Source organism: Globicephala melas, chromosome 6 (genome assembly GCF_963455315.2).
Source record: "Globicephala melas chromosome 6, mGloMel1.2, whole genome shotgun sequence".
Taxonomy (NCBI): domain Eukaryota; kingdom Metazoa; phylum Chordata; class Mammalia; order Artiodactyla; family Delphinidae; genus Globicephala; species Globicephala melas.
In genome coordinates, this window is record NC_083319.1 from 22,964,692 (window position 1) to 23,066,139 (window position 101,448).

At 38.2% G+C, this 101,448-nt stretch overlaps 1 protein-coding gene across 5 annotated transcripts; it reads right to left on the reverse strand.

Moving 5' to 3' along the window:
• Positions 1-947: 947 nt before the first annotated feature.
• Positions 948-92,733, reverse strand: MUSK (muscle associated receptor tyrosine kinase). Of its 5 annotated transcripts, none has more exons than XM_030858391.2 (15): positions 92,655-92,733; positions 81,389-81,515; positions 69,657-69,808; positions 64,976-65,103; positions 63,507-63,648; positions 36,548-36,672; positions 29,669-29,828; positions 19,834-19,840; positions 13,459-13,722; positions 9,370-9,545; positions 8,674-8,697; positions 4,853-5,054; positions 4,151-4,342; positions 2,827-2,975; positions 948-1,630 (listed from the first exon to the last, which is right to left on the reverse strand). In XM_030858391.2, exons 1-15 carry the CDS (start codon positions 92,731-92,733, stop codon positions 948-950), a joined length of 2,610 nt encoding a protein of 869 aa, XP_030714251.1. The 5 variants fall into 5 exon arrangements, with proteins under 5 accessions (XP_030714251.1, XP_030714250.1, XP_030714252.1 ...); XM_030858390.2 differs by lacking the exon at positions 8,674-8,697 and adding an exon at positions 44,390-44,419; XM_030858392.2 differs by lacking the exon at positions 8,674-8,697.
• Between the last annotated feature and the right edge of the window lie 8,715 nt (positions 92,734-101,448).

Here is a 101,448-nt window from a genome sequence, read left to right on the forward strand (position 1 = left end):
CCACAATGTTATTCAGAAAGTTATTATTTCTGCCAGGGTGTTCATTGTATGGATGAAATAAAAAGAAAAAGTAGCTAAATAACCAAAAGAGAACCGAGTTCTGAAAAAAGGAAGAAATAAAGATAAGAGCAAAGAAAAAGTACCAAAAAAACTTTCAAAAGAAAAAGGTATATTAATTAGCCACAAAAGATTTTTTCAGAAAAGAAAATGTAGGAATAAAATAAGCAGAGTAAATTCATGACAAGTGCACACAAAGGAGAAACTTCTAAAGAAGAAACACAAAGACAGAAAAAGGGAACTTATTTCTTATCACAATAAGAATATAGCCTTGCTGATTTATCATTTTATTCCTTGGAAACCTTCTATCAATAAAGTAAGCCACAACTCTGTAGAATACGAACAAATATAAAAGTGTGCGTTAAACTCAAGAAATATTGAATAAAAAACCAGCACCCGTCTTTGGGGGAGGAGACGATAAATGGTTTTCCCTTCTTTGTAGTTTTCTGTGCTTGAGCTAAACTTCTTACAGGAAGATACGCTACTTTCCTAATGGACGAGAATGAACTCCATTAAAAATGGAGTTCTCAGCTGCGTTTTGTATCAAAATTTAATACAGCAGAGTCTTACTCTGCTGCCAGCTAATTCAGGAACTGAACAGGATGACATGCTTTCCTGTACAGTCTATAATACAAACTTTCCCCATGAGGAAGAGTAGTTATCTCCAATTATCTGACATTTTTCCTCCCCTGCCTTTCCCATCACCCACTTTCCACCCACCCCAGGAGTTCTGCCCTTTTTTTTTTTTTTTTCTGAGAAACAAACAGCATGGTACCCATGCCTGCTACTATTATTTCCTATCTGGGTCTCCTTGGGCCTCTGGTGTTGGACTCCGCAGGCTCCTAGAGTCCGAGAGGAGACTGGAGAGTTCTACCTGCCCATCTTCGACCTCAGACACCCACACTCCCCTCTGCCCGCTCGCACATGCGTTCCAGGATTCGGTGGATGCTGGTGAAACTGGGCCTGTCTGCAGGCAGCTCGCTCCAACACAGACGCATCAGATTGTACAGTTCCAGGGGGCAGTTCTCTGGGCAGGAGAGGATGTTGCCGTCCCGCACGTAGCAGATGACCTCCTCGTGGGCCATCCCGTAGTAGGGCTGCAGGCCGTAGGAGAAGATCTCCCACAGGAGCACCCCGTAGGCCCACACATCAGACTCCGTGGTATAGCGGTTGTAGAAGATGGACTCCGGGGGCATCCAACGGATGGGGATGGCGTCATTTTCATTGGCTTTGTAGTAGTCAGCCGAGTAGATGTTTCTAGAGAGGCCAAAGTCGGCGATTTTCACCACCATATTCTCACCCACAAGGCAGTTCCTGGTGGCCAAATCCCGGTGGACAAACTTGCGTTCGGAGAGGTAAGCCATGCCGGCGGCCACCTGCCTGGCGATGCACAGCTGCTCGGCACAGGAAAGGGGAGGCGGGCCGGGGCTGGAGGCCTGCGCCCCGCGGGTCAGGTCGCTGGGACTGAGGCTGCGTCCGGGGTGAGGGGACATGCTGCGGAGGAACTCATTGAGGTCCCCGTAGGCCATGTATTCAAAGAGCAGGCACATGGGCTTCCCCACCGCACACACGCCTAGAACCAAAACAAGGCCTCCTGTTAGAGGTTGCGTTTCTAAAGTGACACGTGGGAAAAAATTGTACGAAAGCAAATGACCAGATCAGAAAATGTGGTGGCTTGGTTTTCTGTTGAGGGCATCATAGTCGAACTCTGACCCCCTTTCTTTGTGTAAACATCTCCTATTTATCTTTTAAGATTCAACTGATCTATCACTCCTCATGGGGTGCTTCAGCTCCTGACCTTTGCAGGATCAGATTTTCCTTCCGTCATTCTTTATCCTTAATCCTGCATCCTATCTACCTGCCTGTTATAATCACCCATTTAGCTGAGGTTTCTTCCCAACATTTTAGCCCTTTAAACTAGAGATTATATCTTAAGTCTTCTTTAAATTCCACACACCTACCGTGTGTCTGGCGAGCAAGTACTCCATAAATATTGGGTGAATGAATTTATGAGTGGATGTTTGCTTTGAGTATGTAATGCAATTGCTCTGTCTTTCTGCTTCCTTTCTGAAGAAGGATGATAAGGAAGCTGTTGTATGAAATTTGGAAAGGAGCACAGAAACAATCCAGGATCTTAGATGAAGTATTCAGGTTACTGCAGTAAAACATGTAGGTAAATTTACAATGTTCGTTCCAGAAAGAAACAAAATGCTAACATAAAGAGTCTTAGATTTAGCGCCAGGAAGACATTTGTTAATTTTAAAATCTTGCTGTATTTGAGAGGGAAATGGACAACTTGAAATATTAGATCAGATGGTCACAATTTCATATCAGCATAAAAATAGATCATTAACTATTTTTTTTTCAGGCAAAAGTTAGAAGTCTGTTCAAAAAGGAAGAGAAATGAGAATACTATTGTCTTGGCTTGTTTATTTTGGTGTTAGTTTTTAATTCCAGGGACTTTAGCAATCTGTATATTTATATGTACTATATAAATTAAATTAAAAATTTAAATACAAAATTGGTAAAAGAATTAATGAAATGATAAAATATTTCTCTGAGAAGTTTTTTAAAACTTCAATTTTTTGAATTTAGGTGATTTAATGAAATAGTCTACTCCCTAGTACAGAATATATTCTATGGGGAGGAACAGAGACATCTCTCTGATCAAGGAATGAAAGAAAAAACGTAAGTGAAGTATGAAGGAGAAAAAACTTGGCAAGCCTCTGTTTTCTGATGCAATACATTTCTTCACTTATATTTTCATACCTAAGAGTTTCACAATGTTAGGATTATCAAATTCTGCCATGAGGGCTGCCTCCCTCTGAAAGTCTGCTTGCATATCTGCTGAGGCTTCTTCTTTGAGCATCTTCACTGCCACCATTGTGAAAGGTTCATAGGGAAGTAAGCCTGGAGCCCTGAGAGATACATTTATTTAGCAAGAAATCAAAGATCAGGAAGATTACACAGAGTCACATGATAACTACCCATGTATACACATCCCCACACTCATGCAGCCTTTCCCAGAGCCACAGAACCAAAGTAAGATGCCAATGGCAGGTCACGCTTAAAGTTCCTTGGCTCCAATGAATAAAAATCACTGGGGTTATTTTCAACAAAGATTGTTTGAAAAATGCATTATTTATTAATAACAGAAAACCAAAAGTGCCCAAATCCAATGGGATTATCATTACCATCCTAACCCCTTAATCTCTGGCCAGAATAGAAATTCCTGGAAGGCAGGGACCATGACTTATTCATCTTTATATCCCCAAAGAGCCTAAAAGGGTGCCTTGCATATTTTTTGGTTCCCAATAAGTATTTGTGTGAGATTTTCATTAATCATGTAACCTCCATACCAGGGCCACTATGAGTAGAAGTAAGGTTGTATCCTGCCCAAGAGCAACAGGCCAAAGTAACGGTTGGTGATTAAAACCAAGTCCACACTCTGTGGCCCAGCTGTGTGTCTGTGGAGGTACATCCATGCAGAGAGGATATTTTATTCCAACTCACACAAAGACATTAACTGGGCTAGCATTGGCCCTAATACATACTCGTTTTTTTGAGCTCATTGTTGGCTGACATTTTTGCGTAATTTTTTTTTTCCTTTTTCTGTCTTGCCATTCTGTGAACATCTATTTAATATCCATACATGTCAGGCTTTGAGTTCTTAAACTGAAACACTATTTCAAAGTAAACATTAAGTGAAGTGGAGACTGTAGCAATGGAAAATGGAAGAGATTTTAGAAGGATTTACTAAAAGCAATGTGAGAAATGATTATTTAAAATGTACAATGAAATTCTCTTCCGAAAAGAAAATATGATTAAACTTTGCTAATTGCTTATCATCGGAACACTTTATAAAGATTCCCTCCATATACACAACCCTATTTTCCAGCAGAGGGGGAAAAGTATCAAGATTCAAAGTACAGTACTCAATAAAAATAAGGTGAATGATGTGAAGAATGAACTAATTTGATAATAACTATTATACACATTACATAGAATCAAGTTAATATCTGGTAATTTTTCAGACACAACGTATTTCAGTTGGTAGTTTTTTGTTTTTTTTTTTTAACGTGGGCAACTTTACCTTGCTTGAAAGACCCTTCCAAATGCTCCCTCTCCAATATCTCTCACATATTCAATGTTATTCCTGGGATACTCCAGGCTGAGCAATTTGGGATTCAAAAGAAGTGGCATCCTCTGGTACATGGGGTTGGGATGAAGTCTGTCTAGCAGGAGCTCAGAAGGAAGAGTAGTGAGGGTTACAGCCGCTGATTCTCTGCAGGTAAGACAGGTAAGATCAATAATGAGCTGAGGACCAGGTGAGAGCTTTGTACTCAGACTTAGGTTCTAAAGAGACATGGTGTTTAGGAGGAAACAAATTATGCTAAGTTCACCAAAGATCCTTCCATTTTAGAGCCACGAAGAATTTGGTTTGGAGCCTAAAGTTACATTCTTTTTTTCAGGAATTGTGTCACTATCCAATCTGATAGTGGCAGTGGGGCTGAGGGGGCTGACAGCGAGCAGGAACGGCCATATTCTTCCAAACCGTGGTTTAGATTCCATCTGCTGTGAAAAACTAACCTTAGGACATGTGATCCTATGCAACAAGTCACTGACATTTTGAAAGATCATGGTGGGGCTGCTTACCGTTAAAGCAAGGCAATGGCTGTCATAAAGGAAGTGGCAGTGTTATATATACCCCTCCTCCCGTCTCCAGCTTCAATACCAAATACGTAAAGGTTTTAAAAATGTTACTACACGTGGTTCACTTAAACTAGAATCTCACCTTTTCTTATTTTTCCATTGTTTTCGTCTTCGGCAGCAATAAAGAGTGGTTACGGTAAGAAGCACGAATATGGCAAAGCTGGACATGATGGAGATTATTACAGTCATGGAGTATGTAGGTGAGACAGAGGAGGAAGACAGGGAAGAGGGAGGCACGTTTGGAATGTCCACACTCGGCTTTGAGGACGTCATTGGTGGGAATGCTGTAAGTCAACAACAGATTTTCACTCATTCTTAAACTTTTAAGCAGCAACGTTCGTATTCAGGCAATCAGGAAACTAAATTTAAGATTATGTTCTAATGTATCAGGTTCTCCCTGGTTATATATCTATAAAGCGCAATTGTAAGAATCCAGTGAAGTCTAGTTGTAAGTAAATCCAGCTTACAGAATCATAGAACTTTAAAGATGAGACTCAGAGAAAGGAAATACTTTTTCCAAGACAGATGCAAATCCTGGGCTAGTGTCTTCACACTCATCATAGTTTTTATGACCTGACAACAATCATGGACATTGTTAAGTTACTAAATAAAATATTTTTATGAAATTGAAGTCAGGATTATCTAAAGCTGAGGTTTGTTGATTTACAAACAGAATTAAATGGAAGAACATGGAAAATGGAAATAGTAGGACAGAAATGAGGAAGTTAGTTCATCTAATTGAACTCCTGTCAAATTCCTATTAAAAAGGTCAATGCAATATACAAATAAGTTAAAATCTGTATTACCGCTGGAAACCAAAAGATGTCATACTAATGTCCCTCTGTTTGTAGGGTGCAACGTCCATTGTATATCTATTAAAACAACATTATGAATTACATTTTAAATCCTTTTAGTTGACTGAGTAAAGACAAAAACATGGATACAGAATATTTTAATAATATAATCAACAAGAATGTCTTAATAGTGAAGAATGAACTTTGTACCCTAAAAAGACAGAATAAACCTTATTTTCAAATATTTGTGGGATACTGACAGACACGGTCTTTTTTGTCAGGTCACAAAGATGAATCTCAGTAAATTTCAAAAGAAGAAATTATGCAGATCTATTCTTTGATCAAAATGCAATTAATAATAGATTAAATAAAATCCAATAAGACATTCAAAAAAGAAACATTTTAATAACCTTTCAATCAAAGAGTAGAAAGTAGCCATAGTTACAGATGACAAAGTAACTTCCTAGCAGTGTTGATGAGATTTGGCCAAAGATGTGTTCAGTGATAAACTCATAGCATTATCTTCTTCCATTAGATAAAATGAATGAAGTGAATGAACTAGATATTTAATTCAAGACTTTGGAAAAGAAACAAAATCTACAGAAAACAAAGGAAAACAGGTGATATAGTAACAGCCATGTACAAGCAGAAATTAATACGTTAGAATACACATAACACAAATGATAGAATTTAAAAATAGGTCAATAGTTTTTCTGATAAATATTTACAAGGTAGTCTAATCAGTGACATTTTAATTTTAAAATGAAAAGAAAGGCACAAACATACAAAATTAGGAATGATAGAGTCATTTTAACAATAGACTCAAAGGTCAATAAAAAGGAAATGATATATAACTATGGAGTTACATTTTTTAAATCTTAAGGAAAATGGTAGGAGCACATTAATTACCAAATTTGAAGAATCAGAAAGTCTGAAACTAGCCATAACCAGGAAGTTTAAGTCATTATAGAATTATGGTTATATTCTTTCAGTATCGGAAGAGATACAATTTTCACAGTTTTATAATATATTCCAGTAAGAGAAAAATCTTTCAGATTGTTTTAGCAAGCTATTATAATACTAATATCACAACCTGACAGTGTTAGCACAAAAATGCAGATTATAGAGCATAGATTTAAAAGATGCTAAATGAAATATTAGAAATTGACTGCAATATAGTCAAAGATTTCATAGAAGGAACTATATTATTATAACACATCACAGAGTCAAAGGAAAACTTTCATTGCAGGGATACCTGAAGCCATTTGAAATAGGACACGTAAAAGCAGAGATTATAAGGGGTGCCTACGTATGACTTCTTAGTCTAGGCATGGAAGCAGTGATTATGCCCTGAGCACCAGTGGCTAAGCAAGTGGTTTTGAAGCCTGTGGAGACCAAGTTTGGTTACCCCTGTGACTCAAGCAGGCACCTGGAACTAGAAGAATATTAGCACAGCAGTAAAACATTTGTGCAGGACCAATGACAGCATTTCTCATCAAGCATCACAGCAGTGGTGGATGTAACAGACTTCCCAGGCTCCGCTGTGATGGTTTGAAAGCTGCTCTGACTTTCTGTGGACTGAGTCATTCGAAGATTTAAAAAAATCAATCCAAGATGAGTGGGGAGGGGGGCTTAAATTGGAGAGCTAAACTCAATTCTAATATGAAAGTAGGAACAATCATTAAAAGACAGGGAGAAGGGAAGCAAGAAGGAAATACCCAAAAGATAAACTAATGATTAAAAGAAATCTTCCATCACCCTTCAAAGTGAACTGGTAATATCCTTTAGAGTCTACTCAGAATTCAAGAGACTCTCCAAGAAATATTTGAGGGCTTTACACACTCCCACAGAATATGAGACAGTCTACCTAATAAGGTTGACTTCTCTGTTCAACGAACGACCTACCTGAAGAGCTAAAGCCAATTTCTTTGATAATTGTATTTAACTCAGGGAACATATTTTTAGACATTCCTCACCGTATGGTCAGATGAAATGATCAGTTTATGACATCTGGAGTTCATTTTCTTACATATAGCAAAGATTTCATAAAATGATCTAGCTAATCTATGCTGCTCGCAATTTCTTATAATCAGTGTAGAAGGCAGAAATCTGGATGCTTTTGTGTGTCTTATTTCTGTCTAATCTAGGATTGAAGGTCAGCACCTTTCATACAGTAAACCCTCAATGAATGCGTGAATGGATGAATGAGTAAACAATCAAAGGATAACAAACATCACAGTCATCAATTAAGAGTCCAATCAAAGTTAACTTTGGTTGCTTCTGTGACAAAGAATTGAAACATTTCTTTTTCATTCTTTCAAGTTGGGAATGACAATTTGACAGGCTTCCAGAATAATAGGTTTTTAGGGTTTTCCAAAGCTGTTCTTGTTTCCTAGCTCTGAGTGATTCAGTTGTGACCAGTAGCATTCTTTCTTTCAATATTCTAAGTCTTAGTCCTTTAAGTGAGCTGGTAAAAATCAAGTCCTGGCACTTAGCCAAGTGCAGAAACAATTAGGCCTGGAATATCTAGCCCAAGAAATGAATATGATTTGAGCCTTGAACATGAAAATCAGAGGAAGTTAGTCGACATGAAAAAAATTTCTAATTTCATCCTGAAGATTTCTGCATTCTGATAGGCTTAACGTACCATCTGATACACGTTGGTTTCTAGGACGCCCCTTTTCAAGCAACCTTCTTGAATTCTTTCCTAGAGATTTTGAGATCACCCTTTTAAAACCATTTGATTTGACCCTGTAAACTTTATACTATTGGATGATACAAAAATCATGAATGCAAAATCAAAAGGTGATATTTTAAATTGGCTTACTTTATAGCCATGGAAGGGATAAAGCAACTTAGTAACCTTGAGGTAGGAGATGGGATTTGCATAATTCACTAAATATGGTGCTCTCCATGGCCTAATTAGAAGCTATAAACTGGGATCTCTGATGATCTTCCTTCATATTCTACCCTGGGTGAGTATAGAGAAAAGACTTTGAGAGGGACCGTACATCCCGTTCTGGACATCATGAAATATGGGTGTAAATACGCATGCATGAATCCAGTTACATACACATAACGTTTCAAGGGCACAAACAAAATTACTTACTTGTTAGGTTTTCTTTTTTATAATCTGAAGGGGAAAGGATAAAAATTTGTTTTAAGTGAACATCCAGATAGCTCCTGTGTTCTGTGAGAGAGTGCTAAGAAATGCAAGTTCTCTTTCAGCTTTTTAATATACAATGGGAAAACATTCTTCGCATTCAAATGCGAAAGGATTGCATCTTTGAAATTAAAACAGCTGTTAGGGCTCACCACATAGTTCCTTACAGATGAAGTTCATTAAAGCAACATGCAGCCATTCAGCTTTGTTTTGTGAGATCAGCATTTGCAAACATATGGCTTATTTTTGCATGCTGAAAAATCTGCTTCCTTGGGTAAGAAAGAGGACTTTTATGCTTTTATTCCACTCCTCTGACAAAATATGAACTGTTTCTTAGCCATTTCTCTGCACATTCAATAAAATGTTATGAGCTCTCATAAGATCTGCTTATGAAGTAAGGTAAGATCTCAAGCAGCAGCGAAAAGTGCTCTTTAATTTCTTTTAGAACAAATGGAATAAATCCTTATGTTAACCGGTGCAATTAGGATAGCAATAGGATTCTGTTATTGGGTATGGAAGGAAGGCAGAACTCAAAAAATATTGGAAATGCCTAGAAATATTAGGAGATTTAAATTCACACCTTAGTTTCCTCAAAATAGTAAATTTCTCTGAACCTCCAAAGTCTCGAGAGAACTCTGTTACCTAAATATGGCAGTCTGGTACAGGCCATGGGGTCCCAGTGCATGCTGGGGAGTTTGTTGCAGTCCGGCATGGAGAGCAGATGTATCCCAGATCTGTAGAGTCCCCTGTGGGTCTTTTCTTCCACCGCTAGCCATTCTTTTGCACAGAAGAGCTCCTTTACTGCCAGGCAGTATTCTCTAAAATAATTTAGGGAGAACAAAATTTGATGAATCATAGCACGTTGAAGCCAAATTGGTGGTGGAGCCTAAATCCCATATTTTCAAAACATCATCACAGTACACTGTTTGTTCTTGCAAAAGTGTTTTTGTAAAGATCCTTTTATTGTAAATAATGTGAGAAGCTATGAAATATATAGTATATTCCCAGGAGATGAAATGCTGTCTTGTTTTGTTTTAAAAACATCACTAATGCTACTGGGGAAAAGAACGTTCAAGTTCCAAAGGTAATGGATTAGGAATCCCAGATATGTTTTCTCTTAACTTCATATTAAAGTAACTACAAAGGTACAGAAACAAGGTACGCAGAGCTTTAAAAGATCATTGTCAAGCAGTTTCCAGCCTGGGAGGTTTTTCTGTAATCTCAGGGCTAATGGGCAGGGCCTGAGGAACACAGTCCGTGTCTCTGTGTGCTTTGTTCCCTAAAACAGAATAGTATCACCTTCCTGAAAGGTTATAGGAGGGCTTGGGAGTCCTTACCCAGCCCTACCCTTGGAGAAGCTGAGTCCTATCTCATTGCTGTGTGTGCTTTCATCTGAGAAAGCTAGAGTAAGGTCTGTGTGAGTATGAAGCTGCAATGTTCATCTCTGTGTTGTACTGAGTGAAAAGGCTGAAGAAAGATTAGGTAGACTAGTTGGACTAATTAGAATTTTGTGGATTAATAATTGTTCAAGCTTACCTTATAGGAAATAGGATAGACTACATAGGAAAAATCAAGTTAGTTCCAAATTAAGATATTTGGGATTCATAATAAGAGGAAATTAAAGATAATTAAAGAAATTAAGGATAATAATAGTAATGTCATTCATTCAATATATGAAGTATAAAAGAGGAGGAAATTTTGTGTGAGTGTGTACATTCGTGTGTATGTGTAGTTATATATACATGTATATATATTTTTTACTACTCATGCCTACACTCCTGCCTTCCCAGGCAACCACTTGCCAATATGGACCAACTGAGCATGTGCAGAATGAAAGGGCTGTGCATACTAATGTGATGGGATATAATGGGAGTCATGAGTACAATGATGGGATGTAGATTCTTAATATGTCTGCAAAGGAAGAGGGAACAATGGGGCTTTCAGGCTTCTGAGACTCTGAAGAACTGGAGAAACATTGTTTGGCTTGCTTCTTCTTATGCCTGGTCCCATCCTTGGGTCATATAAGCAAATCTTTCTGCATTCAGATGTTATAGTTAAACTGTGCAAAAGCAATATGGGACATATGAAAGAACTTTTTAGCCCACATTATGTGGAGAAAGCAAATACCTGGGAAAATTATTTTTTATTATACATGGAAAAGACACGTTAGAGAATTTTAAAAATTGTTTTGTTTTCATTGCATGCACTGAAGCATGGCCTCTACAGAAGCGTTTTTCACGGGGAAAAAAAATCAAGATGAAATGGAAAATAGAGTGAAAACTAGGTTAAGTTAAACATGGTAGTGACTGAAGAAAATAAAGACCACAAAGAAGTGAAAACAACTGTTTCACTGAAACAAGTGAAATCTTCATTGAGAAAGAAACGGCACAGCAAGATATTGAACAAATAATAGGGGAAAACTTTAGAAGTTCTAACTGAATGCAGAAAGAAAGATGAAAATAGCGAGTAAGGAGATAACTAAGAGGGAGAAGCAAGCAAGAAATTCAAAGTACAAATAACAGTGTTTCCCAACAAGAAACTAGAGCACATAAAAAAATAGAAAAATACTCAGAGATATACTATAAGAAAAATTCTTAAAATAAAAAGGACATAAGTCTGATGATGAAATCATATTATCCATTCTTTTTATATTACTTATAGGAAAGAAAATAATGAAAAGAAATCTACTCCCAAGTCTTTCTAAATGTCTAATTTTTTAAACAATTATTGATTATATAAGAGAAAAGAAAACCTTAATGAAGTATAAAAATGTGAAAATTTCTAGACTATATTTTTCAACCCCAATGTGAATAAATTGTTTACAAGGATTAAAGAAATAGAAACAATTTTCAGATTAAAAAACATACTCAGGGACTTCCCTGGTGGCACAGTGGTGAAGAATCTGTCTGCAAATGCAGGGGACACAGGTTCGAGCCCTGGTCGAGCAAGATCCCACATGCTGCGGAGCAACTAAGCCCGCCACAACTACTGAGCCTGCATGCCACAACTACTGAAGCCTGCATGCCTAGAGCCCATGCTCCACAACAAGAGAAGCCACCGCAATGAGAAGCCCACGCACCACAACAAAGAGTAGCCCCCTCTTGCCACAACTAGAGAAAGCCTGCGCACAGCAACGAAGACCCAATGCAGCCAAAAATAAAGAAATAAATAAATTTTAAAAAATACTTGTTTAAATAACAGCTGGAATTAAGAAAAAAATTTAAGTACACTACAAATGGCTCACAGATTTAAGAGTTAATTAACTATGCTATTCTAATAAATTTGAAATCTCAGTGAATGGGATTTTTTTCTAAAAAAACAAAAAAGTTAAATTATTTTCAATCTTGAGAAAGAACATCTGTGGCCTATGCATTTAAACTGGTCTAGGGCATAAATGTTGGGAAATTACTCAATAAATTTATTTTGTGCTAGCATATGAAGATACAATTCAATTTTAATTCTCATTGTTCCTCAAAAGATACTTAGATGTCATGTCTGATGAAAATATAATCTTAAGTGAAGAAACAACAAATTATGTCTTAAGTAATTTTTTTTAAGATTTTTTTTGATGTGGACCATTTTTTAAGTTTTTATTGGATTTGTTACAATGTTGCTTGTGTTTTATGTTTTGGTTTTTGGGCTGCAAGGCATGTGGGATCTTAGCTCTCTGACCAGGGATCGAACCCGCACCCCCTGCATTGGAAGGTGAAGTCTTAACCACTGGACCGCCAGGGAAGTCCCTATATTAGTCTTAAAATGTCTCCAAACCCTCAAAATTTGCAGTAAGTTGAAGAATGGAGCACTCTATTTTAATGACCTCTGTAGTCCTTTTATACTAAATAGAATGCCTTAAAACTATTTCAATATTTAAATAGTTCCTGGTTTTATCAAAACAGTTGGAAATGTGCTGTGTTGGTAGTCTTCATGTGTTTTCTTGAAAAGCAAACAGTATCCATCCAGTTTCTAATATATACCCTGGGTACAATTTATCCTTTAATCCTCTCAGCTCTATTGCAGACGAGGAAACTGAAGTTTAGCTGAGGTCATATGTCAGTGCATCTAGAAAGCAGTACAAAACAGTATTTGAACTTTGTTCCATTTAGCTCAAAAGCTACATTGATTCCTGCCTTTTCTACACAAGAAGTAAATAAAGGCAAAGATAATTCTATTGAAAGTGGGTTTATAAATTTCAGTGTTTAAAGAGTAGGGGGTTTTCAAGAAATATCTGTTTTATAACTGTTTCTACTCCTTCCACCCGCCATGACACAAGAGTGTCAGTACGTAAATTAGAATATTGGGTGGAATGTATTTTAATGTTCTGACATGCTCACCAAGATCTCATATTTATTGGCTAATAATGCTGAAATACTGGATATGTAGTCTTTATTTTCTCTATCTTGGCTTACTAATGAGGTCCATATTAGTTTGGGATTTTGTTTTTCACTTCCTAGAAAGCAGGGATGTTTATGAATATGATAATAATGTGAACAATAACAAATGTAATAGAATATTATACCTTTTATGACATTTTCTAACTTAGAGCCCTTGTATAATAGGGTATCACCAGTGATTCACATGGTAGGAATTTTGTCCAATTAATTACCTTATATTTTGGACAAAAGCCAGCTTTTGCCTTTACTCTTACACCTAACAACTTCCTCTTTTGAAAACTTTTCCTGTTGGCAGACAGACAAACAGAATTTCCCCATTTATTTATTTTGTAAATTTTACCTGCAAATGGGTGTAGGAGTAGGTGCCACCCCAGGGTTACATTCTTGGAAGATGTGGTTACACAGTAAAGCTTCAGCAGCCGGCCGGCAGAATGGGCTCACGGCTTTCAGTTCAATCCAGGCAGTGTGGACCAGTAGTTCTTGGGCCTCCTCAGGGTCTGCGTAGGAGTTGTTGAAGAAAACAAGAGCATCTTTTGCCAGGACAGCATTACACACCTCCCCTCTGTACTCGGCGCAGTAGCCTTTGTCATCTTTCTGTGGTTTACTGAAAGAAGCAGTGAAAAACATTCCTGATCACATGCTATTTCTTAGCATTCCATCTGCCTTTTTGTTTGTTTTCCATTTCCACATCTGCATCACAGAAATAGAAGACTGCACCAGCAAATTGGTTGAAACGTTCCATCTGAATATTGTCTTCATTTCCAGCAGCAATTATATTACCTCTAGCTACTCCAGAGGGCTATGAAGAGGATCAAATGTGATAACGGATGTGGAAAGCTTTGGAAACGCTCAAGGCCAGAATGGATGGGAGAATTTTTATTGTTTCCATCATAAATAAAATTTAACTCCACATTTGTTACATATAAGCGTACATAGCAAGTAAATACATCTAAAAAATATATTCATCATCATGATTAATAAGTGACTGAACGTAGTAATTGCTCTGATCCAAAGAGCTTGCAGCTTGATGAACATAGTTTATTTAAACGTTATGATAATTAATGATTTGAATTTTGTGGCACATCTTCCAAAAATCAGATCCTCTCACTTCCCAGCATTCCATTAAAGAATAAGAAGAAAGCCACACAGGAAGGAGAAAGCATTGGCTATGGCTCTCAGAGGAGCTAAGTAGCATCTTCACTTTTGCTATTTTCTTACCACATGTCTTGGGGAGAGTCATCTGGTCTCTGACAGTGTTCTAATCTGTAAAGTGATGTAAGTAATTATCCTGAACCCAGGTTATTGTGTGTTCATGGGTAATATAAGTGTTAGCACAGCAATAAGATTAAAAGCTAATCTGCTATAACAACTGAAGAGGACAATAAGAAAAATGGAAAACGCAGCTGGTACTCCCTCCACGTATCCACTGCTTCCTTAATGCAATGCTGGGAATTATAATAACTCCTATACTCACCTGACAGATGTTTATTGAGCACTTATTATGTGCAGGCACTGTAATGGTCTCAATATATCCTTATGCCTTCCATCAGATATCTCATTAACAATGACAGCAAATTCAGGTTGCACTCTCATTTAGATTTGTACATCTGTTGGAATTTAGCATTTTATTATCTTTATATAAAGGATTTCAAGGAAAGAAAATTAAACAAATTGGAATTTGTGGGGATTGTTTAAGTTGCTAACAGAGCCCATTTGAATTTGAAAAGGTGATTAGAAACATCATTGACTGGTCTTTGAAGCAAATCTATTAAATGAGATACAACTCATTCAGGTAAAACAATGAACTTCCGTGAAATACTATATTTTAAAATGATGTTTTGTAACATAGAATCATTCTCTAATTCATACTAGCATTCTACTAATTAGTCAACATGAATTTTATTGCATTACCTGTAATTCATTGGGGATTTTTTAAATGAACGCCTTGAATAAGAAAAAGCAAAACTCCCATGAAAACTTGGGCCCTATAGGGTTGAGAAAACATCCAGAGAAATAGCTCATGACTCAACTTCTGAGGGAACTCAGGGTATGCTGACACTAAGAAAGTTCTAGAGAAGCAAGGATACTATGCTTTAAGAAACTGAATAATAATACCTAACAATTAGAAATACCCCAGACTGGCTCACAAAATGGTCACACATATTGATAATCCTTCCATAAAAAGAGAGGATGGATAAGAGCAGGTGTGACTCTTTTCACTTAGAAAAAAACTATGGGGACTTCCCTGGTGGCGCAGTGGTTAAGAATCCACCTGCCAGTGCAGGGGACACGGGTTCAAGCCCTGGTCCGGGAAGATCCCACATGCCGCGGAGCAACTAAGCCCGTGCACCACAATTACTGAGCCTGTGCTCTAGAACCCGTGAGCCACAACTACTGAAGCCCGTGTGCCTAGAGCCCATGCTCTGCAACGAGAGAAGCCGCGGCAATGAGAAGCCCGCGTACCGCAACGAAGAGTAGACCCCGCTCGCCGCAACTAGAGAAAGCCCACGCAGCAACGAAGACCCAACACAGCCAAATATAAATAATAAATACATAAATTTATAAAAAACTATATCATGTAAAAGTTGAATATTTCTCCTAGTGTCTCTGAGCTGAGAATGATTCATCCATGTTGCACGGTCACGTGCTAACTATTGAATGACACTTCTTTATTTTTCCATGAATATATATATATATATTTTATATAAATTTATTTATTTATTTTTGGCTGCATTGGGTCTTCGTTGCTGCGCACTGGCCTTCTCTGGTTGCAGCGAGCGGGGCTACTCTTCGTCATGGTGCGCGGGCTTCTCATGGCAGTGGCTTCTCTTGTTGTGGAGCACGGGCTCCAGGCGCACAGGCTTCAGTAGTTATGGCACGCAGGCTCTAGAGCGCAGGCTCAGTAGTTGTGGCACACGGGCTTAGTTGCTCCGCGGCATGTGGGATCTTCCCGGACCAGGGCTCGAACCTGTGTCCCCTGCATTGGCAGGCGGATTCTTAACCACTGCGCCACCAGGGAAGCCCTCCATGAATATTTTTAATTTAAAAAACTCATGTTTTTTTCTTTAATTACATAAGCAAAAAACATTTAAAAGAAAACATTGGAAACTAAGAAAAATTACACAAAAGAAAAAATGAAAATAGCCTCAGAGATAAGGATTATTAATAATTAAGAACCAATTCTTAAAAAAAAAAATTCTTGTTTTCTGAGTTTCTGCTGCTTCTCTTTTAAAAAGCCCTGGGAAAATCTTTAGAACAACCTCAATGTGAATTAATAGTACGGAGTCCTCACTGATTTTTGAACATTAGCTATATAATGCAAAAGAAAAGAAAAAGCAGAATAGGTTTTGAATAGAAATGAGAAGATCTTGGTTTTAATTTTGATTTGTCTTCCTACCAGCTTGAAGATAACTAGCCTGTGAAAACCCTTTGCATGCTGAGAAAAACCATACAGATACAAAGTATATGGTTCTTATTAATTTTCTCTGTCTCTGTGATGTTCTGGGAGCATTAAAGACTTAGCTTTGGTAGTATATCTTTGCTTGGATTAGCCCCACAAGGTAAGGGATATATAGTACCAAATATATATATACAGGAATAGAGTGAGTGTTTTAAAATACATAGGGAGGACACATGTGCTGAACAGTGTGCGAATGAAAGATGGCATGTCTTCTGCGGGTGGCCTGTATTTTAATTTCCCTACACACACATACATAATACATATATAAAGAGACTGCCCAGTCACAGTTTCAGTCAGAGTTGGAACAATTTCCTCCCCTGTTTTGCTGACTTATAAACCTCAAATTTTATGCAGTGATCAAATTTCAGAGGCAAGATATGGAGGCCAATGGGGCCATTTTTTCCCTCATCCTTCTAACCCTATCACTTAAAAAATTTAAGGAGGTCACAGCAAAACCCAAGGAACAAGATGAATGCAAAAAATTTCCATTGGTGTCTTCTGTCTTTTGCAAGTGATGAGTGCCCTTTCTGTCCAGCTGAAGTCGTATTTCTCCACATGCAGATCTTGGGACTGTGGATGGAGCAACAGCAGAGGCAGCTGGTCCTGTTCCTCGTTTGAACAGTGGGGCAGAGGTCACAGGGATCTGTTCACAGAATGCTGGTTGTTTTGGAATGATCTGCTGGACTACCTCCAAAAATTCTAGTTAATATTGCACATGGAGCCAGTCCCTCTCTTGTCTCCTGACAGACTGAACCTGGCTGACCTCTCTTTCTGAACAGTTTCTCTTTTTGGAGGCAACAACTGATATCTGATCCCACGTCCCCCTTCTAACTTATTTTATAGCAGGCAGCTCTCCTTGGTCAGATGGAATATTTAAAGGATTCTCACTACACCTTTTGCTTTTATTTTCTCTTTGCTTTAACATGTATGAATCCCATTCAGTAGAATACAGTTGACCCTTGAACAACGTGGGTTTGAATTGTACGGGTCCACTTATGCCCAGTTTTTTTTTTCAATAAATACTACAGTCCTACACCATCCCATCCGTAGTTGGTTGAATCCAAGGATGCAGAACGTGGATATGGAGGAAGCACATAGACAGAGAGCCAACTCTAAATTATAGGGCGTGCTGGTTGGTGCCCCAACCCCTGAATTGTTCAAGGGTCCACTGTTTTAAAATGTGATCTTCCAGTTTCTATGAGGGCAACACTCTTCCCTTTGAACACGTTGTCCAAGGGCACATCCAGATGACCAGCCATGGTTGGTTGGGACAACCCCACTACCCCAGTGGAAACTCCACACCTTCTTTTCCTGCCCTCCCTAGGGCTGGCACACGTGAGAACGGGACCTCTCCCCTGATAGCGACACATCTTCTTCCTTATACAGCAACTGCCTGGTTCCCATTGTACTTTCCCAACAAATGTGATGGCCAGGGCCCTACGCCACTCTAAACTTCCAAAGCAAACTGGAATTCTTTTTATCCTTTCATGCCTAGTGTCTTTGTATATGATTCATTCTCTATGACGGGGATGGGCAAATAGAACCCGCAAGTCAAATTCGGCCTACTGCCTATGTTTATACCACCTGTGAGCTAAGAATGGTGTTTACATTTTTAGATGGTTGAAAAAACCCAAAAGGAGAAGTGAAAATGATATGAAATTCAAATTTCAGTGGCCAGAAGTACAATTTTATTGGAACAGAGCCAAGTTCATCCATTTACAAACTGTCTGTGGCTCCTTTTGTGCTGCAATAGCAGAGCTGAGCAGTTGCAACAGAGACCGTACGGCCCAGAAAGCCATATACTTGCTATCTAGCCCTTTGCGGAAAACCAAGAGTGCTTGTGTTATCACAAGTGAAAGATGGTATGGAATTTTCATTAGTTAGCATTTATTTGACCATAATCAGTTTAAATTATTTTCATTTGCATTTAGTTGCATGTGAATGATTTATTTCTATTCTTGAGCCCTTAGAATTTGTGCATGATTCCATTATTATGTTACCTTGTAACGTGTGTGTGTGTGTGTGTGTGTGTGTGTGTGTGTGTGTGTGTGTGTCGGTCCCCTAGTAAAATGTAAATTCCTTGGGTGCAGGGAATATGTACAATTTGTTTTGTTTTATCACTTTCCAGTATAGTGCCAGGAATAGAGTGAATGTTCTAAAAATGCACAGGGAAGACAGGTGTGCTGAATGAAAGAGGTGTATGAATGAAAGATGGCATCTCTTCTGTGGTTGGCCTGCATTTTAATTTACCTTTTCCCGTGTTTATGTTGTATATCCCTTCAGTAGATATTCAGCTTCTCTGTAGAATCCTTCAGGTCAGGACTCTTTCTCAATACCTATTTATTAGGTAAACAAATGCATCAAAGCTATATGAATTGGGAAAAAGATTGAGAACAAACTAAATTTTCTTATGCAATGAATTATTTCATTCCATGGAATTAGAATCAATGGCTTGAGTTGCAGGTCCTGCTCAGTTGCTGTGCTACCTGGATTAGCAACATAGGTATGAATCTGTGTTCTTGAGTCTGTCTGTCTGAGCTCAGATTGAGGCTTTGTAGTTAGCTATGTGGTCTGGACAACTCTTGTGCCTCAGGTTCCTCATATAAAGAAAGAGGGATGATAGCTTTTGCCCCATAAACTTGCTGAAACATTAATATGAGAACAGTGGTACTCAAAAATGTCCTGCAAAACTTAACTGCTGTTATTAGTAGTAATGAACCATTCTAAATCTCAGTTTCATCATTTGTAAAATTAGATGAAATTTTACACATCATAGAGTTTTTATGAAAGGCAATTTTATGCAGATAAAATGCTGTAAGTTTCACAGTGTTATATTACATGGTGTTACTTTCTTATCTGCAGGATAAAGCTATGAGGGAGGGTTTGGGAGTCAGTTCTGTGTCTCTTTTCCAAGCCTATCATATACTAACTGTGTAAGTCATGTGTACTCTCCAGTTCAAAGTATGTCTCTTTGTTTCTTTTCTGTACAATAGGGATAATACTAGCATCTATTTCATGTCCTGAGGATAAATTTTTAAAATGCATGTAAAGCTCTTAGCACAGTGCCTGATACATAGTAAGTATTCAACAGATGTTGCCTATCTTCATCTTCATCATCATTTTGTGAGAGTATTAAAAGGATTAGAAATTAGAAAGTTTTCTGAAAGATTACAGTACTCAACGAATAATAGATACTCAATAAATGGCATGTCAAACAAAGCGAAACAAAACATTGGTATAACAATAATATCTCACCTCCATTCTAGTAACAGGAAAGGAAGTTTCCACAGGAAATCAAATTAAAGGGGAAAAGAAACAAAAGTTAGTACATTTTCATCTCAAGGTTTGTAACAGATAATTTTCATTCTTCTAATCTCTAAGTTTCTGAAAAGTTCCCTGCTTCTGCTAGGAGGCCAGATCCTGCATTAACAGGCAGATTTGGAGAAGGAGAGTAAGAAAATATTAAATGTCTCCAGGAACTGAATTCTTCCTTTCAAGCTGAGTCAACCGTGGCCTTGTTCGCCCAGGCAGTATCATAGGTCAGAATTTCCCTCTGTTGGCCACCCAAGGACTTTGCATCAAGAAAGCAAGAAGTGGAGGTTGAACAGGAAGAGGGTGGCGGAGCTGCGATTCTTACAGACCCACTGGCTTCACGTGGTCACACAGCGTCCCACACTCAGAAGGGCCCCATGCTTAATTGAATGTTCTGCGGTTATCATCTTGAAACACTTAATAATTTTTTAACAAGGGGCCCCACATTTTCTGGAGAGAACAGATGGAAGAAACAGGAGGAAATTCTTACAGAGAAAAAGGTATATAATTTGGAATGGGTAAAGGCAGAATCTAACAGCAGCTGAGCAGGGAAACCTGTTGAAAGGTGAAAAGTCCAAGGTTATGTATATGAAAGAGCCCTCAATTTAAGATGTAAAAGAGAGGATTCAATACCGTGGAGGTCAACCAGAGCCAAAGAATCCAGCCGTAGAACTTGGGAAGAGATACTCAGCTTAGCTAGGCTTCGATTTCAAGCACAAGTGAGGAAAAAAAAAAATCAAGGTCGTTTAAGGGTGCTCAGTCTTTTCAAGAATATTAAGAGAATCAAAGGATGATTCACTAGGCTTCCATGTGTTTCGTACAGAAATTTCTCCAGTCACATTTTCATTTTTGCGGGGGCGGGGAGAGTGGGGAGCAGGGAAGGGGTCCAAGAGCCTCCGATTATAAACAAGTGCTTTTATCTCAAAACTAGATTTTTAAAAATTTCAAAAGCTTCCAACAGCCATCAATATTTGTAGTATCTTTTCCATTATCTGGAAAAGCCAATAAAATGTTGTCTCTCTTCTAAAACAGGCAGCCAATCTAATATAAAAAAGCTGCCTGATTGTAGAAGGAATGCTTACCTCTTGAGCCTAGCTGCAGAACAGCTGGTAGCAATTTAGTGTGGCTACTGGCTGTTAGTCATTTATTCCTTTCCCTTTTATTAAAAACAAAAACAAACACCTTTAATCCATTGGAAACCAGATGAAGCCACCATGAAATGCCAAGGGACGGGGCCTGTTTTGTTGGTAAGAACACTTCTACCTATCATGGCTGAAACACTGGGTGATAGAGGGAGTCGTGTGCCCCTGCTACATCACCCCACATCTCACAACTGGGGGGAACATTGCGGGGGACACGGGAGTGTGACTATGAGACATGAGAGAGAGCGTGAAACATGGTAGTACGTTCAATCAGCTATATCGATTACAAAATAAGAGTCCAAAGTTCTAATTTTTTTCTGTAATAATGTGAAACATCAACACAAAATATAGAAAATAAAAATATGAGATGAATGAATAAAGATGTGGTATGTATACACAATGGAATATTACTCAGCCATTAAAAAAATGAAATAATGCCATTTTGCAGCAACATGGATGGACCTAGAGATTATCATACTAAGTGAAGTAAGTCAGACAAAGACAAATATCATATGATATCACTTATAGGTGGAATCTAAAATATGATGCCAATGAACTTACTTACAAAGCAGAAATAGACTCACAGACATAGAAAACAAACTTATGGTTACCAAAGGGGAAAGGGGGGGAAGGGATAATTTAGGAGTTTGGGATTAAAATATACACACTACTATATATAAAATAGATGACCAACAAGGACCTACTGTATAGCACAGGGAACAATACTCAATATCTTGTAATAACCTATAATAGAAAAGAATATGAAAAAGAATATATATAACTGAATCACTTTGCTATACAGTGGAAGCTAATACAACAGTGTAAATCAATGATATTTCAATAAAAATTAAAAAAATAAAAATATGTGGCCAATTTTGGGAGGGTGGGGAACTCCAATACTATCATATCGGATTTCTCCCTACTGCCCAGCTTTGGTTATGCTACATATTTTCATTTGAGCTTTAAATTTAGTGACCAGAATCCCCAGACTCAGAGGTCAATCCAAAGAAGGGGCATTGCAGACAGTGGGGGTGTTGGTAAAATGAGGAGTGGCTTATGTTAGAGGAGGGATGTGACCACAGACTCATTCCTGTACCCTCAGACTGAGTAAGCAGAAAAGAACTCTGGACCTCAGTATTTCGTGAAGGACCTATTAATGCCATTGAGAATGGGAAATACAAACATGGATTTTCCTCTACTGGATCCCTGTGTCTATTTTTCCTAGCTTTATGAAGACATAAGTGACATTCAACATTGTGTAACTTTAAGGTGGACAAGGTGTTGATTTGCTACAGTTACATAATGCAACTCTCTTAGCAACTTTCAAGTATATAATACAGTATTAACTATAATCACCAATGATGCACATTAGATTTCCAGAACTTATTCATCTTATAACTGGAAGTTTGTACCATTTGACCAATGTCTCCCCTTTTCCCCGACCCCACTGCCCCTGGTATCCACTACTGTACTCTGTTTCTATGAGTTAGACTTTTTCAGATTCCACATATAAGTGATATCATACAGTATTTGTCTTTCTCTGACTGACTTATTTCACTTAGCACAATGCCCTCAAGTTTCATCCATGTTGTCACAAATGACCAAATCTCTTTCTTTATCATGGCTGAATAATATTCCATTATATGTATATACCACATCTTCTTTATCTATTTTTCTGTTGACAGACACTTAAGTTGTTTCCGTATCTTGGCTACTGTGAATAATGCTGCAATGAACATGAAGGTGCAGATACCTCTTTGATATCCTGTTTTCATTTCCTTTGGATATATATCCAGAAGTGGGTTTGCTGGATCATATGGTAGTTCTATTTTTAATTTTTTTCAGAAGCTCCATACTGTTTTCTATAGTGGCTGAACCAATTTACAATTCCACCAACAGTGGGTCAGGGTTCCTTTCTCGCCAATACTTGCTAACTCTTACTTTGTTGATGATAATCATCTTAGTAGGTATGAAGTGATAGTTCATTGTGGTTTTGATTTGCACTTCCCTGATGAATAGTGATGTTGAACACCTTTTCATGTATCTGTTTGCCATCTGTATGTCCTCTTTGGAAAAATGTCTATTCATATACTTTGTCCATTTTTAAATTAGATTGTTTGGTTTTTTTGCTGTTGTATGTGCTCTTTATATATTTTGGATATTAACCCCTTATATATAATTAGCAAATATTTTCTCCCATTCTATAAGTTGCTTTTTAGTTTTGTTGATGGTTTCCTTTGCTGTACAGAAGCTTTTTAGTTTGGCGTAGTCCCACTTGTTTATTTTTACTTTTGTTGCTTATGCTTTTGGTATCATATCCAAAAAAATCATCACCAAGACTGATGTCAAGGAACTTACTGTCTATTTTTTCTTCTAAGAGTTTTATGGTTTCAGGTCATGTGTTTAAGTCTTTAATTCATTTCAGGTTAATTTTTGTGAGTGTTGTAAGATAGAGGTCCAGTTTCATTCTTTTGCATGTGGTTATCCAGTTTTCCCAACACCATTTATGGAAAAGACTGTCTTTTCCCCGTTGTATATTCTTGGCTCCCTTGTCATAAATTAGCTGACCACATATGTGTGGGTTTACTTCTGGGCTCTTGATTCAGTTCCATTTGTCTAGGCATCTGTTTTTATGCCAGTCCCATACTGATTTGATTACTATAGCTTTGTAATATAGCTTGAAATCAGGACGTGTGATGCCTCCAGCTTTGTTCTTCTTTCTCAGGGTTGCTTGGCTATCGGGACTCTTTTGTGCTTCCATACAAGTTTTTGAATTGTTTGTTCTATTTCTGTGAAAAATGCCATAGGAGTTTTAATAGGAGTATATGAAATCCACAAATAGCTTTGGGTGCTGTGGACATTTTAACAATATTAATTCTTCTGATCCATGAACACAGGATATCTTCCATTTATCTGTGTCTTCAATTTCTCTTATCAATGTCTTGTAATTTTCAGCATACAGATCTTTCTCTTCCTAGGTTAAACCTATTCCTAAGTATTTTGTTGTTTTTGGTGCTATTGTAAATGGGATAGTTTTCTTCTTTTTCAGATGTTTTGTTGTTAGTGTATTTTTAAAAAACTGATTTCTGTATGTCAATTTTGTATGTGGAACTTAATTCATTGATTAGTTCTAACAGATTTTGGTGGAGTCTTCAGGATTTTCTATATATAAGATTGCATCATCTGAAAACAAGGAGAATTTTACTTCTTCCTTTCCAATTTGGATACCTTTTATTTCTTTTTATTGCCTGATTGCTTGGGCCAGGACTTCCAGTACTATGTTGAATAGAAATGGTGAGAATGGGCACTCTTGTCATTTGCCTGATCTTAGAGGAAAAGTGTTTAACCTCTTGCCATTGAGTATGATGTTGGCTGTGGGTTTGTCATATGTGGCCCTTATTGTGAGGTATGTTCCTTATATCCAATTTGCTGAGAGTTTTTATTATGAATGTATGTTGAATTTTGTCAAATGCTTTTTCTGCATCTATTGAGAGGATCATGTAATTTTTATCCTTCATTCTATTAATGTGGCATGTGACGCTAATTGATTTGTATATGTTGAACCATCCTTACATCTCAGAGATAAATCCCACTTGATCATGGTGTGTGATTCTTTTAATGTGCTGTTGAATTTGGTTTGCTAGAATTTTGTTGAGAATTTTTGCATTTATGTTCATCAGGGAAATTGGCCTTTAGTTTTCTTGTAGTGCCCTTACCTGGCATTGGTATCACGGTAATAAAAATTGGTGATAATTCTTCTTTAAATGTTTGGTAGATTTAATACCTGTGTCTATTTTGATGGCCTTTGGCTCTTCCAGGACTATGCTCATTACAGGGATCATGAGGTGTCTTGCTGGTCTCTGTCACAAGGCTGATGACAAAGAGAAGGCATCTTGCCAATAACCCAGCATCCTGCTGAGTTTAAATTGCAACTTGAGCCTTTTGAGGTTGTGACTGGAGGGGAAATGGAACTTCCTGGTTCATAGGGAGAGGTTCCAAAAGTTTTTCTGGCTCCTTTTGATGACTAACAGCAAATGTAAATGAGTCAGAAAGAAGTATATCACATTTCTCAAATAATACATATGAATCTGGGCATACACATGGAAGAGTTTTGGGAAAATGAAGGCTGATCTTTATTTTTTGTTGTTGTTGTCTTTCAGACACTAGCAATATCAATAGACATAATCCTAAACACTAGACCAGATTTTTCTATTTCCAGTTTTCCTGCTGGGTTGAGTAAATAAACAGATGGAGTGAAATCTTCAAAGTGAAACACAGAGAATGTGACAAAGGGGACTGTTGACTACAGAACACTAGGGGAGGATGGGGATGGCTGAAATGAGAGAAAGGAGAATTTGGGGTAAGGAAGCATTGCCAAAATGTCCAGGGGAGGCACCGGGCTCTGGACCTCTGGCCAGCGCCATCAGAGGCCAATGGAGAGAGATGCCTAAAGCAGAAGTGGAGAGAGCGAATGTCACAACCAAGCTCTGAGAGATCTGGAGAGCATAAGACCGTGCTTTGAAATGATTCTGAATTAAAGTGGTTCCATGAATCCCTTTTTCACCAGAGTGGCCTCACTTCCATGGAATATTGGTTCAGGGAGCACCCCAGAGTTGGGAAGTACGACAGTTTCCTCAGTGATGGCAGGGAGACTTTTATGAGGCATCTAGCAGCTTTGACTGAAAAGAACAGCTTAAGGAGAGGAAGAAAAATGGCAGGTGTCTCATGGGGTTCAGAGGTCTTATTCCAATGCACTCATGAGACACCCTCATTAAATCTGCCTGAGGAAATTTTAGGAAAAGTAGGGGAGCTTCAGGTCTCATAGTAAATGGGATCCAACAGGAAAAACAGATCAGGGGATGAACAAAAGGGCCTTGCAGCTTTTTATGAATTAGCTACGTGAGGGAGTCCCTCTACTCATTTTAGTAACTTTGTTTCTATGTGCAGATGGATTCACATTCATTATTCAAATACATTACCTACAGGCCCATTGGCTAAAGTCCAGTCATTACTGGTTTCAGTCTACATGACTATTGCCCCTACTGCGGTCACTGCTCCCTATCTGCATTCACCTCTGCTGCGGCAAGCTTCCAGTCCTCTCTGCTGCTACGTGCCAACTCACGCATTGCTCCCACCATTCCTTTCCCCATGCAAATTCTCCTGCTATTTTCCCCCAGGCTGCCTTTGCTCTTTGCCCTCATTCTCACTCTGGTCTATTCTCAACATTAATGACTTCTCCCTGCATTCTGGGACATTACCTTTCTATGCTGCCTGTCCACACTTTAAGGCTCTTTTTACCACCAGAAGATACCATCATTTTCTTTAGGATTACAGCTTCCTCTGTTGGTATATTCTGTTTCTTAACGGTGTTGGATCAGGTTCTCATTTGGACTAGGACTGGGATGAAAGGGGTGATGTTGCCATATACACTATGGTGGTAATTATGCTCTATAGTCCTTTCAGCATCTTGGAGATCATGTCATGTGATGGATCTGTCTTTGTGTGTGGGGGGAGATAAACCCATTTTATCAGGTTCTTCTTTTTATTGATCATAGCACTGCCTTCACACCTGTCTTTGTACTTATGATGGGTGGGCTCTGAAGGTTACCGCACTAAAGAGGGAGCCCCTGACCAGTTCCTTCAGCTTGGTATGTTGCAGAAAGGTGGAAGGTAAGGGAATTAAGAATTCCGATTCACATTTTATAGATTCCTTTCTCTGGACCAAAATCCTAGAAGAGAGGTATATTGATAAATTAAGGAAAAAGCCAAAGCAGAGGGAGTTTTTCCTACTTCTTATTTGGGACTCTAAAAGCAGAGAACCTTTTAGGGACCTCTTACCCTGACATAGGATGGCCATATTAGTGTAAAAATGGTAGCATGACATGGTTGGGTAGACAGCAGAACTGAGTTGGTAGGTGTGAATCTTTTTTGGATTTTGTGTAACATGAAAGTGATCCAGAAGTTGCTTCAGGCTGCATGAGGGATAAGGAAGGAGCTGACTTGGATTTTTAGTATATCTGGTATCGTAGGGAGAGCCAGGGTGACCTATGTGCAGATGTTGCAGAGTAGACTCTAGAGAGGGGCTCGATGAAGGATTTGACTGAGATGTAGAGGGTTGTGCTGCTACAGGAAGAGCCTCAGTGGGGCTGAGCCAGACAGGGAGGTCCTCTGGGTCCCAACCAAGCCAAGAGATGAGATCACTAGTTCTCTAGCTGTAGACTTTACCAAATACCAGGGCGGATCCAGAGGACATCACTGCATAAATCCAAGACTCCTTCTCTCTTTCCACGTAGGGAAGAGACACAAGGAGAAAGGGGAGGAAGAAATGTGGCAGGAAATTGATCTTTGAATGACTGAGTAATTACCTGAAATGAGACTCTCTTCAGATTAGCAACATTAATTTTTCTCTTCTAGCCAGTGGAGGTGATTCTAATCTAAGCTAGATTAGATCAGTCTATTTTCTTGGATTTGAGAATTCATACGTAAATGTTTCTCCTTCTCTCTGCACACACAAACACACATACACACACTTTGTAAATATATAGATATAGGTTATATAAATATATATTTATGTATTTAACACTGGGTCTTGATCAAATATCAAATAAAACATAAGATAGTGAGAATCATTCCAAGTAATTAAAAAGCATCAAAAATTTAATTGTTTTATTATCTCTTGAACCTCCTCATGTTCTTTTATCTGTTATTATTTGTCCTAGATGCTTTCCTCAAAATTTCAGACACATCTGAACTCCTTCTACCGCATTCAAACACTTTCAAATCCTATCGTTTCTCTCCTGATAGGTTTCACACATCTGCCCTGTTCTCTCTTTACCAATTGTTACTGTTGTTGTTCAGACCTTCATGACTTTCCCAGACTCCTGGAATAATCTCCTATCTGCATGCCATGCCTCCCCATCTTTTGACACCCGACATCTGTCGATTTGATAAATAATATATCTGATCATATGGCTTGCCTTCTCTAAAAAAATTAAATGACTTCCCATTGATTGAAGAATAGTCAACCTACTCAGGCTCTTCATAACCCAGCTAGAGCTCACATTTCAAACCTTTCTTCCCATCCTCCACCTCATTCTCAGTCTCCATCATGACTTGCTATTTTCTGAACTCATTTCGACCTCGTCATCTCTAACTCAAATGGCATCTCTTTCCCAAGGATTCCCTTAAACTCTGTCTTGTGTCTGCTGTTGTACTTTGTGCTGCTGCATAGAACATAGTCTGTGCCATAATGTCTGTGACCAATGGACTTCCTTTTTAGGTTGAGAGTCCCTAGAAAACTGGGACTCCATTGCTAATGATCCCATTCGTTAATTAAGTTTGCATCCTCTACCTAACGCAATGGACTGAGCCCAGTGTATTTAATAAATGCATGTAAGGGTGCTTTGTAAACAACAAAGTGCTATGTGAATAGTAATCATTTTATTATTATTTGTTAAACTGAGATGAATTTACTTTTAAGAATCTCACTCTTCTCTGGGAAAATGACTTCCCATCAGTGGAAATTCTCAAATAACTGATATGATGTCTCAAGATACTGTAGGCAGATGTATCCTTGGAGGAGAAGGCAGAAGGGATCCTTGGTTTTGAAATCTCTTTCCTTCATGGGCATGCCTCAGAGGGCCAGCCTTGTCCAGTGCTCCCTTTGTATCTCTCTGTGTCTTTATTCACCTCATGCTAAAAAATCGCAAACATTACTAGAAATTTCCCCATCAGGGAAGATCTAAGAAGTGGCACTGTAATAAGAAATAGTAGGCTCTGGGGAGCTGGCCCTGGGCACAGGTTCTGCCAGTGCTTGCCTTACATGTGAGGCCAAGCATCTCTCTGCTGACCCTTGGACAGTAGACGTGCTATGAATATTATCATGCTAGGCATTTCCTGATACAGGGATTATTTCCATCTCTAGGAATTCCACAAATGTTCTCAGAAGCCTTTGGGACATTTAAGTTTTAAAAATAAACCTTTATAACTGAACACAAGTATCCTAGAAATCCATGTGTCAGCCCTTTTCCTTGAAAATACCTGTAGGTCCTGCTATCACTTGCATGAAACAGGAAGGGGAAAGACCATGAGGTAGATCACATATTCATAAGTAAAAATGCCCTCAAAATGTAGCCATGCGGAAACTGGCACAACCATGTTAAATATCTGCCAACTTCCTCTTTAGAGCCTTGGAAAGTTTGATTAACCCCAAGAAACAAAGAAGAGGAAGGGAAAAAAGAGGGGAGGAAAAGGAATGAAAAAGAATGGGAGGGAGGAAGAAAGGAACGAAGGATGAAAGGAGGGAAGGAAGGAAGGAGGGAGGGAGGGAGGAAAGGAAGAATAAAAGAAGAAGAAAGGGAAGAAAAGAAAATGAAAGAAAAAGAAATGAACTCCTGGAAGCTGTTACCCATCACTTGGGCAGGTATTTGTGGATCTAGTTTTTGAAGCAACAAATCAGCCAAAATCAATTATCTAGGTCAACCTCTGGAGTGTCCCTATGGAGGAAGAAATATCCCAAATGGGACTGGAGTAAGAGATTAAAAAAAAAAAAAAGATTTTCCCCAGTGAAAGATATTGTGGAATAGTGCCAACTCTCTCCTCTCCTGGAGCAATGCAATTGTGAAAATCCATCCTACCTGCTATACTGATGGTGGCCGCAGCCTTTGCAGTACTGAATTTCTCTCCATGCTTATTAGTAGCTATGCATGTGTAGAGTCCTGGCTTGGTGATAAACAGCTGCAGTCTTGAGTCAATTACTCGGTCTTTCACACTTTCTTGAATGGATCCAGAAGAAACCTGGTGGAGTCAGGGGGAAAAAGAAGATAGAATTAGGTCAAGGATTTCTAATATGCTGTATCAGTTGCCTGGAAAGAAAAAGGATAAGGATTACGATCAAGAGGCATGTGGTAGATTGCAAAACTTGCCAACAACTTTTCTCTCCATATGCCCATGACCTTGCAATGTGACTTTGTTGCTCTTCCCTCAAGAGGTGGCATCTTTCTCCATGCTTTGATTCTTGATTGGCTTGTGACATGTTTTAGAAAGACACAGAGACTTACAAAGTTCTTGCACATTGTGGCTTGCTTTCTTGTTGCTCTTAGACCTCCTGTGAACAAGCCAAAGCTAGCCTGCTGGAGGATGAGGCACATATAGCCCAGTCATCCTCACTGATCCAGCTGCGAGCCAATAATATCACCCAGATATACGAGTAAGGCCATTCTAGACCAATCAGCTCCCAGTCAACCTGCCAATCACAGGAGCTAGATCAGCAAGAGCAGGCAATCCTAGCCCAAATCAGGAAAACCATCTGGTTGACCCACAGACTTGATCATTAACAAATGGTTATTGTTTTAAGCCATTAGGCTTTGGGATGTCTGTGATACAACAATAGATAACTAATGCAAAGTAGGAAAGGATATACTGTGTGGATCCTCCAAGATATGTCTCTCTGTCTTGAAGATAGAGTCAATTATGAGAGGTTATAGAGTTTGGGGCTTATTTTCATAATTCCTGTTCAGTTCCCCATAAATGCACATCAAATAGTGAATGGTTATCAGGAGAAAATGGTTGTAAAGCCAATTCTGTTTCTGCCTCATTACTTAAATCAGAAAGTCAAATGTCCTCAAAGAGCCAGGCTATCAATGCCATATTAGCACATAATTGACAGGTTAATTTATGTAAATGCTTATTAGCTGTCAGCATTCAACTCTGTGAGAAAGACAGCTGTCTAGCACATTCTACTGGGTTGCAGAGTTCCAATTTACACCCTAGTTTGTCTGATCCCAAAGCCTGTGCTTTTCATCATTATGCTTTAGTGCCTTCCCTAGTCCTAGAAAACAGAATAGACTTACTAGAAAACAAGAACAGTAGTAACAACCTCAAATCAACCATGAGCAAAACAAATGTCTGACTTAAATGTCATTGTTAAAGTGGTGGCACTTGTTAAACTGGTGGTTCTTTCTTCACTGTTTTCTTAAGCACTCTACCATCTTTCCAATAATTATTGTTTAATTATCGTTGCTTATATGAGGGGAAAATGCTGGTTTGAGGGAAGTGTGAATGGAATGACAAGCAAGGAATTAGCTGATGGTTTTACCTTAACCTTATCTTGGAGGAGTAGGGATGAGTACCATGGTGGCCTTGAAAGAGATCTTTCTGTCTAGAAGAGAATGAAAAACTTGGAGCCAGTTATTTTACTGTTTCACATGAGGGAAGATTTCACAGTTAGACCAGCAAGGGGGAGGGAAGCCCTGAGGTGAGACCAACTTTCCATCCTTCTGCTGCCAGGTGGCTGGCTGGCCCCAGAACCCAGCACTCTCTGTAGCGACTAGGCAGCGAAAGTTTGTTCACTTAGCTTCTTTGTCTTTTTATTCTTTACCTGCGCTATTAGTCTCCTTATGAGAAACACTGGTTTACGTGAGCATCAATTTACCTTAACTGGGGAAACGTCCCAGGTCAGATCAAGTATTGTGGCATTTTCCCCAGATAAGCAGCCTGGACTCTATGAGAAATTGACAAGGCAGAGAGAAAAATATCTTTAAGAGACATACATGCAGTTGGGAATTCAAACCGAATTCATCATTATCATATTTATCAGAGGTGCACGTTCTTATGGATTTGAGTGTCCAAGTTAGATGGAAAGGATTGAACAGTTTGAAATGTAATTTTTAAAAGAATTTATTGGAGTATAGTTGATTTACAATGTTCTGTTAGTTTCCGGTGTATAGCAAAGTGATTCAGTTATACATATACATATATTCATTCTTTTTCAGATTCTTTTCCCATATTATTACAGAATATTGATTAGAGTTCCCTGTGCTATATGGTAGGTGCTTGTTGGTGAAATACAATTTTGGACTCTCCCTGAATTTTAATACAAAGCAACAATGAGAAAAAAAGCTAAAGACCTCCAACCTCTGTCAGTCAGTATGCCTTATGCTCTCAGGATATTTTGTTTATAAATATAATCCCTTTCCAGTTTATATATGTGAAATCCGTGGAACCTTCCTCCTTTGCAAAGTTCATTCCCTCTTTCAAGAAGTAGGTCTGTACCGTCAGTGCCTGGGAGACAACTCAGAAACGAGTAATCCCCCAAATGCTGACTAAACTCCCACAATTTTCATGTTCACAGCTAAGAAAGTCACTCCTCAAGGTCACTGAAAACAGTCTTGGGAGGAAAGAGAAGTGAGTTTTAAACCGCCTGATCTCTCTTCTCCTGGACATCATCCAGGTGCTGACATAGTTCAACGAGTAGACCAGCAAGTCCTCAGGCTCATTGCCTGATTATGATGTGATTCCTAAGAGCTTTTCCTCCTGTTTCCAGAGGCCTGGCTTGATTCAGTTTGTGATTCACGCACAGCAGGCCTTGTTAGTCATCGTTTGAATTTGTTTTTCTTTCTTCATGGAGCAGCCTGACCAACAGTTTAGTATTTTTGATGACCTAAAATTCAAAACAGCCCTTTGCCCTGCGTTTTGATCGTTTTGTTCTTCAGGTTTAAAAGCTCAAAATGATGAGTTCAGCTTATTCCTGGGAGCTTTGACCAAGGTATGCTGAGGCGAAGTTGAGGACTTAATTGAGGTGACTCTATCTGCTATTACAGTAAATATGGTATTTCTCTAAGTCACCCAGGCATACTGATCTGAAAGAGCTGGATAAACAGCTCTCTGCTCTGTGTGTGGTATTGAGACAGTGACCTCAAATGAGGGCATCGAACAGGAACTCTATTAAATAGGCATATTAGTTCCCACCTGATTGAACGTATGTAAAAGCCTTCTGAGCGAGGCAATATAGGTGGAATATTTTCTACATATCGTTAATATATTAATAATGCTGTTTGAACAGAATCTATCCCAAGTTATGGATAATCCCACAACTTCATCATGATTTGACCTCAACATAGAGAAACCTCTGAATGGTATTCTGGCTTCTATGACCTTGTCTTGCAAATAGTCCCAGCTGGCTAGGATTGTCTCAGGGACCTTTAGGATGTGGCCCAATACGGTCCATGAGTTGTAATAACGTCTGTCTATGCATCATAGAAAAAGGAACAATTGAGAAAATTTCCCATGCTGTTTTTGATCAACATAGCTATGAATATTGACCTCTTTCGATCTAGCTGCTGAAATATTCAACTTAATATATTCCACTTGATATATGTAATTATCTTGGTTTACCCAGTTAGTGAGAGATGTTTCCAAAGCTCATGTCCTTTAAACCAAAAAACTGCCTCTTAAAAATATGTATAGGGACATCCCTGGTAGTGCGGTGGTTGGGAGTCTGCCTGCCAATGCAGGAGACATGGGTTTGAGCCCTGGTCTGGGAAGATCCCACGTGCCGTGGAGCAACTAAGCCCGTGTGCCACAACTACTGATCCTGCTCTCTAGAGCCCACGAGCCACAACTACTGAGCCCTCGCGCCACAACTACTGAAGCCCACGCGCCTAGAGCCCATGCTCTGCAACAAGAGAAGCCACTGCAATGAGCAGCCTGCGCACCACAACGAAGAGTAGCCCCTGCTTGCCACAACTAGAGAAAGCCTGCACGCAGCAAGGAAGACCCAACGCAGCCAAAAATAAATAAACATATAAATTTAAAAAAATACATATAATATATATAGGTGAGTCTCCCTTTAAGGAAATTCAAAAACCACAATCTTCAACACAGATGATTTGGCTATTTATTTTATAAAATCCTTCTAATAAGTTAAAATGATTCAGCTTTTAACATATTTTAGGAACTATATTGATTGGACAAAGCAAGAGAGATGTGCAGATTTTCTACATTTTTTATTTGAATGCCAAAATAATAAATAGATGGGTATAACTTTAAATAAATCTGTTTATCAAAATATAAGGATATTTTCTTTTAGAAAAGTAAACTCTGCTATAGCCCCACCAAACTATTATTTCCAACGTTGTAAAACAAACGTGATATTACTGCTCACTCTGAGTTCATCTAAGACTACAAATTTTCCTGAAAAATGAATGATATTTCCATAGGAAGAAAGCAAAAGAATTCTTGATGGCTTTGGGGTAAGTTGCTTGCTCTTCTCTTGTTCTTTGGCTGTAATCATTCAGGGTTTTCGTTTTTGGCATGTTCATGGAGGGGGAGAAAAGGAGCATTCACATCTTTTAAAGTACTCGTTTGTACTTGGTAGTGTGTTATGAAGTTAGTTCACTGGCTTATAGTTAGTGAAAAGCCACAGTTCAAATTCTGTTTTATTCTGTGTCAAATATCTCCCAACTCTGCATTTGTCTTAATCCTGCCCACCCAGAATGATACCAGGTCTGTGGCCCTTCCCTGTTCTCCTCAATAGACTTTTCTGGTTGGCTACTTGTCCAACATCTATTAAATGCCTGCAGTTGCCTCCAGTTCCTGTGATTTGCATCAGCACGGAGCAGTCATCTCGATTTCTATTTGGACTTGGATAGTAGCACCAAGAACAAAACTTGGCTGTGACAAAGCGAGAGAGTGGCATGGACATATATACACTACTAAATGTAAGGTAGATAGCTAGTGGGAAGCAGCTGCATAGCACAGGGAGATCAGCTCGGTGCTTTGTGACCACCTAGAGGGGTGGGATAGGGAGGGTGGGAGGGAGGGAGACGCAAGAGGGAAGAGATAAGGGAACATATGTATATGTATAACTGATTCACTTTGTTATAAAGCAGAAACTAACACACCATTGTAAAGCAATTATACTCTAATAAAGATGTAAAAAAAAAAAAAAACTTGGCTGTAAGAATAACACTCTCTCTGACCATGAGAACTGCAGATGTCCTTTTGCTTTCTTCCTGGAAGAAAGTTACCATTCATTTATTTTATTCCTGTTTTAGAATCTCTGCCGAAGAATCCATTTTGCTTTCTGTTTTTTGTGAATCACATCTTGAAAGATGAAGTTGGAGTCTCAATAAGACCAAAACTAACTCTAACCATTGGCTTTTTTTTATTACTCCTCAACTCCAACAGAGAATAATCATATATGTTCCAGTTCTAAACTGAAAGGAGCCTTTTGAAAACACTGAATTTTTTAAAAGCCTATGTCTTTCCATTTTCTGTATTAACTGTTTTCACAGAGCTTAAGACAAATTAGCAAGGTCATATTGTCAGTTACCCAGTTTTCTTAGGGCATCTCTTTACACTACTTGGAGAGGCTTAAGACAACTCCTACAGCTTCACAGAAAAGCCACAAAACATACTGCCAAATAAGATGTGAATTTTAAATGGCATCTAAAATTTAATTCGAGAGCTGAAGAAGAACAAGACTACAAGTTACTTTACTATAACAAGTTTAAGGCAGTCTAAGATTAGTAGTAGCCCCTGGTCCCTAGCAGAAACAAACAAAAATTCTCTGGAGAAAAGAACCTTTGTCTAGACCTCAAATTAATCTCTGACATTTTTTTTCTCAAAACAATGAACAGCAGGTAGTCAAAGATAACTAGGCACACAAGGAAACAAAACACAATGAAAGAGTCAGCAGGAAAACAGACGACAGAAACAGACCTACAATGGCATCCCGCCTCACTCAAATAAAGCCAAATTGTATCAATTGACCTATATAAGCCTGTAGGATCTACAACCCCTGTGCACACCCCTTACCTCTTTCCTCTTTGCTCACTCACCTCTAGCCACACTGACCTACTTGCTGTTCCTCTGACATACCAGGTGCACCTTTATCTCAGTGACTTTGCCCGGTTATCATCCCCACATTATCTACATAGCCTCCTCCTTCAGCTCTTTCAGATCTTTGCTCAAATATCTCCATCTTAATGAGGCTTCTCTGACCACTTTATTGAAAATGGAATCTTTCTCCTGAGATTGTATTTTCTCACTTTCCTGCTTTATTTTTCTCCATGGCATTTGACACTGTGCACATAGACTATAGATTCTCCCATCTGCTTATTTTATTGTTTGTTTTTCCCCATCACAAGTAAGCAAGTTGAGGGCAGGAAACTTTACCTGTTTTGTTTGTGCCTGTATCCACAATGTCTAGAATAATGCCTGATGCCCAGGAGATGCTCAATAACATTTGTAGAATGAATAAATGAATGTTTCTATGTAAAGTGCTTAGAACAGGGCCTGGTCATAGCAACCACATACTATATGTTAGTTATTATTACCAGTATTAGAAATGAAAAGAAAATTCTGTTGCACTAACAGACATGGGTTCTAATTCTGGATTACTTTTCATCAAAGTAGGCTCCAACAGTGGACTAATTCTTAAATTGATGAGTTTTGTGTGGGAAGGAATTAATACCACTTCCCTTTTACACAAAAGCATAAAGAATGAATTTGACTTTCTACTATCTCCATGATACAAGGAAAGAAGTAAACCTATGGAGTTCAGTCTCTAAGTCAGTGACTTCTAGGATGAAAATATTGGAAGGCTTTGAAAAATGGAGGTGCAGGTGGGACCAATGACAGAGGTCAAGGTAACTCTACAAATAAGTGTTCTGCCCTGAAATTCACCACCAGTGCGTCTTCCCCAGACAAGTTTCCGTACAGTTGGCACTCACAGCGTTTCCATTTTCAATCCAGGTGATGGTGGGGACAGGGATGCCTGTTGCTGTACAGCGCAGGGTCACAAAGGAACCAAAGGTGACATTGTGGGATTCAGGAGGCCGCAGGATTCTGGCAAAAACTGTTAGGAAAACAGAAGTGGTGAGTGACTCTCCTACAGGGAATAGTCAAGCTGGAGTGGTCTTTAAGAAATGCAAATCAGATCATGTTCTCCTGTGAAGGATCTTCCATGTTCCCTCTGTCTTAAGGGTAATATCAAATACTGTGCCCTGGCTTCTAAGCCATTTATGCTACGACCCTATGCTTTTCACCACTCCAGAATACACCAAGCTTGTTCCCAACTTAAGAGATGTCCATGCCATCCTTCAGCCTAGAGCACTCATCCCATAGATCTTCATGTCGTGGTTTCCTTGTATCATCTAAGTCTCTGTTTAAGTGACACTTTCTCAGAAAGGGCCTCCTTGACCACCCAACGTAAAGTCTAACCTTCCCCCCATTTGCTTTTTCATCATCCTGTTTCATTGTTTTTATAGACCTTACCCCTATCTGAAGTTATTTATTTTTTTGTCTATTGTCTGTATCCCCGCAGTAGACCGAGAGTCCTCAGCAACCAAGACCCTGCCTGTTTTGTTCAGTACCTAGGAGAGTGCCTACCAAAGTAATAATATTTAATTGAATTAATGAAATAATTAACTAATGCTTTACATCTTCAACTGTATCACAGTGGGAGGACAGATAAAATCTGTCAAACTTTTCAGAGAGTGAGATGAGCATACAGGGTCAAAAAGAAAAGGAATATTTTAGACAAAAGTGGGCAGGAGAATGGGTGATTTATATTCTTTTCTGAGGCTGAATCCCCACTAACTAGGTAAGAGGAAGTTCTTTTGGTGTGAAAAGAAATTTTACCTTTAATTGAAGAGTGGAGATGAGGTTTAGAATGTACAATAAATTGAAGGGTACTTAGAATCACAGAATCACTAATCTTGGAAGAGACATCAGAGATCAACTAGATTTCTCCTCTTATTAAATAGATGTAGAAACCAAATCCCAGGTAATTTAAGTTTCTTCCCCAAAGTAATAAAACTGATGGGTGAGAAACCTGAGTTCAACTCCTCTGACTTCAAATCCAGTGTTCTTTAAACCATTATGGAATCCTTTTAATTGCCCATTTACTGCAAACATGATTTTTTTTTTTTTGCTCTTGTCTTTTGTTTTCTGGGACTTAAAGACAGAACATAATATTAGACTATGAAATTCCAATTAACACCAGGCTTTGATGCTTAGTTCTTCTAAAACTGCGAAATCTGTGGAGTCTGTATTCGAAAGGAAAGTACAGAAGAGATAGTATATACTAGATAGGAGATGTACAGGCCAGGGCTAGATCAAATTCAGCTGTATTAGAAGTTACTCTGATTTTTGAATACCTGTTTAAAAGGGTTACATAATTCAAGAAGATATAGGAGGATATGATTTGTTTAACAGTTGTATGCTTTTTGCAAGTTCTAACTCCAGATTTGCAGGTTCAGATGAACTCACCTTTCTTTTTTTTTTAGAGAGAGATGGCAATTGGACCTTGTATTTTCTGATCATATTTTAGAACATAATAAATTTGAGGAAAATATAAATTTTGTCCTTAACCACAAGAATCGAACACCCACAATCTATTGATCATCTTCTTTTTTTTAAACATCTTTATTGGAGTATAATTGCTTTACACTGTTGTGTTAGTTTCTGCTGTATAACAAAGTGAATCAGCTATATGTATACATATATCCCAATATCCCCTCCCTCTTGAGCCTCCCTCCCACCCTCCCTATCCCACCCCTCTAGGTGGTCACAGAGCACCAAGCTGATCTCCCCGTGCTATGCAGCTGCTTCCCAATAGCTATCTATTTTACATTTGGTAGTGTATATATGTCCATGCCACTCTCTCACTTTGTCTCAGCTTACCCTTTCCCCTCCCCCTGTCCTCAAGTCCATTTTCTACATCTGTGTCTTTATTCCTGTCCTGCCCCTAGGTTCATCAGAATCATTTGTTTTTTTAGATTCCATATATATGTGTTAGCATACGGTATTCTCTTTCTGACTTACTTCACTGTGTATGACAGTCTCTAGGTCCATCCACCTCACTACAAATAACTCAATTTCATTTCTTTTTATGGCTGAGTAATATTCCACTGTATATATGTGCCACATCTTCTTTATCCATTCGTCTGTCGATGGACACCTAGGCAGCTTCCATGTCCTGGCTATTGTAAATAGAGCTGCAGTGAACATTGGGGTGCACGTGTCCTTTTGAATTATGGTTTTCTCAGGGTATAGGCCCAGTAGTGGTATTGCTGGGTCATATGGTATTTCTATTTGTAGTTTTTTAAGGAACCTCCATACTGTTCTCCATAGTGGCTGTATTAATTTACATTCCCACCAACAGTGCAGGAGGGTTCCCTTTTCTCCACACCCTCTCCAGCATTTATTGTTTGTAGGTTTTTTGATGATGGCCATTTTGACCAGTGTGAGGTGATACCTCATTGTGGTTTTCCTTTGCATTTCTGACCTAAATAGACATTTCTCCAAAGATATACAGATTGCCAACAAACACATGAAAGAATGCTCAACATCACTGAACTCACCTTTCTATCTTTTGATATTGAGGACTCTAAGAGGTGGAATCTAGAAGAGCATGCTAGAAATACACATGTTGGACCCTAAAGCCAGGAGAAAGAAAAAGGAAGGAAGGTGCCAACTTCAAGGCAAAAATGTTAAAGAAAAAAAAAAAAGTGGATTTAATGTTTAAAAGGAAGCTGAATTTTCCCCCTTGCCCCAAATAAACACAAAATTGAGCCTGATTTTAAGTAAGTCCTGGGGTCGAATTACCAATATACGAAAGAATAGAGGATTGAGTAACATGTTAAACAACATTATAAGGATACAATTCTATCATATCCCAAATATAGACAACTGAACAGGGCAAGTTATGTTGTTTCCTCACCAAATAAATAATATTGGGGAAAAAAAGAAAAAGAGGGAACTATTATAGATTGAGAAAGGCTTAAGAGGCATACCCCTAAATGTAATGTGTGAATTCTCATTTGGATTCTTATGCAACAAATCAGATGTAAAAAGAAGTTTTTTGAGACAATCAAATAAAAATTGCACTGTCCTGGTAGTAAATGGTAGTAAGAAATTAGTGCTAGCTGGGATGGATGGGGTAATGAAAATGGTAATGTGACTGCGTTAAAAAGCCTTAAAGTACATACGGACTGATTGAATCCATGTCTGGGATTTGCTTTAAAATAAGCCAGCAGCAATAAACTGGTACTGGGTTAGATAAAACAAAAATGGTAGACTATTGATCACTGTTGCTGTTGGGTGATGGGAACATGGGAGTTTACTATTAATATATTACTGTATCTACTTTTTTGTAAGATTGAAATGTTTTAACATTAAAAAGTTTAAAAATTGCAGTAGAGCTTACTCTACAGCTCCAGAGAAACATACAATGGGACACATACCTCTTTTGCCATTGAAATAGCATAAGGTACTAGAAAACCTAAAACCTGAAGAAGGGTAAGGTTCTGAGGAAAAACGTTTGTCAGAGGTATCAGTCCTAAGAGTTCAGAAATAACCACAACAGTTTTAGATCAGAGCTCTGTGGGGGATGATTCCAAACTGAAACAAAATGTGGGACTCAGGGAAAATTTTCCCTAGCAGGCGATAGTTATAACCTGAAAAATTCCATAGCAAGAGGAATAGCAGTCATTATGGTGGTCAGCAGGGTCGGCTCCAAGAGCGAGTGACCTGTGTAGTCCCCCAGGGCACCATGCTTAGAGGGGCCCATGCTTCGTTTATTTTTCTGCTGCCTGTGTCTTGAAATTATAAGTGATTTTTGAACTAGGGGCCCTCAATGTCATTTGCACCTGGTCCACAAATTATGGAGCCTGTCCTGAGAGCCTGGCGGTGAGAGCTAAAACTGCCTTCTTAAAATAGGGGTGAAGGCTGCACCTCTGTTGGAGTTCCAGAAAAACAAGGCTCCAAGGTGAAACGGAAAATTAAAAAGTTGCAAAATGCTGGATGGGTCAGAAGGAAGTGTCAAGAAAGACTAGAAGACAGAGGCTGTCCGCACTGGAAAGTCTAAATTTCTCAAGAAGACAAGCCAGCTAGGAGGCAGTGTACATTTCTTCCAGAGCGACAAACATGGTACCCCATCTGAACACCTGATAGGGGATTTCTCCCAACTCAGTCTTAAGTTCACAGATTGTGGACCCTGGACAACTAACACAGAGTGACTGGCATCTGAGCGAGGGTACACCCAGGGATTCTTTTCCTTCTGATGTTTTCTGGCAACAATAATGGAGACCTAGATTGCACAACATAATTGAGTCCATATTCATCATTTGGCTGAAATAACTCTTGTAGGGGGTTGGGGCTATACTTGTATGTCCAGAAGTTTTTGAGTTTGAGTCTACTGCAATGATCATTTTACGGGTCCCACTGCCTTCGAGAATCTGGGAAAAAAAGCAGGATCCTTGAAAGATTGAGAGTGGGTTTAATTCAATTCCATAAATGCTGGAAAAGTGTAGACAGCAGCTGCTGAAGATGACAATAGTCAGTGTGCCCTTAAAACTGAATGAGAGCCTTCTGGCTGAAGATGAGAAGCGTAAGAAACTGGAGAACTATGAAATCTAGATTGTTTTCTTTCTGCTTTAATTTACAAAGGCAAGAATTTTCATTTGGGGACTTTAAATTCTTCCTGGAAATTTAGTAATAAGGGAGGGTTTATTTATTTATTTATTCTGTAATTTATGGATTTTTCTCTTCTTCTGGCTGGCGTTACATTATTTGGAGTATCATTTGGGCTCATTGCAAAACCTCTGATGATCCATATTGCACAACACAGTTAAGAATTACGTGCGATGGTAACTAAAACAGAGTCCGTCATCGTTCTAGAGGTCAACGTAGCCTTGGAGTTAATTTAATTAATGTGCTGCTCTGTCCCATATCAGAACCTTCTGGGAGGTCCAGTGGGGCACAGGAGGGTACAGAAAGGAGCACCATTGGCATTGCAGGTGGCTTCATGAACGTAGGCTTGTGCTGACAACCTGGTCTCCTGCTCCGAGGGGGCAGATATACCCTTGGCTGATCATGGGTTTCACTGTTAAGTCTGATGGGTTAAGAGAAAAAAAAAGGCCAGGAAATAAAGGGAAGCTGGTCTCTCCTGCCCTCCCACGTTCTTGCCAAAAGATAAAATAGAAACTTGACTCTTTCAGTATTGAAAGATAGCTTACACCTTTCCTGCCAGTTTCCCTCCCTCAAAGAAGGTTGCAAATGTCTTTTAGGTTTTGACTCAGATGTCTTCTCATAATGCTTTCTCGACACATCCCCCTCACACCATGTCATAAGTATTGATTTGTTTGGTTTTGGGCTGTCTCTTCTCCTGGAATGTAAGCATCAGAAGGGCAAAGCTTGCTTTGTTCATTAACACAAGCTGATTGATAGACAGATCATTGGTCGGTTCATTGATCAATTGATCCAGAACCCTGCATGATACATGGTAGGCACTCAATAGATATTTGTTGAATGAGTGAATTAGTGACTCCTCTGATTGGTGAGATTGGGGAAAATTGCTTGTATATGTGATGAGTATCTCAATCCTCTCTGGGCCATCTTTCTGCCAGCTACCCAGCAAACAAGAAGGGTATGGGTTAATATGCAGTAGGTAAGTTCTCCAGGTCAGGACTTCTCCATCCTATGACTCCAGGTGAAAGGTGGAGTTGTGGGGAGGAATCAGTAGATCACTTGACTCCAATTCTTGGATGAAGGAAGAGAAAGCTTTATTTTTCAATTCAGCTTTATCGGCAATGAAGCTAATATTCTTATACCCATCAGTATTTGTTACCAGTTCCAAGCATAAAAGGTGAAGGGATGGAGAAGGAAATTTCACCACATTTATCAAACATTCAAAACAATAGAGCCAGTTGCCATTAAAAATAAATGCCAGACTGCTCCATGGATAACAGTATACCTGTAATAATAAACTTAAACATAGTTCAGTAATAAACTCCCATTGTTTTAGCGGCAGCCACAAACTGAAAATTCGTTCTGAGTCATCCATTTTAAAAGTAATGTGATAGGTTTCATATCAAATAAATGTCCCTTGAATATCCCTATTTTACCTATATTTGCATGAAAGACAATATAGAAGTGTTTTTGTTGCATAAACGAGCTGTTTGATAGAAGGGGCATGACATTACTGAGTAATTTGGAAAATGTTTACAGTTGTTTCGATGTGGATTTTTAAAGAAAAAAACTATCCAACTCTGCTTTCTACAAATAGTTTTATCCATCATTCTCCAATTCACTGTGAGCTGTTTCTGACTTGCTTTCCTATGGCCAAGCACGTTATTCTTCATCTGCAACATGTAAAGTAGACACGGGCAATCTGTTTATCCCTGGGTTTTCTCTCATGGTATCTAGTTCTGAGTTTGGGGCTCTACTTTCTCTGGGGTAAGTTTACAATACTAACTGCAGGTTGAGAATCCTGTATTCAAAATTGGGCTTAAGCAGCCAGTGATTCCAAAGTTCTGTATAATATAACCGTATTGTATTCCCATTTCCTTTCTCTCTCTGTTTCTTTCCTTTTCCTTCCTTCCCTCCCTTCTTCCCCCCACCCCGCCGCATCTTTCTCATTCCATTTTTCAAAGCACTTTCAGATATATAATAAAGTTTATTATTGGCTGCCATTTTAAGGGGTAATCTGAATTTGTAATAAGGAAGCAGGGCCATTATACACTCTGAAATTTGCCTGGTGGGGTAATGGAAAGCCTAACAGGTGGGGGACCCAAGTTAAATCCTGAAATTAATAAGCAGTTTGGCTTGAGCTGAATTGCCTCTCTTTTCTTGGTAAGCGAGTAGGACCAGAAGAATACTGAAGTCCCTTATAAGTTCTATTTCTGAGCAATTATTTCAAAGGACACAATAAGTTTGCATGAATTTTTTCTTTCGTTCTCTTCCTTCTTTCTAATTTTCTAGCTTCCCTTAAAGAGGTCTTTGAGGCTACTTGATTCAAACCAGCACTGACAGGAGTAAATTGAAAACAAGCAAAACAAAAACTAAAATACAAACAAAACCCCCCAAAGCCACACAGGAGCAGGTGAAATAATTTTATCTAAATTTAGTTATAAGCAGCGTGATATTTAGAAATAGGAAAACATCGCGGATACCTTATTTGAAATACTAAGATAAGGAGGTGCTATTTCAACGAATACCACCCTAGGGTTTATTCCTAGAGCCAAACTGTATTATATGAGAACTTGTGAATTTCATCCAAAATACACAAAAGTTAGATTAGAACAGTATGATTGATTTGGTTTGGTTTGGAGCACTTGCATAATACTTGTCCACTTCAAGTAATGACAGTAAAAACCTAAGCTGGCACCTTGACATTTTTACAAGTCTCCGAAGATTGTAACACCCTCACCTCCTGTCCCCCCAAGGCTTTTGGTCAGAGGATCTTTCTATTCCAATCTGTGTGAGATTTATATTCTCATGCTGATTGACGTCATTTCATTTTGTTTGCATTTTCAGAGTTTGGGGTACAAAGTTTAAACATTTCTGTCGATTCAAACTTTTCTTAATAAAAGTAAGTGCTCAATAACTATATTATGTAATAAGGCAGCCCATCTAATAACACTGTTAAATGCTGAATTAATATTCCCCGTACATCGTTTGTTATTTCCTTACAAAATCGTGGCACTCAGAGTTTACAAAGTCAGAGAAATAAACAGTTGAATCGAACCATACATTTAAAAAGAAGCAGTGCAGAAAGCAAAAAAAAATACCTTTAGTATCTTGCTCAGGTTCACTCTCTTCTATTAATAGAAACAAGACACACAAACAAACACAAACAAAAACAACGCATCATGAAAAGGGAAACCTTTGAGCACTGAAACAGCGCTGTAAAGATGAATTAGAATCTGCTTGTTTCTTAATGAGAGACAAATGCAATCAAGTGAAACTGCTGGCCTTTTAAAAGCAAACTATTAAATGACATAAAATTTCAACTCATTACTTTTAGTCAGGCAGTATTACACAGAAAATGAACTACAACATATCCCAGCAACGCAGCTCATTCATGCGTTTTTATTGCGATGTTGACAATTACCCTTTCTTTCAAGGCCACGGACTGTCTACTCTTCTGATAATAGTAGTAGTGATTGTGCTTCTCCTCGTCAGCGTGGCTTCTCCACTTACGAGGCCCTGCTGTGAAGTCAGTGATGTTGAATCTGGGATCTCAGCTATCATTTCTATGGTAATAGACTCATGTTGTGGTAAACAGAGGATTAGGGGGTGTCTGCAGAACGGAGCCTACAACCAACAGAGATTCTCTCCTCTGTATCAATTCCCAGAGGCTGCTCAGAGAGCAGAGAGGAGCAAGTCATTCTCTTTCAGGAAAAAAGCAGTAAAGCAAGCTACAAAGAAAAATATCAAAATATCTAAATTGGGTATACGGAATTGAGAATTTTTAGAATTTTAAAAATCCTAGAAAAGAGACAACCACCAAATTAATTGTTCCAAAATGTTTAATACAACCATATCAGATGTAGAGCCCACATGAAGCTCTATTATTCTATCATGAAGATTTATTTTTTCATGTCAATTTAGACCTTTCTTTGTGGTTTAAAAAATATTTTAATTTTATTGGAGTATAGTTAGAATAGACCTTTCTTTGAATTAGTGATAAGCCAAGTACAATATTTGTTTTTAGTATAAAATGGCAATGCTATTGTTAACTACTTTTAATGATAAGAATACATTGGTATAATTCTTTTCAGATTATGGAGACTTTCACACACATTGTACATTATCTCACTTAATCCTCACCATATCTCTGTGATTGTACATGGTTGATATGATTCAGCCCATTTTCTAGACAAGGAATCTGAGACTCACAGATTTGCTGCAGATGCAGACCCAGAAATGCCACTCCAACTTTCAGACACCAAATCTTCTGTTCTAACCTAGCATCGCAGTGAGAAGGCCTCATTTTGGTACTTAATACCCAATACTCTTAAATTTAAGTGAACTTATAATTTCCCAGTTAGATTTTACTCTGAGCTTTCCCTCCCTCCACCAATCAAGTCCGTGGCACATTCTTATTTTATGTTTTTAATTATCAAGGTCATGTTGGCTAAAAATGAGTTTTTTTCCATGCTAAAAACTTGTCATCTGGACACTTGAAAACTGCAGAGATTCCTTGTTTGCCACACAGATCTTAATCGGAATAAATAATAAAGGTCCATAGTTGGACCAGATTGGACCTGAAAAATTATATTTGAATGCCTTTGGGCTGCGCATATCTTTCTAGTTCGTCAGCACAATTGTGCTTATTTCTAAGCTTAGAAAAAACCCTTTTTTTTTTTTTTCCACCAGCCAAATAACTATTTATGAGTGCCTGACATGGGCAAGGGACTTCTCTGGGAATATTAAGTGTCTTTATTATCTGGCTGCTATATCTCCAAAATTTTGTTCCACTAAAGTTGAAGGGCCTTAAGTAAGTTTTGAGAACTTTATTTACTCATCTCTTACACTACTCTCACTAGGATTCTAGAGCAAGTACAGGTAAATCCTCAGTCTCCTTTTAATTTGACACCGTGATCTTCTACTGGGCTGTATTTTAAAGTCGACTCCGAGGGCAATGCTGATTTTCCTTTGCCATCTTTCACCTTGTTGCTACTATTGTTATTATTGTTCATTTTACTTGATCTGTTTGGAATTGGAAGCAGTTTTGAACTAATGCACCCATTTCCTCCACTCCAGACATGTAGAACCAACTCGGAAGATGAAAGAATGTCTAAGATTTGCCATTTTCCTAGGAGGAGGTCTGGAAGTTCCACCAGAAATTATACTTTCGTATATAGACTCTCAAAGTTTTTTTCTACACACAAATGCAAATATACATCTTTATAGATACATATTTACATATGCTTAGGTATTAATATACACATTCACAGTCACACACATGCGCACACAATTGAGGTTACTTTACATTAGAGGCAAATATGCAAGAATACCCGCAAACTATTTAAGGTTGAGTACGAGCATTCAGTGTATGAGATTGTTATTTCAAGGTCAAACTGTAGCCCTAGTTTTTCCGTGTATCCTGCTTGCCTAGCCTACCACGATCCCTCTTGTCTTCTAAACTGATTGCTTTACCTCTTATCAATTTTTACATATTCTGTTTCATGGTGTTTATTCTCACTTGATTGTTAAATTTTCGTTTAATTGCCTTATGTGTACTGCATCAGTCTTGTCTTCCAATGTGATTTGTAATCTTCTTTGGGGGGTGGGGAGTAGGGGGTGGAGGAGGGAGCAGAATAGCATACTTTGCTTTTGCCTTTTTTTTTTTTCCCCTAAAGTCCAGCACAGTCTCTTGTAGAGAAAGGAAATTCTTTAAAAAAGAGTTGGATAGTGATTCATTTTCCATCTCTGCTTTCTTGGGATTGTTCAGTAGGACATTTAGAACAGAGAATCTGCGACTTCTCATATTGGACTAATCTGAGATAAAATCAACATCCAAGTTAAAGAGGATATCCATCATTTTCTTGAATACTTTGGTTTATGAGGAACTCAGCATTATCATATCAACCCATTTTGAACAACTGTGTTTTAAAAATATATACATATATATTCTAAATCAAACTAAAATCAGTCTCCTTATAATCACCGCCCCCCCCCCCCCCCGCCAAGACCTAGTTCCTACTTCTATCCACTGGACAAAAATGAAAAAAAAAATCCATCAAATATTATCATTTTTCCAAGCTTGCTAGCCCCAGTTTACCATCCTGACTGCTCACTTTTGAACCACCTCTTATCTTTCCCTCTTTTCGTAATTTATCCTCTTATCTTGTGGTACCAGGAACTAAAACTAACATACACCTAGAGTCTCACAAATTCAAAGAATAGCAAGACTCTTTCTAAATACTCTACCTCTATGAATCTAAACTTGCGTAAGTTTTTATTTGCGTTCATATAATAAAACAGGTCATTGGTTCCACTGAAAGTCCTGAATACCCAATACTCATTTCTATATTTGCTTTTATTAAGGTCTATCTCCCCAATTTTGAATATGTGTGTGTGTGTGTGACAGTGAGTAAATATGACTTGATTCTAAGGTCAATTAACTTTTTCCTACTAGTTCACCGTATTAGTTGATGGGAGAAGAAGTTTGGAGGGGAAATGTATTGTTATACAGAAGGAGGGAAAGTCATCAAGGTTCTCTGGCGGAAATAAAAGGAATATATTTGGTTAAATAATACAGGTCATGTAGATCTTGTAGAAAGAAAGAAATGAAACCAGAAGAGAAAACAGGCAGACCTGTGAGACGGTTTCCATTCTTTTGACTGTAAGAGTGAGGAAAGCCAAGAAGATAATAGGAATTTGGCTATCTAGAGTTGAAGTCTCAATGGAGGCTGAAATAGCACATTCTTTGCTCTTTGTAGGATGGCATCATTTATAATTTTCTTCTTAGGCAATATCTTAAGGAAATCTCTGTACTCTAAGAATACCATTCTAGGGCTTTTTCTAAGGACATACTCAGAAATTGGGAAATCAAAATCGTATTACTAGAATTGTTTCCTTACAGTTATATATAATATCCTTAAAACAAACCAGGCAAGTGGCTCTGGGTTTGAGTCCTCATTCTACTGCTTATTAGCTCTTTGAACTGTGATATTGCTCAACTTCTTTGAACTTCAGCTTCTTCATGCAGAAAATGTAGGTATCGACTCCCAACTCACAGAATTATGAAGAAGATTAAGTGAAATGATTTGTACAAACAAGTTAATACAGCAACTAAGACACAGCTAGAAGGTACTGAGGGCTAATTTTGAAGCCATGTCTTCTAGCTCTTTCTTGCTTGCTTTCTTGCTTGCTATTTCTATCTCTATGGTATCTTCCTGACTGATGGAAGCTGTTCTTCCAACTGACTTCAGAGGTAGAAGGTTATTTTATTTTATCTTGTCTTTAAATTTCAGTCTGCCTTAGCTGGCTGCATCCCAGATATTGATCCTGTTGAACAGCCTTTCTGTAGGTGTTAAAACCCTGTGCTTAAATCCATTCCTCAATTATCCGAGAAGAATCACTCTAGAAAGAGAAATCCATTCTTCAGGCCCTATTATCAAAACACAGATGCTAATCAATATTAGATTATTTGAATCCATTCTTAAGTAGGCTACATTTGTCTCATACAGCATTGTATTTTAAGAATTATTGAGTCAGAGATGCCTGTTAGTAGACAACCATCCCAAAGAACAAAAAAGGTCATTTTAGTTCTTAATTTTATACTTCAAAAAAATGGCTCAGGGGTGGTTGAAAAGAAATCACAGTGAGGCTCTGTGGTACTTTGTTTCTGAACGGATTCTTCTTTTGTTTTCCAATCATTAAAAGAAAACCTGACAATAGTAATGATACACCTAAGTAAATACCTGGTTTTCCTTTCCTGACTTCTTGGTGGCTAAAGCAAAGAAACCCCATCCTGGTGTGCTGCCACTGTTTACATTTCTGTCCCCTTTGAAGCAGAGCAATGCATAAAGAGGTTTATCCACTGCGGCTCCATCTCTGAAGGGATGGGAGCGCAAGTTCCTTTAGAAAAACATACATGGTACCCTCACAAACTGTGCCTCTCTCCTCCAAGTCAGGCTGGCCTGCCTCTGTGACATTTCAATTCTCTAAAGTGGCTTGGGCTGGGAACATTTCTGTGGCCTTGGAGATAATAACATTTTCCTAGCTTGTAAATATGGATGGTGAATAATGACTGTGAGTAAGACATGTTTACCAAGGAAATCAGACAAGAGCCACACAGAGTTAACTTGTTTTGATTTCAGTCCTCGACGTAGCTAGAGCAACTATTAGGAATATTTTTGTTAAAATGGTTCTGAAAGTACATTACAAGTTTAACTGTAAGTCAAAAGTTGAATTTCGGTTCTGATTCACTTTTTTCATTCTAAAAAAAATTATCTTCTGGTTTTAATGGGAGGAGATGCTAAACAGCTTGATGAGGAGGACAGAAGTCGTTATTAGTTTACCCTTTCAAAAGGTTTTTATTTGGGACTAATTTTAGATTTACAGAAGAGCTGTAAAGGAAGCATACGAAAGTTCCCAGGTACTCTTCACTCAGTTTCCTCCAATGTTAACACTGTATATAACTACAGTATATTTATCAAAATCTTCGTTTACTTTTAAATGACATTTTGACCTAATCGCATGAAAAGGAAGATACCTGACTCTGACAGTAGTCAAAGAAACTGAAGTTTAATAAGAACCAGCACTTTCAAATTATTTATTTATTTTTTAGCTGACCAGAAGTTTTATCTGGGAAAAGAAACAGGAGTCACAACCTTAATCTTAAGTGACACGGTAATATCCCAGTTGTCTAAAGTGGCTTGGCTTGGGAACATTTCTGTAGCCTTTGAGATGGGATTCTGGATGTTCCAATAGGACCATATATAGGCCTCCAAACTGTAGGGTCCCATGCTGATGAGATGGTAGATATACACCCATTTTAAAATGATGTCCAAGAAAGATAGCATAGACTATAAACTCAAATAGCTTGTGAGTCAAATTGCAGCTCCTTCCGGTCTTCATAGCGCCTCCAATAGATACTATCCCAAACTCTTTAGTCCATCTTTGACTCCCTGGTTAGGGGTCAGTGTGCCTGTGCTAGCATGATAAGTCTGCCTTTTCCCCTCCCTCACTGAGATGTGATCTGTACCATGAGCTGCCATTCATCCTTCAAAGCCCTGTGAGACCTCACCTCTCTGAAGCTTTCCCTGACCTTTCACTGTCTCCCCTGTCCTGTGTATGTATCCTGCCCAAACTCTATCATTGCAAATATATTGAACTTTAATTACTGTAATTACTTGCTTGCATGTTCACCTTCCTCACTAAATTTGAAAACTTTTCAAGAAATGAACCATGTCTTATTTATCTCTGTAACCTTGGATTTACCTCACTACATGGAATATAGTAGGCACTCAACAAATGAATAAATTTGAAGTTATCCTAATACTAATGGTGAATAAGCTAAGTTTCTTCTTAAATTTTTAAGCTTCATCTGGAATGAAGACATTCCAGGTAGAAATCTTTAAATCAATGTTTCTCAAAGTGTAGTTCATAGACTACCTATGTAAGGATCATTTGGGAGATTGTTAAAAGGCCTTAACAGAGACGCATCAGATCTGAATCCCTTGGGAATGCAACCTAGAGCTATGCCTTTAAAGAAGATCTGATGTGCACTGATGCTTGGAAACCACTACCTTGGAGGAAGAGTTCCATTAGTCCATCAGCTTTGTTATTTCCATCTCTTTTCATAGAGAATTTTGAAGTGAGTCTAATCAATGGTGTGACAGTAAATTAAATGAAATAACAACACATTAGTTTCAAGAAAAGGAGACCTCTTGTTTGTTTAGTGTAACGGATACTATGACGAAGCTTCAAACTGAATTCTGAGATACGTGCAAGCTAGAGCAAAAAAGAAAATAAAGTACATAGCTCTCGCTACAGGAAGGAGTGCAAAATGGTCTCAAGAGAGACCATTGTTTTCTTCCCACGCACTAAATTTTTTTTTTTTTTTTTTTTTTTGCGGTACGCGGGCCTCTCACTGCCGTGGCCTCTCCTGTTGCGGAGCACAGGCTCCGGATGCGCGGGCTCAGCGGCCATGGCTCACGGGCCCAGCCGCTCCGCGGCATGTGGGATCTTCCCGGACCGGGACACGAACCCGTGTCCCCTGCATCAGCAGGCAGACTCTCAACCACTGCGCCACCAGGGAAGCCTGGCACTAAATTTTTAAAGCAATTTCTCACTTAAGATGTTTTGCAGAGCAGTGAGTGATGGAATGATCAATATTTTCAACAAGATTTTTGGCAAACAGCTATTTCTGTAGTGAATAAAATATGATGTAAGCTTGGGGTATGCACTAAGGTTGCCTCGACTTTCCTGATTTTATACTTTTTTGTGGGGGACAGTTTGATTCTAAACAGCCCATTTCTAGTTTGCCGGTAAAGTCACATCTTCATACAGCTCCTTAGATAGGCATCCTTATATCACTTGTCACAATGGGGCCAAACCAAAGTTATAATCTCTAACAAGTACCAAGAATGCAGGGACAAAGCATTGCTGGTTGAGGGTAGATTTATGTTCTTTGGAAGCAAGAGAAGCAGTTGGTAATGTTGACATTCTATTTATGAAATTTGAGAAGCCTAACCAGCAATATTCTCTGGATATAAGTCATCCAGCTTCGTAACAATGTAAAAAACAGACAACAATACCAACAACGGCCAGTATTAATCTAAGAGCTACCATGTAGACACTGTATATATGCTATCTCAGCCCCTTTTAAGAACTTTATGTTCCAAGTCACATTGCCCCCATTTCACAAAGGGGAAATAGACTTGCAGAGGTTAAGTGAATTATCCAATCTCACGTAACTAGTAAGTGGCAGAGTACTGATCTATGTAACATAAACATAGAAAAAGAAAAGACTCAAGAATGGGGTAATGAAAGATGTCCTGGTCTAGGGGTTAAGACATCCAAGCTCTTGGATAACTTAGGCAAAGTAATCATTTTTCTGGTCTCAAGTTTCCTTATCTGAAGACTAAGGGATTGAGCTATAACTTCTAGGGCTCATTTCAGATTTTAAAGTTGATGGTTACTCTTCTGATAGAACCAAAGTTAATAAAACATCAACTCTATTCTAAATAAAAATTTAGTTTTTGCATTGAACTTTATTGCTTCTATCTCAAGGATAAAAATGACACGTGGAGTAAAGAGCTGTAAATGTCTTTCCAGTTGCTTAAGTCGTTGCTTTCGTTGTACTGAAGTTACTTTAGTTCTAGAACTAATATTGCTAACTATTATTTGAGTGATTTCTCTGTTCCAAGCACTCTTCTAAGAGCTTTAAACATGGTATTGAGGTTTATTCTTTTTCAACTTATGAGATAGGAAGTATTATTCACCTTATTTTACAGGTAGGGAAACTGAGGCACTAAGAAACGAAGTAACCCACCTGAAGTTAACGTAAGTAGTAAGTGGTGGAGCCACGGTTTGAACTTAAGCGGTTGACTCTAGTCTCTGCAGCCCAGGCAGTTTTCTCAAAAATCTAGAGCCCATGTTATTAGCCAGTACATTAAGTTCCTTCCAAAAATCATGCCTTGTATAGTTTATCATTGGTGGAAATAAATATACTAATTAAAATTTGAAAGTCACATATTGGATCTCTGAAGGAAACAGGTGAACGTATTATTTGAATTCCATATTGCCATAGAGTCCTGACAGCTTTCTGTGATACCTTTGCATAATTCAAAATAGCTACATTTTGAAATTAAGCCCACTGATGGCATGGTCTTCTCTGTCTCATACAGCACCTGGTGTATTGCTCAAGGAATCTTTGTTGGACGAATTAATGCATTAAAGAGAAAGAAGTTTTCCTTTTTTTTGGTGAATGTATGTTTGAACTTGTACATCTCATTTTAATACCTAAACAATGAAAATAAAAGCTTACTCCAATTAGAGGATGCATATTTTAGGTCCCAAGAACTTTTCATTTCAAACGATATAATGTCAACATTGTATCAATTTGATTATCTTAAATAATTGAAGACAAATCTTTGAAGCACATTTTCTTTTCTTTTCTTTTTTTTTTTTTTTTTGCGGTACGCAGGCCTCTCACTGTTGTGGCCTCTCCCATTGTGGAGCACAGGCTCCGGACGCGCAGGCTCAGCAGCCATGGCTCACGGGCCCAGCCGCTCCTGCGGCATGTGGGATCCTCCCGGACTGGGGCACGAACCCGTGTCCCCTGCATCGGCAGGTGGACTCTCAACCACTGCGCCACCAGGGAAGCCCACATTTTCTTTTCTTAAAAGCGATTAAAGAGGACCTAACTGTTCTTCACCTTGAAGTATTATATGTTCAGTGCATAATCATTATATAACACTTTTTTGTCCTTAGAGAACTTTACTGACAACTCTTCAACTAAAGGACCACTTTACCATTGTTTCTCAAAAGCACTACAGAACTTTCTAGATGAGAATGCAGCATAATCTCCCCTAAAGTTGAAATCAATGGGTCAAACCCTTCTTTTAGAGCATGCACCCTATTAATCATGCAGATTTAATTTTCCCCATGATAGCCCCCCGGGTTATCGAAGGTTTATGCCTGTTTCTTTTCTTTGGTTTTTAAATGCACAGTGTACTCATGACAGCAAATCAAAGCTGTTAGTGGCATCAGGCAGGTAGAATTGATGCCGGGAACAGGGTCACTGCAAATTTTATTAAGACTGCAATCACTGAGAGCACAGCACACGTTGGGGGTTTAAATACCTCTCTCTGTGGCATTTGTCATATTAAGAGCTGCAGCATAAACAAAGGAAAAAGCAAATCAAATGTATGTAAACATTTCTAGATGCAGTAAGGAAGTCTGATCTCTAGGAAAGAAGACAGCCAGAAGTCTAACATTTTTGAAAACAGTCCCGATCTCTTAGAGTTAGATCTCTTGCCATTTGCCTCCGGGACATCCTATGTGTGTATTTGTTTGGGTCTTTTAGAGTTCTACTTATCTTATATACTGCGTATGTTTGCCAAAAGTCTTCGACAACAACAACAAAAGCCTCCAATAGACCAGGTCATCCCTAAGGATACATGGTGAAGCTTTTCAGATTGCAGAGAAAGGGGCTGACAGCAATAAAGTGCCCTGTTCAGTGTTGGGAAACTCTTGCCCTGGAGCCGATCAAGTTTGCCAAATGGCTCACCTTCCCTCCTCCTCACTCCCCAAAATGCCTCTCCCAAGTGTGGAGACATGGGTCTCTTTTTGAGGCCCCCTGCAAATAAGGAGTTGTTTAAACGTTAGAGGAGCCTCTATGTAACCCTCTATAGCCCTCTGTGTAGAAGGGTTCTGTTCTCTTCTTGGTCTGCTTCTAGGGCTCTCACTTGCAACTTTATACTATGCCCAGCCGCCTCTTTCCACTGGTGATCACTGACTGAGAACCCTTGGTTCTAGCTTCCCTTCTGCCTAACCTTTTCCTTAATGGCTTAAAGCTCCAAGAGGAAACAAGGCAATAATAGAAAATGCAATTAGCAGGGAGCCCGATCCATTCCAACATGCATCTGTTTTAATTTGGGTCTCAAGTATTCTACACTCAACCAGTTTCTATACACAAAGCAGGATTCGTCTGAATGTGATATTCACAGAATGTATAAGATCCGCCCTCAGCTCCAAATAAATAAATCATTTCATTAATAATTAAGGCAAAGGAGATAAGGGAAGTTTAAGGGAAATATGTAAGAATAGAAGAGAAATATAAGAAAATTAGATATTTGTAGTTTTTTTTAATGGATCCTTTCCAATGATTAAAAAACTCAGAACCATGTTCTTTCTGGCTATAAGAAGAATAATTACATTATCGTATTAGAAGTGTTTAATTTCTGTGGTGTAGTGTTTATGAAACACTTTTTAAGGGAGAATATCCCTCTCGTCAAAATTGGAAAAGTAAAATAAGAATCTGGTACTTCAGAGGTCATTCAAAGCCTCCCCTGACGGCAGCCTCTCCTTGAAAACTTCAGCTCTACCACTCAGATCATCACACTCCATGGTGGTATCGCCCTGCCACTGAGTACTCTGGAGTACTGAGTACTTCGGAGTACTCAGGAGAAAACTTTTTCAATTAAAGACACATAAGAGAAACAGTAGGGATCATTCTTTGGATGCGCACATGCCTAAGGTAGAACATGAAGTAGATTGGAGAAAGAGACAACGCTGTCCCTTGACTTAGAAGAGAATTCCTTCCATAGGTCCCTGAGAAGTCACTTTGTCTCTTTTCAACCAAAACTAATGCAGCAAGCATCATTGTTCAGGGCCGGCGGGGGGAGGGGAGACTACAAAGAGTTATGCTGCTGAAAATGGTGTTTTTACCTCTGTGAGGAACTAATTAAAACAAATGATCTCAAACAGAAGGAACATTTCTAGTTAAATATAAGGAAATCTTTCTGAGCCAATATGATTGATTTATCTTTGTTTTATAACTGTATATTCATTCGCATATCTGGAGACAGCTAAGGAACCATCTTAGCTAGGGGGCAGAAGCCACAAACAAGGTATGATTGCCATTAAGCTGGGTAAGACAAACCTCAATTTCAGATATATTAAAATGCATAATAAAGAAACAAGAAGTTAGCCAATGCTTGTTGTAAGAAACCAATGACTGTGAGATTCACTCCAAATATGGTAAAATATTTAAAAATGAACATTTAGAAAATGAAATTTTCTATGCAATATGACGTACAGATTTCTCTGGCCCTCATTTATCCTGCCATGAGGGCTATCCTAAAGCCCACTGTCACAGAGGTACCCGAGAGAGGGGTTAACATTTCCAGAGGGAGAGCCTCCATCGTTGTGAGACTGACAGCTCTTTTCTGCATCCCAGGTGACTATGGAATTTGGGAAACCAGAGACTTCCCTGCCAATGGCAAATCAGTATAGCTATATAGTTCTCACCCAGGAGTGCTTCACTTTTCTATGTGAACTTTCTGTTAATTTACTTTATGAGTCAATAACACCTAACCAAGTGTAGAAAATATTCATTGAGAAATCAGAACCCGTATGGAATTTTACTTTGGATCCTCCAAGCTACTACAGAATCATAAATTCCAGGTTTCTGCCCATAATCAAGAAAGAAGAGTCAAACGAGGAGAGAATTCACCAGTAGCTGCCACTCTCTGAACCTTTTCACTTCCCACTCCCTTACTTCCTCAACTTACTGTCTTTACGGGTTAATTCCCTCCCTAAGGAAATGGCAGCTTCCGTGTTCTGTTTATCATGATCCCACCACAGACGTTCTTCAGCCAATAGGCAAGAGTTGTGAATATCTAATCAAGGTAGGGATCGATTGCCTTTGACAAAACTTTTCCCATCCCTGAGTTTGTTCTAGAGCAGAATGGAGCAACAGAGCTACAAAAATATGTAAAACCAATGAACAGAAAGGTTGATGTCACTTGATTTAAATAGTATAATATTTGGAAGAAGTCATTTTTTCCAAAGCATAAATACAAGCATTAATTCTTCCTCATTATAAAGGTCTCTTTATAAAAGTTCAGAAAGTATAAAGCTATATAAAGTATATTATGGAAGGTTACCACCCCCCCATGTAATTCTATATGCAGAGATGATGACTATTAACATTTCGGCATTTATACTCCAGTGTATAATATATAACATACTGTTCTTTAACATACTTTTTCACTTATGAACACATTAATATTTCTAATGGGTTAATATTTCTAAAGAAATAGGATATTGCCTTGCACATGGTAAGCACTATGTAAGTATTAATTAAATCACTACTAATAAAAGCAGCAAATATATCGTGCATACTGTGTGCCAGTATTAATTCATGTAATCATTGCAGAAACCTAAGAGGTAGGTCCTATTTTTACCCCTGTTTTAGAGATGAGGAAAATGAGATTCAGAGACAGGAAACAGACCCAAGTCACATATATGGTGGAAAGTCTTAGAAATTAATACATATAGATCGATCTCATCCTTTTTAATGGTCACACGGAATTTCATCACATATTATGTCAGTCTCCTATTGATGCAAATTTAAATTATTTAAAAAACTTTACTATTATAAACAACTTTGTGATAATCTTGAGTATATACTTCTGTAAAGAATTCCCTTAGATAAATTTTTAGAAGTTAAATTATTGAGACAAATCTATACACATTTTAAAGTTTGATGGTTATTAAAAACAAAAAACATATCTACTAGGCTACACCAAATTATAAGAATAATTGCAAGTGCTGGTTTCCTACACCCTGTCAATTGTTGTTATTCTAATTGATGTTCTTTGTAAGCAATCTGTCTTTTCTTTAATAATTAACATCACCTTTTTGTCTTTGGTTCATTATGTGTTTGGTTCATTATAATGTGTCTGGGTGTGCAAATATTTCTGTATCTGCTCTTTATTTTTACTATTGGGACTTGGTGTACATCTCGTACTTGATGATTTAAGTTTTCATCAATTTTGGCAAGTTCTCAGGCATCATGCTTTTGAGTATAGCTTCTCTTATATTTCTCTATTCTCTCTTTCTATAATTTATATCCTTAATTATTTCTTTTTTTATCCTTAATTATTTCTTAAATTCAATTTCATCTTTCCCGTCTCTCTGCACTGAATTCTTAATTCTGAAGAGCTGACTTCTAATGTATGAATTATCTCTTTATCTCTAATATGCCATTACTCAACCACTGAATTTTAATTTTAACCATTATCTTTTTCATTTGTTAAAATTATATTTAATTCTTTATCGGAACTGTTTTTCTTCTTCCTAATGTATCTTACTTTTTTGTTGTTCCTCCTTTTGTGTCTTTAGTTTAAACATATTTATTTTAGAGTATCTATTATATTGTGTTGTTAATCGAATTTCCTGGGGTTTAAATCACTTTGTATATTGTGTCAGCTAATTCTCACTCAAGGCGGGTTGTTTCCTGTGGATGCGATAATTTTGTATTGTGAACTCATCCTCAGTGTGGCTTTACCTATGAAAACCCTATGTAACCTGTGTAAGGTGTTTCTTTTTTCAGCGTTTTTGTTGTTAAATTTTTGACCAGGGACTAATTTTTAAAATTTTTCTTTTAAAGTATGGTTTATTTACAATATTGTATTAGTTTCAGGTGTACAGCAAAGTGATTCAGGTTTTTTTCAGATTATATTTCATTACAGGTTATTACAAGATATTGAATATAATTCCCTGTGCTATACAGTGAATCCTTGTTCCTTATCTATTTTATGTATTTTTTTGTATCTGTTAATCCCATATTCCTAATTTGTCCCTCCCTCTCTCCCTCTCCTTTTTGGTAACCATAAGTTTGTTTTCTGTGTCTGCGAATCTGTTTCTGTTGTGTATGTAGATTGATTTGTATTATTTTTTAGATTCCACGTATGTCTTTGCACATATTTGTCTTTCTTTGAATGATTTACTTCACTAAGTATAATATCATCTAGGCCCATGCATGTTGCTGCAAATGACAATATTTCACTTTTTTTATAGCCAGGTAATGTTCCGTTCTATATATACCACATCTTCTTAAGCCAGTCATTTGTTTGTGGGCACTTGGGTTGTTTCCATGTCTTGGCTATTGTAAATAGTGCTGCATTGGGGTGCATGCCTCTTTTTGAATTCGAGTTTTCATTTTTTCTGGATATATGCCCAGGAATGGGATTGCTGGATCATATGGTAGCTCTATTTTTAGTTTTTTAAGGAACCTTCATACTGTCTTCCATAGTGGCTGTATCAATTTACATTCCCACCAACAGTGTAGGAGGGCTCCCTTTTCTCCACACCCTCTCTAATTTATTATTTGTAGACTTTCTGATAATATACATTCTGACCAGTATGAAGTGATACCTCATTTTGGTTTTGATTTGCATTTCTCTATTAATTAGCAATATTGAGCATCTTTTCATGTGCCTGTTGGCCATCTCTATTTCTTTTTTGGAAGACCTGGGACTAACTTTTATGTTAATTTCTCCAACTGGGGATTCCCAGACTGGCCGGCTGGCAGCATGAATTCAAAAGCAAATCTAATTGAGATACTGTCCTGAGTGTTGGCTATTCATTCATATGAAGAATGAATATTGGCTATTCTTATGAAGAGAAAGACAAGCCTCTGTGTTTCTATGCCAACGGGTAGCATTTTTCTGGCCTATCTTTTCACTTCAGTGGTTCTCAGCTTTATACAAGGGTATCAGCGCTAACTTCCACTTCACAGGGACCCAAGACCTTGACTTTTTCCCTTTAAGAGCCTTAAAACCAATCTTCTACATTATAGAAGTGGGCACTTGTCTCATTACATGGAGGACAGTGCCCAACCAGCTCATGATCTCACCGCTCTGCTTTTCCAATTCCTATTCATTCCTGACTTCTGAATATTTCCATTTTTTCCGTATGAGTTGTACAACTAACCCGGCATTTCTGGCTGTTTGTAGTGGGAAGATTTTCATATTATCTTGTTGGCCGTGTTGCTGGAGTTCTAAGTGTGTAATCCCGGGTTTGTGTATTTAGTACCTAAAGATTCCATGAGTCATCATTTCAAGCATTCTCTTCCAATATTCACAAATCCTTTGCCCTCTTTTCTTTCCTGGCAAAACTCCAATGCTTATATCTGGCCTTTGGATTTGGCTTTCTACTTATTCCAACTTACACCTGTACTGCTGAGCAACCCTGCAGGAAAACCTGCAATGAAGCAAATTGATGCCACTCTGTATTCATAGTCCTGTTCTCTGCTAAAATCTGAATGTTCCCCAGCAAGCCTAGTTTCCCTGTGAGTCATCTCCCCCATTCCCCACAGCTATTTTAAAACCTTTCCACTCTCCTCATCCCGCTGCCCCCCTTTACAGAAGTATTTTCAGAAGATAACCTTACTTCCTACTTCCGAGAGGAAATAGAGCCCATCAGAACAGAGCTTTCTCAAATTCCATCTGCCCAACTTATGAACTCATTTACACTGGCATACACCTCTTTTCTCCTTCTTCCTATTATGAGGAAGGAAGTTTCTTCTTCCTGTCTGAGTAATCATATAATTGACCACTGAAGCTGAGATATTTTTGAAAGTAAAAGAAGGACTCTATTAATAATTATTCCAGGACAACAGGTGTAAACCAGAACTGTCCTGGGCAAACTGGGACATGCGGTCACCCCCTATATAAAGTTTATTGCTGAATACATCTGTTTTGCCTTCCCAAGCACCACAGTCCCTTGAACATTCCACCTCTCTCCTGTATATTCAAATTTTCCTTCTCTCTGGGTTCCTTCTCGTTAATATTTTAACACTGTCCATGTTTTTTCTTAAACATTTCAATCTTTTAAAAAGAGAAATCATGCAAAACCACGCTTCCTATGTGCCAAAGATGCCTCCAACTACTGCTAACTTTTTTGACTCATCCCTTTTCTCTGCCAAATTTATTGAAAAAAATTGTCAGCATACACTGTCTCTCTTTTTTTCAGTTCCTGTTCTCCTTCATTCACAGAATTCTGGCTTCTTCCCCATCCCCATTCTGACACCACTCTTGACAATGTCACACATGATTCTCTCATTTTTTAATAGAACAGACAGTATTCAGTGTTACCCCATTTCTTAGGTGCCTCCATCTGTGCAGCCTTGAGTGAATTAGTTATCCTCTGTGTTCCTCGGTTTCCTAAAATGGTACAATTATAGGCCGTTCCTCAGTGACTGTTCGTGAAAATTAAAATAAAATAATACATGTAAAGCATTTAGGATTTTAAAATGTTAGCCATCCCGTTGCTCGTCCTTTTCGAAAAACATCCATGTTTGGTCATGGTTGAGTTAGACGGTCCCATCAGTAATTTTGCATGCCACTGTTTGAATCTTTTAAGGCAAGGCGTCAGGGTAGAATATCTTTACATTGCCATTCCAGAGACCCGGCGGCCTGAGGATGGCAATCTAGAAAGGGAGCTAGCTTTACTTCTGTGTCCAAGGGTGTTTCTTTCATGTTTGTTATGGCTGCTAGGATTTAGCAAACACACTGTACTAAATCCATAACCTGGCATGCTTAACCTCATTAGAAGCTCACAATGGCAGACAAACCATATCTTTCCCTGACATATCTATTTGCCCTCAATGTAGCCCCACATCAACTAGCACTTACAGGGCTCTCATTCTGATATGCTCAAACTAATTTGCAGAGTTACCGATATAATACATAGCAAATGCTCATCTGTCCTAACTGACCATGGCCAGCTTCATCTTTAGCCCTCACCATTGCCAAGACAGCAGGCATTTGAAGGCACGTTGGGATTCTTCCAGTGACTTCTTAGTTGCTTTTTCACATGCTCTGAGTTGTTGGTTGAATTGGCCCTTCCTTTAAAATAGGTCATGTTTGCATTATATCTTGTGGACATGCCTCCACTATTTCTTTAGGTGGAAGCCAATTTTTCAGAGCTTCAATAGCCAAAGCAGATTTTCTGCAAAATTTATCTTCTAATAGTAATAATTATAGTTGATACCATTTACTAAATGCATATTATATACCAGCAGCTGTGCTAAGCATGTCACATATTTTCGTGTCTATTGACTAATAAGGATTAAAATGGAGTAGAAATAGACATGTGTGCTAAAATGAGCATCTTAACCTACTGGTAGAGTAATTTTAGATGATATTATGAGCTCTCAGTACTAGCAAGTTTAATAAAATCTCTAGCATATATTAATTACTAACACAATGAACATGATCGTTTCAGTGTTTGGAAGAAAGGAGAGTGTTCAGTTTTACTGATAGGCATGATACAAAACTAAATGGCAAGGCAAGACCAAACTGTGTAATTGAACTCCAACTAATGAGATCTGTGATAATTTTCTCTAGGCCAAAGCTAAACCAAATGGTTTCAATATCTTTGAAGACAGTAACCTAAACAATCAGTATTTGATGTTATAATGCAGTGGGCTCATATTTCATACCTTGAAGAGGGAAATATTTATGATATTGTACACAAATGGATAACATTGGTTCTGTATCCCTCCACATATAGTTCAAGGAAACACTGGATCTAGGCAGACATTCACTGTGTCTGAAAGTGGGACTGAGTGTGTTTGTATGTTTATTTAATTTTCACTCCATAAGTTACATCAGCTGGTTTTTGCATTCTGAGCTTTAAATAGCACTGATAATTTAAAAGATATTAAATTCTAGCAGCTGTGTGAAAAATATATTCTTTTTACATCTGACAACCACTATTCCCTCCAACCTCATTCCTTTCCATGAACAGTTAATTGAAATGAGATCATCAAAGCTGTGAGAAGAAGGTCTAGCTAGGAAATAAAGATAATCTTAAAGAAGCTAATAGAAAACTGTATGATTGAGAAGGAAGAAATGTAGGAAAGGCTCGATTTTGGCCTAAGAGAAGGGTGACATCAAAGTAAGCTATGGGGAAGCTGTGAAGTCTTCCCCAGCTGAACTATAATTTGTGCCAGTGTGTGATAATCACTTTATCAATCAGATAACAGAAAAGGAAGTGATAACTCCTATAGTCAACATTTACTGAGTTTTACAAAGCGTCAGACACTCTGCTAAATACTACCAGTAATTTATCTCATTGAATACCCACAACAAACCCCACTTTGCAGATAAGAAAACTGAGAGCCAGAGAGGTTAATTCTAAGGCCTGTAACAGGAGGAGCTGGGAAGAGTTTTGTACTCAGTTTACTCACCTCGTATAGGCATGCTGGTAGTTTCTATTTTTAAGCAAAATATGTTATAATTTTAGGTCAAGAAGGAGCTGAGGACCAAATGGATAGAATCCCTAGCTCGACCTGGATTCTGATTTCTCAGTGAAGATATTTCACAACCAGTTGTTGGATTAATTGACTTAAAGGAACACTTTAAAAAACGGAAAATATTTTGACAATGTAACTCATAGAAGTAGGACCGTTTGGGGTTATACATTTTGAGCCAGTATTATATTTTTCTCAACCCTTTGTGACAATACAATTGGAAAGAAGTTACTTTTTTTCTTTTCTTTTTGATACATTTTTAAGACACGTCTTTTATGCTGAAAAAAGATAAAATGAATATCTTCAAATTTATAAACAAGGGAGAATTGTCCAAGCCAAGAAGATGTTCTAAAATGATATCCTATTGTTTTAGTATTATAGTGACTTTAGTCGGTTTTGGTTAATTGACGGGCTATGGATGGAATATGACCTGTTATACAAAGGAACATTTTTTTTCTCGTTTCAAATGTTTGAGTGTTGACCTAACGGTCTAATATCTGGAATAAATGAGGGAAATGAACTGCCTACTGCCTCTCTGTTTTGCAAGCTGAAATGCTTCACAGTAGAGCGTGAGGCCCTCAGCTAGCCCTGTAATGGGAAGGGACGCAGCTCCTTACCCTCAACTTCCAGCTTCGCCAACTTGGAATATGCCGTCCCGAGGCTGTTTTTTGCCACACATCGATAATGTCCTGCATCTTCCTTTTGCACATTATGAATCCTTAAACTTCCGGATTCAAGAACCGCAGTGCGGGAGTTTTCCTGCCAGGGACAGGGACATGCATTAAAAATGGCCATAGGTCTGTCAAGGACACATTTGCTATATTTCATCTAGTCATCACTATCACTTGTATCAAAAATATTATTTTAACATTTATTTGGCATTTATTATGGGTAACACAATAATAAATGAGATAGTATAAGATTACCAAAATTAATTTTAATAACAATGCCATAAGATATAGTTATTTTTATTTTCTTTCATTATATGAGGACCCCAAGGCTTATTGGATGTCCTACATCAACAAGCCTTATTTTAGGAGTTTCTTTGATATCTAAAAATGTCACATCCAGGTCTGTTTGATTAAAAGCATTGCTTTTAACAGCCATGCTTACTGCCTATATGGTATCCTTAGGGGAATATATATCCTTTGAAAAGTTCGAAAATTCTACAGATAATACAAAAATTGGTCTTTATAGTTAAAATGTTACATCTATCTTCTCTCTGGGGACTCTAAATTCATATAGAGCCACCCCCTGCTTTTATTGTAGAAAATATAACAAAAGGAAAGCCAGAGAATTATATAGATTACCATAAAAAATGAAAATTATTTGTTTTATTTTAAATAAAACAAAGCTAATTGATATTATGTTTTATTTCAATTAATTGACATATATCAACACCTATGTATTCCCCATGGAATACTCTGAGTACAGTAATACGAAAAACATGTCTTTGACCTCACTGAGTTCACAGTTGGTAGGTTATACAGGGATGGAAAGAGACGATGGTGATGCAGTATAGTAATTTATCAATAAATGTAGGTATAAGATACAAAGCAGTACAAAATAAGCGTGTGAATACTGCATTTCAAGTTTGACTACTGTATGTGATTGAGGTTGTTGTCAAGGTGGTTTGTTCACCAGTCTTGATGCTCTAACTTCACTCCAGAATGTTCTCATTCCTTTTCTTCCAAACCTTATTTCTCTCTCTCCTCCCAGAAACGATTTGTCAGGTCTAAAGCTTGGAGCTTAGTTCCATTTTTTAAATCTCATGAGTCTCAAAGATTCAATGTTGAAAAATAAATGATTCAAATACCAACCAACAAAAAAGACTGTAGCTTTGCTCTGCTTTGCCTCCTTTATCATCCTTAACACTACTGGTTCCTATCTCTTTTTTCCCCTACTCAGCCCCAACTGGAATGCCTTACAATTTGCATATATGGGAACAGAAATATTAAAGTTTGGTTAAATGTTGTACATGGAAAAAAGTTTATACTAAGTTTATAAGTGTGCGACTGAGCTTGCAAAGGATTGTTGTATTTGACAATGTGTTGTATATACATGTTTTAACATAACAATCACTTACCCTGAGAGCACTGTCCCCCTTGATCCACGACACTGATGGTTTGGGATTGCCCATTGTAGTACATGGTAGAACTGCCTTTAATCCTTCTATTATTTTTATGTTTATGGGAGGACGAGTTATTTTAGGTTCTAAAGGGAAATGAAGGTTAAAAATTAAAAAGCAATATGGCTTTATTAAACTTAGAGTTTCTAAGTTTATGTTTAATTATAAATATACATTAAAAATATTCTTAGGCTTATTATAATACAGAATTCACCAAATGCTAAGACATGTTTTTAGTGGCTATCAAACAGAAATCATTTTTGAAAATTTAGGTTATCTCTGTTTTATCTTATTTGAAAAATCAGTTCATAAAACATGTTAGGAGTTTATAATTATCATAGTATTCTGCACTTTTAAAATAGTTAATAAAAACTTGATTAAAATAAACTGATAGGGGCTTCCCTGGTGGCGCAGTGGTTGAGAGTCCGCCTGCTGATGCAGGGGACACGGGTTCGTGCCCCGGTCCAGGAGAATCCCACATGCCGCGGAGCGGCTGGGCCCGTGAGCCATGGCCACTGAGCCTGCGTGTCCGGAGCCTCTGCTCCGCAGCGGGAGAGGCCACAATGGTGAGAGGCCCGTGTACCGCAAAAAAAAATAATAAATAAATATAAACTGATAACAATTCAACATCATGTAATTCATAGCAACAGACATGAAAACATATGAAAGTAAAGTTTTGATATAAGTTTTATTTGTATAATTCTGAGTTATGTCTACTTTCCCTTTGGTTTCCATCTTAATTTGACTATTAAGTTTGATGATTAAAAATTAGATACATTTATCCTCTAGAAAATAAATCAAATGTTACTATACTTGTAATCAGAGAAATTCTGTAATACAATTCAGAGTAACTCTACTCTGCAAAGCCAATTTGTGTATACTGTTCTGTGAAACACTCCTAAATTAATTTTTTCAGAAGAAATAGTTTATGTCAGTTAATTTTTATTCTCCAACATTGAGCTTTCAGAGGAAGACGTTATTAAATCTATTGCATAGAAGTACTGACAAGTTCAGGATGCCAGTGATTTTACTATTTGAAACATTCATAAAATAATGAAAACTACATTTATTTCCTAAGGAATCTTATGTTACAGTTACAAAGCAGAAGACTGTCTTTGCAGGAGAGACTACTGAGAAATAGATGCATTTTATTTTTTTCAGGTCATGTGCCATAATCAATTTGTTACTTTGACATAGAAGAGCAGGAAATAAGGATTTTTGCCCTTCTACTTCAATTGTGTGTGTGTGTGTGTGTGTGTGTGTGTGTGTGTGTGTGTGTTGGAGGGACATGGTTTGGTGGTGGTTATAAGTGATATTTGCAAAGACTGCATGGTTTATTGATTTTTTTTTTTTTTTTTTTTGTGGTACGCGGGCCTCTCACCACTGCGGCCTCTCTCATTGCGGAGCACAGGCTCCGGACACGCAGGCTCAGCGGCCATGGCTCACGGGCCCAGCCGCTCAGCGGCACGTGGGATCTTCCCGGACCGGGGCACGAACCCGTGTCCCCCGCATCGGCAGGCGGACTCTCAACCACTGCGCCACCAGGGAAGCCCTGTCTATTGATTTTTAATCTAGCTATTTATTGCCATTTAGAGGTGGTATGACCCTGCAGTGTGGCAAAGATACAAGATAGGCTTTAAACATGTTATAGAAAACTATCAACGTTGTCACTTTGTCTGCGATCTAAAGCATACAATGCTCATTCTCATCAATGACAGTGAATACCTATGCTTAGACAATGACTAGGTGCCTCAACTGTGAGCTGAGTTGTCATACAGCTATTGGCAAAAGCTTAGCTTAGGAGTTGATACACCTGTGATATAGTCAAAGAGAGTATTATTCATTCCTTCCATTGGGCTCCCTGAACTGATCCCTCTGGCAAACCTGAGTCGCAGATAATGTCTTAGGCAGAAAACCTTTGCTTAAAGCAAATAACTCCTGTCTTCTCAATGAAATAGATGTCCTTGTCATCTGTTGGTGAGAGCTCAGGAGAACCTTTGCGGGCAATTGAACATTAAGAAAACTAGGAATGAACTGAGTATTGATGTGGAGTCATGGATTCCCCACCCTAAGGGAGCATGATTCAGGGGGAGCCATGAGCACTGACTAATCAGAACTGGTCATCTTGCTGAAGTGGGATGCTGGAAGTGTCCTGCTATGCCAAGACTGAACCCTTAGTTGTTGGACCATAAGGAATCTGGGGGAGGGAACTCCCGAAGGAGGTCTGAGGGTAGTTGGAGTAGCCATGGGGGTGGGGACCTCGAGGGTCTCAGGAAACAGCTCTTTAGCAAGCAGTGTGGAAGCATTCCAAAATTTTAACAGTTGGGACGGCCACACCAGTGTATAGCCACCTGAATGGGTAAGCTTTCCTAAGGAGAGAGTGGAGAAAAGAAGAGGAGAGAAGAAAAAAAGAGGATTTAGGATAGAACCAAAATCAAGAACATTTAGTGTCAGAAAAATATAAGCAGTATTCAAAGAAAAAGTAGTACCACAAAGTAGTGAGGTACTTAAATGTACTCTTTGGAATCACACCTTCATTCTTCAGCAAAAGAGAACATCCCAACTTCCTTACTTGGTGTTCTTACTGCCCCACATGCTGAAAGAAAGCCTGCTTGTGGGTACATCCCAACCTCTTTACCCTCAGAACCCCCAGATCAGCTTCCCCATGATGTCCCACTAGCCCCACTACATACCTATTATAGTTAACCTCGGACAGCATTTATAGGTGTGACCAAACATAAAAGATTAACAGACATGTGAGAACAACCATGAACGTGAAGAAAGAGAATCAAAATAAAATCAAAACTTAGCCTGAAGAAAACAGCAATAAAGCTGGTGAAAGAAGAAAATGCTTTAAAAAAGTGCATTAATAGTATCCTTAGATGAGTGAATGTTGCATCATACACATAAAGTTGGCTATGAAGAAAAGGAGCAGTCAGGGAAAAAATAATACCTAGAAATTAAAAATACGGGTTTTTAAGATCAAAGTACAGAATATAAGGTCAGAATAGCAGAATGGTCATACTGAAGACCAAATCCATGATATAGAAGGAAAAGCCAAATAAATCTCCTAGAAAGCAGAATATCAAGATAGATATGTAGGAAATATGAGGAGAAACAATTGGAGTGCAAAATAAAGACTTTCAGCCACACAAACATTCAGAAAATGCATCTCACGTGCTCACACTGAAAAGAAGCAGCAAACCACTTCCTCCAGCAAAACAATAACAATAAAACCGAAAGATAAAAGATGTAAGAAATAGTGATAAAGTCAACAACAAAACCTCATAATAAACGTTCCGGGTGGAACTGGATTCCACCGTGCTTTGTATGGTGCCAATATGCATGTTTCTGTGATTCTTCTCATCAGTACTGTGACATCAGAGAGGAGAAAATAAAGGTTACTTCATTACAAGGTTGAGAGTTTGCAAGCAGCAGGTGCTATAGCACAGGGGGTCATGAGATTTGAGGATGCTGGTAAGGGCTGCGAGATGATGCCACACTAGGTAGGACAGAGAACAAAGTGAAGAGAGAATTGAATGAAGTGCCCATTGGGGGTCGATGGAACAGAGACCCCCCCAATGGAGTTAAGGGCAGGAGAACATGACCATGATTGTGATCGTATGGAATGGGAGGAAGGGTGTGAGAGAGCTAGACTCTGTTCTTAGCTGAGAAGGAGACAGATGGAGTTTGTGCCTTCAGTTTGGAGGCAAATCATGAGTGTGGGAAACTAGTTTCCTCATCGGACAGAGATGGAAATAGAAATGTCCATGTTCAGGATGTGACCTCCTGGGGTTTAAGATTTGAAATACAGTCCATTTCCTGGGGGTGACAAGGTCATCGATTGGGTAGACTGATAAAGAGTTAAGGCAAACATCACTGGACTTGTGAAGGTCAAGGAGCTATAGGATGAAGTGGACAGTGGCTCTGAATCATGGCTGTTGAAATCGCTTAGGATAATGGCAGGAGTAGGAATGGATAGAAATTTAATAAATCTGGAATCAAAATCTTTGAGAAATATGGGAGAGGACCTAGAAGTGAGTAGCTGACTTGATGAATAGAGTTAGAGAGAATGTCAAAATGGCAAAAGCCCTCATGAGAGGAAAGGTTTTGCACAGGAATACAAAATATAATGGCTTAAAAGCCACCATGAAACATCAGTACGTGCTAGCCTTGTTGACATGAAATGGGGAAGAAATAGCCTCCCTTTAAGCAGAAAAGTCACTCAAGTTTGAAAAGTCACTCAAGATAATCAAGTTTGAAACAAGGCAAAAGGGTAGGAGAAGTGTCTGCAAAGAGGTTTTAGATTAAAAGGGTGTTTGGTTGTCATGAAACTGCTTTGAAGGTATGGGGTAAAGATTCTAAAGGGAAGCTCCTGGTGAAAGATGTCAGGGTGGCGCAAATAAAGAGACATGTAAAGGCATGAAAATGGGAGACGGTAGAGAACAATGAGGCTTGCCTGTAGGATGGTGGTTGATGGCAGGAGTAAGAGGTGTGGGACTGTCTCAAGGTTGTGATTTGAACTTGAACTTGTCTGGCTGCCTGAACATACAGGTATGCGGGAGGCTCTATTTACTGCCTGCTTCAAAATGTCCCAAGTCAGCTTTGAAATCAATGGATGATTCTCTTTCCTACTCACTCATCTTCACTTGCAGAGCTCCACAGCTCTCGGCAGCTCCTCCCACGCCATTGTTGGCTATGCAGCAGTAAATGCCGTCATCGCTGTCTTCCACGCTCAGGATGGTGAAGAGCTGACCGTTCTCCCGAATGCTGTACCGGGTGTCAAAGAGCCTGTGGGTCGCAGAGGATTATGGCAGGTTAGGGCCCCATCTGTGATGTTTTGGCTATGATTAAATGATCACACAGATGGCTTACCAATGGAGGAAGTAGACTAAAGGTAAGAGGAAATTCGATTGAGTTCTGAATAACAGAATAAGCGTATTTGGGAACTGAAAGCTAACATTATATTCTAATCTTTCCTAGGCTCCAATAATCAGAGCAGTGTTGAGTCCTTCAAAAATAACTTCAAAAGGTGATGTCTGTTGATGAGACCAAACATAAAGTTATTTATTTAGGAAAGTATATATCATTACCCAAGATATGAGTTCTGCCCCATATTTACTGGGAAGTAGCAGCTAGATAATGAAAACACACACACACACACATAAGTGCGACTAGCAGAAAGGGATAAGCAGATACTCACTACTGTATATAAAACAGATAAACAGCAAGGACTTGCTGTATAGCACAGGGAAATATATTCAATATCTTGTAATAACCTATAAGGGAAAAGAATCTGAAAAAGAGCATGTGTGTGTATGTGTGTGTGTATGTATATATGAACCGAATCTCTTTGCTGTACACCTGAAACTAATACACTGTAAATCAACTATACCTCAATTTTTAAAAAATGGAAAAAAAAAGAGTTAAATATTTATAGAAGTAACTACCACTTAACTATTTGTTCATTCATTAATCAAATGTTTGTTGAGTGCCTAACAAGTGCCAGGTACAGTGCTAGTTCCTTGGGACACATAAGTAAGCAAAAAAGGTCCAAACTGTAAAAATACAGGTTTTACATATATTATCTCACTAAATGACATGCAGTGTGAATGTTGAGAAGGAAATTAGGACGAAAGAAAGAAATTTGAGAGGAAGCGTCAACCTAAAAGTGAGTTTTATGACCAAATATCCTTTACGCTAAATCCGTATATTAGGCAGAGTAAAGCACCCCACCCCCAGCAAAGATCCATGTCTGAATCCCCAGAACCTGTGAATATGTTACCTTACAGGGCAAAAGGGATTTTGCAGATGTCAGGGATCTTAAAATAGAGTATCCTGGATTATCCAGAGGGACCCTATGTAATCATTAGGGTCCTTAAAAGATGGAAGAGGGAAGCAGGAGGATCAGAGGATGAGCTGTGATGGTGGAGGCAGAGTATGGAGTGACACAGCTGCTGGCTTTGAAAATGCAGGAAGGGGCCAAGAAGCGCAGGCAGCTCCGAGAAGCTAGGGAAGGCAAGAAATCAGACTTTCCTCTGGAGCCTCCAGAAAGCATGCAGCCCCGCCAACACCTGGATTTTCGCCCAAAGAGCCCTATTTCAGACTTCTGAACTCCGAAACTGGGAGATAGTAAATTTGTGTTGTTTCAAGCCATGAAATGCATGGTAATTTGTTATGGTAGAAATGGGAAAAACTAACACAACATGAAAACAAAAACTGTAAAGGGAATGGAATTTTGATTTTTCTAATTCAATGGGTGGCTCCCATCACACACTGATCTTAAAGAGGAAAAAAGGGATGGAGTGATTTTTGGTCTAATGTGACTAAGGATAATATAATCACTGGGTAGTTCATTAAATCACATCAAATAACTGAGGATAGCCATGATATTCACTCTCGTGTAGTTTTTGCTTTGTATAAGTTTTCATGGAAAATATGAATATTGGAATATCTTACAGATGTGCTTGTGGACCAAGAGTCCAGCCACTCTGTGAAATATAAACTTCCAAGATTTATAATCTGTGGTATCACTGCTGCTTAATTCAAGTACATAAATTGCTTTTAGATTGTGAGGGACACAAGTATTTATAATTTTCAAAATATAAATTGTTCTTTTTTATTGAAGTATACTTGGTTTACAATATTATATTAGTTTCAGGTGTACATAGCATAGTGAGTCAGTATTTTTACAGATTATACTCCATTAAGTTATTACAAGATAATGGCTATGATTCCCTGTGCTATACAATATATCCTTGCTGCTCATCTATTTTCTACATAATAGTATGTATCTCTTAATCCCATATACCTAATTTGCCCCTCCCCATCCCTCTCCCCCATCCCTCTCCCCTTTGGTAACCGCTAGTTTGTTTTCTATGTGAATCTGTTTCTGTTTTGCATATACATTCGTTTGTATTACTTTTTAGATTTCATATGTAGGTGGTATCATACAGTATTCGTTGTTCCCCATCTGACTTATTTCACTAAGCATAATATTCTCGAAGTCCATACATGTTGCTGCAAATGGCAGAATTTCATTCTTTTTTATGGCTAAGATTCCATTCTAAATATATACCACATCTTCTTTACCCATTCATCTGTTACAGACACATGGGTTGCTTCCATGTCTTGGCTATTGTAAATACTACTGCTATGAATTTGGGGTGCATATATCTTTTCAAATCAGTGTTGTCATTTTTTCTGGATATATACCCCAGAGTGGAATTGCTGGATCATATAATACTTTATTTTTAGCTTTCTGAGGAGCCTCCATACTGTTTTACATAGAGGCCACACCACTTACATTCCCATCAGTAGTGTACAAGGGTTTCATTTTCTGCACACCCTCTCCAACATTTGTTATTTGTAGACTTATGATAGCTGACTGGTGAGAGGTGATATCTTATTGTTGTTTTTTCTAATAATTAGTGATGTGGAGCATCTTTTTGTGTGCCTGTTGGCCATCTGTATGTCCTCTTTGGAAGGATGTCTATTCAGGCCTTTTGCCCATTTTTTGATTGGGTTGTTTGGTTTTTTTTTTGATACTGAGTTGTATGAGCTGTTTATATATTTTGGATATTAACCCCTTACTGGTCATATCATTCGCAAATATTTTCTCCCATTCTGTAGCTTGTCTTTTTGTTTTGTTGGTGTTTTCCCTTGCTGTGCAAAAGCTTTCAAGTTTAATTAGGTCCTTTTTGTTTATTTTTGCTTTTATTTCTTTTGCCTTAGGAGACAGATTCAAAAACATATTGCTATGATTTATGTCAAAGAGAAATTTTTCAGAACTGTTTTTAGATTTATAGAAAAATTGGAAAGGTAGTACAGAGAATTCACATATACCCCCTACATCCAGTTTCCCACATCTTAGGTAAGTATGGTACATTTGTTACAGGTAATGAATCACCATTGATACATTATTAACTAAAGTCATAGTTTATTCAGATTTGTTTTGTTTTTACCTAATGTCTTTTTCTGTTGCATAATCTCTTCCAGGCTACTACATTTAATTTATTTGTCTCATTTCCTTAGGCTCCTTCTAGCTTTGACATTTTCTATGACTTTCCTTGCTTTGGATGACTTGACAGTTTTGAAGAGTACTGGTCAAATATTTTGTAGGATGCTCCTCTATTGGAATTTGTCATATGCTTTTATCATGATTAAATTGGGTTTATAGCTTTGGGGAGGAAGACCACAGGTAGAGTGCCATTTCGTCACATCATAACAAGGGTACTACTATCAATATAATTTCTCACTATTGATATTGACCTTTATCACCTGGCTGAGGTAATGCTTGTCGAGTATCTCCTGTGTAAAGTTATTCATTATTCCTCAAGAAGCACTCAATTGTATTTTCAAAACGTAATTTCTTCCTATTTCACATATCCTTTGACTAACAACTATCTGAACCTGTTGCTCCGTTTATTTCTTATTTATTTGTAACATATTTTTGCCATACAATAAAGGGAAGATTTAAATTTATTAAAAGTAATTTTATTCATAGTATTTTAAGCCAAGTTAGAATATTTATGGTTTCCTGAACCAGACTTATAATGTTGATTTTCTTTGCATGATTTGAAAAAAACTCATTGGTTGTCCATTTCTTCATCTACTTACAATATTGGGAGATAAACACATGAGAGGATTATAGGGCAATAGTTTTCAAAGTTATTTGACAATGTAGGCAACAAACTTCCTTCTTGGACAAGTTAAAAGATGATGATGGGGAGAGTAGTCTTTGAATATTGACTTTTGAATACTGACTGCTATCTAACACCTATTATAATTTCAAAGTAGAGAAGAATATAAATAATATCCCAGTATATAAGCAACAGTAATATATTACATCATGTTGTAATATAAAACTATTTATAACTTCTACTGTAATAGTGTCACAGGTACTTTATTACCACTGTTATTCATGATGTATATTAAATGAGGTTTTCCTGTATTGTTTAGGAATAGTCAATTTTATTATAGAAGACAAAGACATAAGATGGATAAAACTCATAAAAAGTGTTAAGCATATAAATTGTAAGGCTAATAACTTATGAGATATTGGTAAAATGACTTGTAAGTAGAGATAAAAAGTAAGCTACTGACTTATGAAATATAGGCAGAATTGATAAATTGTGTTGAATATAGGTAGTAAATAAAATTGCCACCTACTAAACATAGATGGAATAAATTAAAAATATGATGGAACAAAGAAGAGCATTATTTATGGTAGGAAGAGATGGAAAGACAAGTTCATAATTCTGCCACCTCTAGACTGACAACTTTGTCACCTTGAAAACAACCACCCACTGGTGATATACACTATGGCCCCATTATGGTCCCATGAGCTGTATCCAGGAAACACAGTTAAAATCCATGGCTGTTGAGCAGGCTAACTGACAAGCTCCGGCCAGGTATACTTATCCCTGCGTCCCTCCAACAGGGCAAATATATATCATTGGCTTCAGGAACCCTCCACCTGTGGGCCCTTGCTCAACCTCAACTCTGTTTCTTGTAAGAACACCACAGTGGGGACATCTGAGGCACAGGGAAGAGAGACTGGACACATAAACATTAAGTAAACCAAGATTCCTAAGTATATTAACTTGCCCTATTTCTTTCCCCTTGTTTCTATCTATGTATTTTATTAACATCGTTATTGGAGTAAAATTGCTTTCCAATGTTTTGTTAGTTTCTGCTGTATAACAAAGTGAATCAGCTATATGTATACATATATCCCCATATCCCCTCCCTCTTGCATCTCCCTCCCACCCTCCCTATCCCACCCCTCTAGGTGGTCACAAAGCAGCGAGCTGATCTCCCCGTGTGATGCAGTTGCTTCCCACTAGCTACCTATTTAACATTTGGTGGTGTATATAGGTCAATACTACTCTCTCACTTTGTCCCAGCTTACCCTTCCCCCTCCCCATGTCCTCATGTCCATTCTCTACATCTGTGTCTTTATTCCTGTCCTTTCCTTAGGTTCATAAAAACCATTTTTCTTTTTTTTTTTAGATTCCATATATATATGTTAGCATATGGTATTTGTTTTTCTCTTTCTGACTTACTTCACTCTGTATGAGAGACGCTATGTCCATCCACCTCACTACAAATAACTCAATTTCATTTCTTTTTATGGCTGAGTAATATTCCATTGTATATATGTGCCACATCTTCTTTATCCATTCATCTGTCGATGGACACCTAGGTTGCTTCCATGTCCTGGCTATTGTAAATAGTGCTGCAATGAACATTGTGGTACATGACTCTTTTTGAATTATGGTTTTCTCAGGGTATATACCCAGAAGTGGGATTGCTGGGTCATATGGTAGTTCTATTTTTAGTTTTATATGGAACCTCCATACTGTTCTCCATAGTGTCTGTATCAATTTACATTCCCACCAACAGTGCAAGAGGGTTGCCTGTTCTCCACACCTTCCCCAGCATTTATTGTTTGTAGATTTTTTGATGATGGCCATTCTGACTAGTGTGAGGTGATACCTCACTGTAGTTTTTTATTTGCGGTACGCGGGCCTCTCACTGTTGTGGCCTCTCCCGTTGCGGAGCACAGGCTCTGGACACGCAGGCTCAGCGGCCATGGCTCACGGGCCTAGCCGCTCTGAGGCATGTGAGATCTTCCCGGACTGGGGCACGAACCCGTGTCCCCTGCATCGGCAGGCAGACTCTCAACCACTGTGCCACCAGGGAAGCCCCTCACTGTAGTTTTGGTTTGCATTTCTCTAATGATTAGTGATGTTGAGCATCCTTTCATGTGTTTGTTGGAAATCTGTATATCTTCTTTGGAGAAATGTCTATTTAGGTCTTCTGCCCATTTTTGGATAGGGTTGTTTGTTTTATTGATACTGAATTGCATGAGCTACTTGTATATTTTGGAGATTAATCCTTTGTCAGTTACTTCATTTGCAAATATTTTCTACCATTCTGAAGGTTGTCTTTTCATCTTGTTTATGGTTTCCTTTGCTGTGCAAAAGCTTTTAAGTTTATTAGGTCCCATTTGTTTATTTTTGTTTTTATTTCCATTTCTCAAGGAGGTGGGTAAAAATGTTCTTGCTGTGATTTATGTCAAAGAGTGTTCTTCCTATGTTTTCCTCTAAGAGTTTGATAGTGTCTGGCCTTACATTTAGGTCTTCAATCCATTTGGAGTTTATTTTTGTGCATGGTGTTAGGGAGTGTTCTAATTTCATTCTTTTACATGTAGCTGTCTAGTTTTCCCAGCACCCCTTATTGAAGAGGCTGTCTTTTCTCCACTGTATATTCTTGCCTCCTTTATCAAAGATAAGGTGACCATATGTGCATGGGTTTATCTCTGGGCTTTCTATCCTGTTCCATTGATCTATATTTCTGTTTTTGTGCCAGTACCATACTGTCTTGATTACTGTAGCTCTGTAGTATAGTCTGAAGTCAGGGAGCCTGATTCCTCCAGCTCCATTTTTCTTTCTCAAGATTGCTTTGGCTATTTGGGGTCTTTTTTGTTTCCATACAAATTGTGAAAGTTTTTGTTCTAGTTCTGTGAAAAATGCCATTGGTAGTTTGACAGAGATTGCATTGGATCTGTAGATTGCTTTGGGTAGCATAGTCATTTTCACAATGCTGATTCCTCCAATCCAAGAACATGGTATATCTCTCCATCTGTTTGTATCATCTTTAATTTCTTTCATCAGTGTTTTATAGTTTTCTGCATACAGGTATTTTGTCTCCTTAGGTAGGTTTATTCTCTTTCATATTTTCATCATTAGTGTATAGGAATGCAAGGGATTTCTGTGCATTAATTTTGTATCCTGCTACTTTACTAAATTCATTGATTAGCTCTAGTAGTTTTCTGGTAGCATCTTTAGGATTCTCTCTGTATAGTATCATGTCATCTGTAAACAGTGACAGCTCTACTTCTTTTCTGATGTGGATTCCTTTTATTTCTTTTTCTTCTGATTGCTGTGGCTAAAACTTCCAAAACTGTGTTGAATAACAGTAGTGAGAGTGGGCAACCTTGTCTTGTTCCTGATCTTAGAGGAAATGGTTTCAGTTTTTCACCACTGAGAACAATGTTGGCTGTGGGCTTGTCATATATGGCCTTTATTAGGTTGAGGTAAGTTCCCTCTATGCCTACGTTCTGGAGGGTTTTTTATCATAAATGTGTGTTGAGTTTTGTCAAAAGCTTCTTCTGCATCTATTGAGATGATCATATGGTTTTTATCCTTCAGTTTGTTAATATGGTGTATCACATTGCTTGATTTGCGTATATTGAAGAATCCTTGCATTCCTGGGATAAACCCCACTTGATCATGGTGTATGATCCTTTTAATGTGCTGTTGGATTCTGTTTGCTAGTATTTTGTTGAGGATTTTTTGCATCTATGTTCATCAGTGATATTGGCCTGTAGTTTTCTTTTTATGTGACATCTTTGTCTGGTTTTGGTATTAGGGTGAGGGTGGCCTCTTAGAATGAGTTTGGGAGTGTTCCTCCCTCTGCTATATTTTGGAATAGTTTGAGAAGGATAGGTGTTATCTCTTCTCTAAATGTTTGATAGAATTCGCCTCTGAAGCCATCTGGTCCTGGGCTTTCGTGTGTTGGAAGATTTGTAATCACAGTTTCAATTTCAGTGCTTGTGATTGGTCTGTTTATATTTTCTGTTTCTTCCTGGTTCAGTACTGGAAGGTTGTGCTTTGCTAAGAATTTGTCCATTTCTTCTAGGTTTTCCATTTTATTGGCATATAGTTGCTTGTAGTAATCTCTCATGATCCTTTGTATTTCTGCAGTGTCAGTTGTTACTTCTCCTTTTTCATTTCTAATTGTGTTGATTTGACTCTTCTCCCTTTTTTTTCTTGATGAATCTGGCTAGTGGTTTATCAATTTTGTTTTTCTTTTCAAAGAACCAGCTTTTAGTTTTATTGATCTTTGCTGTTGTTTCCTTCATTTCTTTTTCATTTATTTCTGATCTTATCTTTATGATTTCTTTCCTCCTGTTAACTTTGGGGATTTTTTGTTCTTCTTTCTCTAATTGCTTTAGGTGTAAGGTGAGGTTGTTTATTTGATATGTTTCTAGTTTCTTGAGGTAGGATTGTATTGCTATAAAATTCCCTCTTAGAACTGCTTTTGCTGCATCCCATAGGTTTTGAATTGTCATGTTTTCATTGTCATCTGTTTCTAGGTATTTTTTGATTTCCTCTTTGATTTCTTCAGTTATCACTTCGTTATTAAGTAGTGTATTGTTTAGCCTCCATGTGTTTGTATTTTTTACAGTTTTTTTTCCTGTGAATGATATCTAGTCTCATAGCATTGTGGTCAGAAAAGATACTTGATACGATTTCAATTTTCTTAAATTTACCAAGGCTTGATTTGTGACCCAAGATATGGTCTATCCTGGAGAATGTTCCATGAGCACTTGAGAAGAAAGTCTTTTCCGTTGTTTTTGGATGGAATGTCCTATAAAAATCAATTAAGTTCCTCTTATTTAATGTGTCATTTAAAGCTTGTGTTTCCTTATTCATTTTCATTTTGGATGATCTGTCCATTGGTGAAAGTCGGGTGTTAAAGTCCCCTACTATGATTGTGTTACTGTTGATTTCCCCTTTTATGGCTGTTAGCATTAGCCTTATGTATTGAGGTGCTCCTATGTTGGGTGCATAAATATTTACCATTGTTATATCTTCTTCTTGGATTGATGCCTTGATCATTCTGTAGTGTCCTTCTTTTCTCTTGTAAAAGTCTTTGTTTTAAAGTCTATATTGTCTGACATGAGAATTGCTACTCCAGCTTTCTTTTGATTTCCATTTGCATGGAATATCTTTTTCCATCCCCTCACTTTCAGTTTGTATGTGCCCCTAGGTATGAAGTGGGTCTCTTGTAGATAGCACATAATGGGTCTTGTTTCTGTATCCATTCAGCCAGTCTTTGTCTTTTGGTTGGAGCATTTAATCCATTTATATTTAAGGTAATTATCGATGTATATGTTCCTATTACCATTTTCTTAACTGTTTTGGGTTTGTTTTTCTAGGCCTTTTCCTTCTCTGGTGTTTCCTGCCTAGAGAAGTTCCTTTAGCATGTGCTGTAAAGCTGGTTTGCTGGTGCTGAATTCTCTTAGCTTTTACTTGTCTGTAAAGGTTTTAATTTCTCCATCAAATCTGAATGAGGTCCTTGCTGTGTAGAGTAATCTTGGTTGTAGGTTTTTCCCTGTCATCACTTTAAATACGTCCTGCCACTCTCTTCTGGCTTGCAGAGTTTCTGCTGAAAGGTCAGCTGTTAATGTTATGCATATTCCCTTTATGTTATTTGTTGCTTTTCCCTTGCTGCTTTTAATATTTTTTCTTTGTATTTAATTTTTGATAGTTTGATTAATATGTGTCTTGGCATGTTTCTCCTTGGATTTACCCTGTATGGGACTCTCTGTGCTTCCTGGACTTGATTGACTATTTCCTTTCCCATGTTAGGGAAGTTTTCAACTATAATCTCTTAAAATATTTTCTCAGACCCTTTCTTTTTCTCTTCTTCTTCTGGGACCCTATCATTTGAATGTTGGAGCATCTAATGTTGTCCCAGAGATCTCTGAGACTGTCCTCAGTTCTTTTTATTCATTTTTTCTTTATTTTGCTCTTCAGTCGTTATTTCCACTATTTTATCTTCCAGGTCACTTATCCGTTCTTCTGCCTCAGCTATTCTGCTATTGATTCCTTCTAGAGAATTTTTAATTTCATTTATTTTGTTGTTCATCAGTGTTTGTTTGCTCTTTAGTACTTCTAGTTCCTTGTTAAACGTTTCTTGTATTTTCTCCGTTCTATTTCCAAGATTTTGGATCATCTTTACTATCATTACTCTGAATTCTTTTTCAGGCAGACTGCCTATTTCCTCTTCGTTTGTTTGGTCTGGTGGGTTTCTACCTTGCTCCTTCATATGCTGCATATTTCTCTGTCTTCTCATTTTGCTTAACTTACTGTGTTTGGGGTTTCCTTTTCACAGGCTGCAGTTTCGTAGCTCCCGTTGCTTTTGGTGTCTGCCCCCAGTCGGTAAGGTTGGTTCAGTGACTTGTGTAGGCTTCCTGGTGGAGGGGACTGGTGCCTGTGTTCTGACGGATGGGGCTCGATCTTGTCTTTCTGTTGGGCAGGGCTGCATCCAGTGGTGAGTTTTGGGGTGTCGTTAACTTAGTGTGATTTTAGGCAGCCTCTCTGCTAATGGGTGTGCTTGTGTTCCTGTCTTGCTAGTTGTTTGGCATGGGGCATCCAGACTGGAGCTTGCTGGCCGTTGAGTGGAGCTGGGTCTTAGCATTGAGACAGAGATCTCTGGGAGACCTCTCACCAATTGATATTACGTGGGGTCTGGAGGTCTCTGGTGGTCCAGTGTCCTGAACTCAGCACAAAAGGCCAGAGCACCAAGACCCTGTCAGCCACACGGCTTAGGGAAGCCTTCAGGCAAACAGAAACATCGTGAACAGAGCGCACACCTATAGAAACCCTCTGGTAGTTTCCATTCCTTTCTCTATCTATGTATTTTAAATTTATTTAATAAACTGTATTTCAGGCATCTTAATTTGGTCTGTGAGCTTTCCTATTCCAGGACTTCTGGGATAGCTTGCCTGGTAGAGTACTTGAAGGCTTCTGCAGCCCAGGGTAGTTTTCCACATTACAACATATATAGTAGAAGGAAATGATAAATTTCAATTGGAGCTTAGTGAAAACAAAGATGTAATTTTTCCCCATCCAAGTTCATGGATGTGTTCAAGTTCCAGTTTGTGGAGGAGTTAAATGCTCTAGTCCTAAGGCAAGCTATGTGGCCTGCTAGAAAGCCAGTGGTTACATTTGTTACAGATTTTTAGAGTATTTTTGATCAGATAGCTATTGTAATGGGGAAAGGATAGCCTAACCTTTATGTGCCAAGTAGAAATTTTATCTGTTTGAGAGGCTACCTCACTATATACATCAGGAGTCCTTTCTGACTTTCAAAAGAAAAAGTCATGGTCACCTAGAGGTCAGATTCCTAGACCACATGCATCACTTGATTGGGATATTAGAAGTACAGGAAATGAGGCTGGTCCCTCTTAACTCCCCAGAGTGTCCCGGAACATGTACCCCCAGAATTAGGATATCATGGTGTTTCCTAATTACTGTGAAACTTCTTCTAGGTCCTAACCTGGGATCCATGAAATAACCCTGACTTCCCCATATCAGTTAAATCACTTTATGTTGGGCAATTCTCTCAACCTCACTGAAGTTCAGATCTTACATTTATAAAATGAGGAAATTTGCATTTTACGTATTCTAGAAGGTGAACTTTAGTACTGCCAGAGCTGTGATTACAGTTATGACAAAGATGAATCTCAAGGCAGCCTTGGGCATTCTTGCTGGAAAAAGGCAGTATACTTACTTAATGAGAATTTTATTTCTGGTCCAGGAAATTTCAGGCTGAGGATAGGATTCCACTGCACACATGAAAGTAGCCACTTCTTCAACTAAGGCATCCACTGTTTCAAGAGGAGTGGTGATGACAGGGGCTGAAAGGAGAGGAGAAATCAAATGAGAGCATTCTACAGTACTGCTTACTAACTCTTCTGTAAGTAGTCAGAGGCCACCACATACCTGAATGAGAATGACATTTCCCCATAGTAGAAATTTGCCAAAAGGAAGGAAAAATTTTGTGCAGAGGATTTTGTTGCTACTTCTAAAGTAGGCATTTGAGAATCAAAAGAGAAGGCTCTCAGGAGAGTCGGACTTAGATTTATTATATATGGGTAGAGGCAGATCCAGGTTGTGTGAAGTTCAAAGTTATATAATTTAGGTGTTCTTTTTAAGAAAAAATATATAAAATTATTAATACAAAATGTCTGTTGCCTCCCTAACACCAATCAACTTGAAGGGAAGTGTCACTGAAGGGAAGTCAAAGTGAAAAGAGAAAACAATCTTAACAATTCCTGTTTAAAAACAATTTTTCCCAAATTTTGTTAAAACGTATGTTTATATGAACACATTGCTAGAAACCACCAGAGGTCTTAGAAGGGGGCTCCTGTAAATGAGAGGCTTTGAAGGTGAAGGTTCATCAGATTTATAAAGAATTCACATCTGAATTATGAGTAGATTAGAAAAAGACTCAATAATAAAAAGACAACCCAAACAACAAATGAGCAAAGGATCTGAACTGACCTGTCTCCAAAGAATGTATACGGATGGACAACAAGCATGTAAAAAGATGCTCAACATCATTAGCTATTAAGGAAATGCAAACCAAAACCTCAGTAAGATACTAGTTTACACACACTGGAATGGTTATAATAAAAAAGAAATATAACAACAAATACCGGCAAGGATGTGGAAAAATTAGAACCTTTGTGCATTGTTGGTGGGAATGTAAAATGGCACAGCCACTGTGGAAAACAGGATGGTGGTTCTTCAGATAAGCATAGAATTAATATATGATCCAGCAATTCCACTTCTGGATATATGCCCAAAAGAACTGAAAGCAGAGACTCAGATATTTGTCCATCCACGTTCAAAGCAACATTACTCATAGTAGCCAAAAGGTGGAGCAACCCAAGCGTCTGCCAACAGATTAATGGATAAACAAAATGTGGTATATCCATTCAACGAAATATTATTTGACAATAAGAAGAAACAAAGTATTGATACATGCTACAACATGGGTGAAACTTGGAAACAATAAACTAAGTGAAAGAAGCCAGTCACAAGAACGACATACTATACAATTTCATTTATATAAAATATCCAGAATAGTCATTATCTGTAGAGACAGAAAATACATGAGTGATTGTCTAGGAATTGGGAAGAGGATGGAGGGCTTAGGGAGTAATCTATGGCTAAGGAATGCAGGATTTCAAATAGGTGTAATAAGAATGTTCTAAAATCGATTATGATGATGAATGCACAGCTCTGTGAACCGTATGTTTTACCCAAAGAGACTGGTATGTGAAGTATATCTCAATAAAGCTGGGGGTTTTGTTTGTTTTTGCTTGGGGTGTGTGTGTGTGTGTGTGTGTGTGTGTGTGTGTGTGTGTGTGTGTTACAAAAAGAAAGACAAAAGGAAGAGAGGCCATAAACATGGTCCCTCTCTCCTCCCACCTCCATGAAATGAGGGTCACCTGGCTTAGAAGAATTGGGGAGGAAAGAGAAGTTAAGAAGGATGAGAATGTGTTGGTAAAGGGATGCACCCCACTTCAATTTACAAATCTGTGAATCCCACCAAAACAAAGGGGTGAGGTCCTGGTCACCTCAAGGGTTTGATGGTGTGAGAGAGTGCCGGCCCCTGTATTTGGGTGAGTCTGAAAATCTACCCCATTGTATAATCTGATTTAAAATAATTATCATCACTGCTTTGTTATTATTTATCAAATATTTATTTACGATTTTTCATGGAGCAGGCACTGGGTTGACTAGAAGCAAAAAGATGTGTAAAGCACATCTCTGCCTGGTAAGAGTCCACAATATAGATGATAAGGTAGGATAGATACATAAAATGATCAGCTATAATAATCAGTTATGCCTGCTATCCTGGCATAATTATTAATAGTACCCCCATACTCCAAAAATACCTGAGTTTGGACAGTAAATTATATGGTCATTTTAGTTAAAATGCAAGGTGCCTAGGAAAGCCAAGTAAGTAGTGTGAGCAATATTTTAGATGCAGGGTAGGGGGTGACAGCCCCATAAAACAAGAAAAAACTGGCACATTGGCCATTTAACAATGCATCCAGGGCTTCCCTGGTGGCACAGTGGTTGAGAGTCCGCCTGCCGATGCAGGGGACACGGGTTCGTGCCCTGGTCCGGGAAGATCCCACATGCCGCGGAGCGGCTGGGCCCGTGAGCCATGGCCGCTGAGCCTGCGCGTCCCGAGCCTGTGCTCCGCAACGGGAGAGGTCACAACAGTGAAAGGCCCGTGTACCGCAAAAAAAAAAAATTAAAAAAAATGCATACAGTGTCTAAATGAAACTTATTTTTTTCAGTAAACTCAGAGGCAAACTCATTGGCTGAGAGTAAGGGAAATGGTGGTTGGGAGTGTCCACTTAGCCCATATCTCTTTCGTAAGTGTTATTCTTTTCTTAAGGTCCAGTTTAAGCATCATCTCCTCCCAATCTCCCTGACATCCTAGATAGAACCAAATGCCCTTTTCTTTAACCTTGGGTCATCCTATATATGTCACTCATAGCACTTGCCACACAGATGCTATTAGAATGATTTATGTCTTTGTCCCACACTCAGTTATAAAAACCTTAAGCTTTGGGTCAGGGACCATGTCTCAGACCTCTCTCTATCTGGAGGGCTAGCACACTGACTAATGTATTGTTTAAATGAACCAAACTCTATTACTGAGGCCTTTATAAAAGGCATAAATTTTTTAAAAGGTTGAGAGGAAGTAGGTGAAAGAAGAGGGCAGAATTTTTAGGTGAAATGACGTCTTTTATATCTAGGCAGCAAGGCCCCCCTTTTCCCAACTTTGCACTAAAATGACCATTAATATATACAGAATGCTGTACAAAGAAATAAAGAAATTAAAAGTATTAAAGAATAGTTAAGAGACATAAAAACAGACAGGCACTAATAAACTTCTAACGGAAGTTCCAAAAAAAATAAAATAGAAGAAATGTCACAGAAGTAATATGTAAAGGGATAAATCACTGATCATTTTTCAAAAGTGAAAAACAAAGCAGAAATATTCACATTGAAAGTTTCCACTAAGCATCAAACCAGATAAAGAAAAATAAATTTATCCTTAGATACACTGGATTAAAACTGTAGAAAATTTAAGATCAAGAAAATCTTAAACCTTACTAGAAAGAAAAGATCAGTCACCTTAAGAAGAATGCCAATTAGGCTAACCTGATATTACTTGGCAACAGTTGATGCCAAAAGGCAATGGACCAGTATTTTTAAAAGGCTGAGAAAAAAATAACTGTTAGTCTGGAATTCTATAGCCAGCTTAGATAATCATTTTTTTTTTTAAAATGAAGACAAAGTAAATACACAGACAAATACTGAGAGTATTTACCACTGAGACCTTCTCTGAAACAGTTACTGAAAGTATATAAACTCCATAAGAAATAACTTGTACCCCAAAGAAAGGGGCCAGTGATGAGAAACTGTAGTTAGCATAGATGGTGGTAAAAAATAATTGCAATTTTCGACACTGTGGAATATATATTTTTTAAACTCAATAATTTTTGTGTTTAAAAAAAGAGTGGAACTAGAATTCTAGACAAACAATTATAAGAAGAAAGTTTAGGGAAGAAGTTCAGCAGATTGTTAAAACATTCTAAGTTCTTTACCGTAAGCAGGAAGATGACAGAAACACTGAATAACTCTAAACACAGGGAGAAAATATATGGTTAGAGACATATTGTTAAAATTTCATTAATGCTTACCACTAAAATAATAGATTAAAACCCCAAACTTCCAGAGTAGCAGAAGAAAAAAGAGACTAGAACTGTATCAATTAAAAAAAAATGATGAAGAAGCAGAAAAGGATAAATAAGCCAAGAAAAGGTATAGTTAACAGAAGACACAAATTAATGTGGAAGAAACATGGCCAAATATATCAGAAATCACAGTAAACACCCATGGTATAAACTGATCTATGGAAAGGCAGACACTATCATACAGGGTTAAAAAACACAAAAGACATGCCTAAATAAATTAAAACAGAAACATTGGATATAAAGAGAATGGAAAATATATACGAAGTAAACAAAACAAAGTGATAAAGCAATAATGTAGTACTAATATAAGAAAAAATGGAATATGAGGTGATAAGTAAGCCTTTAAAGAATGAAGAGAAATACTACTTAATGATAAAAGGAGCAATCCATCGGGAAGATACAACAATCATGAAGCTTAATTATTTAAAAATATAGACTCAAACAAAGCCCAGACTAAAATTAATATTACCAGAAGATATTACAATGAAGTAATAGGCTACTAAATTTTTAAAGAAGATTACACACACACACACACGAGAGTGGAAAAATGAATGAGTAGCAAAATGTTATAATCATTTACCTCCTAGTTGTGAGCATTGTGTGTAATTTTGTATTTTGTTTTGCCACACCTTACAGCAAAGTATTACAGGAAAATACTATATAATATTTTAAAATATATAAAATTAATATAAAATATTAAAATTAATATAAAATATTTTATATAAAATATTAAAATTATAATTTTATATTATAAAGTTATGTTTTATATAAAATATAAAATATTAAAATTAATATAAAATTTATATAAAATATTTTATATAAAATATATAAAATTATATTATCTTTGTAATAAAAATTATAGGACATAAATCAGAAGGCCACAGAAATGTTAATTTTCCAATGCAGTGGAAGCAAATTTGTAATGGATAACACAGTTTGAGAAAGTCAGTCTCTTAAGAAAGAAAGCAGATTTTTCTAAACAACTAATGAATGAAATAAGCAATCAATTGCATAATCACATAGATATTGAGAGATTAAAAAACAAAAAATATTATAGTAAGGTCATGGGATGCAAGTAATGATGGTTAACTGATAGTATTGAATGCTTTCATTGTTTAAAAAGAAAGCCTGTTGAGGAACTAGACGGTAAGAGGTTCTAGCACAGGACTTGAATTCAAATCCCTGTCCGTCACTTACTTCCCACTCACTTAACTGGTTGCCTTGGCATCTTCAGCTGTAGACGGAGATAATAAAACCACCGCATAGGCTTGTCATGAGGATTAAGTAAGTGAATATACATAATGCATTTAACATTGTCCTTGGTCCGTATGGAACACTCTGTGTTATTTGATTCCTATAATTTAGAGACAGAAACCTGAACTATTCAGTTGTTCTCCTGGTTGCTGTATTACCTGCAAATTACCAATAATACTTCTAGGAGTCTATCCCAAGGAAATAATCCCCAAATGGAAAGGCATATAGATGAATTTCACTGCACAAAAATAGATTAATTGTACTAAATTGTACTAATTGTGTGAAAGTGGAAGAAGAGTTAGGCACACAGCTTTGTCTTCTAGCTGTGGTCTACTGGAGCTGGCTTGTACTGGCTTGCAAGAGTCATGTGTTAATTTCTCAGAAATTTAACAAGATAATGGAATAGAGCCATTATTAGAAACTAAATTATATAAATTTGATTAGATAAATTGTGTTAAAAACAAAGTAATAATACTCAACATTTATCACTTTCTAATTATTTTTCTATATTTTACTATTATCTATGTTCTTGTGGTTATTTACATCTAATGTCTGTAGAAATTGTAGGTGTGCTACTATACATCTCCTCCCAACTCAGTGTTTATTGGTACCTGGAAATTGGCTGTGACTGGAGCACTTACACAGCAGTCAACAAATGTAACATACCAGGGCCTTTTTTTCCTCAGAGAGGCAAATGTTCAACATATATTAGCAACTGTTATCTAAACAGGATACTATTTACACAGTCACTGCAAATGGTACTTTGAAGATATGATATAAAATATGCTCATGCTTTAGTGGCAGGGAGCAGAATTGCATAAACAATCTTATTATGATATCTTTTTTTAGGATATGTAGAAAAAAATGGAAGAAAATATATCAATATCTTTACAGTCCTGGAAGTGTAGGTGATTTTCTCTTTTAAACTTTTGTATATTTTGTGTTTTCAATATCATTCTTAATGGCCATGAATTATTTTTACCCAAAGCTCCAAACTTTATTCATTAGTTTCTTCTCATTCAACATGCAGATGCAGAAGTGACAGAGTTAACAGACATATTATCTTTCCAACGAGGCAACACAAACTCTGTTGAGATCAGTTAAGATCAAAGAAGTAAATCTTAGAATGTCTTGATAAACTTAGACATGGAGAAATACATGAGCTCTTACTAAGAACAGCTTCCCTTAATGTTCAGTGGCATGACAGTTTCATGTGAGATTTGATTCTGTTTTTAATAATTTTAGCATCTAAAACTGATTAAAAACCTGCTATCAACCATGCATTATACTTTTCATTCATGATCTCATTTATGTATCACAACAAACGTAAAGGCAGATACTTTTATTATTCCCATTGGCAGATGAGGAATGAGGGCGACGAATTGTTCAACAACTTGTGTAAACAAAACAAAAGCAGGAAGTGATAGAACTGAACTTCAAAGTTAAGTTTGATTTAAAGTACCTATCTTTTAACTCTAAGGTATACCATGTCTTCAGTGTGGTACTAGTTACAGAAAGGGGAAAAACATGATTGACACCAATATCAATACCTATAGACAGAGTATAGTCAGTTAAGTCCACTTTGCCCATATTCCAAAATTACCCAAACAAATCTGCTTTCAGATTTTTACTGGCACAATCACATAGTTGTATTTAATGACATTTGTTGACTCAGCAGACCGTCTCCTGTTTGCTTTCATTCTACTATCCAGCTTTCATCTCAGCCAGGGCCTGTTTAAACTAGGACACTATTTCTTCCCTCAATCCAAGGACCACATGAACAACAAATACATGAAAATAAACACAATGCTTTTCTGTACCCAAAGAGTAACTTGACTTGGATACTAGCTGCTGAGAAGGATATGATATTACCCTTTTATGGGCTCTAGCACATGGCCATTGACATACCAACTTCTGATTGACCAGCTGCTGACTGACATAACCAAATGACTGAATAAACAAAGAAGTCAGGTGTATTTGCTCCTTTCTGTTCTGGTATAATTAGGGCTCAGACTTGGAACATATTCATGCTTTTCTAACATCATGAATACAGTATTGTTTTTTCGGTATGACAAAACACTTTGGTGTCGGAAATTTTTCAAATCCCCCAAAGAAAGAGGATGTTCAGTACTGCTCATCATTTGGCATATCTTAGAAACTGACACATTTATTCTGCTGGTGATGTAATCAAACATAAGTTATTTTTTATTATGATGTCTTTGGAACTTGTAAGGGTCATTGATCATCTCAATAATTATTGTTATCTCACTTATTAATACCGTATCATTAACTCTTTGTCACAGAACACACTGTTGGTCCTTGCCTTCAGGAATGACACTGGGGACAGGCAGGTAGGAATTCTGGGTCAGCCTGTTAGAATTTCTGAAATGACCTCTCCTGGGGGGCATTCCTTTGGGATTAAGAGATGATTTCATAGGGACTCATCTAAAATGTGCTTGTTCCCCAGAAGTGATCACGCCACCAATCATTGACAATCCTTAGCATAGTACATAACACTGTAAGTTGAGCACTGGTAGGTCCTTCATTTTAGGAGAAAACTGAGGCTTACAGTGACTACATGCTTTCCCTAAAGACACACAGAAAGGCATTGGGGACTAGAAAAGGAACTCGATTGTAACATTCTCTTCCAGACCTGCAATATCCTTGTTTCACTTTCTTCATTATTTGACCTAGACGACATGGTATGTTGCCAGATAATCTCAGCTCCCTTACTCTCTAGTCCTTTAGCTGCACTGACCCTGGAAAGTACCAATCTTGAACTAATCCAACCAGCTGTCTTCACTGCTCATATGTTCATAAAGTATTGTTGGATAAAGTGAAACAACAGTGCAGATCAGGACCATGATGGGCATGCAGTCTCCAGTCCCAGCGGGTCCTCAGCATGGACATATGGTCCTTCTACATTATCGGATACACTTCTCTCATCTTCCTGAATGGGACCATTTCCTTGAGGTCCTCTAGGCATCCCTTACTTGTCACTTTCCCCCAATAATCTCACGTCCTATTTCACTGAGAAGTTGCCTACTTCACCTTTCGAAATATGGTAGAAATCTTGCCATTTCTTCTCTTTTTCTGTTCTTTAAGGTCAATAATATTTAAAGCAACTGTGTTTCTGCAAACGTGGAATGAGTCACTCTTTCAATATACGTTAGTATAAAACATTCATCCAGGACTTGGTATCCTGGATTTCAATGACAGCTGTGCCTATCTGACTTAGTCATATGTCGAATTTGTGAATTCTATCCCTGTAGACATACGATTTAGAAGAAGAAGTTACTAAAATATACCTCAGGTTAAATCCCTTGAGACTCAAGAGCTTCTCGGTATGGTAGTTATGGGGTAATTTTAAAACTGGAATTTGGACGGGAGTTCTTTGTGCATAGCATGTTAACAAATTCAGGGCTGCTTACATGAACTACTATACTCCTACAGAAAATCCCACTGTACACTTAATACTCCCTGATAAAGCGTTAAATATTATCGAAGAATGTGGTTAAGGCGAATGTTCAGTGAAATGTTGACTATTTTCATACATGACAGTTTATAAACTTTTCCTCCTTATGGTTTGATACTGAGCTCATGATTGAAAGTATTACTAGTTGAAATGATTCAGAAAGATAGTGACTTTTCCCTCTGTCTTTGAATATTAGGAATATCAATTAAATTAAAACTATAACGATACACTATTAATTCTACAAAGTTGGTTATTAATTTTATGGAGGAAATCCTATGCCGATGGTTGGAAAAGAACCCATGGAATACTCTTGCAGTATTTTAATTGTGTCGGTTTATTTTGTGATATATTATGCTGCAGACGCCTTGATTCATTCATGCTAAAGGACTTAGGAAAAAGGTATACCATCTAAAAAGCCTCTTCCCATTATTGCCTTCTGCCAAGAATAGAGAAAACAACTAGAGATATTTTGTGTAGAACAATTTCATTACTTTCAATAGTATTAAAATAATCACATATTACTGTGTTTTTTTGTACCAATATATCCCATGTACTTCAACATTTAAAATTTGAAGGATTGTGTTTTCATGATAATGTTTATTCTCAGAACTGGTAAGTGTAGTTAATGAATGTTTGCTCCTCCAGGCCTGGTGTTTTGGCTAAGGCTGATGTTAAACCCATATTAATTTACATTTTTTAATAATACTCAAATACTCTCTTTGAGTAGGTAGGCAAAAATATTTTTTTGATTTTACAGTCTAATTAAAGCAGTAAATAAATTATGAACAAATAAACAAGGTTGGGGTAACAATCTGGTTATTTTATTTAGAAGTCAGGGTCTTGGCTTTGTGACATTTATGCCACCATTTTTGAAGTTTTCAAAATAAACAGTGTGCTTCATCTGTAAAGTTTGGAAGCTACAAATCTTCTCTTTCTAGAATATAAATTAGGAGGTTGGGTTTGGTTTTTCTTTGTGCACGAGATTCTAATTTGGACCAGAAAATCAATTGTCCTGCTCCTTGTAAGACTGGATTTCAGTAAATTTTAGTATTTAACCATGTCATTTTAATGTAACTTCATGGTTTAGAATAGCATAAATAAATCTATAACAATCCATAAGTCCAGACGTCCAGGTGCTGCCTTTCCGGACATCCGTTGTATGATCAGGAAGTATTAAAATAATCTGAAGCCAATGTTAAGTCTTTCTGGCTATTATTAGCTATTTGGAAAGATCTAGATTCTCTTTTATCTGGAGCTACCTTAAAGTATTAGTTGACAATTAGACATTTAAATACATTTGAAGATACTGTTCTACTCATGTAAAATAGAAAAAGAAAGCAACAAAACAACATAAGTCTATGAAATCCGACCGTTTGTGAAGAAAGCTGTATCTTGTTAGCATGTGAATTTTGACCTTGTGGTTCCAGAAATTCTAATGAACCACAAAATCTAAGCTATGTTTCCCATCTACATACAATATATTTTAGTACCTTCACTTATCTATACAATACAAACCTGTTCAGTTCTTTGGTAAAGTAATATGAAGGGAAAATAATGCATTTGAGTGGGTCATAAATCACAGAACCTTTTTTACTCTACTGTAATACATTTAATTTGAAAACTCTGTAGTATCATTCAATCTGCTTTCTCGTGTCTTTGTAAAAAGATTTCAATGAAGCCCCCAGTCACTTCACAAGTCACCTATTTTCCTATCTTTCTTCCTGATTTGAAATACCCTAGTCTCAGTTTCATAATACGCTGGCCAGAAACTGTGGACAGTCTTGCTACTGCAACAGGTGTTTGTCAGTTTCTTAAGTTGCTTTCCTTTCCCCTGAGGTGGTGTTATTTCCGGTACATTCCAAAGGCTCTGAAAAAAACCTTTCACAGTCTCTTGCCAAACCAAATCATGGCTCCAGCCTCTAAGTTATTGAGAACCCATTGTTCTTCAGGCTTTTATCTTATAGGCACTTGTGTGCGTCTTTCTCTAATTCCAATGTGGGAGGAACTAAAATATTGATTAAGAGTTTTGCAAAGCTGAAACTGAAAATGGAAATGATTTTTGTCCAGAAGCAAACACTCTGGATGTCTGGGAGTGCGGTTGATTATATTCCCGGCAAACCTGATGTGAAAAGGTTTTCATCATCCATTTAGACCACCCTGAAGTTTGACATACACATAAACAAATGGACCTCGATAACTTGCAGTCTACCTGCTAATGTTTCCCCTATAAGCGAGGGCTCCACATTCACTGAATGGCTGAACTTTTTATTGCAGAACCTAAGCAGAGGAGGGATAGCAGTAGAATGGAGACCATCAATCAATTGCTTATTTATACAGTTTTCTCCCTCTCCATATACTGCACCCCTACTTCACCAAGTAAAACCCAAGCATGCCATAATATGAATCAGTCATGATCGGAACACACGCATGCACCTCAGAACTATGATAAGGCAAGAGAAGACAAGATTGCTCAAACCAACCTTTTGGAAGTTTCTCAGTCCCGCTGAAGGCAACCAAAGTAAGAATATGTACCAGTGGAATGTTGACAAGCTCTCTCATGATTAATCCAGGCTCAGGCAGCAGAAAGTTCTTTCTGGACAACACAAGGAAAATGCCCCCCCCCCCCCCCAGTTTACATTTTAAAGCATAGTTTGTTCCAAAAGGGTCGTCTGCTAATGACTGTTTGTGTCAGCAGCTCCACTGACTCTAAGTATAATCAGGAATTCTCAGACTTGGCTGTAATGATGGACACGGCCAGCTGGTGAGTATCCACTTAGGCCAGTAATGCAAGTGTAGGGCTGGAGGAACAAGGGAAAGAAAATCCCTTTAGAATCCCTTTTAAGACAGTGGTAGAAGGACAATACCAGATGCCTTTCGCAACCATCACTGGATTCCCCGAGGTATAGTTTTCCTGGTCTTCTGAGTCAGCTCACCATCCCTCCCACACTCACCCCAGAGCCCTGGGCATATCTAATCATGACTCCTCCCCATTTCTCACTTCCCCCTCCCACATCCATCCCGTTAACAACTCCTACAGATTGCACCAACTCGATATTCCTTGATTTCCTCCCCTCCTTTGATTCCAGCTAGTCTCACCCTATCCCAACCTCCCTTTCAGACATTCATCTTCTTGGAATGACAGTGGTAACCTCCTGTCTGTTCTCTCTGCCTTGTGTCCTACTGTCCTCTAATCTCTTTTCAGATCGCCTGCCCTACTCAAAAGTCTTCAGTGGCTCTTCATCATAGAAAAAAAAATACAAACCTAATATGCCGTAGGAAGGCTCTCTGGACTCTGCCTACCTGTTTAGCCCCATCTGCTACAATCCATGCCTCTAGTTTAGTATTTAGCAACCTGGTTCCTGTATACAGCCTTCCTGCCTCCATGAATTGTTCCTACTGTTCTCCCGTCTTGGAATGCTTTCCCCTCCTCTCCACCCAGTTAATATCTATCTCAGCTTGATCATCATCTCCTCCTGGGAGCCATCCTGGACCAAAACTCCCACATCTTCCCAAAGTTGCATTAGGTTTACCTCCTCTGGGCTTCTCTGTCATTGCACTTACCACATGGTTTTAAGATTTTTTTCCGCTTGTGTTGGTGTCTCCCTCATTCTTTGGCTTCGTGAGTCCACAGAGTCAGCAGCCATGGACTGTCAATTGCAGCAGATTCTTCCAAAATGTTCTCTTATGCAAATTGCTTTTTCCCACTGGAACAATGTGTCTTGGAGACTTTTCCATGTTAATGTACAGCACTACCTCATTATTTCTATTGGCTACACAGATTTCTAAATCGTGGATGTATGATGGTATATTTAACCATGCCCCAACAATGTATGAGAGAATCCATTTCCCCATACTCTCGTCGACATTTACCTTTGGATTTTTACATTTAAGTAGAATAAAAAGGGTATGTCGTTGTTTTCATTTACATGTATTCCACTCTTACTATTGGTAATGAGAATTTTTCAGGTGTTTCTTATTCATTTTCCTCTTCTGTGGCTTTTGTCTATTTTCCTCTTAGGTCATTTTTCTTTTTCTTATTAATTTATAGGAGTTTTAAAAACTACTCTGGTTGTAAATAATTTATATCATTGGTCCATTGTATATTTTGCAAATATTTTCTGTGTAGAACAGCTCTACTACCTAGCCATCGTGATTGCTTCAGAAAAGGGCTTAGGGCTCAAGCTGGTTTATGGCTCAAGGTCTCCATGGTATTTTACTGGACCTAATACAAAATAAGCTCCTCTTTCTTAGATCACCGCCTGTGAGGACAAGGAAAGCCAAGGTTGTTGGAGGTTTCATGCTTCATTAACAAGAAATAGTGTGCAAAGCCAGAACGATCCATTGGATTGCCTTGTTTTTGAAATTAATAAATTCCTTTTTATTTTTTTTGCTTGGCTAATATGAATTTGATTCCTTAAATTGCAATCCAAATAATCCTGATGTAATTTTAATAGAAGAGATATAAATTTGGTGTAGTTTCTGCTGTGAGAATACCCTGCGGATGCAACGTACTTCGTGGGAAACTTTGACATTAGCAGGATGAGCACTTTTTTTTTTATGTGAAATTTAGGAATCAGCAGGATGAACAGAGTGGCTGTGGTTCCCATAAGCAACACTAGGGAAAGCACAGGGTTTCAGAGATTTGGGTGACTATAGATTTATGAGCTAAAGTTAAGCTCAGGATCACCACCAGCTGTTAATAAAGGGAAGTCCAAGGTGAGTGATTCAAGGGGCCTCTATTCAAATGTCCAGGAGGAGGATTTGCGAGTGACCACTCTCCATCCTCTTCCCCTAAAGTATAGAACAAGCACTGATGGTGCCCATTTTGAATCCAACAGGAATTGTACCCTCTAGACCAGTGACCCCAGGAAATTATCCCCTACTTCAAATTCTACCACAACCTGAGCCTGAAGGTGACAACAGTACTGTGTGAAGCTAAGGGGAAACAAAACTCTGTTGAGGGAAATCTAGAATGTGTGGCTGAGGGCTGGTTTAAAATGAATCACTCTATTTCTGTTTTGCATATAAGTTCATTTGTATCATTTTTTTTAGATTCCACATATAAGCGATATCCTACGATATTTTTCTTTGTCTGCCTTACTTAGTATGATCATCTCTAGGTCCATCCATGTTGCTGCAAATGGCATTATTTCATTCTTTTTGACGGCTGAGTAATATTCCATTGTATAAATAAACCACATTTTAAAAATGATACACATGAACTTACATGCAAAACAGAAATAGACCAACAGACACAGAAAACAAACTTATGGTTACCAAAGGGGAAGTGGGGGAGGAATAAATATAGGAGTTTGGGATTAACAGATGCAAACTATTATATATACAATGGATAAACAACAAGGACCTACTGTATAGCACAGGGAAATATACTCAATATTTTGAAATAACCTATAAGGAAAAAGAATCTGAAAAAAATATATATGTATGTATGTATAACTGAATCACTTTTCTGTATATCTGAAACTAACACAACATTGTAAATCAATTATACTTCAATTGAAATAAATAAATAAAATGAATCAACTGTTGGCTAAGAGAAGCCCCTGGAGAGTGTGGCTTAGGCGTGGACGCTGCAGCAGCTCCCAAAGTGTAGCAGCTGGAGGTCGTCAGCCAATCATGGTCCTTGCAGCAGTTTCTTGGAACCTGGATAGAAAATGGCCTTCCATCCTATACTACAAGCAAACCTATTCCTGGTAAAGCAGGCTCATTCAGCCACAGCGAGTGGAGACTGGGTGCCAGCCCGTTATTTGGCTTCTTTCTTGGGCATGTGGGGAGTAAATGGGGCTGATGGCCAGTCTTCCCTTCAGTAAAATGCACTCAGTCACCAGGTAAGCTTGTCTTGCCACCTCTGGTATCTCTGCTTCTTCATCTCAAGAGCTGGCCACGAGAGCAAGCAGCACCATGCTGAGCCATATCTTGGACTTGATGCCAGAATTCAACCATACAGCGGCTGATGAGGCCGGCCCCATTCCTGCTGGAGTCAGCACATCCCCCAGCTAGTGCCGCTGGTCTGCACCCTGCTCTCATACATCTGCTGAGGCTTGGCAGGGAGCCCCTTCTAATTATCACAAAGGGCAATGACCTGGTTCTCTGCCTCACTGGTCGGCAGACAGTGGTTCAGAAGTGCCACACGGATTGCCCTCTCCAGAAAATTCCTGGGAAGTCAAAGGGATATTCTAGAGTTCTATTTTTTACAAATGGATTTAATGTCTGATTAAATATTAGGATGGCAATTAGAGATACATCAATATTCTGGGAACATATACCTTGTAAAATTGGGAGGGACTCAAAATGTTTATTCAATCAGTGAATGAATTATATTAACTACCTACTGTATGCTGAACATTCAGCAGGAATCAATGGAGGAGGAAACAATGTCTGGTGATAGAGTGAATATTATACAATAACATTAATAATTAACTAAGTTATAATCTGGAGAGATACATTGTACTGTGAAATTATATAAGAATTGAGCCTGACCTAGTCTGAGGGCTCAAGAAATGCTTCTCTGAGAAGATGCTAGTGAGGCTTAAACCCTGCAGGATAAGTAAAAGTCAGACAACTAAACTAGGGACGTCTGGGAGTGGACCATAACAGGTAGTGGGAGAAGAATGTGGAAATGACCCAGAACATGAAGGATGTGATGTGATGGAAAGAAAAAGGGTCAGTGTGTTTGGAGTATAGAAAGTGAGGGTAAAACCTACAGAGGCAGGTAGAGGAGGTCATTCAGGATCTTGTATATTTCAGTAAGAACTTCATTCTAAGAGCAGGAATAACTCATGGGAATGTAGATCACAAATAAAGCTATAAAAGTGAATCAGCTGCGCTAAGGGGAGAGTGTAGAAGGACAGGAAGCCCTAGAACTGAGCCATGAAACATCCCACCCTTTAAAATTCAGTAGAACATAAAGAGCTAGAGAAAGAGATTGATAAGGAACAGCTAGCGAGATAGAAAAAAACTGATAGAGTGTCACAAAAGGGAGGAAGGGAAGAGAGCGTTTCCAGAAGGAGAGCCTACTTTCCAGGACTGTTCTGAATGCTACTGAGAGGGCAAGTAAGAAGGAACGGAAAGGTTTCCATTGAATTTAGCAACATAGAAGTAATTAATGACGTTGATAAAGGGCAGTCTCAGGAAACAGTGGAGAATGAGGTAAGAAATCAGTGGTATAGAGAGATGGAAGAGTGAATAAGAGGTGTGAAAATGGAGACACTATGGAAATATGATTCTCTCAAGAAGAGTGACTTTGAAGGGATAGAGAAAGTTAAGCAGCTGGAGGGAGAGGCTGGATGAAGACAGAATTGATTTTTCATTTATTTTGAAGGTGTGCTGTGAAGGATCCTGTAGAAAGAAAAGAGGTTAAAGACACAGGAGACAAAAGAGATAATAGACAATTCACGGTCTCAAGGAAACCAGGTGGATAGGATCTTGTAATAGAAGATGATGAGGATAAGTAGGGGAGTTTTTGGCAGGAATGGCAAAGAGTTTACTGAACCCTCATCTGATGACTTCTATCATCTCTATCAGGTAGAAGATGAGGTCGGAGAAGATTTAAAACAGCTACTCTGGAGAAGAAGAGAACACACTGCTGAGATTGTTCAGTATAGAGTCATACTGATTCTCATATACCCTGGTGTAATTTTTTTCTCTACCAATTCTCAGCTTTCCACATAACAGATGTTGAAATGTTAGGTTTATTTGGGGGAGGGGGGAAGGAAAGGGTATTTGTTAGTGATATATTAACCCAAGGAAGCAGCATTCCAGAAGAGACAATGAAGTGTAATGATAGGAAGCAAAGTGGATGTATTGCGTTAGAGATAGTCAATAAACCAGTGATGATACTGGCAGGACAAAGAAGGTAGGAAATGGACAAGGGGAGCAAGCAATGAAAAGCGTGGATTCAGGGATGGGGGTAGGTTTAAACCAGTTTAGGAGTTCATATTGGGAACACAGCCCACGACCCGGGGCCATTTTGCTTATGTGTAGTTAAGCTCATTTCTCAGAGTGGAGACCAGCTCTGTAGCTGTTGCCATTCACACGAGGGGCAATGAGGTTGTAACAGTGTTGATGGAGAGAAAAGGATAGATTTAGACAAGTATGGAAAGGTGAATCAGAAGGATTTGTTCATAAAGACAGATTTCCAACTGGAAAAATTGAGTGAATATAGAAAATGGAGTATTGTATGCTAGCAGGAATTTCCAACAGGTAAATGTATATCTTATATATCTCAGGATGCTGTTTGGGTCCCAAAACAAAATAGATGGCCCCGGTCCAAAATAGATGGTTCGTGCCCCGGTCGGGGAAGATCCCACATGCCGTGGAGCAGCTGGGCCCGTGAGCCATGGCTGCTGAGCCTGCGCATCCAGAGCCTGTGCTCTGCAGTGGGCGGGGCCACAACAGTGAGAGGCCCGCGTACCGCCAAAAAAAAAAAAAAAAACTAAACATACTCATAACAGATTACCATCTGATCCAGCAATTGCACTCCTTGGTATTTACCCAAAGAAGTTGAAAACTTATGTCCACACAAAAATTTGCACACAGATGTTTATAGCAGCTCTATTCATAATTGTCAAAACTTGGAAGCAACCAAGTTGTTCTTCAGTAGGTGAGTGGATAAATAAACTGTGGTACATCCAAACAATGAAATATTATGCAGTGCTAAAAAGAAATGAGCTGTCAAGCCTTGAAAAGACATGGAGGAAACATAAATGCATATTACTAAGAGAAAGAAGTCAATCTGAAAAGGCTACCTACTGTATGATCCAACTATATGACATTCTAGAAAAGGCCCAGCTATAGAGATGGTAAAAAGATCAGTGGTTTTGAGGGGCAGGGAAAGAAGGGAAAAGATGAGTAGGCAGAGCACAGAGGAATTTCAGGGCAGTGAAAATACTCTGTATGATAGAATCATGATGGATATGTCATTATACAACTGTCCAAACCCATATAATGTATGACACCAAGATTGAACCCTAATGTTCATAATGTTCATGAACTATGATCATTATGATGTGTCAATGTAAGCATCCTTGCTAAAAAACATACCATTCTGGTGAGTGATGTTGATATTGAGACAGGTATGCATGTGTGGGGCAGGGGGTGTATGGGAAATCTCTGTACCTCCTTCTCAATTTTGTTGTAAACCTAAAACTGCTCTAAAAATATAAAGTCTTCTTTTAAAAAGAGTTTATGTAAAGAGTCAATACAATGATAGTATTCATGTTTTTATAAAAGTTTTATTATAAATATTGAAAAATTATGACAACTACAGATGTCCTTTTATGACCAAGAACTAGTCCTAAAAACATCTTTGCAAGGAAGGCATTATACTCTATAGTGAAGTTGTTTTGTTTTGTTTTAATTCAGTATTTGAAATTCTTCCTATGTTTCTGTGAGTTTTGGTAGGAGGAAAGTCTATGCTGTCCCTACCGAAACTAAGAAAAGTGAATACTTACTCTTGTGAACCTGCTAGCTGGGTATGGTAAGTGACCTAAGCTCAGACAATCAGACGCCTTTGCTGGGACTGTGAATCTGGAGCAAGTGTCACAAAGAAAGAGGTAGTTAGAATTCACGCCAGTGGTGTGGCATCAAGTGTTCAGTGGCAGTGGTGCCAAGGGCAGCATGCGGCCATGGCAGTGCCTTAGCAGTATCCAGTATCTAGCGATGGCAGTGCCAGTGCCCAGCGTTCAGCTGCAGAGCTGTGTCATCCTGACCAGGCTGTTCCTCTGCTGAGATCGTCGTCCAAGCGCTTTGCCACCTGACTGCCTTAGGTTCCTGCCTAGCTCTTCAGTGTTCCCCAGGATTCCACAAGCTACCCAATATCCTTCCCCCAAGTTCCCTTTCTCCTAAATAAACCAGTCATTTGTTGTTGATTGTAACAATAAATGTCTATTTTGCAGAAAAGAAAATTAAAGCTTTGAAAGGTTGAAAATGTGTCCAAAGTTTTGTAACTAGGAAGTGGAGGCAGAATTCTAACACAGGTCTGTCTGGCTTCTAAATATGATTCCCGCCCATCCCAGCCCCCAAACCGCTGCATCTACAATGTGGATACAGTATACGCTTCATATGACAGGTGGGTGTTTTAATGGCCAAACAAGCGTAGAGGTTGAACTAGTCAAGGTAAGTGGTGATTTTATCTTCTCTGATGAATACAAACTGAGAAATCAGGGAAACGGCAAACATGGTTATACAGTGACTCTGGAAGAAGGATGGGGATGGTACATGCTGTCCCAAGATCACATGGGACATGTCCTGCCGTATGAAGGTGAGTCATCTGGGGTTCTTTACAAATTGGTGTGAACAGTCATAGTAAGCAGGCTGGCTTAGAAGGTGACCCAAGATGTATACATGACTGCAGATGAGATCAGTCAGGTTTTTGGTGGGACTTAGCCAATAAACTTGGGAGGCAGGTAAGTACATGCCTCCTCCCCTCTGGGACCAAAAGTAACTTCCTCAGCAGGCAAAACTTAAATATTCCTGAACTTCTAGGAGACCAGACGGTTCATGCAGGGCTTTCCTCCAAGTCACTGTTTCCCTTCTACTTCCTGGTGCCTATTCAAACCAGACCAAACCAACCAACCAACAAACCCCAAAACCTCAGTACTTACTGCCTTCAAACTTAATCTCATCCTGCAAAGTATTCCAGTTTTCTATGGATATGCAGGAGGTAATGACTTACCTGTAAGAGCCGGAGATGATAACATCAGGAATTACTGGCCCTAGAAACCTAGAGTTTCTCCACCGAATTACTGTCATTTGTGTTCACCCATTGCTTTTGCCACTCACAGGATTGTGAATGGGAGACTTAATTATTGGATTTTAACTACTTAGCCTACTGTCATCAATATTGACTATGAATTTCTTGTGCGTCTGCCTATCTTGGTGTATGAAAGAAACCAAGGGCAATTATCAGTTAGTTAGCCATTAATAAATAATAAACTGTGACCTGCCTTCACTGGATCAAGCTTGCTTTAACTTGGTTTTTTATAAAAACTCACATTTCCTCCAAGCGTCACGTAGCCTAAACAACGAGATGTTTGCCCAAGTTGTTTTTTTGGAAACTTGGAGTCAGCTGTGTCCCGTTTGCGCTTAATCCTGAAAAGACTGGTTGGGACCGCTGACCCTCCAACTGGGCATGCGCGAGTGTCCGCTCAGTGACCTTTTGACGTCAGAGGGCCAGGAGCTCCACCCTCAGAACATGCTGGTACCACTCTTCTGGAGGTGCGGCCGGTGAAGAAGCCGGTAGCGTAGTTGCAC

Excerpts from the sequence above, each read along its gene's own strand:
- MUSK (XM_030858390.2), bottom strand. The coding sequence starts at position 92,733 with ATGAGAGAGCTTGTCAACATTCCACTGGTACATATTCTTACTTTGGTT. Across the intron at positions 65,104-69,656 it reads AGCTCTGCAAGTGAAGATGA|AACCTAAAATAACTCGTCCT; the intron begins GTGAGTAGGAAA and ends ATTTCCCTTTAG. Across the intron at positions 36,673-44,389 it reads ACCTGAGCAAGATACTAAAG|TTTTTGCCAGAATCCTGCGG; the intron begins GTATTTTTTTTT and ends TTTTCCTAACAG.